This window comes from Microtus oregoni, unplaced genomic scaffold (genome assembly GCF_018167655.1).
Source record: "Microtus oregoni isolate MIOR12 unplaced genomic scaffold, Mior012 000011F_ref0000422, whole genome shotgun sequence".
Lineage (NCBI taxonomy): Eukaryota > Metazoa > Chordata > Mammalia > Rodentia > Cricetidae > Microtus > Microtus oregoni.
The window spans coordinates 2,252,359-2,396,537 of record NW_024543070.1 but is presented as its reverse complement, the minus strand read 5'-3'; the positions used below and the strand labels follow the sequence as shown (position 1 = coordinate 2,396,537).

The 144,179-nt window shown below is 43.9% G+C and overlaps 2 protein-coding genes across 2 annotated transcripts; both read left to right on the top strand.

The window, feature by feature from the left end:
• Positions 1 to 4,722: 4,722 nt before the first annotated feature.
• Positions 4,723 to 5,405, top strand: LOC121453488 (60S ribosomal protein L9-like). The gene has a single exon (XM_041660303.1). It carries the CDS (start codon positions 4,733 to 4,735, stop codon positions 5,309 to 5,311), a length of 579 nt encoding a protein of 192 aa, XP_041516237.1. The 5' UTR covers positions 4,723 to 4,732; the 3' UTR covers positions 5,312 to 5,405.
• A 28,482-nt stretch (positions 5,406 to 33,887) lies between these two features.
• LOC121453606 (putative histone-lysine N-methyltransferase PRDM6) lies at positions 33,888 to 136,616 on the top strand. Its single transcript, XM_041660487.1, has 8 exons — positions 33,888 to 34,023; positions 34,519 to 35,125; positions 43,243 to 43,550; positions 102,742 to 102,869; positions 106,365 to 106,489; positions 118,902 to 119,244; positions 128,792 to 128,968; positions 135,882 to 136,616. The coding sequence occupies exons 2-8, from the start codon at positions 34,537 to 34,539 to the stop codon at positions 135,994 to 135,996; spliced, it is 1,785 nt and encodes a 594-aa protein (XP_041516421.1). The 5' UTR covers positions 33,888 to 34,023; positions 34,519 to 34,536; the 3' UTR covers positions 135,997 to 136,616.
• The last annotated feature ends 7,563 nt before the right edge of the window (positions 136,617 to 144,179 follow it).

The following is a 144,179-nucleotide window of genomic DNA, read 5'->3' as shown; positions in this document are numbered from 1 at the left end:
AACAGTTATAGAGTCCATTAACATGAAGGACTGAAACACAAAAAGAAACCATGCAGATTTATAAGCGTGTGCAGTGCCCTCACCAGAGACACAGAAATAATAAATCCCGAGTCAAAGGAACATTCTCGAAGCTACAATTACAGATTTATCTACTTCAAAACCTGTTTTGTGGAATTGAATCATAGTATACATTACATTTAAAAGGTAAGATACAAATCGCCTCCTCTTGGTAATGTCTTCTCATGATAATAACAAAAGCCTCACTGTTGTTGAAGAGAGAAATTCTGCTTCAAATCATTTGTCGTTCACTTTCTTCACAGAAATTGCCTAAATAACATTTTTTATCTGAATTTGGAAAACTCAAATTATCAGTATTAAATAATAATAAAATGCTTCTAGCACTATACTTTCACAAAATTTATTATTATTATTATTATTATTATTATTATTATTATTATTATTATATAGTAGTAGTAAATACCCAATCCTAAGGTCCATTGCTGGTCAAGACAGCAGTCTAGAGGCCAGATTTCTCTTGGTTGCACCTTCAGATATAATTAGTATCGTCAGAAGCCTCTCCACCCCCACCCCCAAGAAAAAAGTTGGCCGACCAAAAGGGTGGCATCCGTCTCCTCGTTAAAACATCAGGCTGACAAAGTCCATGTGCCCTTGTGCTTCAGAAAGTCACAGCTCTTTTAAACACTGGCATTCTTATCATTTTGTGTGCTCTGTCCTGGCCACTGGCTGACAGGGGCTGCGGATTTCTCGTGGGGTATCTTTACCCCATCTGGCGATAAGTGAGTCTCTGTTAGGATTCTGGTGTAGGCTGCTGTTGGAGAAAGCAAGCTGATAGTGCATATTTGGAATTGTTGCAGAAACTCTGCCTTCTCCTCTTGATTTGTTGTTTTGCTGCTGTTCTTTTTGTTGTTTTGGGTTTTTAACTTTGCTTTTGACTTCGTATTTGAAGCTAAGTTAGGGGCTACTGATCTTCCAGGAAGAGATGATGGGGGCGTTCAAGTGTCAGTTTAATATACTTTCCTTGAAGAAAAAGGCGCTCATCGTAAATCCAGCTGCGACCACTATCATATGGATAATCCATGGCCATAAAATTGGAGTCAACTGTAAGAGGAGCTGCAGCTCACTGTTTTCACATCAACCTTTGCAAGCTTATAAATTATTTTAGGAGTGGAAACAAAAATCTTAATTGCTTTTTAAACATGCAGCTGTGGCTGAGGGGCTATTGTAGTAACTCTTGGGCAGATTTGCTTTTCCTGCATGTCTGTAATATTGTGTTTAATTCATGTTAGTTCTGGAAGGCAAACAGGAGAAACGTTTCTGTCTCCACCCCCACCCTACCCGTTACCCCCCCCCCCCCCCCGCCGCCACCGCCAAAATAGATACTGTTGATGTTTTGTTGTTTTTCTTTTCATTCTTTCTACTGTCCTAAGTCTCATCCAACTTTGTATTTAATGTTTTATTAAAATTAACTTAATATAATGCTTTGGGTTATCTATTATGGTGAAGTATAAACTCTGAACAACCATGGTTTTTTGAAGATGTTAAGTGAAAAAATTTAAAGATCATCTTTTCTGCAATGACAAAGTTGCTCAAAAGGAAAGTTTTTTTCCCAAAGTTTGCAAATAATGCATAGTGGTTTTAAGTATAGGAACTGTACTGAGCTTGAAAGGATAGTGGGGCTTTACTGGTGAAGAATGGAAAGACTCCCTCACTTCTCAGGTGGGCAACAATGTTGCCTACCAGCTCCTGGGGCACCTGGCTTGGTAGAAGCCTTACTGAACCGGTGCTGCATACACAGAGCACTGCCTGCAGCCCCCAGAACCAGCACTGAATGTCAAAGATCTGGCCTGCAGCATCCATCCTGCTTCTAGTCTCTATCCTTAACTATATCATTGCAGGACTAGCTCCAGCCTAGCTTTAGCTTGCCGTTTGGATAACAACAGATAAAGCCACAGAGAAGTGAAGTAATCCCTGCAGGACTGGCTCTGTTGCCAGGCAAGGGTCTGGAGAAAAATGCCCACTTTCCTTCCCAGGTGATTCTGGAGCCTCTCATTAACTTCTAGAACTGCTTAGCACTGGGAACCAAAGTTAGCCTGAGTTAAAGAATGCGAATGTGTGAATGTTCTTAACCAGAGATCAGCATCTCTACTGTCCTTTCCCCTTGGGACACACATACCCATTGGAATGACTCTGAAAAATCTCTTACGTTTCCATCCTTGAGAACAGGAAATGACAGAAAATGGGAACATGAAAACTCTCAATAACAGGACTCAAAAAAAAATTCTGCACTCATTTAGATCTGGGAATTTTAAACCCTTGGTGGCTAGAAGGCCTTTATAAAGATTTTCTTATATAATTATATAATTTCTTATATAATTTTTTAAATTATAGTTTTAAAAGGCACAACATTAAGTTATTAAGTCCATCACCAAGACTTGCAAACAATTCTTATTAAAATTCCCTGTCTTCCTGGGCCAGAAGGATGGGTCAGTGGCTAAAGGCACCTGCCACCAAGTTTGATGACCTGAGTCCAACCCTCAAAAATACAGCCCCCCAATATAGAAATGAATATATAAATAAATGTAAAAAGTAAATTCCTGCCTTTAACTTTATGACAGTTATTACATAATTCTTTTCATTATTTCACACCGAAGTTATAAAGCAACAAGAAAGGCTAAATCATGATGATACTTGTGTTGGCCTTATTGAGTAGATGGAAACGGACCATTGGATTACTGTGTTAGCTCTCTCTTACTCCATTCCTTCTATTGTATCAAAATACTTGAAACTGGGTAATGTATGCATGACAGGTATTTATTTCTCACAGTTCTTGAGGCTGGTCACTAGCAGGCTTCCTGTGTGGCCTTCTTGCTGTGTGGCTCAGAGGACAGAAAGCAGCAACTGTCTACACCCCTTGCATAAGGTCAGTGGGCCCATCCAACCAAAATGGTTCCATGTCTCCATATGCTAGTCAATGTGTGAATTTTGGGGGTACACCTTCAGATCACAGGAAGCACTGAATACTTATCTGTCCCTGTTCTAGATTTACCCATGTAGTACCAAAATAACCATCAACCCCTGATCTGGCCCCCACCCCATCCTGGTATCCATTTCTTTTTCTAAGGGACTACTTCATCCCAAGAGGCTACATAAAGATAGCACTGAGCCCTTCCAGAGAGCCAGGTTTGTTTCCGGCACCCACATGGCAGCTACTTACTGTTCGTAGCTCCAGCTCCAAAGGGCTCTGAAGTCCTCTTCTGGCCTCCATGGGCACTGCATGAGCGTGGTACACATACATACATGCAGATAAAATACTCATATACACAAAATAAAGATAAAAATCATAAAAAATAAAACAACAACAACAAAACCCTTTTGGAATTGGGAGAAGGGAGAGGGAGAGAGATAGAGAGATAAAGTTGGGTGGGTAGGGAGGTGGTAGACTCTGAAAGAAGTTGGAAGAGGGGTGAATATGATCAAAATACCTTGTATGAAATTCCCAAAGAATCAATAAAATCATTATAAAAATATAAACCATTTTTTCCTGAGATCCTTCCAACTTATGGGTTTTGGTTTAATATACAAATATGAACATATTTTTGTTAAGTAAGACAGAGAGAGCCACACATAGGGAGAGGGAGGGGGAGAGGTTGAAAGAAAAAGTATGTGAAGAACCTGTTCGTGTGATTATGGAGGCTAAGTCTTCCAATTTATGTTTTGTCGATTGGAACCCTAGGTTAGCTGGTAGTACATAATTCAGTCTGAATGCAAAAGCCTAAAACTGGGATTTGTTATAAATCCTAACTCCTAGTGCAAGAGCTTGAGACCCTGAGATGAGAGGTCCCAAGGTTAGCAGTTAGTCATAAAATCTCTCTCTCTCTCTCTCTCTCTCTCTCTCTCTCTCTCTCTCTCTCACACACACACACACACACATCAATTTACAATATTGTAACTAGAAATGTTTAAAATATGAGGCACTAGTGGAACAATCCATAACACACGTACTTACATGATAATTTTTAAACATTTTCTTGCTGTAAAGAGGTGACAGATGCAGCACTTCACGTTTTCAAGTTGATCTTTTCCTTGGCCATCAACAGACAAGATGATCTGCTCTGAGGCCAGGCGGTGACGGCACATGCTTTTTAGTCCCAGTCCTCGAGAGGCAGAGGCAGAGGCAGGGGAATCTCTGTGAGTTCAAGGCCAGCCTGGTCTACAAAGTGAGTACTAGGACAGCCAGGGCTCAGAGAAACCCTGTCTGAAAGAAAGAAAGAAAGAAAGAAAGAAAGAAAGAAAGAAAGAGGGAGGGAAGGAGAGAGAGAGAGAGAGAGAGAGAGAGAGAGAGAGAAAGAAGAAAAGAAAGACAACAACATTAAGTTATTAAGTCCATCACCAAGACTTGCAAACAATTCAAAGTGCCTGGGTCGAAGAGCCAATGGACAGGGCAGGTTAAGCCGGCAGAAACCAACAAGAAGGTCTGCATCTAAAGATCAGGCAAGCTGGTTGGAAAAGCGAAGCCAGTGAATCAAGTTTTGTGGACACCATTTGGTCAAGGTAGAAACGTTTCTGGAAGATGTTCGGACTCTCTGCTGATCTCAGCCTGGCATCAGCATATGCACATCTGGGCTGGGAGGAACTAAGGAAATGGCGTCTCCTATGCAGGCATCAGAAATCAAGATTTTTAAGGCAGCTCTTTGCCCCATCTACTGCGAGAATGAAGACCATTCTCAGCAATCAGACGGTCGACATTCCAGAAAATGTGGACATCACTCTGAAGGGGCGCACAGTCATTGTGAAGGGCCCCAGAGGAACCCTCCAGAGGGACTTCAATCACATCAACGTAGAGCTGAGCCTTCTTGGGAAGAAGAAGAAGAGGCTCCGGGTTGACAAATGGTGGGGCAACAGGAAGGAACTGGCCACCGTCAGAACCATCTGCAGCCACGTTCAAAACATGATCAAGGGTGTTACGCTGGGCTTCCGCTACAAGATGAGGTCCGTGTATGCTCACTTCCCCATCAACGTCGTTATTCAAGAGAATGGGTCTTTGGTTGAAATCCGAAATTTCTTGGGTGAAAAATACATCCGCAGGGTTCGGATGAGGACAGGCGTTGCTTGTTCTGTCTCTCAAGCCCAGAAGGATGAATTAGTCCTTGAAGGAAATGATATTGAACTTGTTTCAAACTCGGCGGCTCTGATACAGCAGGCCACAACAGTTAAGAACAAGGATATCAGGAAGTTTTTGGATGGTATCTATGTGTCTGAAAAGGGAACAGTGCAGCAGGCTGATGAGTAGACCTAAGTTACCAGTTCCAGAAACAAGAACCTGAATTTTAATATGATTTGGGGTATCTTTTGGGACAATAAAAGACTTGTATTGAAAAAAAAAAGATTTTTAAGGCAATAATTCTTTGGGGCTCTCCACCTGAGATTTTCTTTCCCTTTAACTCTTGGATTTTCATTTAATGGAGATTCAGCTTATATTTATACTCATATAAACAAATGTATTTATATTTATGTACATTATTTATATGTCATTTATGATTGTTATTGTATTTTTATGGGTAGCATTCTTATGTTAAAACACACACATACACACACACATAGAAAAAAACACACCAACATACCATTGCTTCCTTTCTTCGCACCTCTGGAGATCAAAACTAGGGACTCACACATACAAGGCAAGCATAGTCTATCATTCACCTACATTTCTAGTCCCTTAAATATCTTTAATAATTTATAATAATAATAATTTAATAATTAAATTATTGGATATCTTACATTTCTCTAAGTGACCAGCAACATGCCTAAGCTTCTGTGACTCTCAACAAAACAACAGAAATTCTTTAGCCAGGCGCACTGAAACCTCCAGGCCAGCAGAATCAGGAATTTCTTCTTTGAGATCTTCCACCCAACACTGCACTGCTTGCCCCTGAAGTCTAGGATAGCATTCACTGTACAACACAGCCGTCCATGTGTGTGTAAAATTCACAAAGACTTTAAGCAACTACCAAGGTGGTTTACTTCATGCACCGTCTTGATAACGTCCCATTCAAATGGACTCACATGTTGCCAGAAACTGTGTGACCTCTGGGTCCACGGGTCCCATTCTCCAGATCATGCTGTTCTTCACCTACTATAAACCTTAGTCCTATGGTTTAGAAAGATTAAGAAATATAAGTTCTGGAAACTGTTCACAAAGACTATTCTTTGAAGACAGAAAGCAAGCCTATAATGAGACTTTTACTTGTTACATTTGTTTCTAAGCTGTAAACATGCCTCCTTGACATTAAAAATAACATTTTATTTAAAAACATAAAGAAAGGGGGATAAAATACTTTCCACCCAGTTACATCCTACCATCCACGAGTTCCATGACTGAGCTCATCTTTCACCACAGAAGTCAGCAGAATATGGATTATTGTGTGAAAAGAGTTCCATTCAACCCTATTTCAGCTCAATATTGCTAATTCTCTGGCCAGAATGTTTACTTCAGCTTTATCTTTCTTTGTGACTTGAAGCTGTGTATGTCTAAAGGCTCCAAACTTTCCCCAGGTTATCAAGCTGCACTGATTAGAAAAGCAGTTATGATTCTTAGTGGCTGGGGAGATGACTCAGTGGGTCAAATGCTTCTAGGCAGATTCGCAGGTCTGAGTTTGGATTCCTAGCTCCCACGGAAAAGCCAGGTACAGCTTCGCCCATCTGTAACCCAAGTGCTGAGGGCAGGGAAGAGGGAGGTGGATCTCTGGAAATCGCTGCTCCGCTGTGATTCTGCAAGCTTCAGGTTCCGTGAAAGACCCTGTCTCAAAACATAAGGTGGAGAGCAATTGAGGAATATAGGAAGATAACAAACATCGACCTCTAGCTTACACACACACACACAGGGCTGCTTGCATATACGCATACTGTGTGCATACACATACTGCACACATATGTATACACGTAAGAAAGAAAAGTAATTCTCAATAAGGATGACGTTGGCTGTTGATCACAAAAGTGTGTACTGCTAGATTTTCCCTTATATTCAACAAGAAAACGTGGTCTTCTGAGTTGCTAGTCTAAGGTGGAAAGAAATATGGAGCATGTGTAACGAAAATAGCTCAAGTGTAGAATCACTTGGGGAATAATTTGGGCTTACATAGTTAAACGAAAAAAAAATCTCCAAAGTCATATCCACCAGAATTACATCCAAGAACAACGTTTTATTTAGCAACTAACTGAGATGAATAGCAGCTTCAGTGGCTCTAAGCAAAGGCTCTATTCATCAAATTTAAGGACACAGGCAAAGGAAATTGATTCATTTCTGGACCCGATTGAGTTTCCACGGTTAGATGCATTGGAGTGAGACACGACCTGAATGCCCCAATTCTGTGGTCCTCGCCTGTATGTCATCTGGTATGGAGCACCCCGCCCTGTGCCCTTGAGTTAACCAGGCTCCCTATATGGAAGGGTATCTTATCTCCATGTCCCTTTTAAGATAATAATGCAATCTCTGGATGCCCTGTGATCTTTTAACGGAAGGCAACCTTCTCTGAGGAGATGCTTTTATTTATGAAACAGAAGATAGGCCACGGCACATTGGAATGTCTTATGAAACAGAGCTTGTTGGCCTTTGAATGGAGCTGGTGTCCACCCTGTCAATGCCTGTGGAGGCCGTCAAAGACCTCTTGTTAAAATCATTCTGTTGGCTGTTGTTAAACGATGTCTTTTCACCTCTTCCCCATCATCTCGAGAGTCTCCTTGGAATCAGAAGGGCCTTCTGGGCTATGCTTTGACTCACTTGCACCGCACTTCAGAGCCACTGGATCACTGGCTGGATGACTTAGCCAGCCTCTAGACTGGAAGCTCCGTCAAGGCAGGAACGAAGCTCAGAGTGTGCGTGAAAAATCCTTGTGAGAAGGTTAGTCGCCATCCCCGACATCCAGGCTGGGACTGCTTTCGGTCCTCAATCCACAGGAGTCTGTTCTGCTGTCGGCATGCTAGGTTCTTCCTTAACTCATTAACTTGTATTCTCAAGCCTTGCTCTTGAAGGCCGAAGACCCTGTGCTTGATTAGCTGTTAGCTATGGGACCTTAGATAATTATACTCTCTCAGCCTCAGGGTTCTCACCTCTACAAAAGAGATGCTGTACTTATTCATGAGATTTGGGTGAGTATTAAATGAGGACTTACTTACATATATATATGCAACAAACTATGTTTATCCATAATACATCCATGCAGCAGAATCTAGCCTGTTGTGGATGTTCAATAGCAAATGTTTCTTTTAGTTTTACATGTCTGAATGTTTGCCTGCATACGTGTATATACTGCATGTAAATGAATTGCCTGTGGAGGCCAGAAGAGGACACTGGAGCCTCTGGAACTGAGTTACAGGCCGTTGTGAGCTGCCCGGGTGCTGGGAACTGAAATTGGGACCTCTGAAAGAGTAGCCAGTGCTCTTAACCTCTGCACCATGCCTCCAGGTTCAATAGATGTGCTTCTTTTCTGTATAAGACTCAAGTTACTGAGGTATAGAATCTCATAGATACAGTCAAGAGGGAGAGCTAGACTACTTTACTAGAGTCCGGAGAGTTGCAACAACCTAAGAGGCCAGCCTAAGCTACATAGTGATTTTATATACAAAAAATAAAATAAAATTTAGACACACGGGGGTGGGGGAAGGCTATTTATCAGCCTCACAAACATACTATAAATATCTTAATTAGGAGGTAGGGAGAAAGGGAGAGAGAGATGGATAGATAAATGATAGATAGATAGATAGATAGATAGATAGATAGATAGATAGATGATTGATGGGTGATAGATAATTGATATGTGATAGAATCTTTAGTGATATTTTCTAAACTTTTTAGCATATTGATGATTTTTCAGTTATTTTATATTTTAAAGCTAAATTATCTTGATGTGGGGAAGGGACATTTTTTCATTAATATGGTAATGCAACACTAAGCCATTGAGACAATGGAATAAATCCTAAATGTATTCTTTTTTTTTTGTTTGTTTTTGTTTTTGTTTTTGTTTTTCGAGACAGGGTTTCTCTGTGGTTTTGGAGCCTGTCCTGGAACTCACTCTGTAGACCAGGCTGGCCTCGAACTCACAGAGATCCGCCTGACTCTGCCTCCCGAGTGCTGGGATTATAGGCGTGCGCCACCACCGCCCGGCTCCTAAATGTATTCTTAAACTCAAAGTTTTCAGGTTCCTTTGCCCTATATTTTCCTCGTTACTCTGGGGAGGAAGACTGATGGATCATAAATATCCGGGTGTTACTTGTGCCTGTTGGATATATGGCGGACTCACCCTTCTGTCACCTGTCCATAAATGTGTGATGTGTATTTCATCTTCTTTCCCTAAGGCCACTTTTCTGATGAGAGTTGATATCATGAAGTATGTTTTTAAATGTTGCCTACTCACACAAATCAAAATGATCTACTATGTTCTCTTGCAATATACAAGCTCAAAGCAGAAAGGTACATTTATCATAACTTGGATCTTGAAAATGTGAAAAAAGAAGCTCTCGGTTTTCTTATTGAGCATATATTTTAGAGACCATTATTTCAACAGCTAGAATATGAAGCATTTTTGCTCTATTCATAATAGCCAGGAAACGGAAACAGCCTACCTATCTAACAATTGATGAATGGATAATGAAAATGTAGTCTATTTAGACTATGGAACATTGTTTAGATGCTAAGAAAATCAAATTATGAAATTCACAGGTAAATGAATGGATCTAGAAATGAATGATATTTCATTCAGAAAGACAAATGTTACATATTTTGTCTCATTTGTGGATGCTAGCTTTGAGTGTTCAGATATGTGTGCTCCATTTGAGGTACCCTCAGAGGTCAGGAATTTAGTAAGGGACTGTGGAATTGGGAGGATCCTTCAAGGGAAGGGAGATAGAACACCATAGTATGAAGGACTAAAGGGGACTAATATAACAAGGAAGATAGGAAAGTGGGGGTAACAGATGAGGGACTATGGAAGGGACGGTTAATACTAAAGGCCTTTCAAAAGAGCCCATGTGAAACCTACTACTGTAGGATCTTCCTAAAATATTTACATATGTAAAAAGAGGTTTAATGAAACTGTTCTACAATGGAGGAGGACAATACCCCAACTAAACACCTCACGCTAGCAAATAAAAAACCCGGTACCAGGAATGAGTTTCCTCTTTTTTGAGTTGATGGCTAATGTGGCCACATAGACCTCCAAGTATTATAGGCTATTGCCAATACTCTTGGCTACGCTCCAGCCCTTTTCCAAATGATAAGCTCCATTTATGAATGTATCGTAAGGTCTGTTGATGGGTATGCAGATTGCTTCCTCTTTGGCGTTCTTCTCAACATTGTAAACACATATGCCATTATATTAGAGAACCTATTTTCAGAGTTTCTGCCTGTTGACCTAGGGGTGGAGTTTCTAAGTCATATAGTAATTCAGTTTTTAACTTTTGAGGAGCTACTGAAATATGTTCTTCGGTGTCCAGCACATTTACATTTTACGTGTGTGTGAAGCTTCAGGTTTCCATGTCCTCAGCAATACCTATTACTGTATGTGTGGTATATGGTGGATAGTAACCATCATGGTAGCTATGAGGATGCACTTCCTTGAAGTTTGGATTTGTGCTTATCCAGTACCTAATGTTGAGCAACTTCCATGCACAGTTTGCCATATGCAAATGTCTACTGAAGGCCTCTAAGTTATTCCTTCCTTTCTTTTTCTTTCTTTCTTTCAGAGCTAAGGACTGAAATCTAGGACCTCACCCATGCAGAACAGTGACTCTCCCCCTAATCTATATTCCCAGCCTTATATCATGTCTAATCTTGGTTGTCAACATGACATACCTTGGAAGAGAGAATCTCAACTAAGGATTTGCTTCCATCAGATTGACCTGTGGGGCATCCATTACTTATTAATGCCTTAATTGCTAATTAAATGTAGAAGAACCCAGTCCACTGTGGGTGGCGCCATCTCTGAGCATCTGGGGCCTGGACTTCATAAGAGGGCTAGCTGAAAATAGATGATGGCCCAAGAGCAAACCAGGAAGCTGCGTTCCGCCATAGTTTCTGTTTCGAACTTTTCCCTTGAGTTTAGTTCCACCTCCTCTCAATTATGAATTATAACCTAGAAACTAAAATAAAGTCTTCCTTTCTCAAGTTGCCTTTGGTCATGGTATTTATCACAACAGCAGACAACAAACTAGAACAGTTTTCTTCATTAAAATTCCACATGTCTGATTGAAAAATGTATTTTTCTCCTCCCCAACTGTATAGTTAGCACATTCTTGAAATGCTTTTATATTGTTTTTCATATGGTGTGTGTGTGTGTGTGTGTGTGTGTGTGGTGAACATTTGCCTAAGGCTCAAAGACTGGGTGCTTCCATCTATCCTTAATGGGGTGATGCCTCAGGCTGGGGGAGTCAAGTGGAAGTAGATGGGCAGATTTGCCAATATGGTCTCTAATGGTGACCAGGAAGAAGAGGAGTTCCCTGGCTTTTTGCTGTGTCAAAGAATAATGGGTGCCTATCTGGAGAAATGGACAAAGATAAAAATGGCGGATGGGTTAAGAGTGAAGGGAGAAAGCCAGACATGTCTTCCCTAGCTGTAAAGTGGGTTGGTTTAGCTTCGTCTATCTCGGTGAGCACAGTTTCTGGTGAAAATGCCACTTGTCTTGGTCGTGTTAAAAGCAGTCTGTGGATGAAGGTTTCTCTGTAGATCTTAAGCACTGGTTTGAAAGAGTTGGGGTGACCCTGTGCAGAGCCAGGCAGCTGCAGGGAAAGGGAGCAGGGTGAGAAGACAGCAGAGGAAGGTGGAATTTGGGAGCCCTGCTTACGCTGCCAGATCCCATGCCCCGTTCCCTTTGCATGCCTTAGTTCTCAGCTTCAGAAGGTTCTGTATTTAAATTAGTACATAAGATACCAATTTATAGATTTTTTTTCCTTCTTCCCATACTTCAACCCTTTGCTTCCATCCCTTCTGTCAATGAGTTAGCCCTGGCCTATAATCTCAGGAAGAGGGAGTGGCCGAGCAAAAATCAGAAACAGACAATAAGTTGGTGTGTGTGTGTGTGTGTGTGTGTTTCAAAAGTTTAAATATTTGGGAACACTTAGCAGATTATGGGTTTAGGAGAAATGTTTAGGAGAGAGAGGAGTCATACCTTCCTCATCCAAACTTGAAATAAGGCTCCCCAGGACTGAGTGGGGGTGGGGTGAGCTAATGGGGGTGTGAAGATAGAAAAGCAGAGAGGTGTGCGCACCCCAGACTGGGGACTGAATGATGATGTTGAGAGAGCCTTGCAGGGGAAGTGAGGCCCTAGAGACCAACAGATGAATGAAAATAAATAAATAAAAAGGATAGGGAAGGACATGACTACCCTAGGTAGGGAGGAGGAGCAAGTTTATCGTAGATAGGTGGGAGAGCATAGTCAAAGGCAGAGGCATCTGGGAGAGTCTGGAGTGGACATGGCCAGACTGAGCTGGGCCATGTGGGAGACAGGGAGGGGAAGGGAAAGAGGGGAACCAAGTGCAGCAGCCAGGAGGTCAAAGGTACATAAAGGGGCAGGTAATGGAAGTAACTGGATGCTATAGGGAAGAAGCTCTGAGGGAAGGGCAGCCCAGCCCCTGGGCTGATAAGTTCTGGGTATGCCAGCCATACCTGGCAAAGGGTAAGGGCTGAGGGATGCTGGGAGAACCTGGAGGCCAGGTCTGCTTTGATATGTTAAGTAGGTGTGTCAGCCATTTGTCCTGGGTTTGAAACTTAACAGCAGCCATGTGGAATCTGCAAAGGTGCTGAAAGGTCCCACCAAATGCCACATCCCCGTCGTTGGGATCCGAGACTACATGGCTTTATGCAGTGAAAGAGACCGCAGGGGTGTTTAAGTCTTCAGGTGGAGCCAGTGTGGTCCAGGCTCTTTCTGGGTGGGAGGCTATAGAACATTATCAGGAAGGATGCAGGTGCTGCTTGGCTGTGGTCATTGAAGGTACAGGACGGGGTTCTGAGTCAGTAAGTGCAGGTGGCCTCCAAACGTGACAACAGCAAGCCCATGGATTCTTCCGCATGGCTTCCCAAAGGGAGACCTTGTTTGAGTCTGTGCCACTCATGTGGGACTTGTGGCCGCTGGACCTGTAAGGTAGTGTATCTGTGGCTCGGGAGCAGCTGGGGTTGTGGTCTTCTGTGACAACAGCACTGGAAAACTAACATGGCTTGTGGAGGCAAAGGTCACAGCTGGCTGTACCACAAGTTTGTGTTCCAGATAGAGTCAGCAGAGACCTGAAGGAACACACTCAGGGACCAGAAAGACCTTGGCAGTGACACAAATGCGCTTGTGACCCAAGACCCCGTGGGCTCCTATATCCAAGACCCGGAGTGCCAGGCAGACCCGGGAATCCTCGCTAACCAAGATTAAATTGCTTTCACCAAGGCTAAACGGCCCCTTGACATGGAAATAAGGTGATCTTCTTGGGCACTGAGCTTGGGGACCCACATTCCTACTTACCATATAATAACATTTTCATGTTCATTAGCGGGAGGGCATCCACTGTGCGCCACAGCCTGTTCCAGTTCATCTGCACAACCCAAGAAGGCCAGCACCTCTCATTCTCTATGCAACTTTTTCCTGAAAGTGCGCCAGAGAGTTGGTTGGAGGAGGGGATGAGGATGACTATATTCCATTATTTTAAATGTAAAACAAAATATAATGAATTCCAGGCATATCCAAACATTGCAATCAATTTGCTCAAATGCCACGGCACAGCTTGAACAGCTGTGGAATAATATGCCAAGGATTTCTGCATCATGTAAAGCATTAGGAAACCAATCATCTAATTATTAAGCAGAGCACTGGATAGTTTGTATTTGAAACCCAACTCTCTACAGCATTATATACCAACGACATTTTCCCTCTACCCTGAGATGAAATGTAATGAAAATAACATGTGTGTATGTTAGTGGTAGATACCCAGCGTGCCCTCCTCCAGGGAGAATGTTGACTTCTTACCTCTGTATTTTCTACAGTCACTAGCCCAGGCTCAGGTCTACACCTGAATGGTTTCCTCTGTTGTGTGCCCGGGAACGCCCTCATAGCTTGGGTGACCATGTTATGTATGGTCAAGTAGGGTGGGCCCTTTTTTGGTGGAAAGAATAGCTCTTTATTATCATCACAATGGAGCCAGGTGTTGTGGGACACACTTGTAATCCCAAGATTTGGGAGGTAGATGCAAGAGGATGCCAATTTCAAGCCTAGTCTAAGTTACAGAATGAACTCTCATCCCCCTTCCTCCAAGAAAAAGTAAAATCTAATGATATCTAAAATGAATTGTCTGGGGCAGAGTGAGACACATGGTTAATTCTGCAATTAAGAATACAAATTCAGCAAAAAAATTCTTTGCAAATTTTATAGCAAATATTCAGTTAGTGTGAACTCATTATTTTCTTGTTCCTAATTTCCAGAGAACCAGACCAAACAAACAAACAAACAAAAAAGCGAAAGACAGGAAGTAAATAATTGCAAGCTTGAGGTTGCACAGTAATTTCTACAATAGACTGAGAACCCAAACCCAGGTCTGTGTGCTGTGATTTTTTAGAGCTATTTCCAAGACTTCAACTTGACTTCTTTCTTGAGGCTCTAGAGAACTTGTTCTAGCCCCATCTGCTAGGCAGCAGATGGCCCAGGACACCTGTTCTTCCCAGGCCTAGAGTTCAGTGCCACCAAGACTAATTTTCATGGGCCAACTTGAACCATAATTCTTGCTGAGTGCCTGGGAAGATGGTGGCAGCCAGGAGATGACCAGTTCTGGGGTCTATCCTGAGGCAAACAGAAGAGAAGCTGCAAACACCAGACTTCCCTCAAACCTTCTAGTACTGAGGTAAATCACAGCTACCAGCCTGTGCAGGCCATTGTGTCTCCCTGTGAGAGACAGAACCAGACCCTGCCATGCATCAGTTCACTGATGAAAGCCGTTCTCCTTATTCAGCCGATGTTCATTGCTTTTAGTTTGTAACTGCAATCCTATTAATGTGCTTATTAGCTCCCTTTTGCTCCTTTAAAAAATAAGAAAAGTATCACAGACAAGGTGGCCTATAGCAACTGAATATTTTTTACTCTCCCAATTCATGGGCCCAGAAATCTGCCATCAAGTTACAGTCAGGGTGATATTCCTTTCAAAGCCTGCTGAGAAGAATCCTTCCTTTCTCTCCAACTTCCCATGGCTCTGGGGACTGTGGTAACATCACACTCCAAAGCTACCTCCACCTACTAGTCTTTCGTGTGTGTGTGTGTGTGTGTGTGTGTGTGTGTGTGTGTGTATGTGTGTCTTCCCATGGTCACCTTCTCCCATGTGTCTTCCCAAGGACACTAGGGCCTGTCCTAATCCAATATGTCCTTAACTTAAATAGTTGGTATCTATAAAGAATCCATTCTCCAATAAGACCCCATCCTAAGATTCTGGGCAGGAGGGAGTTCTGAGGACCATGGCTGAATCCCGCGTCATCCCCAGTTCTTCACGCCTCACAAAAACACCCCTTCTGAACTTCTGTAAAGCGCCATCCAGAATCAAGCGTCGTAGATAACCACCTGGGGAGAGATATGGTTGGTCCAGCCTGGCAGATCAAGGTGGGATGTGGCAGAGTTGGGCATGGGGCTTGCAGATGTTTGCCATGAAGTTAAGAGAAATCCGTTTCCTTGATGGTGAATATGGCTTAAGGCCAATCAGGCTCTGGTGAGAATTGGAGGGTTCTAAAACTCGAGCTGTTTCTTGCCGTCACCATTACCAGAAGTCTTTGAAGAGATAAAGTTTCCAAAGCCACCATTATATGTTTTAAAAGTAGTCTTTACACAAATAGTATATAAGTAAGTGGTTAAGACTGGATCAAGCTCATGCTCAAGCTAAGGCACGCCAGCGATCAGCCTTTATGCTTTTCTCTTACCTTGCTTTTTATCCGATCTTAAACTACGGAGTCTTGTCTTCCCCTTTAGTTTATACTTTGACATATATGGCATAGTCTTGTTCTTTCAAAAATTTACATTTTTATTCATATTATCCACACAACATCCATATGAGATTCTGGAAGTGTTCACTCGCTGAAGCTAATTGTTTCATAGTACACTCACAAAACAAACAATTTGTGCTGTACATCTTAAATATCCACAATTTTTCTCTGTTGTACCTCCAAAAAAACTGGTAGAAGGGGGTCCATCTTGCACAGGCCACAGACCTTCTATAATCATTTCATTTTCCTGAGGCATCTGCCAGACGCCTTTGTGCAACCTCCCTGTGATGGGCACTGGCCAGAGTGGGCCTGACGAGCAAGTATCACTCCTTGCCTGCTTCCTGCAGCTTGCAGAGTGTCAGGCACAGAGACTGTTCAATCCTGTGTTTGTTGAAGGAGGAAATGCTAAGTGAGAAAAAGACCAGCATCCCTTGCTCTGCTAACTGGATCCATGCATCACCTTTAGAATGCTCCACTGTTCTCTCTAAACGCCACGTGACATGACACCTTTGTTCCTGCTGTTGCCCGGGCTGCTTCTCCCGCTGCCTCTGCTGACGTGTTAGCATGTGGATCATTCCTCCGTCTAACTGCTGTTGCTGTTCTGAGATCCCCAAAGCAAAGAGAGTGTGAGCCTCAAGTTAAAGGTGATTTAAAGCTTCTCCATCCCGGGTCCACACTCGGTGGAAAAGCACCTCGTAAACATGGGAAGGAGATGGCTGACGCACGCCAGATGACATTACAGCTCGGATTCCAGGCAGGAGCTGCACATTGCCCTCCTGCCTTGTAAAACTGTGCTGCTTTTTATAGAAAGAAAATAGTCTAACGGATCTCAAGTTCCACAAACGTGCAAATTCAATTTCGCAAATGCAAAAACTCACAGAGAACTGTGAAAAGACATGGTGACCCATTCATGACCCAACTCTAGGACAAAATATGGATCATTTAAACCAGCATGCCAGGCCAGTGAGAAGGGCCGGTGGATGAAGATGCCTGCTGCCAAGCCTGACTGCTCAATTCTGCTCCTGGGACCCACACTTTAAAAGGAAAGAACCACCTAACTTCTGCATGTTGTCTTCTATCTTCCACACGCTTGCTGTGGCATGCACACATGCTTTATACATGCAATAGATTTTTAAAAATGTAACAAGACCAGCTTTCAAAACTCGCAACTTCGAAATGATAGATCCTGGTCTATTACAACTTTTGAGCAGAAACCTTTTCAACATGCCAAAATCTAGTTCCTTGGGGGAAAATGTGTATAGAACTCCCTCCTAACTTTATGTTTAGGCTAAAGAAAGACTGATTTTCCTTTTCAAATGTCTCTTATTTTGTCTATCATCAATTTAATTCTAATCGTAGCTGTATACTTGGAGCATTATCTAACATATTGGTTTTCATTTCTAGGAGGTGAAAATTAAGAATTTGATGGCAAATTTCAGCTTCTGTGTAATGACTAATCTTGATTGACAGCTTGACTTTATCTACAATCCACCACAACTCAAGCTGAGCGAGCCTGTGAGATATTTTCTTGATGGGATCTTTAGAGGTGAGAAGAGTGAACCGTAAATCTGGACCTTACATTCTGGTGCAGCTCATATAAAGGAAGACAGAAGGAAGCCTTTATTTTTGCCTGCTTGCCTCGCTCTTGCTGGTAAGGTCTCTATCCTGGTGATGAGACGTTCATTACTTAGCTGGCATAAGAACCTATTTCTTCAGGGTTCCAGTGTAGACTGAAGACCAGGTGGGACATCCATCCTCATGGATTGGACAGTTACCAGCTTCTTGGCTTTTTCCTTGAGAGACAGCTATTTTGGACTGGCTGGACCACAGCCTGTGAGCCACTCTAAGAGATCTCCCTTTACCATACATATGTATTCATTCCATCAGTCCTATTCCTTGAGGGAACTCTGAATCATGCTATGTTTTCATCGCTGGCTGAAATAAACACAAGAAAATGTCAGATGAACTATATCAGCCAAGCTCATGGGTCCTCAAATGATTCCTGTGACTCCCAATACCCCTGGTAAGGAACAATTATGTATCGCCATGTATTTATCTGTACTTAGGATAAATAAATAAATAAAACTGCTGTCTTACTTAGGATTCTTTGGCTACAAAGAAATTGTTTTAAGATTCTCTTAAGAATCTTCGAGAAACTTGGGCCTTTGAGATGACTCAGCCAATAAAGATACTTAATAAGCCTAACAATGCTCCAGCCTACATAGTGGAAGAGGAGAGTGGTTTCTGCAGGTTGTCAAGTCATCCTGTGACCTCCACACTCATGCTGCAGCAAGAGCGTGTGCGCACACACACACACACACACACACACACACACAATACGTGTAAACAAAGATTCTTGTAAACCTTGTAAGAAGCTATGTAAATATAGATTCTATTATTTCTCCAAAGTCTGAACTCTTAGAAAGCAGGGGAGTGGGAGTGGGCATGGTGTCACATGCCTTTAACTCCAGCAGACAAAGGATCTTCATGAATTGGATCCAGTTTGGTATACATAGTGAGTTCCAGGCCCTTGAGAACCTTGTCAGATCTTGTCTCAAACAATAAGAAAGAGAGGGGCATAGGGAGGAAAGGAAGGAGAGAAAAGGAGGAAGAAAGGAAGATAGGAAGAAAAGAAAAGATAATAAGATAAGGAAGATCGAGTGGAGAATGGCCGTCTGATTATCCCAACTGCTGTGTCTTCTGACTTCTTTTCTACGGAGCTGCTACGAAGTGACCTGGCTTGCTGTTGCTCCTTCCCTCACACCTGCTCATATAGACCCAAAGGCTCTCTCATAAAATTGCACTCCCCAGGAGAAAAGATATGACTGATCAGCTGGCCCCTCTCTTGTAGACAAAGATAACTGAACTAGGTTGCCTTTTCAGGTATAAGTGGCGGTGTTGAGTCAGGCTCCCATTCCTGATGAATTTGGCTGAGGGAAGCATACTGGGCTCACGTGATTTAGCCATGTGATACCAGTTGTGTCTACTCATAACTTACCCCTCATACAGGAGGCCACGAAAATAGCAAGCAAAGGAAGGTTCCTAACTCCTGCTATTGGGTTTCTTCTAAGGGATGAGGAGAATTTGCCTTTCTTTTTTGTCCTCTCTCCTTTCTCTCCTCATCAGCTCTCTGTCTTTCCTGACCTACCACATCCCCACTCCACCCAGCTCCACAGCATTCAACTGTGCAGCAGTTTCCTTCAGGTGTATGTATTTATTGACCTTTGACTCAGAGATCTAGAAAGTAAGAGAGTGACTCACCAAAGGTTGACCTGGTTTTTGCCTAGAGCTGATGCTACATGAGCCCTCAACTCCATATTCCATATAGAAGTCATGAATGCCCTTCAAATTTAGATCTAATTAAAAATGAACTGGATTGATTTAGAAGATTATTCGATCGTTTGCTGGGGCCACGTAAGTTGCTGGTTCTTGTCTCTATGTGGATTGGATCACATAATGTTTGAAACTTAGGTTTCCGATCCTCAAGATGGCACTCGATGGGGCTCAGCAGTTACTATGTGAGAGGTACTCTGCCAGCCCACAGGCAAGTGCTGGCATTTCCCATTAAGGAGAAAGTGGACCGAAGCTTCTGGCGTGCACTGGCAAAATCTGAAGGAGAACGATGAGACCATGAGGAACGCTTGGAAAGGCGATAGGAATGTAGGAACTTCATCAGCATGCTCCATTCGAGGGGATGGAGCTCTTAGTTTCCCTTCTTTCATTGGAAGAAGTGTTTTTGAAAGCATAGTTAAAGTCAGAAGGCTTGATGGGAGCTCGAGGGGGGGCACATGAGGAGAGCCTCGCTTCAGGAAAGGTTTAGGTTTATTTACGAATGCTTGATAATTGTGGGCATAATTCAGTTTCTAGCTTTTTGTGACTGGCATGAGAAAGAGCCTAAGCCCTGATTGTCAGAAGGGTACGCAAGAGTAATCTTCTGAAGTACTGGGGAGGTGAACCCCATCTTTCTAGGGTACCAGCGCTATCCTCTGGATGGGTCCAGTTTACATACCGGAGCCAAGATGGACCCACTTGGCTTAATTTAGGTTTATGTATTTGGCATTTAGCTATACTGCCTGTGTTGACCAAAAGCCTGCCTGAAGAATAGACACCACGATCTTAGCTACTGTTAACAAGAATAATTAAAGTGGGGAGCCATCAAGCATGCCAAGTAGTATGCCTAATTAATAAAAGCATTATGAGTGAGGGCAAGGATAGGGAGCGTGGGTGTTGGTTAAGGATTGGCTGGAGGGAAAAAGGGGTATTGCGTTGCTCACGAGGTTTTGGGACAGAAAGATCAGTCTAGAATTACAGCTAATTGGTTCTAGAAAGGGACCCAGAGTTCTGTATTGCTGTTCTCCCATCCTTAGCCTGTACCCTCATTTCTCAGTTTTTGAAGATGATGTGAACCTCCAATCAACACATTCGTGCCCTGGGAAGATGGGGATAAGGACAGGGAACAGGAACAAAGATTTAAGAGATTGCTTAAGCTGTCTCTGAGAAGCTCCACCAAGGAACCTCTCCTTACATGCCACTGATGACTTCCAAATCTATTCTAGAAAGTGAATAGGAAAAGGAGGTGTTCTCAGGTCAGTTTTGTACTGCAATGCCTCCCAGGATGATTGGCTGGAGAAGCCAAAATGACAGATCCAAGCTCTGCTTGTAAGAAACCCAGTGGCTTCAAAGGAAGACCAGAAACTACTATCCATTATCCCCAAAGTGAAGGGAGATGATGTATGACCAGCTGGTGCTTGTTGATGGCAATGTTCTTTATATTTAAAAAAAAAAAATCTCACCGTTAGCATACATTGCCTGCATAGAGAAGATATGTACCTTTTTAAAGGGATTGATTTTTATTCTTGTGTGTTTGTGCCTGTGTGAGTTATGTGTTCTCTGTGTGTGTGTGTGTGTGTGTGTGTGTGTGTGTGTGTGCGCAGGTCCATAGAGGCCAGAAGAGGGCATCAGATCCCCTGGAGGTGGAGTTACAGGTAGTTGTGAGCCACCCATTTGCATTCTGGGAAGTCAGACTGGATCCTGGATCCTCTGAAAGAGCAAGAAGTGCTCTTAACAGCTGAACCATCTCTCTACCCAATACTTGCTCTCTATGGTTCAATATCTACCCCATTCTTGTATATCTACACACACACACACACACACACACACACACACACACACACACACACGTATATCTTCTACATGCCGTGGCTTTTCTTTGAGACACTTTCTGTTCCGTCTAAGTCTGTGGTCTTAGTTGGGACTGAGGCCCTGGTTTGAATAGTCACCATACTCTATTTTCTTCATGATAATGGAAGGGTAGGTGTGTGATCCATATTACCCCAGCAACACCGGATTCTAGAACTTTTATGGGACCGATTAAGAAAGAACTCATGTGTCCCTGGATTGCAATCTAGAAGAAGAAAGGATGAAAGATTTTACCTGAGACTAAATCCAGAACAAAAGAGGCAGAACCAAGAGCTGAGGAGAAAGACTGAGGCGTGGTGGCATTGTTTAAACCCCCAAATCTATCTGTTCTCAAACTCAGAAGCTGTTTCTCACTTGTGAGCCATTAAGTCTCCTTTTAAACAAGCTGATACGAGATTAATTCAGCTTTTGTCACTTGTAGTTGAAAAGATGCCTCAGTAATACAGGGCAGTTAGACTAGCCTTTTTTAAAATTTTATTTATTTTGAGTGTATGGATGGATATGCATATGCTACTGTGGATGTGTGGTGGTCAGAGGACAATTTGTGGTCATCTGTTCTTGCTCTTCCACCATGAGAGTTCTGGGGATTGAACTCAGGTCGTTAGACTTGGTGGCAAGCATCTTTATCCACAATTCTTCTTTTAGGACAGTTTTTTTAAAACAAAAAAAGAATAGTTTTTATTCAATTTTTTTTCCTATAATATGTTTTGTTATCTATTTATTTTTTATTTTATATTCCAATCAAAGTTTCCCCTCCCTCCTCTCTTCTCAGTCCCCGCGATGTCCACCCCATCCACTCCTCCTCACTGTTTCTTTTCAGGTCCAGGTTGGGCCTCCCATGGATATCAGCCAGCCATGCTATATCAAACTGCAGTGAAACTAGGCACCTCCACTTCTATTAAGGCTGAATGAGGCAATCCAATAGGAGGAATGGGTTCCAAAGCAGGCAACACAGGGACAACCCCGGCTCTCACTCATATAATATGTTTTGATCATATTCCTCTCCCTCCTTCAACTTCATGTTTTTACTCTCTTAATAAAAAAACAAGAAATAACAAATAATAAAAACAAAAACAAACACCTGATGATGCATGCCTTTAATCCCAGCACTTGGAGGGCAGACGCAGGCCGAGCTCTGTGAGTTCAAGACCAACCTGGTCTACAAAGAGAGTTCCAGGACAGTCAGGGCTGTTACACAGAGAAACCCTGTCTCAAAAAAAAAAAAAAAAAAAAAAAAAACAACAACAACAAAAAAAAACAACCTGCAAATCAGAACTAATAATAATAATAAATCGGACAAAAATACCTAAACAAAATAAGAAAAAACAAAAAGTGAATAAAAATCATGGAATCCATTTTGTATTAGTCAATTACCCTTGGGCACGGAGCGTGGCTGATAAATCCAGTGACACACTGTTGGAGAAAATACCTCTCCCAACTGCAAATAGCTTCTTGGTTAAGAGTGGTGCTTTGTGTCTGCTCTCCTCCTCAGTGGTGGGATCTCGTCTGATTTGATCCTGTGCAGGTCGGGTTGCATGTCTGCTGCCACAGTCTCTGTGAGTCCACAAGTGTGTCAGTCCGGCTGGGTCTGGAAGGCACTGTCTCCTTGGAGTCAGCCATCACCTCTGGCTCTTCCCATCTTTCCGCCTCAGCTTCCATATAGATCCCTGAGTTGGGAGTTCCCAATCTTCTTAGCATCGTGTACCTGAAAACAAAACTAAATAAGTACTGCAAATATTCATATCCCAAAACATTGCAGATATAGAGATAAAATTTAATATAGTACGTATTTTCAGTTCTCTCCAGGAACACATTCATTGAAAAGTGCTTGCATTCATCTTGCAAAATCTGTTGTAGAGACCAGCCCTGTAAGCAACCCACAGAGATATGAAAGAGACTGGGACCAATATAAAATGGTGAGGGAAGTGACAGCCCTGTAGGAGAAGCTTGCTAGGATGCTGGGTCTCCCACACTGGCTCCAAGACAGACATTTGTTTTGAGGGAACAATTGGTAGAAACGCTTCTGTTTGAAAAATGTTTGCTTATGAAGCAAACATTTGATTTCTGAAATCTATACTTAAACGATTAGGCTGCTGCCAAGTAAAACACCCATCTAACACATGCTTCCATTGAAAACGCTTGCCAGTGAAGACAGATAAGAAGGAAAACCTCACAGTGCGGTCACTCTGGGCAGTATTTTCAAAGCCAAGTTGTTAAACACTGGATTGTCAAAATGTCAATTTCCCAATCAATGTTCCCCTGTCACATGTCCATCACTGTTAAAAGTGGATGCAGGATTTTGTTATTATGAACCACATTTTACTCTTAGTTTTCCTGAAGAGTCTGGCAATCCTGCCAGGCCTGGTGAGCTCAGCTGTCATCTCAGTGTTTGGGAAGCAGAGGCAGGGGAATCACAACGCTGAGGTCAGTCTGATCTACATAGCAAGTTAAAGGCCAGCTAGGAACACATGGAGACCTCGTCCCCAAAAGCCAAGGAAAAGAATCTAGCAATCTTGTCAAAGTAGAAATGATCCTATATTTCTATAGTATTTTCCCTTTCTAGGTCTTGCCTTTGCCTTGTTTATTTATTTATCTATTTGTTTTTCTATGGTTTCTGTGTAGCTTTGGAGCCTGTCCTGGAACTCTCTCTGCAGACCAGACTGGCCTTGAACTCACAGAGATCTATTTGCCTGCTTCTGCCTCCTGAGTGCTGGGATTAAAGGTCATGCACCATCACTGCCTGGCTCTAAATTTATTTTTTATTTCACAGTTTCATATATACATGTAATGTTCAGTGATAGTCCCTACTCCACATCCTCATTTATTCTTCTCCCACTTTCCAGATCCCTGGCAATTAGCCAGGAGAGAGGAAGCTTCTAGCTCAATGACAGCTCAATATATAAATAAATATGTATACACACATATATAACATGTATATAAACACATCACACACCAATTACTATCTATCTCTAGATATATAGATATATAGATATATTACAAGCAATGTATATGGTGTCTTCAGTAATAGTGTCTTATCATCTACTCCTGAGCAACCAAGAGAATGGGAAGAGTTGACATTGTTTGGGGGCTTTGAGAACTCATGAGTCACCCCATTCCTGGCACTAGGATTATCTTTAATATCCCATGGTTTTTAGGAGAAGTCCTGGAGAATATTTCCCCTTGAACTCTTTTTTAACTTATATTTTTAATTTGGCTTATATTTTTAATTTAACTTCTTTTAAATTTAATTATATTTTTAATTTTAAAAATGTATTTGCTGGTATATTGGCTTACAATACCCTGGGTTATTATATGGCCGTGTCGTGTGCCTTTCATTTTTATTAATTCTTCCCCCCAGCTCTCTCATCTCCCCTTCCCCACTCAAACCTCTCAACCTGTCATATTTCTCCTCTATTTTCACTGCACCTCTGCTCTCCTATCCCCGCTCCCTAAGACGTCCTCCCGCCCAATAACCCCTTTCTAGCTTCCTGGCATCTCAAATGCAATATCAAGAAATCAACTCAATCCAAAAATGGACTGTAGATCTGACAAGAGAATTTCCAAAAGAAGTGCAAATAGGGCCTGTGAGATGGCTTAGCAAGCAAAGGCACTTGGCGACAAGCCTGAAAATCTGGGCTCAATCCCTGGGACCCGCATGGTAACACGAGAGAACAGATCCCTGGAAGCCATCCTTTGGCTTCCATATGCACGCTGTGGTACACACGCCATAAATAAACATACAAATACATAACCAAGAAAGATGTAAAAGCATTTTTAAAGAAGTAAAAATGGCAAAGGACCATTTAAGAGACGTTTGACATCACTAGCCATCGGGGAAATGCAAATTAACATTGCTTTGAGATTTCCATCTCGCTCTACTTAGAGTGGTTATCAAGAAATAAAGACCAAAAACAGGCCAGCAAGGACGTGTGGAAGGAGGAACCCTCATTCAGTGTTGGTGACAGTACCAATCGGTGCAGTCAGTGTGGAGGATTCTCAAGCAGCAAGCAATAGAACTACCCTACGACCCATCTTGCTTCTCCTGGGCATACATCTAGCAGACTGGATTCTTGTGTAGAGGCCCTTGTACAGCCATGTTCATAGCTGCTATGCTCACAATGGCTATAAACCATTGAGAAGAAAGAAAGAGCCTAGATACTTCTCCACTGAAAAGCAGATAATGAAAATATGGCGGTACATTTACACAACAGAATTTTATTCAGCTGTAAAGGAGATTATGAAACTTACAGGAAAATGGATGGAACTTGAAAATATGATTCTGAGTGAGGTAACCCAGACCCATAAAGACAAACACCACATGTTCTTTTGTGTACATGAATCCTAGCTTCAGAATTTTAGATTTGTATATTTAACGTGGCATCTCAGGAATCTTAAGTAATTTTTTGAAATTTTTTCTTTATTTTTAATTTTTTTTATTTTTTTAATTTATTTATTTATTAAAGATTTCTGTCTCTTCCCCGCCACCACCTCCCATTCCCCCCCCTCCCCCAATTAAGTCCCCCCCCCCTCCTCAGCCCGAAAAGCAATCAAAGGAGAAGAAACATGACTAATTGGATCTCTGGGATACGTTTTTGCTGCTTCTAAAACATTTCCTTACATGGATTTTACTTCAGAAGGCTCCAGATAACCAGTCCTTTGAACATATCAGCTTGCCTGCTTATTTGTTTACTTAATTATTTATTTAAATAATAAATAATTGTTTATTTAATTATTTCATAAAGGGTAAGAGAATCATAGCTTACACCACTCAGAGCCAGGCAGGGGCATTGCCAGGCACACAGAAGCATACTGTAGTGCAGCCTCCACTGCACTGACATCTTATCCTTCACCTCTCAACTATTTTTTAACAGTCTTGGTGGTGCACTGATTCTCAGACTATATTTTAGATCAGAACACATGTATTTGGAAACATGTAAGTTTGGGAAGAACAGCATCTCTTCCCAAGCTTATGAAATGTAACTCCAGGGCCACCAAGAAGAAACAGTTCTGGCTCTTAGAGAAAGTAGTCAAGCAGCTAACTGTTCTCATGAATAAAGAAGGAGTATTTCGCCAAGCAGTGGTGGCTCATGCCTTTAATTCCATCACTTGGGGGCAGAGGCAGGCGGATCATTGTGAGTTCGAGGCCAGCCTGGGGTCTGCAGAGTGAGTTCCAGGACAGCCAGGACTATTTCACAGAGAAACCTGGTCAAAAAAATAATAATAATAAGTAAGTAAGAAAGAGGATTTCAGCATCTTGCAGCTTTCTTGTGTAGGGCCCTTGTTGGCTCCTTACTCAGGCAGCTACCTGCTCCTAGAATACCCTCTGACATTCCCACTCTACCCACCTACAGGAGGAAATCTGTGTGACCCATGTCATTTCTGAAGCTTTGTTGATCTTCCTAGACCAGATTGATGACTTTCTCTTCTGAACTCTTGTGCCATTTGCTGGCTCCAGGGCCCCGTTCTACAGCGAAAACTGAGCCTTGAACACTTCTGCATCACGGAATCTTGGGTAGCAGAGGCGCCAGTGTTCCAGTCTTGGCTTTTCCACAACCCGTCTTGCATTTTTATGTAGGCTTTGAAACAAGCTTTCCCTCTCTTCACAAGAAAGGAGAAGGTATTTCTTTCTTTGCTCTTCACTACAGGCTTGTTCTGATTTGCTTTCTGTTGCAAATGGTCTTGATAAACACCATGACCAAAAGCAACTTGGGGAGGAAAGGGTTTATTTTACCTTATGGTTTTCAAGGAAATGGTTAAAGGAAGTCAGGGCAGGAACCTTGATGCAGGAACTGAAGCAGACAGGTCAGAGGAGTGCTCTTACTGCCTTACTCCCCTTGACTTGTTCAACTTGCTTGCTTATACAACCCTGGATCACCTCCCCAGAAGTAGCCTTGCCCACAGCAAGCTAAGCCCTCCCACATTGATTGTTAATCAAGAAAATGCTCCACCAACATGACCACAGGCCAATCTGGTAGAAGCAACTCCTCACTTGGGTTTCCCTTATGCTAAATGTCTCTAGTTTGTGTCAAGTTGACAAAACTAACCCGCACTTGGCTTACACAAAGAGAATTATAGACTCGTTAGAAATGTTCTTATAGATATGCTTCGTATCACTCTAGCTCAGAGGTAAGTGAGCATCTGTGTTTACGGAGGAGCGTGGGGGGGGGGGGGGCAGATAGATTTCCCAGAGTACCTACAGGTAAATGTAAGCTCTACTAAGACAGTGGTTCTCAGCCTGAGGGTCATGACCCCTTTCCGGGGTCAAATGTCAGATGTCTTGAATATCCAATATTTATATTACAATCCATAACAGTAGTAACAAAATATTTTTCTGGTTGGGGGTCACCACAACACAAGGAATTGTATTAAAGGGTCACAGCATTAGGAAGGCTGGGCACTACTGCTCTAGGAGAACAAGATGTCTGGAGAGAAGCTCAGGATCTGCTCACTTATGGAACTAAGTGGAAGCCATCCTGACCCCTAAAGACTGTTGCCAGGCAGGCAGGGGAACCCATCATGCACCAGGAATTGGCACTGTCATCTACGTGGCCTCTGTTCCTAATTTCTGCCAGATGCACTGTTACATGCTTGCCTCATCCCGGTTAGAACTCACAGTATACCCTGTACATTTAAGTATGCAGTGGTCCTCCACCCTCTTAATGCTGTGACCCTTTAATGTAGTTCCTCATGTTGTGGTGACCCCAACCACAAAACTATTTTCGTCGCTACTTCATAACTGGAATTTTGCTACTGTTATAAACCATAATGTCAATATTTGATAATATGTGACCTGTGCAAATGGAGCGTTCAACTTCCCAAAGGGATCAAGACCCATTGGTTGAGAACCACTTGTATAAGATTTCACAGATTTAGACTACAACCTGGCTACCAATGAAAGACTCTCTGAAAACCAGGCAGCATTTGCTAGAAGAACATTACCCCAAAGGTGTCTATTAGTCATTTCTCCTACACCACAGGTGCTCATGAGATAGTATCTATTTCTGTTGTAGATACTTTAGTTGAGTTGTGTATTTCTATGGGCTCTTGGAAAAGCTGAAGACTTGATTCCTGAGGAAAGGATAGTGGGTTAAAGATAGTGCGATGAATCCCTGAATATCTGAAGGAGGAGTTTATTCTATTTACATTTTCCTTGTCATCTTAAGATTGAAAGAGAGAAAGGGGGAACGGGGAGGGGAAATCTGGTTTTTTAACCCAATGGTAGTTCAGTAAGTCTTTACAGTACTCAACTCCCATAGATAATTTTTTAATTCAGGAAAGTGTAGCAAATTATAATAGCTGATTTTCCTGTGAGTGGAAAGGATGTATTTAGAGACTTCCCTGGGAGAATGGACAGGCCCTGGGAATTGGTAACCTACCGTGGAGCCTTTCACTTCAAGGTCAGCAGGTCAAATCCAAATCAGGCCAGGGTGTCTAAGAAGCATTGTGTGACTGACAGCTGTTGGGTGACCAAGGTGAAAGGAGCTAGAGGTCCTGCTGCATTTCAAGTCAAGTGAACAGGTGCTGTCTGCCATGGTCCTGGCGGAGGATGAAGGACAATGCTTAGAAATTGGCTAATTTGACCTCCTGACTCCAGAGGCCGTCTTTGACCTGGTAAAGTCAGGAGCCTTCATAGTACAGAATGGGGTAGGAAAAAGCTGAGGGAACATCTAAGCTGTTTGTGTCTCTCAAGAGGATGGTGCATAAGTCTTCAGAATGCCGAAGCTCTCTTTAAAACCTATTTCCTTGCCCAGCCTTAATGCAAGGGGAGGAGTTTGGTCCTGCCTCAATTTGATATGCCGGGCTTTGTTGACTCCCATGGGAGGCCTTACCCCTTATGAATGGAGACAGAGGAGAAGTGGGAGTGGATGGGGGAGGGGATGAAAGGAAGTGGGGGAAACAGGAGGAGAGGAAGGAAGGGGGGGGGGGAGAATGCCCAGGCTCCCACAGCCTCACTGAGGAAAGAGCAGATTCTGCCTGAGGAGCTGAAAATGCCTTCCACCTCACCCACCCCACACCCCTTTGTTTTCCACAGCGGTTACCACTCTTCTGTCCCTGAATGAAAGAAGTGTCCATGCAAAGGAATCAGGGAGAAGACTGCTTTCTTGATCCCAGAGCATCTCACACTCCAGACAGCTGACCTCTAGGGAGCAGGGACAGAGTGCAGGGAGGTTTCAAGACAGTGTCTGCTTCAAATAAAGCTTAGCACAGAATATCACGGTAGTTCCATCCCTTCATTTCCTCTTTGAATAGACCCAGAGGATCAGAAGTAGTACATTGTATCCGTTTAAGCCACTAGGCACAGCGGCAACTCCTGATGGGTAATCTGGCAAGATATCCAGTAGCTCACATTACCCTTAGGGATGGCCGGGAGGACAGTAGCTGAAGAGGTAGAAGTGGTACCCCAAAAGCACGTCTACTGCTTTAGTGCCTGGGCCACGGCAGGGGGGTGGGGGGAGGGTGGGGAGTGCCTCATCCAGTTGACAAAACTGGTTTCCCCTTGCTTTTGTCATCCAAAAGACACCTTCTAGGAGCAGCCTAGCCCTGGTCACCAGGTGTCTCAATCTCTATTCAGGTTTGCTCCTTTCCCCCACCCACCCTCACTGCTTCCCACCACACGCCTCTCTAACTGACTTTACTCAGATCTCTTTCCTCCTAGCCTCTAGCTCCTTAGGCGTAACCTTGAGAACTGAGCTTTAGGCGTTGTTTTGTATCACCCCCAGGGTCCCATTTCTGAGCGACAAAGTATCTACCTGAAGTTGCCTGTGCTCTTAGGAAGGAAATTCCCAGATCCCAGGTCAGGGTAAATTTGAAAACTCCTCTGGGAAAGGTGAAGGGGGCTTTTGGGAGCCACTCGGCTCTAACTCCAGGGTCCTTTCTGAGACATCCTCACTCAGACCTTAAATTATGAGGGAAGGAGTTTCCCCAGACATATGTCGAGCTGGGAGAAAGCGCCACTAGAGGCCAGACTGCCTGTCCTAAGGATGACACATTTTCAAACAGTTTGGGGGGCAAGCTGAAGGAACCAACCCATCAGGATGGCTCATCAGCATGTCCAGAGCCCCATTCTTTTCTCCAGTCCCTTCTTTCACCAGAGCCCCCTCCCCCATCCACTTCTCCAGAAAATAAATCTCCAAGAGGAGGTAGGGAGGGCAGATCTCAGAAAAACCTTCTGAATAAATGTCTATATTAATGAATTATTAACTCAGCCACCCGTGACCTTAAACCTAGAAACAGGAGCACCCAGGGCAGAATGGAGAGCCAGTTGAATCTCTTATTGGAGTCCTGTCAAAGGTGACAGCCATTTGTTTCCCTCCCCCACCAAGAAAAAAAGTAATTAATACGGAAGGCAAACTTTTTAAATTGTATGTCAAATGAAGTCAGATGGGGAGTCTTCTGTATAGATAGACCACCTTCTTGTTTTCGTACCCCTCAACCACTGGCTTCCTGCTTTGCCGCTGGCTCCATTTTCCTCTGCTCAGCTAAGGGTACAATGGGCTTCCTAGGGGAAAATTTTCGGGGGAAAAATCCTGGAGAAATGATAAATTGGGGCAGTTAATTTATCGATCCCGACTCCTCTTCCTACTTGTTTTATTTTAGAGGTCATTAATCAATGAAGAAAAACACTACCGTGTCCCCCTTTTGCATCGAATACACTCTCACTTCTTATTCCTCTGGAACAAATTCCCAGCAAATATTCACCCATCGATTTGGGAGCAATGGATTTTTATGCAGGTTTGATCGCTTCCTAAGTGGTCAGAGTGATTTGTTTCCCCATTTTGTAAGTAGCAAGAGAAGGCAACGGAACTGAGGAGCACACACCCCTACGGTCAGTTGGCTTACTTTCTAAAAACCCCAAGATGTTCTAGGCTGACCAAGGCTATGAGGGTCAGGGGTCAGCCGGGGTAACAAAGCGACTTTGCCGGTGTTTTTACTGCACCCAACCTGCAAAGGACCTAGCTGACCTTGGCCACAGTCAGCGCCTTGGACCTGCCACAGAGTCACTGGGGATGCTCAGGCTGTAGACACTCCCCTGGAGACCTTCTCATTTGTTTCCAGCCCTCTGGGCAGTAACTGTGTCTTCCTCCTTCAAGGAAGTTTCCTATGTCCTCTGGTACCTAGGCCTGATCGAGTACCTCTGGAATGCCTGGCAGAGGCTACTGCGGGGCTGTCCTCAAACATGACCAGTCAGGTAGTCTACAGCAGGCATAATGGAAGAGAGGGCCTTTCCCCACCTCATCTGCCTATTTGCCTAATACCTGACCCTCCCTCGACTCCTCAGGCCTCTCCACTGATACCCCACCACCTCCAGTCCAGGCTCGGTGTAATGAGTAGAGACCGGACTAAAGTCGTGAGAAACACACTTGGCTGCCCACTGAGCAGGGTACAAATGGACCTCCATACTTCAATAGTGGCCCCACCTTTCAGAACCTTCTGATCACCGTTTGTATGCAATATGGGGGTTAATAATGCCTTGTAGGCATGGTTGCTAGATACACTAAGTGTTCCCATGTCCGCAGCTTATTTTTCTGGGATGAACGTGAGCGGGGGCGTCCTGCCCATGTCTCTAGCCACAGTGTGAGTGGAAGGAGGCCTCTTGATATTTTCTAGGGAAGAAAGAGGGTTGTGATTCTTTGGCACTTTCCTTTCTGGGGACCACACTCTAGGAGAGAGCCTGCTTTGGTCCGTGTCCAGACTTCCACCTCCCTGCTTCTCGCAGAGACAGGTCTCTCTGCAGTGAACTAGGGGGATGTGAGAAGGAGTTTGCTGTGTCTCCCGGGGTCCCATCAGCCACAGCAATTCTGGACACAGATTAATAGAAAGGGGCCTGGAACTTCATCCTCTTCTCCGGGGAGTTGTCTGAAGTCTTCGAAGACTGCCTGGTTAGCCTCGGGGTTTACAACTCAGTGCGTTTTCCCTCGTGGTGCTTGCCTCAGACTTGGGTGCTATCAATCTATCCAGGGATGACGGATGACCTTGTCATAACGACGCCAGTCAAAACATTTTCGGTCCAACTCGGCTCCAACGTGAGACCCGGACAAAGTCTAAACAGCGCGATTCCCAGGCTCGGACAAAATGAGTGGTGGGAAGAGAAAACGAAACGAGCAGAAATTAGGAAAGAATGGAGATTACTTGTTGGGAATAGTGACTGTTAAATAAATTGGGTTGTTTGCGGAAAGATAAATGCCATTCCCCTCCCCTCCTTTAAGGTGTGGACAGAACCCTGGCCAGGAGAAAGCCCCGGAGTTGGCCAGTTTCACACAGTTTGTCCCTGTCCTCTGCCACTGAGCGCAATGAATGCCAGAAAGCCAAGAGTTTGTGGCGAGTGCCTAATGGGTGGAGCCCAGGTCACGCATGGTGGAGCTGCTGAGGCTCAAAACTCGGGGAGATGGCACGGTAGGGTGGCTGCGCTTGCCTCCTGTACCACTAACGCTAGAATTCAATTAAGAAGCTCGTATTTGACTTCCCAGGCCCTGGCAGGTTTCAGGAGCAGCTAAGGCATAGGTGTAACTCCATAGACACTGGTAAGGCTCCAGGTGCCGTGATGCAAAAGCGGAGAATCCTGGAAGGCAAGCCTGGAATGAGGATGCTTGTGCTCTGGGTGCAGGCTCCTTTGCAGCTTCCTCTCTACCCTGGCCAGGAGGGAATCCTGGTTAGGACCGGCTTGTCCTTTGGAGACCCTGGCTCCCAAGCCCTCCTGCTCGGCTCGGGCTGCAGACTGAAGATTTTATGCCAGCCCACAGCGTGCCCCGCCTCGCCCCCCAACTTTTCTCTCCCGAGGATTTATGTTAGGGATTGCTTGGCGGGCGAGTCAACTCTGGCACCCAACAGCATTCCAGGAAAATCTGAACCCGGCTAAAAAGCAAACTCGCTCAGGGGACTAGGTCTACGCCCCCCTCCTCCACGGTGTGCTCTGCTTCCACAACAGACACCAGCTGACCCAGAGGTGCCTGCCTGGTTTGTGATTTTCCAGTGCTTTCGGCATTATGCATTGCGCCTGCTCTTAGAAAAGACACAGTGCGGACAGAAGAAAGACAACAAACAAGTCGGAGACAGCATGTCAAAAAATAAATTTAAAAAAATAGTGTGTGTGTATAACAACAAAGGTGTCTGTGCAGGAGAGGCGGAGACGCATAGGGTGTCTGCGGGTCCAGCCCAGTTTGAACTTCCTTCTTCCCGCTCCCCTCCCCTAAGCCCCTTTGGCCTGCTCTCTCTTTCTTCTCTTTCCTCTCTTCTCCTCTCTTCTTCTTTCCCCTCCCTTCCTTTTCCTTTCCTCCCCTCCTCTCTCCTCTTGTCCTCTGCTCAGCTCTCTTCTTTGCTTTCCTCTTCTCTTCTTCTCTTTCTCCTCTCTCCCTCCCGTCCTCCCTCCCTCCTTTTCCCCAACTCCCTTCTCTCCTAACCCTTCTCCCCATACACGCGCGCGCGCGCGCGCACACACACACACACACACACACACACACGCACACACTCACACGAACGCACACACATGTATTTGGTGCTGTCGTAAAACCCACGTGTCCAGCCGGGGGGCTGCCAGAGCAGAGCCGAAGCTTCGAAGCTGCCGAGCGCTGCTGCCAGAGGCGGCTCAGTCCGGCATCCTCCAGCGCTCCGGCGCTCAGCGGAGCTGCTCTTGCGCCCTCCGCGGGCCTCGGCGGGCTTTGACGGCTTTTGCTGGCATCCCGGGAGGGTTCCCGGCTTCGGGTCTCTAAGGCTCTCCACCTCCTCAGCCTTGGGGTCATGTAGCTCGCCCGGGGCTCCCACTCTCCGGCCTCCGGACCGCGGGGAAGCTAGTACCGGCCGCCGTTCTCCATTCCCAGGTACGGCGGGGCAGGACTAGGACACTGAGTCGTGGGCCCCTCGCACCGAGAGGTTGGAGGTCTGGGGCAGGGGGCGGGGGGCGAGACTGTCCCGCCTCCCGGCGCCTGGGGCCAGCACGGCTCCGGCGCTGCGCCACTTCTCCTGGGGTTGGCTCCAGGGCGCTGGCTGAGGGCGGGGGCGACGTCCTGCCTAGATTTGTGCCGGAAAGCGCCGGGTCTTGGGGTCCCAGTTTAGCAGGGTAGGAGCTGGGATCGCAGGCTGCGAGGCGGCGCGCGGTGCACACAGCCACCTCTGCGCCGCACCGCGGCTTCCGAGTAAACTTTGCGCCCGGGTGGAGTTGGGAAGCGGGGGCCGCGGCCGCGAGCGGTGCTGCCGGAGCTGAGTGGGGCTCTAGTGCTCCACCCAGGTCCCCGCGGTCCTCCCGCACGCCCCTCTAGTCCAGGCCAGGGTCTCGCTCACGCTGCGCTCCTCCCTGCTCTCCTCTGCTCCCCCAGCTCGAAGCTCAGTCGGACATGCTGAAGCCGGGGGACCCCGGTGGCTCGGCCTTCCTCAAAGTGGACCCAGCCTACCTGCAGCACTGGCAGCAACTCTTTCCACACGGAGGTGGCGGCGGCCCGCTCAAAGGCAGCGGAACTACGCTTCCCCTTGGCGCACCCCAACCCCTGCAGCCGCCAGCGCCTCCGCCGCCTCCGGAGCGCGCCGAGCCTCCTCCGGACGGCCTGCGGCCACGGCCCGCCTCGCTCTCGTCCACCCCGGCTCCCTCCTCCACCTCCGCCTCTTCTGCCTCCTCCTGCGCCGCCGCCGCCGCTGCCGCCGCCGCGCTGGCGGGTCTCTCCGCCCTGCCGGTGGCCCAGATGCCGGTGTTCGCGCCTCTAGCTGCTGCAGCGGTGGCCGCGGAGCCGCTGCCCCCAAAGGACCTGTGTCTGGGCGCCTCCACGGGCCCCGGGCCGGCTAAGTGCGGTGGCGGCGGCAGCAGCGCCGGGGATGGCCGTGGCGTCCCGCGTTTCCGCTGCAGCGCCGAGGAGCTGGACTATTACCTGTACGGCCAGCAGCGCATGGAAATCATCCCGCTCAACCAGCACACCAGCGACCCCAACAACCGTACGTAGCCGCAGCCCTAGCTCGCCCGCTCTGTCCCGGCGAGGGCGACAGCCGGCAATGGTGGAGGAGGCCGGTAGGGTCCCAGGAGAATGACACGGGTGAAGGGTGGGGGAATCTTGGTCCAGGGCGCTGACCCGCGCTACCCACATCACTGTGGCCTAACTTTTCTGGAGTCTGAGAAGAGACGGGTGCCCGGAGTCACCTTGGGCTTCTGCCCCTCCGCTCTCTTTGGACCCCCCCCCGCTTCAGAGTCACAAGGTTTTGCCACCCCAGTGGCCCTCTGCCCTCCAGAAGCCCAGTGTTCAGGGCCAGGCGGGTACAGGCAGCTGGCGGTCCAGATTGCAAAGGTAGACCCAGCCTATCCTGATCGGAGCGAGGGAGGGACTCTCGGTGTTTCCAAGGAAGCATGGACACTGAGGTTTGCTTCTCGGTCTTTATTCCACCTTTGGAGTTAACGGTGGCAGCTCATTTTCGGGCCCCGTGATTATCGAGGTCTTGTTTTTCTTTCTTTTTCTTTTTTGAAACAATAGGTCAGTTTCTTCCTACAGGTAGGTATTAAAAGTAGGGCTACCATTTATTTAGGCGCTAAAGAAAAAAGGGGGAGCCCACAAAATGAGAAGAAAATTTCCAGTGTCAGGACAGTGTCTTTCGTTGCGGATCCCGCATTTCCCAGCAATCCTTGATCCTGCGGATGTTTGCAACCAATGTTGCTTTATTCGTTTTTAACAAAAACAGTTTTTTTTTAAAAAAAGTTAACAGTGATGGCAATTTCATAAAGGAACATACCTCTTCCTTAAGTAAACGGTGAAATGATTAGCTACCTATCTGAACTTCCCCAAACTTTCTGTATTCATAATTCCAAACGCTTCCTAAGCACAGTTATAGTCTGATATTTTGAAACAAAATCCTCAGTGAAGGATCAAGAATGTGTTTTGATGCGCATCTCTACTCGGTATTTTCAAAAATTACGGTATGTTAACACCTAAGGTTTTTGACAAATGCGTTAATTAGACTTTCTAAAGACTTAACGCAACTGGGTGAGAGTTACATTGAGAGTAGCATTCGTGCATCGGTTTTCTTCAATCCATTCTTCATTTGGTTTCTGTATAAGAAAAGTAGATGCCAAATGTTTACTTCTATTTTAATAAATTGCTCCCTGCAGAATGCCTGTCACACCAAAAAGTTCTTGATTTCTCACCAAAACGAAACGATATAATTAGAATAGTAATTTAAAGTTTTCTAAGCTGTTGCTTTGATAAACAACAACAACAAAGAAAGAAAACTATGGGCATCGAGGCTTATCGCTCTTCTTGAAATACTTATTGTCATAGAGATAGCAATTGCTAACCAAAAAAAAGCAGTTGTGTTTACCATTTCCTTTCTGGTGTCTAAGGGTAAAATATTGCTTTAAGAGCTGAAATTCCAATTTTGGGGTGCATTTAACAAAAAGACTAGCATATTTTGGGATTTCAGACCATTTTATAAAATTGCATTGTCTTAATCGAGTTCAAAGATGTGTGTTTCCTCGTGAATTCCTTCCAGATGTTGTCTTACAACCCGTTCTTTTTAAAGTGTGAAATAGAAAACTTGGCAGTAGTTCTTACTGCTAAGCAAAATATAATCATTGCAGATTGGGAACACCTTATCAAACTTGCAGTTACTTCTCTGTAAGAAATCTGGGTTGGAAAGGATACTAACTCTGGCTTTGTGTTGTGTTGTGTGTGATTTTTACAGGGTAGTAGTGAGACTTAAGGTATTTTCACTAGAGAAAACATCCACCAATCAGAGAAAGAATTAGGACAGATTACTAATTGACATATGGGTATGAACCAGTTTGTGATCTAGATAGCTTCCCCCACCCCCTGTTAGAGAGAATGATCTGTGGTTTTATTTATTGCTATTTTGTTAATCGTCTGGTATACTCTTTTGAGTCAAATGGTTTGATTCAATGTTCAAAGTGCAGGAGAGAGGACAGAGGAAGTTAGATTGTTACACTTCACTGGCTTGCTAATTAAAGGTACAGTTGGGAGGAAAGTAGAAAGGGAAAGTAGCTGTGGGTAATGGGAAACGGCCTCTGGTCCTGGGCAAGTAAACTTGGGACTCTTAAAGTCATGCATTGTATGGTGTGTTTTAAAGACGAGCAGTGACTGGGTTTAATCTAAGGAGTCATTTCAAACAAACCCCAAATGCAAAGACTTAAAACTTTCCCAGGTGCTTGTGGAGTTGGTGTTTTTGGCCCCTTGAAAGACAGAAAACAAAAGCTTCCCCTCATTTCTGTTCTGCATGCGGAGGGGTGAGGAGAGGAGACGTGTGGGGGGGGGAGGGAGGAAGGGGACTGAAGGAAGTAATTTTAATTTCCTCACGAGTATTTCTCTCTATAATTTTTCATGAAGTGATCATTCAGCAAAGCATCATGTTGTGACTTTGCATTAAAAGCGTATCAAGTGAGTTCTCTTACTAGTTCTTACTAGGCAAAAAAGCTCCTCCTCATTTCTCCCCTTCTGCGGTGATTAGTAAGGCAGGCCACCATTGCTCAGCATGGATAGCAGAGGCCACAGCAAATATGCTTGTAGTTCTTTCCTAGCAGATTTTCAAACACGCTGAACGCAAATTAGCCCAAGTGAGGTCCTTCAGTAGGTTCCTATTATTGAACTGCCTGCGAGTGATTGAGGTCCCCGGTCCACCCAAGCTCTCTAGGCTCTGCTGCTGCTCTCTTAAAAGTCAAGTGCTGTGTCAGGCAACACACAGAGCCCTTCTTTGCTGCTAGGTTGCCCTATCCCTGGGGCTCTTTCCCAGTGGCCTCTTCTCAAGTTCTGGGTAGCTGATGCGTTTTTTTCCTGAGACCTAGTCAGTCCTCCTGGAGGATGGTGGGATGTAGTTACTGGGCTTGCCCCGAGGATGTGAAGTTAGCGTTTCTTAATCTTGTGAAGATAGCTGGCGTCATACCGAGATGGCGGCTGGAAATGAACCTGTTCTGCTGTCTAGGCATAGAGTTGGGTCAACCTACACCTTAGCTATATGGGGGTGCTCTCTGACCCTTCTGATTTAGAAAAGCCTTGCTAGGCAGGGAACCGTTTGGGGAATGGTGGGTGTGGAAGCAGGGTTGCAGACTTCCCTGCAGGGAGTGACACTCTCAAAGGTGTGAGGGAAGGGACTGGGAAAGGATCAGCTTCGGTGGGGTTGCAGGGAGTTAGTGCTGGAGGATGTGGGGAACTGGGGAGTGTCCTGGGTTCCGACTTTATCTGAATCTCCCCTCACTTCTTTGTTGGGGTGCTTCTTGAGAACCTGCTAGCAGGATTGTAGTGCCAAGGAGACACACCCTCTGCTCCACTCCCATCCAGAGAATCTGGCTGTTAATGACCAGCAAGCGATTTATTATAGATTTCAGACCTGGTCCCCTGGGGGAGGGACTTCAGCGTTGGTGTGAGGCCTTTTTATATTGTTCTATTTTTCTTTTTTCTCACGTGTCGTGTGCCTTCCCAGCCCCACCTCATAACACACATGATTTAGCTATTTTACATCATTCTTTATCCAGAGCCCTGAAACTGAACATAGAACCATATATTAGATAGAGGTTAGACGAGGTGGTGACTGTTTATTTAAGGTGATAAAATGGTCCATCAGCAGTAATCTCCATCGATATGTGCCACCAGGAGATGAAGGATGAGGGGACAAGCCACAATTAATTGCCCTATAGTTTTGTAGGAGAGAGTGGAGCCAGCCCAGACCTGCTTCGATCTCCTCTCTCTGCCCCTATTCATCATCTCTGCCTTGTATATGGCGGCCTCGCAGGGGCAGAGGGCAGCCAGGTTTATCTCTGTGCAATATTCTCTCGCCCTCACACCTTGGCGTTCTCATTTAATTTATTAATACAGTCACCAGGAGACAAATAAAAATCCACATATTCTCCCTCCCTCTCCCTCTTTTCCTCCCTCTTTGTCTCTTTCATTGGTCCCTGGGCCAAGTCAGCAGGCTAGGCTGAGAAAGCCCTGCATTTCCGCGTGTTGCTGGCGGCCAGAATCCCCAGCGCATCCCTGTGAGCTGGGCCACCACAAAAGGTCCTTTTTCCTGGCGGCTGCCAGGTTTCGGTTCGCCTAGACTTACTTTGGAGTTGGTGAGGATGGTTGAGGTGAGGCGATTCCCTATTCTGGGTAGACGGGCCTGGTGGGTGTCCATTGCGGCTGGGTCCTCAGAATACATAGGCAGTCCTTCGTGGCTAAAAGCTGAGGGAGATCTTTAAACCGAATCCTTCGCAGGCGAAGGCATCCAGTCTGCAGGGTATCATTCTTTGTCCACACAGGTCCTGCACAAGGAAAGGCAGGACGTGATGGAGCCCTGGAAAGTAACTCAAGAGTGAGCCTCCTGGCCTGCACGCCTGGGCTGCCCTAGGACCCTCAACCCACTTTGTCTTCCCCTGGGGGCTTTGAACTCCGGTTGCCAGAAGGTGGCACTCCCGGGACCGATCAATGCGTCCCGGCCCCTCAGGGCTTGGCCTACGGGACCGAGGTCTGCGACCCCGACTGCCGCTGCCCAGAAGGATTTACAGCCAAAGCGACACCGGCTCAGCGGGCTCCCAAGTTACTCTGCGGTTTCCTTAAGAGAAGGATGTGAGAGTAGGAGGGACTGTGCACAGCAAAAGAGGAGGTGATCCCAGGCAAAGTTTGGTAGACAGAGTCCTACCGACACCCACACTTGCTTTTCAGTTCTTCAGCAGACAGCAAAAACCCTGAAGGGCTTTATGTTTCACCTTTCCCAGAATGAAAAGAGAAACGTTAGGAAATTGTCGCGTGGCCTGTTTTGCTCCTTTGCTCTGAATATAGGGTTCATTTAAATAGGGTGAAAATAGTGCGTGCACTTGAAAGCATTCCCACAGTAGGAAGGAGGTGGAGTGGGAGTGAAGGATCTCTCTCCACCCAGAAGGCCTGCTTTGGCAAGCTGGTAGCCCACAGCCTTCCTCATGGACCCTGGGCAGATGTGCTCAAGAGAGACCTAGATCGCCATAATTCTGTACCCTAAAGTGACATTCACATCATCTTGTGAATAATAACTGTAATCTTGTGCTGAAACCCCTGGTTTTAAAGGCTGGAATGCGGTGTGGGGAGCAGTCTGAGGATCTAGCTGGCCTCTCCTTCAAACCTTTTTATATGGGTGTCTGTGGCTCACCGGCTAGAAAGCACTGTTTGCCAACTTGTGACTATTTGTCAATCCCGAGAAAAAAGTTTCTTGTTCAAAACTTCCCCAGGCTCCCCTGGGACTCTGAGACAGGTTAGAAAGAAATGTCTTCAGTCCGAGGGATTTTGTGCGGTAGAAATGTTGGAGGTTTTACATAACTTTATTTTGACGGCGATTGGTCAACTCTTCTGAAAGGAATATTTTTACATTTTTTTATTAAGGCTCATATTAAGTGAACTAATTAGCATGGGCTGGGCTTGGCTACTTTTCCGTGAATTTAGGATTTAGTCTTCTAGATTTGGGGGAGCCTCAGTTCTTCAGAACTTCACAAAGTGATACTTTGGAAGTATGCTGTGGAGAAAAACAAGACCCAACCATGGAAGCGGGAGTTAGACAAGCGTTAGCTGTCATTCACTCCAAATATTATTGACGTGCACTTCTTTTCTGCGGAGCAGTGGCTGCAGTTAATTGCTTCTAATCTGTTTTATCCACGTGGGCGATGTGACGCTGCACAGATAGAACTGGGAAGCTGATAGGATTTTTGGCACGGGCTCTTAGGTTGTGCGTAATACATGTTTTTTTTTCTTCTCACTCTTTACTTACTTGAATGAACCAGAAAGGAATAATCAGTTAAGCATTCCCTGAGGTGATTTATATTTATTTTCATGGGCACATTGCCTTTTTTATTGTCATTTTTTAAAAAAAACTATTTTTTTGTTCAGGTGGTGAAAGGTCATTTTAATGCGTCTGCAATGTCAGACACATTAAAAATTATGGATAGTGGCTATATATTTCCCTATTGTTATACTTAGCTTCCTCAAGTCCAAGAGAGAGCCTTCCCTATAACTCTATAACTCAGTCATGCTGGAGTTCTTCTCGAGGCCCCCAAATGGTTACATCAGTAAACTCTTTCAGTTCTATTGATTGAGTCATGAGATGGTGTATAAAATTCTCCTGGCTTTCATTAGTCTTCCTGAATCTCTGCTTTTGAAGCCTTCCGGGCTCAGGCAGACTGAGATGGGAATCTTTGCACTGTCTCTTTCCAGTTTCTTGGCTCTTGGTCCTGTTCCAATGCTCCCCGAAATGTCTTTTGCTTCCTCTGCAAAATGGGAATTGGGGTACATAGAGTAGCAGTTTGCTGCAAGGCACACAGAAGGTCTTCAGGGATAAGAGTTGCTGTCGTTTTGTTTCTACAATATCTTGATTTTGTTTGTTGTTGTCCACAAGTAACAGTATGAGAGGCTGAATGGAATATTTGTTCCTGAATTGTTGACGTATGAATGAGTGTCAATATCCTCTCATCTAGGCCTTAGGGTCAAAGTCTTGAAGAGTTCTCACATTAGCCTGTGTTGCTGGCAGAGGGTGGGTATCTTTGAGTTAAGGAAGGCATACCTGCAGAAACAGGATGTTGCTTCTCATAGAAAGCTCGGGGATAGCTGCTAAGAAGTCACAACCAGCAGATCTCCTCACTCCTACAGTGGCAGGACACAGTTGACTGGAACCTCCAGTGAGATATGGGATGTTCACGCAGTCAACCATTCTTATCAAGCAATCAGCGTGACAAGGGTTCTCGCTCCATTCTGGGTTGTGGAGGAAGGTTCTGTGTGGAAAATTCTTTACTGATTTGCGTTGTCATGAATATCTGGGATGGTTCTGTAGTTTCAGCGCAGACATGGCACATTTGGAGTATCTGGGAAGGCTAGCTGCCATGGAGGCAGGGGGCAGGTGCCAAGAAGCCCCAAGGGCAACTCAGGTACCCTGATACGGGTTCTTACCATCTCCACCAGTGCAGCAGCACCAGGTTCCAGGGGCAGTGCCACAGAGCTCAGCTGCGGGAGGACCCTGAGGGTCCCCAGGGAGGCTGAACTCAGGAGGCGGAGTTGCGCAGGCAGGAGTCCTCTGAGCAGGCTAGCTGCACCAGGGAGTAGACACAGCGGCTCCGCCAAGCCCATTAATAACCCTTAGGCTCTGCGATTCCGACAGCATGGTCGCTGAAAGCCTAGCTTCTCCTGTCCGCCTAGCCCTTTCTGCCCAGTTCGAACCAAACAACATTGGGTGTTCTGGAGAGGCATGCCTTGAGGGTAGGAATCCCCGCGAGTGTGAGCTGTCTTCTCTGGAGTAAGTTAGGAACAGCTTCCGCAACAGCGTCACTAAATGAGACAATCTTATTTAACCTGGGCTCAGCCTTCTAGGCTGCTCATCGAATCATTACCCCGATCATTAGAGACCTTGATCCTTAAATTTCTTATCTGGTTTGGCCTCTGGGAAGAACTTGCATGTACACTCACTACCGACACCCCCACTGTCTCCTAGTTCCCACTTATCCTAGCAGTCTGGAGTCCCTGGGGTGGGCGCTGGACCGAGAGTAGGGGCGCAGCTCCCAGAGGGCGGGGACTGGGGCTTGCGCTCTGGCGACAGAGTTGGAAGCTGTGGAGTCCAGCGTTTGTACCTGTCACTCCCGCTTTGATAGCCCAAGAGCAGAACCAAATACTCAGGCGACTATCTGAGATAACCGGTTGGACAAGAAGCAGACTTCTGGAGGATGCAAGGATAAGCAAACCCTGAGGTTTGCTGGGGGAGGGCGAAGGCATAGGAACCGGTGAGGGTTAGAGAAGAAAAGCTTAAATGCAGGCAACTTGAACCGGAAGCAAAAGGTGCAAGCGTTAGGAGCCTGGAAAGCACACCTGGCTATGCAAACTCAACAATGAAGCCCTGAGTTGATCCTAGCAGGCATGTTTGAGTTGCAGGTTCCCAGGGTGCGGTGCGAGTTCCTTTCCGACAACCTGTGGCCTCGGCGCCCTTCTCTGGTGTCTCCTCAACAGGTGGTTTGTCTGCTGCAGTTAGGGAGTTTACCCGAGGATCGTCTCCCACCCCCCTCACCCACCCGCGAAAAAAGAGACCGGGTTAACACGCTCCTTTCTCTCCTTCCCTGGTGTCTCCCACAGGTTGCGACATGTGTGCGGACAACCGCAACGGGGAGTGCCCCATGCATGGGCCATTGCACTCTTTGCGCCGGCTTGTGGGCACCAGCAGCGCTGCGGCCGCTGCACCCCCGCCGGAACTGCCTGAGTGGTTGCGGGACCTGCCCCGGGAGGTGTGCCTGTGCACCAGCACTGTGCCCGGCCTGGCGTATGGCATCTGTGCTGCGCAGAGGATCCAGCAGGGCACCTGGATTGGGCCCTTCCAGGGCGTGCTCCTGCCCCCGGAGAAAGTGCAGACCGGCGCCGTGAGGAACACGCAGCACCTCTGGGAGGTAAGCTGCCCTAGCTAGCTGAACACCTTGCCCTGAAGCCTGGGCCCTGGGCAGAAGCCCAAACCCCATCCTCTGCCCCTACTGACATTTAGGGGACTGAGTTCCCCTCTTCTGTGGAGGGCTGGCTTCTGAAGTTCCGGCAGTGAGGGGTCTGTGGGTTGCAGAAATCGGAGCCACCTTAACCTGCTTGTGTTCAAACTGGGAAGGATTAGCCCCTAGGCCTGTCAATCTTGAAGAAAAGAGAAAACAGCCTAGGAGGAGGTAGAGTTACTATTAGAGCTAGGTGACCTGAATGCCAGGTTCCCAGCTCTTTTCTGTGCCTGGAGCCACAAAAACAGAGAGGGGACAGTCGGGTAATTTCTCAGATGAAAACAAGCTTGCAGTGTTAAGGAAAAGTGCTTGCTTGCTTAATAAGAAGGAACACCTGGTCCTTGATGCTACTTAACTGGAAAGACAGTGAACACCTGTAACCCTAGCACGGGGAGGTGGGGGTAAGAAAGTCAGAAGTTCAAGGTCACCCTAACTTACATAGCAAATTTGGGGCCAATTCTAGGTCATCTAAAACATTTTTTTCTTTTTTTTGGGGGGGTGGGTGGGTAAATGCTGACTGTGAGAGACCAAAATAGAACTTTTGAAAGTCTAGAACTTTGAAAGTCTCCAAACCCCTTTATGAGTTATATTGTAAATCAAAACTTAAAAAATTGGTTTCCCTTCTGACAAAGTGAAACTATACAACTTTCAACGAGGTAGATAATCAAAGCATGAGAAAACAGCATTTTGTTATAAGGTAATCTGGACTATGATTTAAAAATATCGTATCTGAAAAATTCTGACCAGAGCTTCCTGCTTGATCACTGAGGTCCACTCCTGAAAGATAGAGGATTATAATCAGATAATCCTTTGGCTGATTTTAGCTACTCCACTCATGGAGAACTAGTTTTGAAAGACTAACTACTAGAGGCCATAATTGTAAAGAATCCTTTGGCTGATTTTAGCTACTCCACTCATGGAGAACTAGTTTTGAAAGACTAACTACTAGAGGCCATAATTGTAAAGAATCCTTTGGCTGATTTTAGCTACTCCACTCATGGAGAACTAGTTTTGAAAGACTAACTACTAGAGGCCATAATTGTAAAGATAGAGGATTATAATCATATAATCCTTTGGCTGATTTTAGCTACTCCACTCATGGAGAACTAGTTTTGAAAGACTAACTACTAGAGGCCATAATTGTAGATGCTGTAAATCTGCAGCCCGGTCAGAGTCATCAGAAAGAGTTAGCTGGGTGGTAGTGGAGGTGCACACGTTTAATCCCAGCACTCAGGAGGCAGAGGCAGGTGGATCTCTGTGAGTTCGAGACCAGCCTGGTGTACAACAGCAAGTTCTAGGACAGATGAGGTTGTTACACAGAGAAACCCTGTCTCAAAACAAGCAAACAAAAAAATAAGGAAGGAAGGGAAAAGTAAAGAAGTCAGAGTCTTATTGTTGGGGCCTTATTGTACAAGAGGACCCTAGGACTTCAGTATGGGGCTATTTCGGCAACAGTATGCTTTCTGGTTACACATGGCTCAGTGGCTTGCCAGTGTGATCATTTTTGTGGTGAACTGTCCCAACTCACTACATAAAACTTAATAATCCATTTACATGTCTACTGAGATCCCTTTGACCAGCTTTGTGTTAGGGACTGGAGAGAGTGTTGTAACAGTTACTGTCCAGAAGCCTCACGTGACTGCTGGGGTCAGGGGACTGAGGCCTGTGTTTGCAAAGTCTCCCTTGATGGAGGAGGAATGTCCCTCGGAGGTGAGGACAGGGTAACCCAAGGGCTGCCCACTCTGTACTTATCCACAGAGTCCTGGATCCGGGCTTCCAGTGTCCTGATCACTCCTAAACAGTTGTTGGAAAGCAGTTGAACATTTTTGTCTTTCTGGATGGAGTCCCTGAGCAAGGGGGTCAGGGGTGGACATATTTATGTCACCAAATGAGGCTTTTCTTAAAAAACCAAAACCAACAGGAAACATTCAGAAATTTAAGGTCCAGAACAGGCAGGAGGAAGTCAGTGGTCTGGGATGAAACTGCCTAGCAGAATGGACAAGTAGAACACAATGAGAACACCTGGCTTTGACGCCCTTCCTCGTTGCTTGCTTTCTTCTTTTTTTTTTTTTCCTCAATAATTCAGTTGTAACCTCCGGTGCTTCACGTTTAGAAAGTCTGTCCATGCACTCTTCATGCTCCAGTGGTGTTATTAAAGACTCTAATATCACATTGTTAAATGTCTGCCGATGCTTCCCAGGGAAACCCGCAAAGCGGTGGTTTGTGGTCCAATACAGATTTTTTTCTATCTGAAAATGTGAAACCGGACTGATCCCGCCCTCTGAGGCTTGTCTATTTTTAGACTTTGGAGAACAAAGCCATAAATGCGAAAAAAAATTCCCATAGTTCATTTTTTTTTTCCTAGAAGGCTTTGAGTGATTGGGCTGTTGGTCTGAAGCCACTACACAGACAGAGGTCAGCAATACATATTAACGAGGAAAGCCATGAAACTTCTTTGTTACACTTTTGATTAGTACATGGTGGGGGAAATAATTCTGTCATAATAATAAGACTGCTTTCTTTTCTTGATACTTCCATGGATTTAAAGGGAGTTTCACCTCTTGTTTAGGGTATGTGACTTGTGTGTATTAGGAAGATGTATAAAGTTAAGTTCTTGGTGTTAACTGACCTACTAGGTTTGTGCTTGAATGATCTATCTATAGGCTCCCACTCCTAGTTCAGAACATAATTAATCTATTTTATCATTCCTCTCTAATAATAATTAGAATGACTCTCATTTGCGGGGTGGGGCTGAAGGGATATTAAAATTTCAACCATGTAAAATATCTCCTGAGAGGTGGTAAAAATTTGTTCCTGACTGGGGTGCTTTAGTGGCAGTGACCATTTGTGGTGACAGGACCCTTTTTAAAATAGGGCCTAGACTTTCATTAGTATAATTACTTTTAAGATATGAAATATGAATGGCTGGGAATGTAGCTGAGTTGTTAGAGTGCTTGCCTCGCGTGTGTGATTTCCCGAGTTTGATCCTCGTTACTGTATAAAATTAGGCCATTTTGTGGGAGGTGGAGAGGGATCAGGCATTCAAAGTCAGCCTTAGCTACATAGGAAGGAAGTTTGAAGACAGAAGAGGCTGTTTGAGACCCTGTCTTACCAAAACAAAATATTAAAAAAATGAATAAATTATGATTTAAAAATTTAAGTATCATGATTTATGAGACATTTGAATCAAGTCATTTTTAATAATAGGCAAGTATAAATATTGAATTGCCTTTTAAAATTTAAGTTTGCCTTCTATCCTGAAAAAGTCGAATCATTGTTTATTTCCGGTAGTGTCCATGACTGGACTACCCCACAGATCTTCCCAGGAAAGGCTTCACAGCGGTTTTGATGACTCACAAAATATTCACATAAATATTATCTTAGACATTTTCTAAGATACAAATTCTACAGCAGAATTTCAAGAAAGTGAATCATGACTCTTCATTTTAAAAATCAACCGTAAACATTCTTCTTCCTAGTCTTTTTTTCTTAGTATATTTTGAAGAAATGTCTTCATACCTAGAGTTCAATTCTCCGTTCCGGATAGATCTCACCGGGGTAGCTTATCTTTATTTGGGTACAGTAAATGGATTGCTAATTTCCCCTACTCCTCTTTCTGAGTGGATGGTGGATCTTTGTTTCAGTTTACAGTTCACTGTGTGGCTGGCTCTGTCTCAGCAGTTGTGCACAGGAAGGGTTAGGAGAGAAGCAAACAGATTCACACCTAGGTAGTCTTTTAGATCACTCATTAAAAGCTTCATTTTATTCGTAGGAGAACTTTTAAATGTTTGCTGCACATTGCCATGGAGAATTCGTTTGTAAGCATGCCGTCATGTTCTAGGTTAGCGTTTTCACTGTGTATGATCCCAGCGATGCAGAATACAGCAGCTTAAAGGAGTTAGACACCATCTTATGCTACCGTTCTACGCGATTTGAATCTTCAGGCATTTATGAGGAGAGCTTGTCTTTTCTTCAATTCTCCCTGTATCCAGTGATCTAAGGTTATTAATTTTTTTCCAGTGGAAAGAGATTAGCAAGTTAAAGCCAAATTTAAAAGACAAAATCCAAATTACTTTTTTCTATTTGGCCAGTTACTTTTGGGATTCGAATTTTAATGTGTTTTAAAAAGTGACAAGTTTAGATACTTGAAACAAAACCATTACAGAAAACACTAAGTGGCCCTATAGCTATATGCATTTATTCTAACCCGATGTGGACACAGGCTTTAGTTCTATTTAGATGTACTGGGCAGAAATCATTCAGAGAGAGCACACTCTCCACAGTTATGTCTTATAGATGGGAGTGAGATAACTATCCTAATGTGTTCTCTGATGAGGAAGTGAAAAGGCACATTTGATTCCAACATTTATGAAAACATCATCTTGGTTATTAATGTGCTCTTTTTTCCCCTTGAGAGAAATTAGTCTAGCTGTATATGGTTTCCTCTTTCTGCTTAACATCAGAATTTAATATGACTAGACCCGAGGAATGCACGCAGTGTATACTTAATATTCTGCTGGAATAAAATACCAAAGTTTGAAATAAAGTCACAATCTAAGATAAGCTAGAATTACATCTTTCAACTCATGGTCTCACTTGACAAGAAATTTTAACAACAATGACAAAATAAAGTTGTACCCATTTTCACCGTCATTTTTTTCCCCTGCTAATTGAGATAACGTAGTGGCTTGTTAGGATTACAGTCAAGGTTCTGGAGTGGAATTTAATTTTATACAACCTGTCTTCCCTTTCGCTTGAATAAGCCTGAGTGTGTCATTGTCATTCACACTCTCTTTAAAGATGAGCTGTAAAAATCAAGGAGGATAGCATAATATGGGCTTTTTTGTGGTTTGACTCTGTGCCATGATATTTTAGACATAATAAGAGTTCTGCTTAAAGTAGATGGTCTAATTTTTAGCATTACCATTTAGCTTGCATCAAAAAATATTAGCGAAAACCAGTGTTGAATATATATTTCATGCTGCTAAATGTTTATATGTCAAAACCATCAAAGGCAATTGATACCAGAAGGAAATGGACTGATTTTATTTTTTTGACTGTGCTGTGTAATTTTTTATTAATAACTCTATTATATATATACATGCACACATAGATATATATTTGGGTGTGAAAAAATCATTTGAATCAATACTTTTATATTAAGTTAAAAATCACTTAAAATTGTTCAGGGATAATATTGTAACTGTAAATGCCATATTTTGTTTTATACACTCTGGCTCATATCGGCCTTTTCTCAAGACAGGGAAAGACAGGCTCTATAAATTTTGTGACTGTCACGTTACAGTGAAGTAAAAATGATATTTCAGCCACTTATCACTTAGTATACTACTCCAGATATCAATGTAGTTAAAAATAAGTCAATTTCACAAAACTCCAGTCATTTCTTCATTAAAAGTGAGCTACTGCTATGTCCTTGCTATGTTTTCAGGCAGGCACCCTAACAGCTGGCGGGCATCCCTGCCTTTGCCTCATTTGATTTGAAGATGTCGTTTATAGAGGGTGCCCGTTTGATAGAGTGAGAGAGGTTTGTAGTTTTACATAAACTGTAAAGCCATCTGCTGCTTTCTGGAATGGTTTCCAGCATTGTGTTAAAAATCAAAGATGTAAGGCTTCACGTTGGCTCTGACAGGGTCTCTTTTAAGTCCTTTTGGCTTAGGTCTCATAGTCTCCTTGGTTTTCCAAATCCCTAAAAGACTTAGCTTAAAAAACAAAACTTTAAAAACCTATTTGGAAATCCTTGCATGGGTGAGGTTTCATCTAAGCATAAACTTGACATGGCGTATGTGGCAGGAGTAAATGCCTTATGAAGTTGATGTATTCTGTGCACGCAGGACTAGGTGTCTCATTTTATTTATTATCTGGAAGCTGACTTTTTTGTTTTATTGAGAGCATTTTGTCCCTGGGAAGAAAATGATTCACAAGTATTTCTTGCTTCAAAATGGTATTGTCTTCTTCTGTCATTTGTTATTTTTCATTCCTCTGCCTTAATAGCAGAATGGAGGAAGCAAAGTGGGCATCTTAGAGGTTGTGCTGAAGACACAATCTCTTCCCCATCATATGTCAGGCCAGCAGGTGGTGTGATGGAAACGTGGTCCCCAGAGACTGACGGAGGGTGCCGGCTCATTCCCCTGTGCAAATTACAGCAATTTTTGGTGTTTGTGAGAAAGCTATGCTTCACCTTAGAGTCACAGAGAGCTGTAGTGTAGTTTTATGGGTTAAACACGTTCGATCGTGTGGGAAAACCTGCACCTTGTTCAGCTCCTGCAGTAGTAGGGAGGTTCTCTTTTCTCCAGGGATGGCTGTGAGACATTGGTGGTGTGCAGATGTTCTGAAGGCAGCTGTATATAAAATCGGAGCCCGCCTCTCTTTTGCTTTCTTTCTGTTTCAGAACCATATATGCTCCAAGATTTCATGAGTTCAGACATTCCTTGTGTATTTACACAAGAAACATAGACTCTGGTGTAAGTACTTAGCATAAAAGTCGGTGAAGCCAGGGACCGGCATCTTTTTTTCCCCCGGTGAGCATTTACCACCTCGCTCAGATAAGTTACAGAATTCCATTATCCAAATTGTTACACATGTGTGACAGAGGTTGACCTTTTGTCATGTCAGTCCTCTTTGTGTAGGCCCCAGGCTCCAGCCTAATGGCTCAAACCCTGATTTACTCACTGTAATAAGGGCAGGAGGTCGAGCTTGTCGGCTGGCTGTTCGTCCTCTTCCCGGAGCCTGGCTGAAGGCTGTTAACACAAAGCTTTTCAAAGTGAATTTACAAGCGGCAGCCCTGACAGAGGCCAATCAGTGCACCATAAATGTCAGGTTAGTGAGACTGAGCAGTAAGTAAGGCACTGACAGTACACTATTGGCCGGAATCAATTGGCCAAGGATTAACCAAGTAATCTATGCGCGGAGGGCTTAGGGGACCCAGTGTGCTGCCTGGGTTTCCAGGTGGGCTCGGGAGATCCACCTGTTAGTGGACAGTGAGGATCGGGACAGCGTATGTTTGCGTGATTCACAGTTTGGGAGATTAGCACGATGGTGGAGCCCGCAGACTCCGAGACTTGGTGGTTAAAAAAAAAAAAAAAAAAAAACTGGGCCAGCATTAGGAGAAAAGGAGAGATAAACTGTTATGATATGTGTTGTCAGGGCTGGGGGATGTTCCCACTGTGTTACAGTTCATACATTACAAGGTCAGTTGTTGTTTTTTTCCAGATTCCAAAACTGTAATGGTTTACATAAACGCACAGACATGAACACGCCTGTTCCTTTGCTCCTCACGAAGCTCCGGAGCATGGAACTTTGGTGGAAGTCACTAATGAGTGATCACGGATTGAGGGTCTGAATATCCATGAGATGCGGTTTCCCTACCAGACGGAATGTTTTTATCATTTTGTGTAATGACAGCCTAGACAACAATTCATTGAGCTCTGAAGGCATCGGCATTAAAATGGAGGAATCCATTAAAATGCCCCATGCAAGGATTTATAAATTAGGCAATTTCCTTGATTATTGCAATCATTTACAACATTGATTGTTCCAGTGTGGTATAGACAGATTTTAGCAATGATCATTGACAGCAAGCGCATTGTCTGATATCTATAGTTACTGATCACTAAAATAGGTCACTAAGCCCCCACCCCGCGGTTCCTGCTTCTCAAGGTCAGGCAGCCTTGCTAGGAAGCTTCAATTACCTCCAGAAGAGACTCACCTAGGCTCCGAGAAAGGAAGGGCAGGTTGTTGTCAATGTTACAGAGCTGTTTATTAGTTATTTTGAAAACACCAACACAGCATGTGGTTCAGCCTAGCTGGACACTCAGTCCTCCTACCTCAGTCTCCTGGCCTCATTGCGTTATTGTAAGGTTTTACTCTGGCTTTGGAGAGAGCGTTGACCGCACCCGTAGGAATCTGATCAGTACACCTTTGATAGGATCCCCATTTCAAAGGGAGTAAGTTTTGCAAATTGCAGCTGTGAAGTGTTTGTTTGACTCCAGATCTGGACATCAATAACAGGTTTTATTTGTTGGTCCTCAGACTTCTAATTATCCAACAGATATATCGTAGAGTCCCTGGGTTTTAGGTCAATTAGTTCTGGAAGGCATAATAAAGATGCTGCTACAAAGTGTGAACTGCTCAACAGGCAGCGGGTTCTTCTATAGGAGAGCGCACACGAGTTCACTGGTTCTTAATCACTAACCACAAACCACAAGTTGCTTTTATTCCTGAAGTATCAGTGATGGGCAAGCCAAATGTGTCTGCAGGGCTCCATCCAATGAAAGCGAGCTGTGTGGTTTCTGCTTAGTACGAAATAACTGACTTTAGGACATTTGCTTTTAATCATCATTTTTCTCGTTTGAAACATTAAAACAAACCGAGGCTTGTGAAATAATAACTTTTGAAAAAAAATGTCTGACACTGCTGGACATACCAGGGGGGGGGGGGCTTGATTTTTGTCCTGATTGGGAATGTGTAAGATTTTTATGTCAAAGTAGTTTTCTGTTTTAAAAGGAGGAATGTTGCATTTCAAGAAGTTGGGGAAATTGGTGGCACTTTCTGTTCATTTGGCTACTGTTGCCGGCGAAGTCAGAAGTTCATTTTCATTTCAATCAGCTGGAAAACTCTCTGCTTAGAACCAGGGAGAGGGCAGCATGTTCCCTGCTGGGCCTCGGCTTTATCTCCTTATTTTCATTTATATAAAATTTCCCCCAATAACATTTCTGGTTTCTGTCTAGTATTAAAAAAGCAATGTGACCTGCCCTGTCTCAAATGAACTGTGAATGAGGCGCTCAGTATTTTAAACGATTCTCCCAGGGCCCCTGTACTATTATTTAATAAACCATAATCTACAGTAGGCGGTTGTGAAATCACGTCATGGGATTTAAGCTCATTTTATTAAAATGAACAGTGTTCTTCACTCTGTGATAATTTTAAATTAAAGTGGCCTCCAATAATGAAGTCTCATCTTTAGAAAGACTCAGTGTAATCTAATGCAGTAGAAACGACTTAAGTGCTTCTTAATTGGAATCAAAGTAAATGCAATCAAGGCACATTTTCAGCATCTTGTAAAGCACCAAAAGCTTGTTAGCCTACTTTGGCACAGTAATATTTATTGCAAGGAACAGCGCTAAGTCCTCTATCTATTCAAAAAGACCACAGAAGAGTAGGCAGCCCCTACACCCTGTAGATTTTTAAGGGAGAATATAGTTCTTCTGGAACCTGTGATGTAAAAGATATACAAACAGAAAGCAACCTAACCACAACCACACTACTAAAGGAAGCATTGAATTTCAGCTCCTTGTGATATAATGCTTCACTCCAATGATTTACAGAATGGAAAGTCCATTGTTAAGTTTTAAGACAGTATCAATGGATTTTTGCATTAGAAGTAATTAATGCACACATAAGAATTCAAATGATATAAAGCTACAAACAGCACCGATGGCTTTCAGAATGGCCTGCGAGGGAGGGCTGACAATGAGAATAGACGTTTATTCTACGGAGCCACTGCTTTGGAAAAGGATGTTTGTACGATGTCCTTGATACCCCAAACAACATTTTTATAGCAACACACAGTGGGACTGTTTGCCCAGGCTCTACAGCAAATGCTTAAATTTGGTTCACAGTGAGCAGGTTTGAATTCTAAGTCTGGTCTCACGCACCCATCCCTGTACCTGGTGAGAAATTTTGTTGACAGTCAGCAGACCCTTTGGTATCACAGAAACACTTCTGATCTTTAAATATGCTCTATAGCATGCATGCTTCATAAAACAAGAGGCCTTTTCAGGACTGTTTCTTCAAGGAGGAGAGAAATCTATTTCTTGTACCTGGAAGAGTTAACAACAATCAAAAAAAAAAAAAAAGGTGCCAGCATGCTCTAAAATGCTTTTTTAAACTATGAAGAGCTGAAATTATATAGCTATGTGTTAGGCCTGAGAGAAACTACTTAATCTCTCCCTGTGTATTAATCAGAATAATAGCTTAGAGTGCTGTACAGATACGAGAAAATTTGGGCAGCAGTGCAGAATTCCTCCCACTTTCAGTTGTTTTTTAGTAGTAAATTTCACCTCTAGTACACTCTACATAGATAGAAAATAGTTTGGGCCTGGGCAAGAAAAAAGATCAAAGTATGGTACTTTTGAATAAAAATGTCTTTATGAAGCCATCACTATATATACAGTGACTATCCACCAATGAAATTTTCTAAAGAATTTGATTATTTACCTATGAAAACAGAAGATCATATACACGAGACCACAATATGCATCTTGGACTTAATTACTTACAACAAAATCAGGTTTAAATAATATTTTAATGCAATGTTCGAGCTTGCTCACAAATAAAGTATTAGGTACTAAAGAGATATACCACACAGTGTAGATATTTTTTAAATTACTAAATGGCCTTTTCTATTTGATTTCATATTTTTATTTTTAAATTTAATGCATATATTTTGGCATATCGTGGGATGTTTTGATGCGTGTATACATTTGTAATGTTCAAGTCAAGGCAGTGTATGTCCTCCAACATTTATCATGGACTTCCAGTGAAAATGCTGAGTATGTTTCCAGCTGTTTTGGAGTCTATCATCCAGTACTATCATCTAAGCTATTCAGCTGTGCAACAGAACACTAGAACCTATTTCCCACCTGTCTATATCGACCTCTTTATCTCTCCTGTAAAAAGGAAAATGAGCTCATGTTTAGAACTATGTTTCTAGTGGAGGGTAATCAGGATACAGATATTGGGAACACATAGAACTCTGGTTCTAGACATACATGGTTTCAGTAACTCAGTGTCCTCTCAGCAACAAGCCAGCTTGAAAATGAAATACAGTGGGAATGAATGGCTTAGTGACATCTGAACGAATCACAAGGAAACCCCAAGGTGCAAAGACTGCTTGACCATGGACCTCAGATCAGGGTCAATTTATTAGGGTGTCTTGACACTGGTATTGAATTCTGAACACATCTCAATACCCAGCACACTCTTACTTGTTAATAAATATTAAATAACACCAGATCATCAACAAATATGTGTGCCACTCTGTGTCAGTAAATACGGGCCCATCAGCACGTTGTACAGATCCCAACAGTGTTGACCATAGAAATCACAATAACTCCAAGTGACAATCTGCAGCTAGAAATTTTGAATAAAAATTACCAATGCCAAGGCACATCATAGAGAGCAAGACATTAAACTAAAATCAATATTTTTCTAATATATATGTATCTCATATCAACCAAAGCCCTCATAGTTCTTGGAGTCTTTACTCTGATAGCAAACTAAGCAGACTATCAAAACAGGTCTCAGATGGGCCAGCAAGAGGTAAAGCACTTGCTACCAAGCCTGACCAGGCCATCTGAGTTCTACCCTTGGGACATACCTGGTAGAAGGAGAGAACCCACTTCCGGAAGTTTGGCTCTGACCTCCATATGAGGACCATAGCACACATGTGCTCCCCCACCCCAGAGTGTAATTTAAAAATAGCTCTACTAGTCCAGCCTGACTCAGAGCACAGCTACTTGCAGCAGTATCTAAGTTCTGGGGCTTGGGAGTCTGCTCTGAATCTCAGATAACTGGTCAACCTTTGGAAAAACTATTAGCAAACCAATACCAAGAATAATAATCTAGCACACAGTTATCAGCCCAAGACTTGGGAGGCAGAGGCAGGAGAATTGTCACAAATTCAACTCCAGCCTGGTCTGGATAGTAAATCTTGGGCCAGTCAGATCTACACAGCAAGAGGCTATCTTACAAACACCAAAATAGGGGCTGGAGAGATAACTCAGTTCATAGATGCTTGCCACACAAGGTTGGGGACCTCAGTTAGAGTCTCCAGCACCCATGTAAAAAGCCGGATTTGGTGGTGCATACCTCCAATCCCAGTGCTGAGGAGGTGGACAGGAGGGTTTGGGGAGTGGGCAGGTTCTCACTGGCTGGCCAGACTAGCCTAATCAGAGATCCCCAGGTCTGTCTGAAAAAAACAAAAACAAAAAAAGACACCAAGCTTCTGAAGACTGACACCTGAGTTTGACCTCTGGCCTTCACATACCACACACACACACACACACACACACGCACACGCACACGCACACACACACATACGCACACACATACGCACACACACGCGCGCACACGCACACACAGGCACGCACGCACGCCTCAAAATAATAATAATAAAAAGGCATGGAGCCAAGTGTGGTGACACACACCTGTAATTATAGCACTTCCTGAAGCAGAAAGATGTTTGAATTCAAGACTAACCTGGGCTGGATAGAAAGGCCCCTGTCTTTAAAACACTAAAAGGAACAATGTATACTATGTATAGACTGCTGAATCGTACCTTTGGCAACTAGTTACAGTGGTAAGTTTTATATTATGTGCATTTAAAACCTTAAGCTTCCAGCGACTTCACAGTACCTCAGAAGTTTTCAGACTCCAGTCACTAGGGCAGTGGTTCTCAATCTTCCTAATGCTGGGACTCCTTAATACAGTTCCTACAGTTTCGGTGACCCCTGAACATAGAATTATCTTTGTCAATGCTTCATAACTGTAATTTTGTCACTGTTATGAATCATAATGTATGTGACTCCTATGAAAGGGTTACTTGACAGATTGAGAACCCCGGCCCTAGAGTCTAGTGGCTGTAAGAATCTCCAGGAGCGGGGAGGCAAGCACCATTCGGTCTGGGGAACCAAAAGCCTCTGGCTCAGTAGCTCTGGATTAGGGGCAGGAATTTGCTTTTCAAATGGGTGTTGTAGTACTATGATTAAAATCAAAATGCCAGGCTTGGCCTTCTTGTGGCCTGTGATTGTCACCTTCCTTTCTTGCTTTTTCCTTGTCTTTGGTACTCTCATTCTCTCTGGCCAGACTTTTTTCTTTTTCTTTTTCTTTTTTTTCTGCTTTAGTCCCAGTCCTATCCTGGATGCATTCTAGCCCCGCCCTTCTTTATCCTTTCTATACCCTGGCTATTCTGCTTTGGACAGTCTCATTCTCTCTCACCCCCCTCCCCCCATGTAGCAGGTAGGTGGAGAGACAGGGGGAAAATGATAGGGACAAAGATTACAGAACATCTACCCGAAGCCAAATTAACTCCCTTGACTCACATCTTTTCTGTATTTTGGCTCTCTGCGTGGCAGGGCGTAAGGAAGCAGCCAGAATGGTGGGTATGGTTACACTGTGTCAACCCAACCGCAGAGTGTAATTACCTCCGAAGTAACCAAGGCATGCTGCGGGAGGAGGTGCCCATGGGAAAGCTTTCGGTGTCTGCTGCCCTCTGGGCCTGATCTGTGTAGTGCGTGCAGGATGCCTGACACCCCTCAGCTCCCAGCCCATCCAGTTCCACCGTCTCTTCTACGTCTCCTGCCAGTTTCTCCTCTGTAGTCCTGTATCATATGGAGAGGCCATATGCTCCTTGCCATTTGTAGTCTGCAAATTTCCTATATGTCAAATTTGTCTACTATTTGACTGTTGTTTCCCTGTCTTCCTCCTTGGCTTCTGGTTGCTGCCCTGCCTTGCGGTGGTCTGAGTCCATGGCCTGTTCTGACAGCCGGAGAGCTCACTGGCCCTCATGATTTTGTTCATTATGAAGGCTGTCCGACTCTATCCCCATCCCTGCCTTTCTTATTTCTTTCTCCTCCCTTTCTTTGAGGCAGGGTCTCTCTATGTAGTCCTGGCTGACCTAGAACTCACTAGACAGACCAGGCTGGCCTTGCACTCAGAGATCACTCTGACTATACCTCACAGTGGTGGTCTTAAAGCCATGTTCCACCACACCTAGCCACTTATTCCACTTAAATCCTCTATCCTCAAAACCTTGTGAAATACTACCACTTGTCCTGACATTGTTTCAAATTGAGTTTAGAAACTGCCCCTGCCTTAGAGCTTCTCAAGTGGGCATCTTTTCATCTTTATTTTATAGTCCTTTCAGCCTATGAGTCCAAAATTTTGGAGTCAATGTAGTGACTTTAAAAAAAAAATAGAGGGCTGGAGAGATGGGTTGGTGGTTAAGAGCACTGCCTGTTCTTCCAAAGGTCCTGAGTTCAATTCCCAGCAACCACATGGTGGCTCACAACCATCTGTAATGAGGTCTGGTGCCCTCTTCTGGCCTGTAGGCATACAAGCAGACAGAATACTGTATAAATAATAAATTAAATATTTTTAAAAAATAGATATTTATAACAGCAATAGCTAAGAGCACCTAGCACACAGTCCACTTAGTAACTGCTTTTGATCTGAAAGCAGTACTGAGGGTTAACATACCTAATCTAAACCCCTGTGCCAGGGCTTCTGCTAGGAGCCTCGCAGGTGTGTTTGTCATGCTGGAGCTCAGACCGAAAATGTTGTGCATGTCTATCAAGTTGTATACTACCAAGCTACATCTCCATATCTATGAGGGTTGCCTCAATTTATCGTCAGAAGAAACCAACGAGTTAAGGACTACTGAGTCATTTTTCAGGTAATGAAATTTCCGGGCAAAGATTGAGAACTGAATTGCCTTGCTGAGGGTTAGATGGACCAAAGGGAGGAACTTTCCTTAGCCATAGTAGAGCCATGGATATTTTGCCTTTTGCTGCCTGCTCTGTATTCACTGTCTGGGTGGCAACTGCAGATTGAATCTTCCCTCCTCCCAGAATTCTCCTAGTCTGGTTGCCCCCATACTTCCTGCCTGGCTACTGGCCAATCAGCATTTTATTAAACCAAGATGAGTGACAAATCTTTCCAGGGTACAAGAACATTATCCCACAGCACTTGTCATTCCTTTGTTAAGAATGTGGTCCCTTAGGGGGCTGGAGAGATGGCTCAGAGGTTAAGAGCATTGCCTGCTCTTCCAAAGGTCCTGAGTTCAATTCCCAGCAACCACATGGTGGCTCACAACCATCTGTAATGAGGTCTGGTGCCCTCTTCTGGCCTGCAGGCACACACAGACAGGATATTGTATACATAATAAATAAATAAATAAATAAATAAAGAATGTAGTCCCTTCTCATTCTGGTCAGTTCAATTCATGTCTTTTACTTTGAAGAGTCTCACCTCTCAGGAACTTTAGGTCTCATTCACTCTGCATTCTTTTCTCTTTAGCTGTGACCTTAGCAGTTCTGCTTTATGGCCTGCTACTGCTTGCAGCCTCAGGTCCTTCAATAAGCTCATATTTGGCACATACTTTTTACTTTCTAAATTTGCCTATATTTAAAAGTAAGGTGGCATCCAAGGAGAGATTTGCTATAAGAAGAAATTAATCTTGTAACTATGCAAGGAAACCAGTGTGTTTCGAGTCAGGTGGGCTGGAGGAGCATGATGGGAAGTAAGGTGGAGGAAGATAGGCTCTGATACATTGGATGGCATAGACTTGGCATTTCATTTAGAGTGAAGTAGATTTGAGTTGGATGCTAATATGTGCTGACTACTTTTCAAAAGGTGATTCAGATGTGGGCAAAAGACCACTTGGGTGTGGGTTGGAGAATCTTTTGTGGGAGGGCCAGGGTAAGTGCTGGTGGGAGACGTCTTCTAACTGGAGAAATAAACTAGAAGGTGCAAGTGTGTGTGGCTGTTTAATCCATAGGATGGACCCCTTGCACTCTGCAGAGGAGGAAGTCGAGGTAAAGCTTCTATGAGGTGCAGAGATGGCTTTCATTCTGTAAACCTTTGCACGAGCCTATAGGTTGAATGTGTGCCAATGACTATGTAGGTAAGTGGATGCTTCCCCTGACAACCATGGGATAGCATTGCTTTCACCCCTAGCAGACCATGCACTGAGGCATGGTGACTTCTGAATGATCCTGCCACTCCTAAAAATGGTGGCACCGTGAACCATAAAGTCATTATATATTCTGGATGCGACTTATACCAAACCCTTTCCTGAAGGCTTAATCTTTAGTCTAAATGTTCTACCAAATATCCTCTTTATTTACTTGACCAGCTCCTAGTGAGCCAGGCTGGCCACACGTGTGTGTTCCAGTAGACATAGTCAGACACCTGTACATGCTGGTTGCAGTTCTCACGGTATCTCTTTGGTTATTTATTTTTAACATTTATGTTAATTTTTTCATTTTTGAAAGTAGAACATTTATTTTCTGACTGCTTGAAGTCCTCAAGATGAACTGGATGCTGCAACAGCTGCCTTCTTGGGTGTAGGCGTTGTCCGTTCATGGAATCCATGTCTCAATCTTAGATGGGCAACTTTTAGGTGTCTCATCTGCCCAATGCTGGTAGTGTTTGCTTCACCTCTTAGCCTTGGCACTCCAGTTATACTTTCTCTTGTGCTTGGTAGGAGGCTTCTGAAGGTGGTGGCCCTTACAGCCACAGCGGTGGCACACCCTGTGTGGGTCTTATTGCAATGCTTTCCAAAGGATGATGTGCCTTTCGTCATCTCGCTTCTGCCACCAAGGCCAAAGAGACCAGAAGAGCTGTTAATTATTTTTATGATAACAAAATTGAACCATTTATTAAAGGGAATTTGGAACATTCAGAATCACACTTTGAAATGAGAAATGAGCCACAATTAATCTGCTATAATTCTTTCTTATTGAAGTTAGTATTTCTTTATAGATATAGATGAAAACATAATGTCTTAAAATCATAAATATTTTCCTCATATTGAAAGTTTTTGTGAACATAATTTTATTCTGTATATGCTAAATGTGGCTTACTTAATATGATTTAATAAATACTTAACATTTACATGAGTCCCTCTCTGCCTCCCTCCTTGTTTCCTCCTTCTCTTATTTAAAAAAAAAATCACTAATCATTTGACACAGTGAGCATACTGAATCAGACTTGCCAAAATCTCTGCAGCAGAAAGCTCACAGAGAAACCCCCTTTAGACTAACAGTATTAGGAACAACAGTGAACGTTTACCCATCACCTTTCTGCTTACAAGAGATTTCATAACCAGCTCCTGGGGCTGGCTTTGTGGCCATGCCCTCTGGATCAGGCAGTGCTCTGTCCTGTTGGTGGGACTGAGATGGGGAAGCTGTGGTCCAGAGAGGCTGTGTGCTCAGTTCCTCCAGGCAGGGCAGCATAGAGCTGGGCCGACTCTTTTGACCTACATGCTCCAGGGGAGCGTTCCTTCTATCCAAATGTTAGCCTGGAACTAAACGCCTCCACACGGTGATGAAATCCCTAACAAATGTTGTGACAACGCTGAACATAAGGCCTTAATATTTCTCAAATTGCTTGCATTTACAGTTAATTCAATTTGAATTGTAAGTCACCTCCATGGCAATGACTCACGCTCTGCTTATTATGGGCCTTGTTTTCCAAAATGCACAAACTCTAAAGGCATCGGCGTGCAAAGTATGCACAACCAAGGTAACACTGTACTGGTTTCAAGGCAAGACATCTGCCCACATCTGGTGTTCTGGGTCTAGAGGTATCAAAGAAGGTGGAAATGTCTTTATAAAACACATTTGGATCACTGTTCACAGTGGTTATTGAAGGGGATACATATACAACTCAAATTCAATTATGTACCACAGTTAAAAATAAATTCTTATTTTCTCCTGCGACAGGACATTTGCTTTACACTAGCTGAAAATTCCTGCCCCCAAGTTCAGACCTTTTGGGACCGGCAAGGACAGATAGCCTAGGTTGTGCTGCTCATGATAGAACTGAGGAAATGGTTTCAACAGAAAATAATGTTCACACTGTAAGACAGACTGGAGAGGAACAGTCAGAAAATGTCCAGACAACAGCCATATCAACAGATAATTGTTGAAATATTTGGATAATTTTGAGAATAAATGCAGGGTAAATTTTTGGACAGTTAAATAAGTCTTCCATAATAACTCTGTCTCCTAGCCAGTAATTTCCCTGTTCTTCTTAATTTATTTCACTTCTTCGTGGCTGGCAGATTCCGGGGTTCCGTCCCTCCAATAAACCAGCTCTCCAGCTACCAGGCTCTGCTGCAAGCCTCTTGTCTTGCCTCCTGCCTCTCTGCACACAACTGGGGTTTGCCACCCTGCCAGGGAGCACTGGAGCCCAGCAGAGCTTGGGCTCTGATGTCTTTCCCCAGAAGGCCTCCAGGGCCTCCCAGCAACCTAACAGTTCATTTACATTTGGGTCTGAATCCAGAGTAACTCTAGAGTTATGCAATGGCAATTCTTAGAGCTCCCAGGAAGGGGCCTGGAGCTGGAAGAAGGCAAACACACCCTTACCCCAGTCTTCTCTTCGAGGGAACTAAGGGCTAATGTGGTCACAGCCAAGGCTGGCCTGCTCAAAAAAGGCAGTGGGTCATTTGAGGTACCTTTGGTAGTTGGCCCTTTCCCTCCCCTCCTCACTAAAGTGGAACAACAGTGGCTTCTGCATTTGAAAACTCTGTTTAGTGGCCTGGCCTGATGGAAAATTTCATGTTTTTTAAACTTAGGAGCATGGCAAGTAGGTGCCTGGCAAGTTTGAAATGGATGCTTTAGAAACAGTAGATAATCAGGAAGTAAAATGGACTTCTCTCCCATGTCCCTCATTCCTTTCCCGTTTGGTCAGAGTTACAGATGGCCTTTTCTGGCATTTGTAGCCCTCTCGTGATGAGGATTCGACTTAATCTTGCTGAGGCTGGCGGAGGAAGGGGTTTCACTAAAGACAACTGTGGAGTGCATCACACAGGGATACAGATGCCATCCCAGGCCGTGTTCCCTTTGCATGTGTGGTGACATCAGACAGAGAGCTAGGTCAGAAATTGTGAAGGCGTGTGACGCGTTCACACAGGCAGTTCCAGCTTTGGAGAGGCTCATGGCGTGGCTAGGCGGGCCACGAGTCTAGTGACCCAACCTCTATTTGGCACATTTCTCTATGCGCCAAGCGTATGTGGGATGAAGGGAGAGTACTCTATTAGAAAGATATACTTACGGTGGATGAGGAAATTGTCAAATACCCCAAAAAGAGATTTGTTATCTTAAATATGTTAAACCTATTCAATGAGTATAATAGACAACCTGAGCGTGGGTATGTAGAGGAGTAACTGAATCGGTGAATGAGGGGCCAGTTGGGGAGGAGAGTCATATCCAGCAACTGGAAGTTAGTTTGCAGTGTTCCAGGTTAGCGAACATGACCGAGAAACTAACAGGACAGATAGAATTCAAAGTAAGGTAAGCAGTGAGTTGCAAAAGCCAGAAGGAGGACTGGGTAAAATTGTCCTTAGAAGTTGACTTCTAGGCCAGGGTGGGGAGTGGGAGAAGAGAAGAAGGGCAGAGAGACAGCTCAGCAGGCAGAGGTACCTACCTTGCAAGTCTGGGGACTTGAGCTCAATCTCTGGAACCCATATAAAATTGAGAAGAGAGAGCTGACTCCTCAAATTTTGTCCTCTGGTCCCCACAGGTGTTAATCTTGTACAAACTGTTTGCCAGAGTGCATAGGACTTTTAGAGCATTCGAACATTGTGATGCCTTGTGTGTGGGATATAGCCATCTGCTTTGATAGTCCCAGAGTAGCCAGGCAGTAGGTCTGAGTAGAACAGAGAACAGCTCCAAAGTGAAGCAGGCATTTCTGGATGCAAGATAGCATTTGTATTCTAAGTTATTCTGTGGCTTTGGTTTTTCTCTTGCCCCTCTCCTTTTCCCTTCCCCTCCCCTTTCCCTTCCTTTCCTTCTTTTCCTCTACTTTTTTATTTCTTCCAGTGGAGACTACAGTGGTGCCATGTAGTTAGTTATAAACTAACTTTTGTGGGAACAGAGAGGAACAGCATAGGTTTTGTGGCAATGCTCACCTCTTGCTAGATTCAAGATCCAAGTTTCTTTCCCTTTATCTAGTCTAGCCCTTCTCAGTCTGTGGGTCACAACCCCCAAAGACCACCAGAAAACAGAGATATTTACCTTACGATTCATAACAGTAGCAAATTATTGTTATGAAGTAGCAACAAAAATAATCTTATGGCTAGGGAACACCACAGCATGAACAACTGTTTTAAAGGGTCACAGCATTAGGAAGGTTGAGAACCACTGATCTAGTCCTTCAGCAAATGTGCATAAAGACACAGGAAACACACACACAAAAACTTACACCAGGATTCAACCTGTATCGGAGCTCAGGGCTGGATGATGGATGTTCATACTCCGCTTCTAGAGAGACCCCGAGCTGAAGGCTGGCAGTCTTTAAAAGGATGAAGAAGGGACTCAAGGGAAAGGTGGAGGGATTGAGCAGTGACACTCAGGTGCCCGTCAAGGCAAGGTTTGGTCTTTCCTCCTGGAGACTGCCTTCTTCTTCAGCGACGTCTTAGTCTACTGTGGTGACCAGAAGCTTTGGCAGTGATGCCTGACCCTGCCCCCTCTTGGAATTAGTGGAATGTATCTGCCTGTGGGCTGGGGATCGTAGTCCAGGGCTGGACTCCGAGAAAAGCTGTCTTTTTGGGTGGCCTTGCAAGACGTGCTTCAGACTCCAAGCTGATCCGTCTAAACTTCCTCCTTTGATAACTATAATTTTCTGTTTTTAGAACTAGAATGTCGGCGGTGTCAGAGAGACCCATCTCAGAAGATTCACTCTTTAAAACTAGCAGCAATAGTTCTTGTCTAGAAATTAAGCAACAGAAAGGAATTTGAGCCGGCAAGCTAAGAGGAGACCTTGTAAATTCAAATACAACCATGGTTATGCTACCAAAACCAAGTCAGTTTTAAAGATGATTAAAAAATTACATTTTAACTTATATCTTGGCATATTTTCCACTTAAAAAATTTGAATTTTAAAACGTCTTAAAACGTGCCCTTCACTATGTCCGAATGCTCTGCTATCCAGTAGATATTTTGTGGAGTTATTGGTCCACTTTGAGTATTTTTCATTTTACAATGAGTGTTTATTTACCCTCGATTCACTTTGTTCCAAAAAGATCTTGAGTGTATCTTACGAAGTTGAGGTTTAAGGATGGGTCAATATTTTGAGACGATGAAAGTAGAAAACTTTAAAGAGAAACAAATGTGCATAATTGAAAAGCATTCACGATGCCGGAATGTGTCGCATTCAGACTGTGCTGTCTTAGTGCAGCTACCTACCGAGGTCCTCTCCCAGGGTCTGCTGTTGGTTCGCACAACGGGACTGAAGTGGCCATGATGGGACGCTTTGTCCAACCTGTGGACCTCAGTCTCTGCCCACGAGCCAGAGCTGATTAGTCAACAATGCCGGGTTTCTTTACTAAATTAAGGATTTATTTTTCCTCTGCAAGCAACTGATTAATGCTCATAATCCATAGTTCAAAAAATACATAAAAATTTAAATTCTCAGGGCTTCCCACCTGTAGAAAAACTCTTAAAGTCTGAATATTTTTTCTTCAAATTTTATGTATTTCTATTATGTTAATAAAATTATTATCTTTACTGGTCCTGCTGTGATTAACAATATTTTGCAATCAACATATTTACTGTATTGTCCACCGAATACATAAGTCAGAATTTGTTCACTATTTCCTTATTGCTAGACATTTAGCAATGAGTCTAGTAGTTACTATTTTTATAATTGGTGAGAATTTTTGTACATGTTTAGTTTTTTGGAACTGTGGCTCAGACTTCTTTCTATTATGGGTTATCTCTCTTACAAAGTGATTATTAGTATGTATAAATAGGTGTTTATTAAATACGGATCACATTTTTCTTATGAAAGTGTAACATTCTTTAAGTTTTGCAATAGTGGGTATTGAAAAGCTGTTTTAGGGCCCTCCCGTCTTGCAAGTTAAAAACTGAATGTGTTGGGCTTGGTGTTCTGAGAATCACTGCTGGGGTCTCACACAGGTGAAGTATTCTGCTGCTGAGCTACCTCCAGCTCTAAAAGCTGGGTTTCATGGATTCACTGGCCAGTGGTCTCAATTTACTGAGGACCTAACCCCTTTCTCGAAGCTTTTAAGATGTGTCAAACATACTCCAAAGGATATAATCATGGCCACAGTGTGTGGAGGGCAGAGGACAACTTTTGGGGGTTGGTTCTTTTGTCCCACCATGGGTTCCAGGGATTGAAATCAGGGCATCAGGTTTTCTGGGAAGCACCTTTGCCCTCCAACCCGCCTCACTGGTGTCCATGATTATTGTTTTTGGTGATAAGGTCTTGATGTGTAGCACAGCCGAAGGGTAGCTTGAAACTCACCGTTTAGGCCAGGCTGGCCTCTACTTGCAATCTGTCCACATGCTGTGATTGCCAATATATGCCACAATGCCAAACTGAATATTTTAATGTAAATCCCAGTCAACATAGTGATTCGCATACAGGTATTTCAGTATTTCTCTCTGAAAGATATGGATTCAAAATGCAAATAAATTTCCCCACATAATTACCTGAAAATATGAGCAGTCATTTATTCTATACCCAATATGTGCCCTCGCCTTTCCTCACATACTTTTTATTATTATTTTTTAAATATTTTACATCTCTTTTAACGTATGACAGTTCATTGGGAGAATTTTTATTTGTTTGTTTCTTCCCTTCTTTCTTTGTTCCTTTCTTTTTTAACAAGTACCCTTAATTCTCACCTGTAATCTACTGAACCTGGGTCACCATGGATGTGGTCGGATCTTCTACAGTTTAGGAGGCTCTACAGGGGATTCCAATGAATGAAAAAGCTTGGGAATTTCTACAGAGAGGAACAAGTTCTGTGGTGGCTCATGTGTCTGTAATTCTAGGCTTCAAGTGGCAGAAGCATGAGGACTTTGAGTTTCAAGCTAGCTTTGTGCTGTGGGATGAGACCCAGTCACAAACAAAAACAAATAGGCAAGTTTAAAACACCTTTGGAACGATTTTATTTTAGTTAATGGATAAACGTTTCTGAATATAATTATCTCTAGTTGGGTATTACTCAGTTTACAAGTGCGAAGCCTGTGTCTGCTGGGTTTCCGCAGCGTGGCTTTCCTCTTCTCTGGCTGATGGCTGTGATGAGCAGCTTCAGGCCTCTCTGTAGCTCAGTTCTGTCCGCATCTTTGCTGCAGGTGATCTCTCTGCCCTCTAACGTGCACCGTCTCTTCCAGTCTCTCAATCTGCTGTGTCAGGTCTGGGACTCTTTAACGTTTTTCCTGGTCACAGAAGGTAATCATTATGGAAAACTAGAAATACATGGAGAAGGGGAAAAACAAGAACCTATAACATCTATCTTCTCCATATTTCATTTCTCTCCTATGGCAATATACTTTCTTAAAAACCAATTTTAAAGTTGTATGGGCTTTGTGGCTTTTAAAAGACAGCGTGCTGTAATAAAAAAGTGAATGGGCACTTTAAGAACTACCTGGTGTCTGGATGTATATACAGTTTCATTTTGGGTATTTGACATACTTAATTTTTTTCTATGCTCTGAAAATCCTTGCAGATTTTTTACATATCCATAACTACTTTCTTGCTATAATTTTTTATGACCCTGAGTTAAAGTACTTTGTATTTTTAAAGCTTTTAGTTTAACCTCCTTACCTTCAGCACTATACCAGCCTCTTTCTTGGCTACATGAGGGACTATTTACTTCCCCAATCCCCTGTCTACACTGTGGTCTCTTTCTGAGGGAAACTACTGGCTTGCTCTTTCCTTTCTTGAATTAGCTGCTTGTAGTGGAGCTCCTTCTGTATGCTTTGGAGGGTTATCGTAACTGGTGATTTGTTTCTTCCTTTTGCTTCGTGTTAGGGAAATACCTTTGGAGGTCTACGAAGCTGCCTGTAGTCCGTTCAGAACCCCGAGTTTTCTGAGAGGGATTAAAATACTCAGAATCATGTGGCGACCTGTTGAGGCGCGCGCGCACACACACACAGACACATACAGACACACACGCACTTACTTTAGATCATGTATTGTGTAAGAGGTACTGAAATATCCCAATCCTAGAAATGGCTGCATTTCTCAAGAAGGCTTTATAAGTTTGTCAGTCATCTTCAGGATCTGGTGGGCCCGAGTTGGCACAGATGAAAGTTGTGGGTGGGCTACTTGCTCTCGTTTGCTTGTCATTTGCTTGTTCTCCGTCTCTCCCGGCCAAGCTCCGGTACCACCCCAGGAATGCTGGAAACAGGAGTGGCCCTTGATACAGCACCTTAGCTGTGCCTCCAGTGTCTTCTTTAGCTCCCCTGACTGCGCTGGTGCAGCCTCATCTACCAGACAGAGGTCGTAATGGCTCTATTGCAGGGAGACGAAGGAAAGAATAACAATGGAGGAACAAAAGGCAGAGCTGAGATCTGGGTGGGAAAAAGAAAGGCTGTAGTATTTGAACACTTGGAGAAATATGAGAAATGCACGGCTTGGAGTTAGTTCCTGATTGTCTTTAAATAGGAAGGTCAGCGAGGAGCAGATCCCTGTTTAATTTCCATCTGGTGCAGGGCCGGCGAGATCTCACAGCAGTGGTTTCTCAATCTGTGGGTTGCAGCCCCTTTGAGGCGAGTGACTCTTTCATAGAGGCCGCTCTAGACCATCCTGCATATCAGATATTTACATTACCATTCGTATCAGTAGCGATATCACAGTTATGAAGTAGCAATGAAAGGAATTTTATGGTTGGGGATCACCACCACATGAGGAACTGTATAAAGGGTCGCAGCCTTAGGAAGGGTGAGAACCACTGCCTTAGAAACTGCCTTGCTGGGCTGGCTGGCTGATCTTGGCTGGATGGCGAGCTGCACATGCGCAGTGTTTACTGTGCTTACCCTGCAATAGAACAGCCGCACCAGAAGTCACTGTTTATGTAGCCTGACAGGAAGAGCCAATCTGGTGATTTTCTAAATAATTATTCCAGTGTAGATGGCCAGCAGGATAACTCAGACTCCAACGAAAGTGATTTTTATCTTAAGTTGTTCACTGTAGCCGCTCACACTGGCGCAATGAACGTGGCCAAATTTAAGTTTACTCTTGTGCTGTTTAGACCATTTCCTATGGTGCGCCGTTTTAAAGGACCTCCAAGCATTTTTATGGAACAGACACAGGAAGTTTGGTTCTCAAGGCTACAGCAAAAATGTCATTGTTCGGTGGATAACTGTCCTGGTTCAAACGTGCTCAACATCAGTCCAGCTTGGAGCTGGCATTCGGTGGAGGGATCCTGGTCTTTCACCGCATCACACACTGCCCTCATTTTGGAGGGGCGGGGATTAGGGATTAACATGGTTCTTCCTGGGAGCGAAGTAGACAAGCTGGACAGCAGCGAAAACCAAACATTGCTACATCCAGAAATTTATGGTTAAGACCAGAAATATCTGGAAAGCGAGCTAATTCTGTCACTTGTTAATTATTTATTGGTCCGGGGAAAATGTTTTACTTTAGAAGACTCGGCCACAGTGAGTGAAAAGCGTTGGCCTTCAAACTGCATTTTCCCTCTATGTAAGATAAAGAGATACATTATAGAGTTTCTCAAAATAGAGAAAGTAGAATGGATAAAAAGAGGTTCATGATGGTTTTCCCAAACTAGGTTTGGGAAAATTTTATACTTATTCTCTACGTTTTGTATACCCTAAAGCTGTGATGCCAGACAGTCTACCTGCAGACTGGGTGTGGGTGATTTATAAAACTTAATACGGCATCTCGTTCAAAACCTCCCAGCAACCATCAGAAGCTATATTAACACACAGACACACAGACACACACACACACACATGCATGCATGTACGCATGCTCACGTGCACACACATGCACACGCATATGCGCATTCCACATAGGGTAGGGTTTAGAAACTCTTCAGCCATCGCTGCCTTTTCTGCCGCCAACCCAACTGGGCCCTCAGTACCTTGGTGACACACAGTCTGTTTGTTTTGTTGCCTCATTTAAATTGCGATGTCATAAATCACTTCATTTTTTAATCATTTGAGTAGCAAACACCCCAAAGCATTGAAGTTAAACAATGTTAATGGGGATTTACTTTGGGTGCCATTGTTTTAATGTGACAAATGGCCATGCATCAAGCTGCGCAGCTCAGTTTATTTATGCAGACGTAATTAAGCCTTTGAAATGAAATACAGAGTGAACCAGTTGCCAGAGATGCAAAGTTGGCTTGACGTGGTCCCTCCTCCCTCTTACTCCTGTGGGCTTGATCCGTTTAAGGCAGATTGCAAGCTAGGTGAATACTCTTGCTTTGGGAAAAAAAAAATGACCGAATACTTGGAATAGAATTTTTTTTTCTTCTTTTGTGATTTCTGTGGGATAGATATAAAAGGTAGGAAAAAAGAATCTCTGGTGTCAGACATGTGAAGAAGATACAGTTTCCCAAAGTGGCCTCACTGAAGAGAAAGACTTTCATACCCTCAAAGATGCTGAGTCCAGTGTGTGGGCTCTGGAGGGAAAAGACAGTGTCCTTCTCAAAGATCTTGGAGAGCAATTTCTAAATGAACTCTGTCTAGGCTGTCCTGGGTCTCTAGCTCTGTCTGTATGTGTTTACTCTGTTGGGCTCAGGTGTATGGCAGAAGAGTAGGAGATAATTCATGATCAGACAGATATTACTTTAGATTCATAATAACATCTTAATACAAAGGGCGTAGGGACTAAGTTGGGGCAGCGGACAATTCCCAGGCATGAGGAAGTACTCTGAGAGACATCCTTACAAATTTATTTTGGCTCTGAGTCATTCATGCCTAACTAGAGTTCCTCATTCATCTGAGAAGGGGTTGGGTAGCATCAGTGAAGATAGGACTGTCACCAGGACACCGGCATTACATCACACACGGGGTAATCACTACACTGTTCTTGGGACAGGAATGTCAAAGCGGGAGAGCAAATGCTTTAAGTCTGAATGTATGACCTTAAATTGGTCAAGTGTGTCGTTGTCCCATGTTGTGTCCCGCTCCCCCACCCCCAACGGCGAAATTAGTGTAGTAACTTCATAGCAGCAGAGGATCCAGGACCCCTGGCAATGGCCAGTACTCTTTGGGATGAACATCTCTCTGGATTCAGCTAGTGATAAAAAGGATCTCTGGCTAGCTCAGTGGTTCTCCTAATGCTTCGACCTCTTAATACAGTTCCTTGTGTTGTGGTGACTTCCCAACCACAAAGTTATTTTTGTGGCTACTTTGTAACAGTAATTTTGCTACTGTTACGAATTGTAATGTAAATATCTCATATGCAGATGGTTTTAGGTGACCCCTGTGAAAGGGTTATTTGGCTCCCAAAGGGGATGCAACCCACAATAACTATTGCTACCTTATACCTAAACCCAGATGTTGTTTAACTATTCTATGTGTGCACTTGTGTTTGTGTGCATGATGTGCATAGGCCAGAGTATGACCGCAGTGTCATTTCTCAACTGTTAGCCATCATTTTCCCCTTTTATTGAAAATAGATATTTTTCATCCATTGGATTCTGATTCCAATTTCCCTTCCCTTTACTCCTCTCAGCCCCTCCCCACCTCCCCTGATACTGGCCTCATCCCATTTTTGTCTCTCATTAGAAAACAAAATAGGCATCTAAAGGATAATAATAAAATAAAATATAATAAGATTAAACAAAACTAACAAGTCAGAATAGGACAAAACAAATGAATCAGAAGGATGAGCGCCCAAGGACAGGTGTAAGAAACAGGCACAAACAGACACAGAGATCACTTGTTCACTCGGATTCCATTAAAACACAAAACTGGAAGCCATATTATACATGCAAAACCTATAGGGTGAAATAAATAAATAAACCAAAGGTTTAAAAAACCTCCTGATACATTATAAGATAAGGAACCTCCCAAGATGCCACTGAGTTCATTTTCTGTTGACATCTGGACTGGTGGCCTATCCTTAAGAAGAATTCATTTCTCCAGTGAGACTCTCCTGGGGAAAACTCATTTTTCATTTGCAAATGGTTATTAATTGAAGCTATCCACCATTTTTTTTTGAGACAGGGTTTCTCACTGTCCTAAAGCTTGCCAAGAAGGCTAGTCTAGATGACCAATAACCCCCAAAGATCTTCCATCTCTTCTCCAGGGCTGAGATTCAGATGTGTGCCGCTATGACCTGTTTTAAAAAGCATGTTCTAGGGTTTGAACTTGGGTCCTCATGTTTGCAAGGCAAGCACTTGACCAACTCAGCCTTCCTAGCTCTCTTTAAGAGGCCCCCATCTTGTTGGATTCTACCTTGATGAATTCTTTTATTTCTCTCTTTAAGCAAGATATAGCTTCTTGGCAGCCAGTGACATGACTTCCTAAAATGTACAAAATGAGAATAATCTCCAGGAGAAGGTTCTTACCCAACAGTAAAACACCCAAACATTTTATAACTGTTCTTATTATCTTTGTTTCCAAGGAGGAAAGGTAGCCATTCTCCTGATGCTACTTCCTGGAATTGTTAGCATAAATAGAATGTGTTTTACATTGTGCTATGAACTCCTTAATAATGTGGGGGTTAGAAATAAGTTGTTACTTGCTTACTTAGATAGCTACTTAGAGACAGGGTCTAATTATGTAGTCAGACTGGCCTGGAACTCATTATATAGCTCACGGTCATTTGAAGCTCACGACAACCTTCCTGCCTCAGCTTCACAGGGGTTGGGATTACATGGTGATGCTGGCATGACTCGCCATGGTTCTGTATGGTAAAGGTTTGTTGTCACCATTGCTGTGGGGCAAATGAATTAGCAGCAAATCCAATGGGAAACCCTGGCTTCAAAGTTTAGACAGAGATACCCCACCTTGCTCCCAACACTTTCCTTCTCACTGGCAGGGAAACAATAGGCCAAGAATAGTTCTTGTTTCTCATTGGAACAGTTCTTTGGAAGGTACAGGACCAGTTCTCCAAACACTGGAATGGTATAGACAAAGGAAGGAAATGTCAGTGTGTCCTGTTGAGCCAGGCATGAGTGCAGAACTTGCTACATAGACAGTCATTAGCAAATACATACCTGAATTCCAGATTCAGTAATAATGTCCTGGAGGGTCCATGAAGCCTGTGAGCCCATCCTTAAGCCAATGAATTTAAGGGTATGTGTGACACCTTGCATTACAAACAAGCAGTTTAGGGGCGTCCAATAAAGGTTAGTATATCATTTTTCCAAGTATCCAGCTACCTGTCGGTCCTATGCACAAAGAGACACTCATGAGGAAAGAGCTCTGTGGGGTGATGTAATGAGCATGTGACCATGTAGGCTGGGTTACAGCGGCACTTTGAATGCCTCCAAATGCAACATTTTTTTCTGCTCAGTGTCATTTTGCTAAGCAAGGGGAAAGTAGTAGGGTTATCCTATAGATCTTTCTCCTTTCCTTCTTCCCTCCATCCCTCCCACCCTTTCTCCCTTCCTTCCTTTCTTTTTATTTTTTGAGACAGGGTTTCTCTGTATAGCCCTGGCTGTCTTGGAACTCTCTCTGTAAATCAGGCTGGCCTCAACTCAAAGAGATATCTTCCTGCCCCTGCCTCCGGAGTGCTGGAGTTAAAAGTATGCACCACTATTGCCCAGCCTATACATTTTTCTTTAGGGGCTGGTGGTGAAACTTAGCAGGGTGGCAAATTTCCTATCATGTGTGAAACCCCAAGGATGATCCCAGAATGTCAGAAAAAGAAAGGAAAGATGGACAGGAGGGAGGGAGAGAGAAAAAAGAAAATAAAGTCTTGTGTGCTCATCTTCTGCACTGTTGTGATGATTCTAGGATGCTTACATTTGAAACAGAACCACAGTCAAGGCTTCTATCATATAGAAAAACATAGATTTGGTGGCTTCCTATGCTTTCCTGGAAAAAAAAAAAACAGAGACAGAAGCACATATCACAACTCAAATATCCTTTTCAAATTAAAAGTCAGAATTAGCATTGCAAATACGAGAGAAATTCAGAGCTGTCACTCAGGGTGAACCTTTTGATGAATTGGATTTTGATATTTACACAATCTATTAAAATACAACCAATAGTGTGTTTGTTTATATGTTGACAAGATGATATACACCCTGAAGGTCAAGGGTGTTGTGAATTGTTATGGTGTTCTTGTCAAAGAGGCTTAAAAAAAAAAACGGCGGCTAGTTACAGAGCGTTGATGGAATAATGGCTTAGCCACATTGTCGTGACAGATGCAGGGATCACCTGGAGAAAGTTCAATTGATTTGAAACAAAAATCCGTGATATTTGTCAATCAGAGGGGAAGGAGAGAGAGAAAAAGAGAGAGGATGAGAGAGAAAGAGAGAGAGAACCCTTCCTTCTGCAACTTGTTAGAAAATTGGCAGCTCGAATGGGAAAACAAATAGTGAAATTAAACAGAAACGCATTGATTTAGCTTCTTGGGTGGTTTATCAAATGGCACCAAGAACTTTTCATTCTGTTTTGTCATTTATTAATTACCTTCTTTTTAATCAAACCAGTAAAGAGTCAGTTTACAGACCTTCGGGTTACCTCTGTGTAAATAGTTCCAACCAACTCCACAATCACTTTGCCCCTTTCCCAAATCTCTCTCTCTAAGCTGTACTTCTTTCCCCTTGTAAAATCTCAGAATGTATCTGAAACGACTGTGGAATCTAACATAACATTCTTGCTGGCGTGGTTTTGCCGTTCCACTGGGTTCTCGTCTCTTTTAAAAGCTGATATCTTCTAAATATGCTGTTCTTTACAGATTGTGTTTCATTCTGTTTGCGGTGCCAGGGATTGAACTCAGAGCCTTGTCCTTGCCAGGCCTGAGCTCCAACATTGAGCGCCCTCGCTAACTGTTTGTTGTTCTCTGTTCCTTAACTGAGGTATTCTAATGACTGAAGGCTTTAAACCAGAGACTCTCAATCTCTGGGTCACAACCCCCTGGGTGAATGATTTTTTCCCAGGGGTCACCTAAGACCATCAGAAAACACAGATTTTTTTTGCATTACTATTCATAACAGTAGAAAAATTATGGCTATGAAGTAGCAATGAAAATAATTTTATGATTGGGGGTCGCCACAACATGAGGACTTGTCTTAAAGAGCTGCAGCGTTAGGAAGGTTGAGAGCCACTGCTTTGCATGGTAACTGTTACACCAAAGAGAAGGTAGGTACTGTCCCAGCCAAGGCTTCAGTAGAGAGCTTTCTGTTAGTGCTTAGAAGTGTGTAGAACCGTAGTGACCCTTAATACAGTTCCTCATGGTGTGCTGACCCCAACCTTGCTGCTGCTTCATAACTGCAATTCCGCTACAGTTATGAATCGTAATGCAAATATCCGAGTTTTCCAGTGTCTTAAATGACCCCATGAAAGGGTCGTTCGACACTAAAGAGGTTACGGCCCACAGGTTGAGGACCACTGGCGTAGAAGAAATTAAACTAGTCAGGCACGTACAATGTCAAGATAAAAGTGAAACGAAAAGAAGAGAGATGATATGAGAATTATGAGTTGATACGAGCGCATGGGTTTGGATGTCAAAATTCCCACCATCTATTCAGAAGCGTTCAGACTTTTATACATGTTAAATTACAGTGGTGCATACAGCTTATGAGCATATGAGTGTCCTTTTTCATATGTCTGTCATTAGTGGCTTAATTGAACCGAATTAGGCAAAAATAACTATAAACAGAGAAAGTACTTAACTTCACATAGCCACCCATGATTTTCGGGTAGGATTCCTGCTGCGTTATTTGTGGTTCAGTTCCTAGGAATTAACACTCATTTCAATCAATGGGTCATCTCAAGTTACAGTTCCGCAGGCAGAGGTGTGCGCCGGATGTCATGTAAGACTTTGGGCTTTAGGCAACCAGTCACGTCACAGGGTAAAGACCTTACCTTGCAAGAATGGCTACAGTCAGCTTCCGTAGGCTTTAGGAACACTTAGATCTTATCAAAATAATGCATGAAGGAAAGAAGAGAATTCTTTAAAGGAAATTTACTGATTCCTGTGCTCCTTAGCTAGTTAAGATCTTCGGCTGAAGCCAAATTGTCTCTTTGTATTCCTTTATTTTGAATGCCACGGCTGTCTCCAGAGTAGCGATTCTTAGATGGTCGGCATGTACTAGAGAGCACAGTATTTTGAAAAGCAGCAATGTCTTACAAAATGTTATCTTCTGAACACGAACAAAGCTGCTTTTGGCTATGTGCTTTGAAAACATCTTAGTGTCCTCTCGGTGGAAGGCGAAGAGATGAGCAATTCAGACAAGAGGTAGTGGAAAATCTTGACAGCATCATGCAGCTCACGAAATGTACCCTGGTGCTAAGGCTGTCCACACACACACACATACACACACACACACACACACACACACACACACACACACACGACAGGCTGCAGGAGTGAACTGAGGAGTTCTCTCCAGGGTGACTCCACTCTGTGAAGGATTGCAGCTCAGCTAAAGACCCATGAAATGGGTTAAATGAAACATTAGGGCATGCCCCTAAAATCTCTAGCAATGGGATGCTGTTAATGAAACACATTCTCCCCCTCCCCATCCGCCAACTCCCTGGCCCAGAGCTTCAGGGACTGTATCCAAACCCCTCCACTATTACTAAAGCTGATTAATCAACCCTGACTGCTTAGAAATAAAACAAATGATTTAAGAATTAAAGTTTCTGTGTCCCATTATCAAACTCATTAAGTCATCTAAAACTGCTGAATTTTGGATGAATTTCTAAATTCCTAAGAATCTATTCATAGACACCCCTCACACACATATTTATCCACGATACACAAATATTAAAATAACCAGACCAAGCCGCTTGGACAGCAAAGATCAACATAATTGTTCTAATGTTTCATGAGTTTGTTTGGTTAACTGTCACATCGCCTTAGGCTATTTTAAAAAATTATTCGTTTTTTCACTCTTACTAAAGTAAAGGAAATTAAAGTATTAAACTTATGCTTGCAGATGGTCTCAGACTCTAAGATCTCACCATAAAAAATGAAGCTTTCTTGTTGGGCCAATTCTCACTGCTGTGTTGGGCATGCACAGCTTCCCATAGGCCTCTGGGAAGGGAGAGCGAGAGGGTGCCTTTCGCTCACGCAAGGGTTTGGAAGGAAGATTTCAATTACAAGATTATAGCTCGCCCCTATCTCGCTCTGGAGTCGGCCTTTTTATCTTCATTTGGAAATCATTTTATTTGTGTGTTTTAAGACAATGATTGTAAGGCCACCGCGTGGGTTGTGTTCTTTGGCGTGTTCCATGATGACCCATACCACTGCTATTTTATTTCTGCCCTGGCCATTTAATGTGTTTATCGAGTTCCTATTGACTTAGACCCCTAGGGAGATATACAGTATTGTTCACCCAGTAGACCCTTTCACAAACTAGGGACCTGAGAGGCCGGAAAAAGCGGTCCTCGCTGTTATTATTTTCTTTTCCTTTGTAGAAAGAATGAAAACAGCCAGTCAGTCTAAGAGATCACACATATTATTTTAGCATGTTTGACTTCATTTTGAAGCCCTTTGGCCACAGTTTCTCTTGTTAATGTTGCCCTCTCCTCCTTTGAGGCCAGAATCTGCAAATATTATTTGGACTGTGTGTTTTTCTTATCTGACCTTAGTGTTAAGAAGATTTAATGCTGATTTCATTCGTGCCGAATACCTTGAAATACCTTTGCTTCAGTTTCCTTAATGTTTGCCAACTGGCATTTTTCCCCATCACTCTTTTCTGTGTTTTGTTTTGTTTTTGTCTTGCGTTTGTTTTCTTTCCTCCCTTCCTCTCATGGCCCCTTCTCCCTCCTGGCAGTTTCAGGTGTGTCCATAGCAACTTCAGGAACTGAGAAGCCTCTCAAATTTGCCGTGTGTTTTGATGGCAGAAGCTCACCCTGGGCTACCAAGCCCCCTGGGAGATTTAATTTCCAGACGCATCAATTCCCATCCTAAAAACGTGTACCAGGTCCTTCTCCTCGTGCCTCGGTTTCCTGCTGGTGAAAGTCAGCGGATGGTGTAAGGAAGTGAGATGACGGTAGATCCTCCTGGCAAGAGGGTCCTTTGCCCATTGCCAAGCCTGGGAGAACAGTAGACCTGTGGAGCACTAAACTGGAGCACCAAATTGGGAGTTGCGAATTCCAGGCTCTGGGTCTGATTAGTCTTTGATTTACTGGATGGGGGTGCAGTTCTTGGACCCCCTAGAATCATTGATTCATTGATTTTTTTTTAATTTAGAGACTTCCAAGGTTACCCAAAATTTTTGTTTAGGAACCAGCAAGCCACTAAGATGTAGAATGACTATTCTGGGGCACAGCAGGGCAGGGTCGGCCCAGGAACGAGCATAGTCCCCTAGGCCAGCAATCCCCAGTGTGGCATCTTGTCATATTCCAGTCGCTTTTCAGTGGGATGAAGAAGAATGTTTTCTAAGTGTAGTCGGCATTACAGACTGATAATTTTACGAGAGCTGTTGACTTTGTTGGGTCTCGGTAGCATGAACAGATCAATTTAAAGTCATGAAAAGAACAATATTAAGCCCACAGTGGTCTGGGTATCGTAAAAAAGCAAAACTCATGACTACTCATGCTGAGATGTGGGAAATCTTGCTTGCTGTGACGTCACCCACTTCCTTTCAGATACTGACAGAGGCCAAGGTAGCAGTCTTCTTGATTTCTAGGATGTAAGATATTTTTCATTCATGTCTTTGTGATTTAAAATTTAAAAAGGACTTAGGCCTAAGAGTTTTTTCTATTCCCTTACTTTTTTCTGTGATGAAGCGCTGGAGTGAGTATCTGCTGACCTGTGACACACGGTGCTAGAATCTTAAGTGCAAAGGGAGGCAGTAGTTGCTGGCGATTGTGCTGAGGGAAGTGTGAGAGGTACTCTGGAAGAAAAAGGAGATATGAAAACCAAACCGTCAGGAGTGGTTCTGATAGGGGGCTATCTTATCACACGCATGTGAGCAGCCAGCCATTTGCTTTCAGCCGAGATTAAGTTGCCTATCACTTCTCCTCCTTATCTGGGTTAGCACAGGTAAACCCTCTTTCACACAGTAGCAGTATTTTAAAAGTGTAATTTGAATTTCTTTTTTCTGAATTTTACATTAGGGATGTGTGTGTGTGTGTGTGTGTGTGTGTGTGTGTGTGTGTGCACGTGAGTGCATATTTTCCTTAAGGAAAAAATAGTGAAACCTGTTTTCAAGCAAAAGCACTCTTCTTTGATAAATTTGGATTTTCACGTATCATGTTCTTAGTACATCATGTCATCAGAGAATGTTCATTGTTTATGCAAAGTAGATAACAACTTTGGTGTGTTTGCTGTAGTTGTTTTTTCTGCTTCCAAAGGCATGGGAAAAAGCCATGCAACTATCAGCTGGTCTAGAGGAAAAGAGTAACATAAGGCATCTTCCAGCACTTTCTAATTACCCTGTTCCCCCATGTTCCCTTTTAAATACATTGTCATTATTTTAAACACATGAAAAGTGCAATGTTAAATTCTCAGTTTTTTTAATAAAGGAAGTAAGAGTAAAAGTATATCAGACTTAAAAACAGATCTAAGTTGATTGAAGTAAACTTTAAATAAAATTATTTTACATATATTACGGAATTGCTTGGCAGGTTCTGTATGAGGAATATGATCCATTCCCTCCAGCTTCTCACTGTGTATCCCTGGACATCCTTGAACTCACTGTGTAGACCAGGCTAACCTCAAACTCACACAGAGAGATCCATCTGCCTCTGCCTCCCAAGTGCTAGTATTAAAGGTGTGCACCACCATGCCTGGCTCTTTTATTTTGGTTTACTTTATTTTGTTTTAGATAGTCTATTCATAATTTATATGTGGTTTTGCATCCAGTTTTCATAGTCTGTGCATATGTATTTGCTTGCAGTTTGGAATGATCTGTTGTAGAAAGGAAGCTGTGTGTAGTGTGGTTCACAGTTGCCAGTCATTCCTAAAAGTAACTTGGGAGCAACAGTTCTTGGGGATGCAGGCTTCTCTCACTGTGTGCCGGCTCCTCTACTTGGTGACTGTTCCTGTAGGGTCACTGTGCCTGATGTTTTGATATCATTGATTGCTCTAATCATTGCCTGAAATGAAAGGTTTGAGAGTTTTGAGTTGATTACAGATCAGAACTGAAAGAAATCAGTGGTCCTGGAACCAGAACAAAGTAGCATGGACTAAGAAAGAGGAAGAGGATGGACTGAGGTGTTTGCAGATCAATGGCGAAAAGGAGGCTGCTTGAGTAACTTCCATTTGTTGTGTATTAGACTACTTGGCCTACAATTTCAGTTACCTGTAGGCAAGTGCAGATGATACTGAGTCCAGAGAGAGAGAGAGACACAGAGAGATTGAGAGAGAAAGAGATATCGAGGCAGAGAGAAGGAGAAACACAGAGAAAGGAACACAGAGAGAGACAGAGACAGAAAGAGAAGACTATGGTCATATAACTTTGTATTATTATACTATTCCAATTGTTCTATTTTATTATTTATCTTTTTCTTGTTTATCCTTTCTTATGACTAGTTTGTAGACTTTATTATAGGTGTGTATGTATAGAAAAATATGGTATATGAGGGTTTAGAACCATGTGTGGCTTGAGATGTCCACTCTTGGAAAATGGGCTAAGGGTAGATTCCGGTAAACATTCTTTTTACAATTTGTTTGTAAAATGATGCTAATATAATTGTATCCCTTATTTCAATCTTTGAATTTGATTTTTTTTTAAAAAAAGAAACTGTAGCTGGTAGCCGTAGTTTATACTAAACTATTAGGAAACATTATAAGCACTTTTGCATCGTAACACTTCCTAAGTGACATCTAGTTACTGTGGCTTATGAAAATAAATGGACTAAGATTTAAGTTATAATAACACCTTCAATCAGAAAGTGTCTGTACTTGGGGCCAAATCAGCTTGCCTATATTTTCTGTCATAAAACATTTGGTCTCAATTGTAGTTTTCTTTCTTCAAAAAAAAAGAAGGTCAGAAAAAGTTCGAAATGACATGATGGAATATATATTTGTTTGGGAAAATGGTCTGGTTATTGCCATAACAGTATATTAAATTTTTAGAGTTATGTGATATACTTTTTATATTAATACCATCTTTGAAATATATTTACATGATGTAACTCCAGCTAGCCAAGCTTCATGCAGTGTCTCAGCAGGAGGAAATTATTCCATTTTAAAGGGGAAAATGTTGTTTGTTGAGTTTTAATCAGGTCATCTATATTTTGATGTGTATTTAATTTATTACAAAAGAAATTAAGAGATCAATTGTAGAAAAAAAATCTTACATCTTTTAAGCTAAGGGAACTTATCTTAGTGGGGCTCTGTATCTTTGCTTTCTGAAACAAATTTTACAAATGTCTGATCTGTGGTTAGGAGTGAGAATAAAGTCTTTGTATTCAGTGACTTGGCTCTTCAAGCTCAAGAGTAGGTAAGCTGCTAATTCTTGAATAGATTCTAATCATAGACACCACCTTTTCTAACTTTGCGCCTGGGTCTGTTTTCCCTCAGACATTCCACATTTAAGCTGAAACTCATACTTTAAGTCAGAAGTTTTAAATGAAGCCAGTTATTATTCAACAGTCAAGTCTGGTAATTGCTGCAATGCTGATTATAAAAATAAATTGAGAAATATAAATTAAGTGAAGTTTATTTATTAGACAAATAAACTTTGAGTCTTTATATCCCAGTGTTAAGAGTTTTTCACTAAGATGGCTATGTCAAATTCTGGTTGTTATGACAGTGTAGCAGTGATATGATTTCTCTTTTAAAACATTGCTTTACCTTAAAAGGAAGTCAATGAGATACATGTTTTTAAGTGTGAATGTGTTTTAGTTAATTTGCAAAATATTTAATATTTAATGATTTAATATTTATATGTCTATGTGGGTCATTCACACGTGTATAGAGCACATTTTTAACATATTCACCCCATTGTCTTCACTTGTCTCCCTCTCCCTCCCAATGAACTCTTTCTTCCCCCCATCAAGTCTCTCCCGCTTTCACGTCTTCTTTTAGTGTGAGATTCACCGAGCTGAGAGCTGTCTGCATAAGCGCAGGTCAGAGGTTATTTACTGGCACTGAAGAAGAAGTCTCCCAGGCATTTATATCCTAATTCATTATGTAGTGAATAATTATATAGAGGTTCCAGAATGTGTTGTGATTTGTAAAAGGTACTTTTAGTATTTATAGTAGCAGGGTCACTGAGCTACAGAAAAGGTAGTTTTTGGGAATTCCCTTCTGTTCTTGTATGCCAGACACTGCTGTTAGTCTTTGTACGCCTTTGTACGTCCCATGGCTTTTCATCTGGTACACCCTGGGACTGCTGCTCTTCTCCTTTTGGAGAAATTACATCACTTGTCTGACATCACGCAGCTGAGATTTGATTCCCATTCTATTCAATTCTGCTTCACACAAGAGACCTGAGAGTCTGAACTTCTGTGCCATTTTCTTCGGTACATAGCTTTATCTTGTTTTTCAGGAATATCGAAGTAGAAGGAAAATTAGGAAAGGAAAATCAGAATTCCCAGATCATAAACCATGGTAGCTTTTGTTAACGGAGCACTGATTCTGTGTTAGGCATGTCCATGAATGAGCTCATATCATCCCCATAGAAACCCGTCTTACAAATATGTTGAGTGTTCGATACTGCTTATAACCGCTTAGACACAGGCTATCTGGACCACTCTATTGTCCTCTTAATTTAAATGACAGTGAAGAGATCACAGGTCTTTATAATTGAATTTACTTTCAATGGCATGGAATTAAAAAAATACAAGTTTTTGAAGAGTTTTTTTTTTAGCTACTCGATCTGTACAGATTGGAAGGCCTAACTTTTAATTACATTTGCATATATCTAATCAACGATTGCACTGCTTTGCTTATGTCGTGTTACCTCTCCCTTAGTGAGCATTGACACCTTTTTATGTATTTGAAATGGTTGCCTTATGGTCTTAATCTTTCAGGGTTCAGCAGTTAAGTACCCACTTGCGCAGGTGGCCAGCCAGCCTATGGTCATGGAATCTAGGCTGGAGGATGAAAATCCCTCAGGACATAGAGACTCAGGTGAAGCAACTTAGTGCACCCCCAAGTCGTGATGCCAGAGGCAGATCAGTACTCAGAATTGCTTGTATGGAGGTGAGGTGGTGTTGGGGGTGAGGGGCAGGACTCATTTTTAGTTCAGCCTTCTAAATGCAAGTATTACAGGTATGGCCCGTCATGCCCGACTTCAAGATCCTTCCTTTGTCCTTTAGGCTCGGGTTTTTAATGCTTTTATTTTTCTTATTTTTATTGTTTTTTTGAGAATTTTACATAATGTATCTTTATCATATTCATCCCTACTCCACTCTTCCTAGATTCACCCACCTTGCCCACCCAACTTTGTGTCCTTCCTTCCTTCCTTCCTTCCTTTCTTCCTTCCTTTCTTTTTCTTTTCCCTTTTAATGTCATTATAGTTTGTACAGCCCGCAGACTGCTGAATGTATGGTCTTCACTGGAGGATAGTCAGCTCATTAGGGCTGCATCTTCAAAACCCTGACACTCCCTCTCCCAGCAGCTGTCTCTTCCCAATGGCTCCTTAACCACTGAGGAGCCATCTCTTCTCTTTACATTGGAATTTAGTCTGTCCTGAGCCTGTGCAACCTTCTGAAATGGTGTTTCAGCTTCAGGGAACTCATATATGCCCAGAAAACACACTTTCCTTAAAGTCACCCACTTCTTGTGGGTCTTACTTCTCCTACTCCCTCCTCTGCAGTGATTTCTGAGCCCTGGAAGGAAGGAGGAGGATACAAGTGTCCTGTTCAGGGGTGGACATTCTGCAGTCTCTTATTGTCTGGACCTTAATGAGTTGCATGTCTGTTTGTTGCCAAAAGAAACTTCTTCAATGGCGGGTGAGAGATGTACTAAACTCTGGATGAAACGATAGGCATTGGAAGTCAGTTTAATACTATATTCATTTCTAGCAGAGTAGTAGTAATAGTAATAATAAATAATATTAATATTACAAATATAAGTAATAGTGAATAAAATGTTTTCCTTTAGAGCCTATGACCTGCATAACACAAGTACTGGGCCCTGGGAATGCTGCCAGGTATGAAGTGGGCCTTAAGTCCTAGAACAAAATGGTTGGTTGCTCTTATGATGCTCTTGCTACTCTTGTACCAGTGAGCATGTCTTGATAGGCCAGTCACTGTAGATGCCAGGACTCAGAGCTGGGTGAGATTGGTGATTCTTTTTCTCCTCCTATAGTGTGATGAGCCCCTTCCAGCACTATCAAAGCTAGCCAATAGGGATGAAGCTTCTCTCCTCCAACAGTGTGATGAGCACCTTCCAGCACTATCAGAACTAGCCAATCAGGATGAAGCTTTTACCTGAGGACCTGCTAGATTTCTCCTTGTTCTGTAACTCCAACATAGGTTGACTTTAGCAGTTGATTCTTACCGTGAAGTTCTGGAAGGTGACTAAGAGCATTGGTTACAGCCTGTAATGTTTGGGGAGTGGTCAATGGGACACTTGCCAACAACTCCATAACAGATGATCCATTCCTGATACTGGGCTTTTTGTAGGGTCATTATCGCCCCATTATAGATTAACTACATTTAAACTCTTTATTGATGTGTATGTATTATATAATTATTACTCTGTAGTTATTCTAACTAATTTATTATGAAATAGAAGGGCATAAGCTAGAAATGATAAAGACTTAATTTATAAATCATAAATTATTTAAAAATATTTATTTATGTGTATGTATTGTGTGTGTGTGCCTGAGTATGTATATAGTATGTACCATGTGCATGAAGGATCCTAAGAAGGTCAGAAGAGGGCACCAGATCCCCAGGAACTGCAGTTACAGGCAGTTATGAGCTGCCATGTGGGTGCTGGGCACTCAACCCGGCTCTGCAAGAACAGTAAGTGCTCTCAACGGCTGAGTCATCTCTTCAGTCCCCAATAACAAATTAGTTTAAAGATTACTAAAAGCAATTCTATTGCTTTGACTAATTGTTTAAATTATATGTTTTCGTTTTAGTTGGAAAAACTAAATGAAACTAAATTTAGTTGGCACGGGGGACTTTCTCAGAACTGAAAGGGACTGCAGGAGCATATTAATAACCGCTGACTCACTGAATCCAGCAATAGTTGCTGCTAAATGTTCATAAAGCTCAAACCCGAGCCACCCAGTGTAATCCGGGCTCACATGACCTCCAACCTAAAAATATCGGCCTTATAAAATAACCGTCCAGAAGATTCGATTCCAGTTTGCATCTCCAATGGTCCTGAAAATCTAATCAGAGATCTAGGCAAGAACAACACATCAAAACACAGTTGCAATCAAGTATGACATTGAAGTACAGGGGGGAAAACCTACAGGAATCCCAGGATCTCTAACTCCATGTGGTGGGGTGGAGGAAGGTAGAGAGGATAGAAAGAGAGAGGGAGATTTCAGAGATCAAAGACCTTTGAAGAGAATGTACTCAAAAATCCTCTGAGAATCCCAGCTCGTGGGTAGACAGTCTCTTTTCTATGTCTCCATTCACTACCCTCATTCTGCTTGGAAGTGTGGGGTTTGGCCGTCCTTCTAAACTGTGTGTTTGTGTGTGCGTGACACCCCTTTGCAAATCTAATAAAAACTTCTTCCCAGAAGATGACTCACGGATATTCATCATTTTCTCAGGGTTTCAAGGTGTTTGCAGCCTTGCCCAGAGCCTCTCCACAGACCCAGTGTAAGAGATTCCACTCCATTCTTTCCTTTCAACCCACAGGTGTTTCCTGTGGAAAGAGAAAGGCCTAAGACAGGCCTACAGTTTAGGAAACTGATTTTACAGACACATGCTAATTAGGTGGTCGCTTTTCTTTGGGGTTGACATTAGTCATAACCTCTGCTAACCAGACTCCTGGCAACACTTGAGCCTTAGCTATTGAGGTTTACAGGATCTCCTGGTTCAGTTCCCAGGGAATCACACCTTGTGGACCCGAATGCCTGTCCAGAAACACAGGGCAGACTCTCTGTAGAAAGCACAGTGCCCCAGGGCTGGCAAGACACTTGCCAGCCCTCGGGCCCTACTCTGTGAAAGGAGCTTTTTTAGCAAGCCCAAACCAGGGCTGTTTAGAGACCTGGGCCACTTCCATTTTTCAAGGCTCTTGATATATTGAGAGATGAAAAGATGCCAAAACAGGGTTACAAAAACAGCGGTATACTTTAAATGTTTACCTTTAACAACTTAATGCCGTTAATACTAGAAACATATAATTGTGCCATTCATAAGTTAATTACAGGATTTATAAAAATTTTAATTTATGGTTCGCTACAGGCAGTGTGGTCCAGTCATAGAACCCGAGTTCAGAGCTGTGCAGAGTGAGCCTCTGTCTTTGAATCCTGTCTTCTATGATTGTAGGTGTAACCTCATTTGGAAATAGCTTCAAAGTTCTCAATTTAAGGGTCCTTATGAAAGCGGTGCTGAAAAGGCCCCTGCCTCCCACTAGAATTGCTGTAGAAAGCTTGGAGAAGGAGCTGGGGTTGTCCCTTTTCCAGAAGCCGCTGCCTGCTCCCTTTGCTCCTTTCTTCTCCGGGAACCCATGCTCTTCTTCTGCAGATTCAGCAGCACAGCTCGTGGCTGTCCCCTGCACTTCCACAAAGATCTAGCCAACATTGCCCAATGGGAAGGCTTCCAACAATGGTCACTATCCCCTCTTGGTGATGGGTGTTGTCAACACTTTGAATCTTTTAAAAATACATTGTTCCTTCTTAAGTTTCACTTAAAATTCTGAATGAGGACTTCTGTTCCAGGAGTAGTTCTTTGATCTACACTCACTGTTGGAGTAAATCAGACCTACCAGTGTCCTAATGAGTGGAAGCAAGGGGTGCGAAAGAGAGAGAAAAGACTGGAAGGCCATCGAAAGGGAAGACGAGGGCTTGGAACAGCAGTCCTTAGGAAGGACCGGTTTGGGGCCTGCAGGGGAAGGAAGAACACTTTACTCTGAGCAGTCTTTGGACTCTGTGAATTAAAATCAACATCTAGAAGCTTCACTCAGTTCAACTTTGCAGAAACTCCTGGAGGCTTTTAAAGGACACGTTAAGTTTAGCCAGTGAGACAAGGCACATTTTAAAGGAGCAAATATTGTTTCCTTTGACATTTTTCTGATTGGATATTCATCTTAAACATACTGGCCAACATAAAGATCAGAAACAACTGGTTTAGTGTTTAGCACTTAAATTATTACAGGGCATTCTATTCTTTCATTTGCACTCACCTGGCTGTCTACCATTGACCCAGCTACCCACCAAAACATCCATCCATCTGTATACTGAATCAAACAATCGACTGACCAACCGACTGACAGACCGATTGACGGATTGACCGTTCAGTCAACCAACCAACCAACTAACCAACCAGTATTTTCTGAACATCAGGCATCCCATTGTTCTGAACACTATAAATCACAAGGAGATTTTATATTTTTCTTATTGATGTGATATTCTGGTGGATTTTGGTGAATGTTTGTTTAGATGGGTTTAAATAATTAGCATTCTCTCTCCCTCCCTCCCTCCCCCCTCTCTTTTTCTGTACTGACGTCCTTTTCACAAAATTACCTATGAACCCATTCTGAATACGATGCAAAGAAAAATTAGATGGGACATCTATGGATTTGGGTACCAGAAGAAATGTCTTGATTTGTATTGTGCACATCTCTTTCCTATTATACTGTAAGTTACTTGAGGTTAGAATCTGAACCTATGTTTTTAATGTTACCTCAAACACAGCAGCTGGCACACGGTGGCTACTAACCAAATGTTTGTTCAAAGAATTCTAACTGGGAGGTGAAAAGTAAAGATCTGAGACCCACCATTAGTGCCATCTGCTTCTGTCCTGGTACTTGGTCTTTTGGATCTTGATGGGACAAGACGAGAGGCCTCAGCCCTTACTGTGACCCTGACCTCCTAAGTCAGAGACTGGTGGCCTATGACGTATTTGTTCTGATCCTCTGGGCAGTTACACACCTTCTTCAAGGACAAGGGCTCAGACACACTGAAGCCACCCCATGTTAGTCACAAGTCTCCTCCTGTCCTCCTCTGGGGCTAACTTGGAATCCTGGTGAGTTTTACCTCAAAGCAGTTATCTCAGCGTGAGAGCAACCTCAAGGGACACTCCTTGGGGACCGAGGCTGTTCTAGAGCTTCCAAGCTCTCAGCTTTCTTGAGTGCACTGACTCCAGGAGCCAGCTTAAAGTCTGTCCTTATCCTGTGATCCAGAGCAGGGATAGGGCATGCTGGGCCCTGGCTCGGCTCCATGGGACTGATTTCTCTTCCATTACTTAAGGTCTGGAAAGATGGCTTTTGTCCCCTGCAAACACTCACCTTCCCCTAATAAAGTGAGTCTGACAATTACACTTCACTGGTGTGGTTATGAGGGGAATGACATAGACTTAGAAAAATATAATAATTTAAAGGAATGACACATTCCAACGAAGAAATAAAATAGTGGGCTGCTTTGGAAGAAGTGAGGCCATAGGAAACCGTTATTTCCCTGAGATAAATTCTCTGAGTTGTCACAGAATTCTTACCAAAAAGGAGAATTGAGCTCTAGGGCATGTGGGCTGTGTGTGTGTGTGTGTGTGTGTGTGTGTGTGTGTGTCTACAGATAGAAAGGTGGTCCACCTGTCTTATTTATTTATTTATTTATTTATTTATTTATTTATTCTTATTTTTGAGACAGGGTCTCTATACAGTCCTGGCTATCCTGGAACTTGCTTTGTAGACCAGACTGGCCTTGAACTCACATGGATCAGCCTGCCTTTGCCTCCTGGGTGCTGGGATTAAAGATATGCACTACCATGCTCAGCCTTCTTCTGACTTTTGATACACAGTCCCTTTACTAACCTGCCTACTCAGGGCTTTGTATGCATACATGTGTGATGGCTCCCATCGAATGCAGCGATTTGAAAAGCACTTTGACCCAAGGTACTTACTTCTTGGAACCCTTATTCCTTAGTACTTAGAATAAGATATTTATTCCTTAGGAGCCATTGTGCTAAGGTTGTAAAATCAGTAACAGTTTCAACAAGCTCTATATGGTGTGTCCCTACTAGAACACTGGAGTCCAATGTTTTTGCTACAGTGAAGGGTTCAGCAGTACTGCATAAGACACACTGTAGGATTCACATAGGGATTTCAGCAGGACTTTGCAATCACGTCATTAAGTTCAGTGTGTTAGCCTTATGACAGTGGTCCTCCGTTTATTTCCTCACTGTTGCGTTGACCCCAGCCATAGAATTATTTTCTTTGCCACTTCATAACTGTAATTTTGCTACTGTTGTGAATCATAATGTAAAGACACATCTGTGTTTCTTGATGGTCTTAGGTGACCCCTGTGAAACTGACACTCCACTCCCAAAGGGGTCTAGACCCACAGGTTGAAAACCACTGCCTTATAGTCTTCCGGGTGGAACTGTTTGCTGCATTGTTAGGTGTAATATGAAAATCTCATCAGTTCACACTGGTATCAGCTGCGGGATGGCTTTAACAAGATAAAAATCCCCTTTCTTGTTTGGTGAGGACCTGGCCATTGTTCTTTTGCCAAGTGTGGGAGAATGGAGAATCAAATTTCCTCCATGGTTGAGTTTCCAAAATTCATACTTTCTTACACATAGCACATTTTTGATATTTATTTATTTATTGTTTATTATTTATTTGTTCCAGCCACAAGCTGGACTTCCCCTGGTACCGAGTTCTGTAATATTGTTTACCGGACCCTTTCCACTTCAGCCAGAGAGCAAAGGAGACAGCCAGAGTAGAATGGGTGAGTGGGTGGGGACTGGGGTGTGTGACTCCGTGCTCTGTACAGATGAGAATTGCCTTTCACTTGGTAAACGCTACCGTTCGTGACAGTGGTGGATGGCAAGCTCCTGGATGCTACTCCTTGGTGGCTTACAGCTAAATGTTCACTCCAGCTTCTGTGAGACTTTACATCCACACTGAATGGATGTCACTTAGCCACTTAAAACCATGAACTCAAAAATCTATGGATCCGGTTCTGATGGGATCCAAGTTAATTTCATTTGTAAATATTGTTAGTGGAGAGCAAGACGGATTGGCTGTTTGGATTAAAACTCGGCTTAAACCAAATACTGGATTTAATCAAGTTTTAGATGGGTATATCATCGCAAAGAATTTTACATTTGTGATCTTATCTTTAACACTGATACTATGAGAGAGGAGAGGGAAAGAGGAGAAGAGAGAAGAGGAGAGGAGAGGAGAGGAGAGGAGAGGAGAGGAGAGGAGGGAGAGGAGAGGAGGGAGAGGAGAGGAGAGGAGGGAGAGGAGAGGAGAGGAGAGGAGAGGAGAGGAGAGGAGAGGAGAGGAGAGGAGAGGAGGGAGAGGAAAGGAGGGAGAGGAGAGGAGAGGAGGGAGAGGAGAGGAGAGGAGAGGAGAGGAGAGGAGAGGAGAGGAGGGAGAGGAGAGGAGAGGAGGGAGAGGAGAGGAGAGGAGAGGAGAGGAGAGGAGAGGAGAGGAGAGGAGAGGAGAGGAAGAGGGAAGGAAAGGGAAGTTGCTGCATGCAAATACTTCCAAGGAGGCTCTCAGCAGTGTGAGATTACCAGGATTCTACCTTCCAGCGCTGGCGCTGTGGACCCTGGAGACGGCTGTGCACTGCGGTTGTTATTGTTGTAGTGAGGAGCAGGAAAAGATAGGTTTGCAGTAGAGCTTGAGGATGGCACCAAGCCAGTGCCCTGAAAAATGGCAAACACGTCACAGCTAACAGCTGGATGCAGAAATATTTCTCTTTAATTTGGAGGGATAAAATTTTTTTCACAGCGGGGCACTCTCACAAGAGTACAACATCAAAGAGGGAGGGTCTCCCCAGTCAGACATCAGCTGGCTCCAGGATGGAACAAAACGAATGAACTGTCAGGACTTTTCCAGTGCGTGTGCTTCTGCCAAGCGAGCAGTTAAAGGTTCAGTGGCTTCTTCGCATCACAGACAAAGTCCTGATAAGCGCAGCCTGGGTCCCCCAGGTCCTGCTCTGATCAGCAGACAGGGGATGTCTGAGGAAGACTGCAGACTGATGGGTGGCAGGCTACCACTGTCCCCAGAGATAAGTGGGAGTCACTGAATGCTGGAGGCTCTCAGGCGATCCCTGGTGCCCGGTCCTAATCCGCAGAATCACCGGCTCCTCTGCTAAGTGACACTTAACAGCAACTGACCCAAACTGTGACCAAAATACCCACTTCCATCTCCTCTCCCAGCCACACCTCTGATGAAGCCTTTGCGGTACCACTAGCGGTGTTTTACAGTTCATCGACACTTTTCAACTGTTTTTCTGATTACCATATTTCAGTCTTGACTTATATGTTAGTATTATCTGCAAACTCAACATAAACCTGTAATGATTTTCTAATATTTCTGGGACGTGATGAATGTGGATTGACAGAGTACAGTATACAGCTTTCTCGCTGCATTACTGAAAATACAGCCACTGTGTGTATAATCATTACTCATTTACTTTATGGGGGCATTTATTACTTGACCTCTGAGGTCTTGTCTCAAAATCTTGGCATTCCAGACATGCCAGGATATTCCGAAACAAAGCGGGGAGTGTGCTACCCATTAGAAACAACAACAATAAAAGTTAATTGTAGTGGAAGAAATAGGGAGAAACGAACACACGAAAAACACTCACAGATTTACAAATCTGAGCAAAAAATAAAACTGAGCACAAATAATCTGAGCACAGTAGCGAGTATTTAATGTAGAAGCTTGTATTGTGGACTAGGCATCCCCATCCTTCTGCCGTGTTCTTCTTGTATTGTGGACTAGGCATCCCCATCCTTCTGCCGTGTTCTTCTTTTCTTTTTTCTAATGCCACTGGCCATGCTGGCGCACTGCCAATAGAAAGAGAGTGTTTTTACCCAGGCCTGGGGATTTATGTCTTCATCTATTGCATGGTTTCTGGTTGTGTAAATTTTACTAACAGATTAAGTAATTTTCACTAAATTGACATTTGCTCTGAAAATAGGGATTTGTTTGATGAATGGCATTATTAATCATTGTGAACATAGTTATGGCCCTCATTTAGAAAACTTTAGATGCTTTTAAAGAAAAAGCCCCACTATTTTCCCCTGATAGGACAAGTAGGACATGATTTAAACAAAAACAAAAAACAATAACACAGTGGCCTTCTATCAACCATAGGCTGTTATGAGTCATGCACCTTAGCACAAGATTGTATCTTAGCGTTTTTGTTTTCTTTTGTTTTCATTGTTGTTTTCGAGACAGGGTTTCTGCGTCTCTCTGGCTATCCTGGAACTCCTTCCATAGATCAGGCTGGCCTTGAACTCGCTTGCGTCTGCCTCCCTGAGTGCCAGGATTAAAGGCATGCACTACCGCCTCCTGGCTATTTTATAATTTTAAAACAATGTTATGTGTGTGTATATGTGTACGCTTGCATGTGTGTGCACATTCACAGTTGTGTGCATGCAGGTGTGGGCATGCCACAGAGCATGTGAGGGCCAGAGGACAACTTCCAAGATTTGCTATCTGTAAGACTGAAGACTATCCCTGTCCCCTCATAGGTGAGATGTGAGCGTCAAATTAGGACGGTAGAATGTGTGGAGACTAAAATGCCTTAAGATTTTTGACTTGGTGACTGGCTGTATTCCTTGTCCTCCGTGTGGGGGTGAAGGTACCTTCCATCATTTGGGAGGAGTGGGCCAACTTTCCTTATCTGGAATGTGTGGTGCCAGACATTGTTGAGATCTCAGACTCTTTTGGATTTGGGCATCTTTACATAGGTTTCTTTGCAGAGCATTGCTAATCCAACATCCCCAATTTAAAGTGCTCTGAAATCAGGAACATTTTGAAGCGTTAACACAATATTAAAAAGTTTCAAACTTTGGAACTGTTTTGGGTTTTCAGTTTTCAGGTTATGGGTGTTCAATTTGGGTGGCTTTGTAACCAACCTCTCTCTTCTTATGCTTTGATCCAGCTTGATTGGAGGGGGGGCTCAGTAGTGAAGACTGCTTGATACACAAATATGAGGGCCACAATTTGAACTCCAGTACCCGTGATACAAGCTGAGACTGGACTGGACTCAGCGGTTCTGTGGTTACGGGGAACCCCAGAATTGATGGGTAGAGACCAGACTCACTTGGGCTTTCTGACTTCCTGTCTAGTCCAAACAGTATAAGCTGCAGATTCAGGGAGAGAGACCTTTCTCAAAGAATAAGGCTGAGAGTGGCGGAGGAGGATGGCCAGTAACTTCCTTTGGCCCGGTCTACACACTCCCCCACACTTGTGTGCATACACCTCCCCCCCTAACGTAAATGAGAGGGGCTGGGAAGGGAAAGAGCATGGACAAACACACAGGAGATTAGGAGGCACACTTGGGGAGTTCTTGGTGTCTCCCTTGGAGTGGAGAACTGTGCCAAAGCCTTGTGCCTTTGAGGCTCCGAGAAGGAGTTTGCACATGTCCCTGCTCACAGGTAGATTTGATCCTACAGACTGCTGCTCAAATAGGGTGAGTTCATGGAGATCTAAAACACGGCTCTGGGCTTTGGGATCAATATGTCAGTGATCAGTTATCCTGCCTTGTAGCTGATGTACAGAAGGGAGATATTGGACTCCCAAAGCCACCACTAATTAAACCACTTGCGATCAATACCTCTTAGTTTCTAGTATGTCCCAGGAATGTTCTTAAAGATGTGGTGTCTGTGAATGGCAAGGGATCCTGTCAAGCTTAAGATAATTAAATTTAGGAATACAAACTACAGGCCTGAAGATAAAATTGTATACTGTTTGCTAGCCAGTAGTTACACTGGTGCAACATTTTTCCTTTGTCATATGCACTTTTATTTTTTATGTTAAAAAATTATATGTATGGCTGTTGTGTCTACGAGTGTATCTGTGCACCATGTGCATGCAGTGCCCTCAGAGACCAGAAGAGGGCATCAGAGTCTCTGGGCCTAGAGTCTAAGGCAGTGCGGCTACCCCGAGGGTACTGGGAATGGAACCTGTGTCCTGCAAAATCAGCCAGTACTCTTAACTGCTGAGCTAACTCTCCAGTCTCCTATACTTTTACTTTTAAATAGTTTCACCTGAAAGATATAATATAAACAACTGTCTGACTTGTATATCCCCATTTGATATCCTAAGTCATTTCCTCATTCTTTGTAGTGTGTGAAAATATGTATAGTTAAGTTCTTAAAACCGTGAAATACATTTCTGCCTTCAGTGAGTGTATGTATGGTCTGGTCATCTTGGGAGTAATGCATTGTAAGATACTGTCTTAATTTTGTTTTAACCCATGTCCACACACGTGCTAGATGAGCATTCTACTATTGAGCTAGACATAAGCCTGCTACCCATATATTATGACTGCCATTCACTAGCAGGTCACTAAATTATCACTAGGTAGACATTCCCCATCAATTATAATGTTGACCTAAGGATATCTAATGTCCCCAGAGCAGTCTCTGGGTGTGAGCCTTTACATGTACTTGCTCATTTGATTTTCATCTCAGTCCTTAGCGTAGGGACCTTATCAGCACCCTTCCTCCATCCCCGTGTGAGTTACAGTCATGGCTCCATCACAAGTGGCAATGTGGACAATGTCACATCGTCACTCATGACAGAGTCAAGACTGTTACTCACGCTTATTATGACAAACACCCCTAGGCATAGCACCATAGTCACCCCTAACTAGACAGGCTCATAAAATGTATTTTTTCACTTCTAATACATAAGACCTCCTCTGCCAATTACATATTGAAAGTAAAATCTACTTTTCAGTAAAGGCATTCTGATGACCACCTTCACAGTCAAAATAATCAAGTCTGTTGTTCCCTTGACACATGGTTGAATCTCAGAACACACATTTTTATCTGTCTTGGCAGATAAAACGTTAACTTTTTAACTTAAAACCATAATTTTTGAACTTTTCAAAAAAGATGGAGAGGTGTAAAAATATGGTATGAGAACGGACAGAGAAAATCTTTGGGACACCCCCTCGCTCCTTCCACACACACACACAAGCATTTTGTTCTCTGAATTCTCCATCAGCTGTGTAGAGATTGAAAACCAAAGCAGCATGAGCTCACAGGTGTCTCTGGCACCCCCTGACTTCTGTCTTCAGTTTCCTCATCACAGGAAAGTCACCTGCAGTTCAGAGAATCGGAGGAGGTCTTCTTCAAGGAGATGACCATTGGCTTCTAAGCTGGGGTTGATTGTGCTTTTTTGGTTCGGTTTCTTTGCATTAAGGAATAATTTCTTCTGAGCCCTTGAATAAGATCCAAGAGCTTCCCGAAGCTGTACATCTGGTAGACGTCCTTCTGTGTATGGGCCGGTGTTGGATGCTTGAATATAAAATATGTTCCCTCGCCTCAGCTGCTTGGGGAAAGCTGAAAGAGACCCTAGCTCAATACAATAACCAAATGCCAGTGTCCAGGGCCTCGGAGATACAAAACGAGAATTTCTCTCCACTCTGTGAAAGTCATGGTTAATCCTGCTGGCCAACCCCAGGGACTACCTAACACAGGTATTGAGGGGAATGAATTCACACCTAGGCTTCTCTAATTCAAAGATACTGGGACTCTTCAGGATACTCACAGAACTATAAGGAAGGGGTGGGGAGGTGGAGAACTGTCAGGTGGCCAGCCACTGCCCAGTCCTCTCACCGTAGGGGCTTAAGTCTAGCTTTGGGAGATCTTTTCTTTTGTCTAAGCTGACAGATTGGGACACATGGGTGCCGAGTTTCCTGTGCTCTAGATAGAGTATTCGAAGTGTCCTTTTGAAAGTTCTAGCAGAACTGCTTCATCTTCCTGGAGGCCTTATCTGCCACAGGAAATAGTCTCCCTGTAGGTTTTTCACATAGTGCTCACCCCACCCCCAGTCAATACAGGAGTCCTGCAGAAGCTCCAGGAATGGTGTTGCTTTTGCTAAGCAGCCCTTCCTCAGCCAGGGCAATGCTCCTGGTTTTAACACTTCTCTAAACTAGCTCCCTCTCTCTCTCCCTTCCTCTCTCTCTCCCTCCTTCCTTTCTTAAAGGCAGGGTCTCACTGTGTAGCTCAGACTGACCTTGTCAAGCACCTCTCAAGTGCTCTGAGGGCAGGCTTGCACGCTCAGTTGTGCTCTCTGCTTGGGACTTCATTGATTCTTCACTTAAAAAGATACTTAAAACCTGTGCTGATCAAGCTGGTGTGTGTGTGTGCGCATGTGTGTCTGTATGTGGGTCTATGTATGTGTTTGTGTATATGTGTGTGTGCTTGTGTGTCTGTGTGTATGTGTGTGTCTGTGTGTGTATGTGTGTGCATGTGTGTCTGTGTGCATATGTGTCTGTGTGTGTGTGCAGATGTGTGTCGCTGTGTATGTGTGTGTCTCTGTGTATGTCTCCTCTGTGTGTCTGTGTGTGTATCTGTCTGTGTGTGTATATCTGTGTATGTGTGCATATATGTGTGCATGTGTGTCTGTATGTGTATATATGTGTGTGTGTATGTGTGTGTATGTGTGTGCATGTGTGTCTGTGTGCATATGTGTCTGTGTGTGTGTGCAGGTGTGTGTGTGTGCAGATGTGTGTCGCTGTGTGTGTGTGTCTCTGTGTATGTCTCTGTGTGTCTGTGTGTGTATCTGTCTGTGTGTGTATATCTGTGTAATGTATGCATATATGTGTGCATGTGTGTCTGTATGTGTGCATATGTGTGTGTGTCTGTGTGTGTGCATGTGTGTGTATGTGTCTGTGTAGGCATGTTTTCCCTCTGGAAAGGTGAAGGCTTTTGAGCAGTACTGGAGTGATGTATGTTTACAGTGCGCTTAGACTCTTACTTCACGTTTCTGTCAGAGTGATAGCTCTGGTTTCCCTGTAGCTGCGGTTGCCAGTAAGCACTAACGGAGGCTAAGTAGGTAGGAAAATTACTGGGAGCATTTTGTGAAGTAAGTGTGCCACGAGCCAGTAAGAGGGGCTGGGAATTAGAAAAATTGGAGGGGGACACTTTTCCTCAGGAAGATAGGTGGCCTGCTTTGCAATTTCACAAGAGAATTTGAAAATCAACTTAGGCCACATTTAAAAAAATATTAAACACAACTGGGTGGTGGTGGCACCCACCTTTAATTCCAGGACTCAGAAGGCAGAGGGAGATGGATCTCTGTGAGTTCGAGGCCAGCTTAATTTACAAGAGCTAGTTCCAGGACAGGCTCCAAAGCTACAGAGAAACCCTGTCCCCCCAAAAAAGACCCAAACAAACAAAAACAAAACAACAACAAGAAAATTTAAACACTTGGCAAGCAAAACAAAGCTGTGAATGGCTCATTTGCACATCTTGCTTTACCTGTGTCCATTTAGATTCTATCATTCCGAAGGTGGTGCCTTCCCTTTAACGATAAAATGGAGCAGTTGCTGCCTCGCCTGCCCCTGTGCTCATCATCGTAGTTAATATAAGCTGGCAGCGTTCGCAAGTGGCTAAGCTGTACTGAAGCCGCTTTTACCAGCAATCGTTAGAGTCCAACACTGGCGTACATCTTACTCCCCTTTTCATCTGGAGTTTTGTTCTAGGTAAACATAAGCATGGAAGAGAATGTCACTTCAGATGCCAGCAAGGTGGCTCAATGCCTTTCTTGTGGGGGTTTTCAGTCAATGCCCCAACATGGTTTGAAGTGAGAGAATCGAGGTGGTCTTTATTTTAGCCCCACGAATGGTATTACAGCTGATATCATGGAATCAAAAACTTAAAATCCCCTTGAAAAGTAAGAATTAGCTCTCCCATTACTTATCTTGCTACTTCTATTGATACAAGATAGAAGAGATGCACAGGCCAGAAGCAATAGTTTTAAAATAGCGGCAGCAATCACAAAGGAAATCAGAGACGATAATTTAGAGATACATATCACAAGCATCTTCCAGACGGGTGCAATAGTATAGATACATATTACAAGTAACTTCCAGGCGGGTGCAATAGTATAGATACATATTACAAGTAACTTCCAGGTGGGTGCAATAGTATAGATACATATCACAAGCATCTTCCAGGCGGGTGCACTGATGAACTCCTAACCTCCAGCAACAGGCAGCCTCTTTGTCTTAACATTGCACACACACAAATTGAAAACACAAAGAGATAAAGGCACCGGTTTCTATGTTCTATTTATATTGTTCTTTCTTTGATCAGAAAGCAAAATACAATCTAGGGTTCGGGCCGAGTAGGAGAATCATTTTGTTTAGCTAAGGGGAGTCCTTGGGTTTAATCTCTAGTGTAAAAACAGAAAAGAAAAAAGGGGAAGAAAGAAGAGTCACTGCACAGATATCTACTTATACCAAAACATTGACCAGCATCAACACTTTACCAAATTTGTATCAGAAATGAAGCCTTTAAAATGTAATGCCATTGTTTCCTCCCATTATCTTTGCTTCTGAAGGCCCCTCTCTAAGGTTGCCAGGGATCCTTCTCATGCAGGGCTTCAGAGTTTGGCTGGTATATTTACATATGATTCCTATACAACATGTACTGCCATAACATACGCTAGGTGTTATTTTGTGTATTTACATATGCTTTCTATACATTGCTTCTTCATTTTTCCCCCTGGTTTTTCAAGACAGGGTTTCTCTGTAGCTTTAGAGCCTATCCTGGAACTAACTCTTGTAGACCAGGCTGACCTCGAACTCACAGAGATCCACCTGCCTCTGCCTCCTGAGGGCTGGGATTAAAGACATGGGCCGCCACCCGTCTGCTTTCTATACATTGCAATGGATACTGCCATACATACACTAGAGTATTATTTTATATATCTACATTTGCTTTCCATATATTGCAATGGGCACTGCCATACATACACTGCTTAGAGTGTTATTTTGTATATCTTAAAAATTGGTAGCATAATAGTTTGCAGTTTCTCACTCAACATTGTGTTTTTAATATTTGTCTCCTAATACAGAGATAAGTTATTAATTTTAAATGCATTAAACAAATGGTTTTTGGATGGATCTTCCAATGACAACAGCTTCCATTATTTTTAATTCTTTTTTTAAATTTATTTATCTTTATTTTATGTGCATTGGTGTTTTGCAGTGGGTGTCGGGTCTCCTGAAATTGTAATTACAGACAGTTGTGTTGGGTCTCCTGGAACTGGAATTACAGACAGTTGTGAGCTGCCATGTGAGTGTTGGGAATTGAACCCGGGTCCTCTGGAAGAGTAGTCGGTGCTCTTAACTGCTGTGCCATCTCTCTAGCCCCCTCTAAGTCTTTGTTATTCCAAATGGTTCATCAGTGAATACCTTTGAAACCCTCTCCCCGATTCAGCAGAATTGCACTGGAGTAATTTCCTGGATGTAAAATTGCTAAGCCATAGGAAATAAACATTCTCAAACTTATCGAGGTTTTATCAAAGTGTCCTCCAATGTGACTGTTCCATAGTACATGTCCCTCTGGCAACAGGGGAACTGGCTTTTGCCTAAGAAATACTAAATGATCCATTCTACAGTTCAGAGTCTCCATTACAGAATTTACCCCTCCCACTCCGCACTCCCTGACCAGGTGTCCTATCTGTTTCTTCTCATGCAGTTTTCCTATCTTGAGAAGTTTTTTTTTCCTTGCTTCACATTAAAAAAGAATAGAGAAAATATTAAAACATTCATTTTCATTCAGAATAAACGGCACCCTTTCTGGCAAAATTGCTGTGTTAGGTGTTTTTACAGAATGAATCTTTCTCTTAATCTAAAGTTAATGCCCATGCCTTTATGCTCACCATTTGAATGAATAAACAACTTGACCTTTCCAACATTTCCGCAGGTCCTAGGGGAGTTGTCTAAACACTTGGAGCATTTTAAAAAAAAATTCTGCTTATTTAAAAATCTTTCGGAAGATAGATAATAAGAACCAGTAATTTTAGGTCTTGGCATAGTTCATCTTCCAAATTCCTTGGGTTTGGGGCAGGGGAGGCTATCAGGTATCCGTCTTAAAATATCATGTTAATATCCCACAAACATGGGTGTCAGTTCAACCTCAGAGAACAACTTCCTGTACTTGGAGCTGGAGCTGCTCCTCTGGGCTCCTGCAGTTGCTAAGTCTCACTTGGAGTTCCTTTTAACTTCTTTCTGCCTAGAAGAGAACAGCTTCTGTCTGGGAGATAAGCTACGTACAGATTTTGTCTCTTAACCAAGCTCTTCAATGTTACCAAAGCTACCTGACCATAGCGAGCAACCTAGTGCCCACTTGTACCTGCATCTCTTAGGGATGTCCTTAGTTTCTGTTTAGCTCCCAAGTTATGTATGCCCTTTGTACTAAAGAAAGAACATAGGCATCAAAATTTTCTGGCTCATTTTGGCTCTTGCAAGAAAGGTTGCCTTTAAATGTTGACTCTTAACAGCACAGACCACAAAGAGCTCAGAGCTGTCTTGAGGCAAGTGTGAAAGCCCTGAGTTCTGGGCTCCCAGGAACCCCCAGGAGACACTGCTGCTCCTATCAGTGTGTGTGGCAAGGCCCCCTTGAAGAACTCCACATGTATTTGATGACCTGAAATGCATAACATTTGTGAAGTTTTGTTTTGTTTTGTTTTTTTTCTCCCAGAGGTGTTGTGCCCACAGGCCTAGTTAGATCAATTTTTAAGCATCACAATGGCTACAGTATAGATAATACCTTAGAGCTCCTGTAAGGAAGAAGGCTCAAGGGGCTCTTGCCGCATTTCCTGTGTGAAAGGGTTATCATTTGAGGTAGGGTGCTAACAGTGGAGAGGGAGGCCATTAGGAAGGAGATTTGCGTGGGTCTGGTGGTAGCTGTGCTTGGAAGCCTGAGAACAGAGTCAAGGACAGATGAGTTGTGTTCACCCCTAGGGCGCAGTCAGGAGACTGAAGGTGTCCGGCATCATCTCAGCTTTGTGTGAAATACTGTAATCAGTATTGGCCAAAGCCGGGAAAGTCGACTTCCTCCCGCATACTGCTTTAGAATACTTCCTGATACATGGTGATCTACATTTTTCTTCCAGTCAAGTAGGAGGCAAAACTGTGGTTTCTTTGTGGACATATCTATTTACAGAGATTGATGCTGACACACATTTGTAGCAGGAAACCCGTTTCCACTCATTTCAGGTTAGACTTGGGAGCACGTAGTGTTCAGCTGAGCTCACACACAGGCTGGGCTGGGCTCTTTTACCTATGGGGTTAGGTCGCTTGGTGCTGAGGATCCAGGCTGGGAGCAGTAAAGAGGACCGTTGTGCACACTTTTTAGGATGTTCTGTAGTATTTATCACCAGCAGCTAGCTATGCAAGATATCTTTGTAAGGAAAGGGAAATAGGATTTCATCAAGAAATTTTACTCCACTAATCATCAATAGTGGTGAGGATAGTTTTGTTCAATCTCTCTGGCTGTTGACAGCAGGCTCAAGGGTGAGATTTTTTTGAATGTTGCTTGACTGACTGTCTTAACAACAATGACAAAAAAAAAAAACGACACAACAACAAATCAATTAAGTGTAATGTAATCTAAACAATTAGTGGAACATCATCTAAAGGCAACCTCAACATATCTGCCTTTAGCTTGCTGCTCAGCAGACGGATCGACCACGTAATGTATTTCCGTTTTCTGCTCTTATTCCGAAGCAAGGAATGGGAAGGAGTATTTCGCCCCAGCTGTAACACAGTCCAGGACCTTCTCCTTCCTTTCGGGCTGAGTTGATTATCAGTTGTGACGGTCCTGGTATGGCTATCCAGTCCGAAATCCACAGATGTTTGTCTTTATTGGATTAATGTTTTCCTTTTATTGGCGGGGGCAGTGGAGAGGTTGGGGGAGGAGACTGAATATCAGAAAAACCAGCGGGAGTATTCAGTTGCGTGGACAGAAAAGAAAACTCGCCCCCCACACAGCCCAGGGCCCTCCAGACTAGAAACACTGATCTGACTTAGCAGGAATGGCCACACAATGTGGTTTCCTCTGGAAGATTTATTCTGTATGTTTACTTGGAGAAGAAAAGCAGGGGGGCTCAGAAAAAGAGGTGTGGTTTCTCGGGATGCTCTGGGGGAACCCCTCAGCAGCTCCCAGGAGGCTGTACTGACTATTCAAAATATACTTGGTTCTCCCAATGTCGTTCTAAGGTCTGTACTCCTAAGAAACTATTTGTGTGTATGTGCCTGTGTGTGTGTGTGTGTGTGTGTGTTTGTGTGTGTGCTCACCTGTCTGTGAGGACAGGGACAGGTGGGAGTCAGGGGTTAACCTCCGATGTTGGTCCTCAGGAGCCATCTTCCCTGTTTGGTGGCACAGGGTCTCTTACTGGAATCTGGAACTCATCATTGTGGCAGGCTGATAGTTCACCAAGCTCCAGAGATCTGCCTGTCTCTGCCTCCCCCGCAGGAGAATTGCAAGCTTGTGCTACCATGGCCAGTTTTTCATGTGGGTGCTGGAGATTAAACCCAGGACCTCCCATTTCTGCAGGAAGCACATTGCCAGCTCAACTATCTCCCCAGACCTCCCAAGGAACTCCTGAACTGCCTTGTGCTTCCTGGCTGCCTCCACGTCTGGGGAGAGCTTAGAGAATGGCTGTTTATTGGCTATGTAACTGCCTCATCCCCGCCTCCTGCACATCACATCATGCAAAGTTCCTGGAACCACAGTGGATTCTGGAGGGGCACAAATGACTTTGCTTTCAACAATCACTGGGTGCCTAGCCAAGCTGCTTGAATCAGGATTTAGGGAGAGGGTATCCTGAGCTTATCGACTAGTTTGAAGTGGGTTTTCTTTTCTTTTTCCTATCTTGAGGAATCTGATAGGGTTGAACCTAAGACAACGATGGTGAAAGTGACTTTGGTTGAGAAATGTAAACTCCCTAGGAGACCGCTGTTTTCTCTTCCCCTTTCTGGGGATGTTTTCAGATGACTCCTCCCTTAAGGGCTTCAGAGACCTCTATCTCCTATGAAAGGACAGTCCCCCCCTCTTTCTTTTTTTTTCCTTCCCAGAGTCTGTTTCCACCAGTCCTCTACAGTTCTACAGTTTCCCAGCTGCCTTTTGCTGGGGGTCACCCAGCTCGGCGGATGGACAGTGACTGCCTTCCTCGGATGCTTTGGGATAGATGCATGCCGGAGGGCCTTTTAAGTGCCTGCTCTAATCATGTCAGTGTGGCCTCTCCTTTCAGCTTGCTCTGTTTATCCAGCAGTTCATTATTTAAGACTAGCCTGTCAAAATAGGTTAAATATTCTTTGGGAAATATGGTCACATCCTTGAGATACCACAACTATGTTTAATACAGGGAAGATTGGCTTGATAAGAGAAACGTGATCGACTTGCCTCACCAGAAAACATTTTCCTGTTACCCTCGCCGAGTTTCCACAGCCATCAATAGGCACCAGCAAACCCGAGGACCATAAATCTCCGCGGCTGACACGGAGAGACATCAAGGGAAACAGGGAAAATGATTGCTGATGATTCGTTCTAACTACTTGACCTTCTGACCTCTTCTCCAGATATATGATCAAGATGGGACACTACAGCACTTTATTGATGGTGGGGAGCCTAGTAAGTCGAGCTGGATGAGGTATATCCGATGTGCAAGGCACTGTGGAGAGCAGAATCTAACAGTAGTTCAGTACAGGTAAAGTATGTCTTGATTTACCGCTGGAGCCCGTGGGCTTGCACGTGCGAACTTAGGCTTGCTGCGAAGTGGTTGCAAACATCCCGCAGAACCCCGTAGAGATCTAGTTTTCCATGCCGAGTTGCTGAAGTGCCTTAGTTCCAGGGGCAATAACAAGGGTGCTAGCGGATGCCCTCTCTGACTATGTACATGAGCTGAAGTTACTCTACGCCTTGGCTTGAATGTCCGTAGGGACCCGAATGAGTTTGGCAGCCCCACCAGCTTGGGGTTAATCCCCCAGCAGATGTGAACACATACACACACACACACACACACACACACACACAAATGGAACTTGGAAACTCAGTTCCAGCTCTGTTCCTTTCAGTCTCCATCAGTCTGTCTCTCAGAGAGAGAGAGTTAGGTTCATTTGGACCAAGGTCTGGAGAATCAGGAACTTAATCTTCCAAAGCCGGCCATGCTCAGACCCAGGACTGAGACGCCGCAACCTCTCCTGCTCTCTCAAAAGTTTCCAGTGCATCTGGGCCTGGCCCCTTAGATGATTTCAGCTGTGTTCCAGGTGATGTGGTGGCTTCAAATTAAAGAAAAGAAGCCCCACCCCCACCACTGTTCCCTAAGAGGAATGGGCAGCGCCCCAAGAGTGACAGATCCAGGGAGAGGTAACTGTACTTTTCAGAGTCCCACAGGGATAGAGCAGGAAGCCCCCCCCCCTTCTCCATGCACCTGCTGGCCCCACCCCCTGTTCCTAAGGAAGGCTGGAACCAAGATGAGAAGGCAGAAACAGACCGAACAGAAAAACAGCCCCACCACTAAGCCTTCTCCTCTCAGAATCCCTCGAAAACATGTGCGGTATAAATATATGAGCTCAGTTATAAACAGCCGTGTTCCCTTCAGAGTCAGAAGCAACTGTTTAGCTTTATTGGGCACCACAGACACATCAAAGCCGAGAGCCTTGTGTCGGCAACTTGGAGTTCTGCCTGGGGCTATTTATTTTCCTTTTTTTTAAAGTGAAGTTTTTTCTTCTTCTCTCTCTCTCTCTTTAAATTTTTCTTTATAGCTTAGAGGTGCACCAATTTGGCTTGCTTGCTCCCTGAAGGTCTCCACTTCTAAAAAGAACCTACTTGGGCAGTGTCTGACTCATTGCCTGGGTTCCCCATGCAGTTTTATTAAGTAACGGTTTACGTGAAAGAGTACAGGAGGCTGTTTGGTTAACACCGGTGCACACCCAGCAGCGCTCTGTGTTTGCTATCGGGAATTTTCTAGACAACCCTGAGCTCCACAATTAGCAAAGGTTGTGCTTGTCCAGTCAGCAAGAGATAGTTTGGCCACTTCTCTAAAACAGAAATACCAAGGGAACTATTGAGGCAAACTCTAAATTTGGGACAAGAACCCCTCAGGGGAGAGGAGCATGAGTAAGCCATTACCTATCTGTCGATATTAAGTGAATTTTACAACTCTCCTTTCATGAGGGCGCTGAAGCTACAAGCTCACTCTCAGCCGATCTGTTTTGGATTACCGCAGATCTTTATACAATGAGCTACAAAAACACAATTTAAAAAAAAAAAAAAAAAAACTGGCATCCATCACTAGTGACCACGTCCAAAAGTAAGAAAATAGAAAAGTTGGGCCCCAAAGAGCCAGCCTAATTTTTATTGTACATGAATGTCCTCTTCACAAAAAGTCAGCTGGTTTAAATTCATTCTGTTATGATTTGTAATATCTAAATGGAATTTTCTTCAAAGCGCCCTTGATTGATTGACCCTTAGCTGAACGTTTTGTTTTTATTTTGAGGCTGACAATAATGTTTGTTGGCATGTGTTCTGCTTCAACTGTGTTGGGACGCCATGAAGCTATCTTTATGAGTCATCCAACCACAATACTAAATACATGTCAGCAAAGGAAATATTATCTGAAAAGGGAAAAATCCCTTTGATGTGCTTCAGCATGCAGGGATTTCTGCAAGCTTTGGAAGCTCAGGGTGCTTGTCAGGGATGGTGTACGCTTACACATTTCCCCCCCTCTTTCGGCCTACTCTGTGCCCCAGAAGACCACCCATCGCTCGAAAACAGTTCTGCTCTTTCAGCGGCAAAGTGTGTCATTTGGTTTTAGCACATTCATTTGCCGGGCGCTGTGTTTACACGAAGGGAAGGCAAACCCAGAGATGAAATGTTACAAGGGTGAAGTACAAAGTAGACTCAATTTTTCTCAAGTTAGGAGATGTCAGCGATTTATAACACAGTTCCAATTTTGATTTTTTTTATGCGGCGGTGGAAAAAATTAATAAAATGCGCAGCTCCTAGAGGTGCCAAGGCAGGAAGGGCAGTGAGGACTGGACGAGCAGCTGGAGTTTTTGTCAGATATTCATAGAATGTTTGGGAAAAACGTTCTGCTTAGCTAGCAGTGCCCTCGTGAGACAGAATGGCAGTAAGTAAGGAAAATAACAAGATAAATGAAATTTTTGCAGCCGTAAGTAAAATATTGAGAATCTGCACTTTTTTTATTGATCTTTATGATCCTATTGCCAAGAGCCACTTTGTGGTGACAAAGTGTGTTGGCAAGTGCATATCTCACTGCCATGAAAAATGTGGAGACAGATTCCCCTTATGTCTGCAGTGTTCTACAAGGGACAAATTACGCTGTTGCAGCCAATTCCTTACAGAAAGGCGGAATTTAAGGCCCACCAACCCTAAAACACTTTTATCTGGAACTTGAGGCTAATATTTGTAACAATCCTTCATTGAGAAAACCAGTCTGGACACCCTCATTCTTTTCAAAAATCTGTAGATTTTTCTTAACGGCACCAAAGCTGCTGCTATAAAAGATGCTTATTTCTTAGAACCCTCACTCCATCACCCTGGGTGTAATCTTTCAGCCCAAGGAAAGTGCTCCTCTTGTATTTATTGAATTTCCATCCGTCTCACACAAGAGGGCTTTTCTCTTCTCCTACATCAAACTTAAGGGGGTGGGAGGGGGGAGCAGGTGGGAGGGTTTTATTTTTCTTCTCTTAGTCCTTATATTATTAAAAGTTGCTTTATTTTATTATGAATTTTTGGGGACTCCCAACATCACAGTGACAGACGGACTACCTGTAGTGCTTTCTCTTCAAATAAGAAATAAATAAAACGTAAATTGATTTTCTAATGTGGTTGGGCAGCTCTCACTGCCTATGTAGTAGCCACTGGGAAGAATTTTCTAGTTATCGTGAGAGAGAATTTTTATTTTTTTTTAAATGAACTTTTCCTTCCCTGCTGTCTCCTGGGCCATATATCTGTCTCCCCAAGACCCTCTGTGAAGGGGCCCTGTGGAAATAAATACATTGTTTATCACACTGAGTTACAGGCTCTCCTCGACGGCTTGGGATCAGAAGGTGGGTGTAGATTTATTATAAACTGTTTAGGTGGAGCTGGGCAGAATGTTTGGGGGACAATAAAAATGCGGTGGGGACCTATGAGCATTACGTCTGACTAAGATGGGTTTTCTTTTGTTTTTAAATAGGTCGAATATATTCTACCGAGCCTGTATAGATATTCCCAGGGGCACCGAGCTTCTGGTGTGGTACAATGACAGCTATACGTCTTTCTTTGGGATCCCCTTACAATGCATTGCCCAGGATGAAAACTGTAAGAACCTACTTTAGTTCTGAATTCACACTAAAAACGTACCTGTTTCGGAGGGAACTTTTAAAGAATGCTTTTGAAACTTCTTTTTGAATGTGGTTCACTGTGATACGTAAAGCAAACATGCACGGGTCATTCCACCGCTGCTTCCTTTCCTGGCCAGCTCTTTGCCTGTTTACAGTTTCAAAGCCTTTGCCAGACTTTTAAAGAATTGCTGACAAAAAAAAAAAAAAAAAAAAAAAAAAAAAAAGGAAGTCAGCTGGTCTCTAGTGCGTACCCACTCTGTGTCTGCTTTAAGAGGGGAAGCGCCAGGGTCGCTGCTCTGAAGGGAGGTAATCTTGTTGGAACCACAGGCAAAACAAAACTAACAAAGCAACATCCCTCAGTGGAGACTATCTCCTCGGCAGCTGTTTGGGTGTGAATGAGGAGAGTCAGTCGTTAGAGGAAAAGGCTGTGGAATTGGTGTCTTTCTAAGTTTTCTCATTGAAAATATTTCTCCTATCATTGTTATCTTGCTAACTATGACCTTTAAAACAACAATAGGATATTTAGACTGGTGGGAACTTGAAGCAACTTCTACTTGATCTTCTTCCAAACTCAAGTATCGATGCTTGGGCAACCGTTCAGGTGATGTCCATATTTGGAACAGATTTAGGCAGTCCCAGGGTGCACGGGGGAGAACACTTGTTTCAGGGGCGCTGTCTTTTCCTGTCGCTAAGCTGACTCATCTGTGAAATGATAATTGGATATGCTGCAAGAGAGAAACAGAGACAACAGATGGATTTGTTGATGGGTGGAGAGCTTCGTCTTGGAAGGAGCGGTCTTTTCCTACTTCTGTCTCAATTCTCTCTCACGCACTCATCCTCCCAATGCCCTCGCTGCTGCTCAGCACAGTGCCGACCTTGTTTTTCTTGTCTTTGATCCCATTGAAAAATAGAAAATCCTTACAGAGCACACTAATACCAACTTCTCTGTTTTTTGCCCTAATTCAAACCAACCTCAAATGAAGACGTGTATCTTGGCATCCTCCTGACTTGTGGAGTTTCCCCAGAAGTTGTTCTTTCTGCTGTGATATACCCTGCTGTGTTAGAGCGAGTGTCTGTTTCCAGGGGAGCAATCCCCATGTGGGACATGGCTGGGTTGCTGGCTTTAGAGCAGACACATGCATGGAGACCACCAGATTCTCCCTTCTCCAGGATAACACCATCACTACCTCCCTCACCACAAGAACTAGAACATCTGGGGTAGAGCCATGGGTGTTCTCTGTGCCGGAACCAGACACAAACTCAGCTCCTATTCTGGGAATCCTGCATTGTTTTTTTCTTTCCTCCTTGACTATAACCTGCTATAGACCGTGAAGATACTGTGTTGTATTGAGGACTGTGTAGTGTAAGCCCATGATGGTCAACAGCACTGATTTACAGCTTATAGTTCAGTCATTGATTCCTGTATTTATTGATCACCTGCTAGGGGCCAATCTTTACTTCATTTAGGTGCCATCAATGCAGAAGAAAGAAAATAGTCAAGAAGTCCTACCCTCATGGAGCTTCTCTCTAGGGACAGGGTGTCATAAATATGTAATTAAATATTTACATATTTACACAGGTGGTGGTGTATTGTGGAGGTACTGAAGCAGGAAGGGACAGTGTGCTAGGTGTTTGGGACTGCAGATGTGGGGAACGACTTGAAGGAGTCCCCACTGGCAAGCTAGGCTTTGATCAAAGACTCAAGGAGGTGAGGGAACGAGTCAGACGCTGCTCTAGAGAAGAGCATGGCGGGCCATTCAACTAAACCCCTAAGAGTTCGTTGATGGAAATGTCCCTTAGATGTGGCAGAGCAATCGCAGAAGTTGGCCCAGGTACGGTGAAGTGAGTGACAGGCAGAAGATAAGTCATGTTCAGGTGAGTGTGTGCGGGGAGCACATATCTGGTCCCCTGTGAGGAACCTGCCTTTTGCTCTGGGAGCCTGGTGCTGAGGCTGGGATGGAGTTTTGAGCAGTAATGCGATGGTCTGACCGAGGTTGTAAGGGGATCCCTCTGTCTTTTGAGTGCAGATTACAACAAGCACAGAGAGGTAGCACTCAGGAGCTCTTGTAGAAACCAGGGGAGAAATGACAGTGGTGTGGACCAACATGGAAGTGATGGAGGAGGCGAGACGTAAGTGGACACGAGGGCTATCTTAAAAGCAAGGCCAACAGCATTTCCTGACATTTTAGGTACCCAGAAAAAGGTGTCTAGGATGGCTGGATCTTCCAGTCTAAGGAGTGACAATTTTCTGAGTTTAGAAGTATGAATGGGAAGTGTGGATGACCACACAGGAATTGGCATGCTTACTTGTAGGAGTCATATGTTTGTAGGGATAAGTCCCGTCCCTTAGGGGGCGTGTTCGCCTCGGGCTAATGTTGGCCTATAAATTTGGCGAGTGTGCTCCCAGCCGTCCCTTTCTGCTTTCCTGGTCTCCGTGGGAACGGTGGTTCTGTAAGTCTATTTTGCCATTAAAGTTATATATATTTTTACAATCTGTCTGCATTCGTTTACGCCGTTACATTTTGGCGTCCAACGTGGGCTATTTTGCCCCCGACTCAAGCGGGTAGCCCGCTAGCTAACACATCACCCTCCTGGGTGCTGTTTTTTAGTTCGTGACTCCGGCCCCAGTGCCAAGTCTGAGACATACTGGGCCACACAGGCCCATTCTGCCTGCCTTGGCTAAGTTTGCAGTGGAACCCCACTGCCTGAATTAGCAGAAGCTCAAGTACCTGCGGTTTTGCAACAAAAGCTGCCACAGCGGCAGATTTGGTCTGATACAAAGTGACTTAGCCGGGCGGTGGTGGTGCACGCCTTTAATCCCAGCACTTGGGAGGCAGAGGCAGGCGAATCTCTGAGGCGTCTGCTCCCGAGAGGAGAGCTGTGGAGTCTGAGCTCACTTCCTCTTCCTCCCAGCGTTCTGTTCTGTTTACTCCTCCCACCTATCTAACCAATGAGAGCCAAGCAATTTCTTTTTATTTAACCAATGACCTTCCTCCATCATATGTTTGTACATTGGTTTCGCCTCACAAGGCCATTGCATGCATGGGGGTGCCTGGGGCTGGAGGGAGGGCATTTGACTGCCCATTTGCCATTCCTAGCAGGCGGGCAGGTGGTCTGAGCATACCAAGTAGTGTCCAGATTCAGGGCCACAGTGCCATTAAAAATTCGCTTTCTGGAACAGCACACTGTTTGCGTTAAGCCGTTTCTCCTGCAATTGCACCTGTATGAAGCCTTCTTGAGGATTCTGGCTAGAGTATTAAGTGAACTCTGCCAGGGCACATTATGCCATTTCTCTCTCGAAATTGGAGTGCTGTGCAGTCTGTGGCTTCGGTAGGAAAGCTAAGTTGCCCCTTTCAGGGTTCAGTTCTGAGTTCTCAGTGAGGATTGAGGGATGTTTAAAGGGAATTAAGTCATCCTTTTGAAAGGCTTAATGGTGACAATGCCTCTTTCTCCAGAGGGTGTTAGGAGAATTTTATTTCACTTCCTGTCTCAAAGCCATCTATCTGCCATGTGACTGGCCACCCAAGAAACACAGCAGAAGGCTTCATCAGATAGTGAGAGGAGAAATATGACTTCAATTGTGATTCTGAGATAGCGCCTCCTTCCATTTGATCACAGAGTGGCCGGGGAGTGCTCTGTGATGGCAATTCTTTATGCTGTGCTAAGAAAATCCTCTCGCGACTTAGACATGCAGATGTGTGAAGGGGCATGGCAGGGAACTTAGCAGACAGCCTTCCTCACCCTGAATAATTTAGATCATCTCAATGGAGCAGCAATTGTAATCAAGAGGAGCTCCTTGAAATCAAAGCCTCGCCAATCAAATGTGCTTCCTTATAGTGCTGCAGGCAAAGCCTGTGTTGCGTGTGTGGGGCTGGGGAGCTGCCTCCGCAGGTAAAGGCACCACCACGCCTGATGGCTCTGCATTCCATCCCCCAAATCTACATGGTGCAAGGGGAGAAGCTGATGCCTGGACGTTGTCCTCGACACTTGTGCATGCATGTACACACACACACACACATATGCACACACACATGCATGCACACACACACACATCCACACACATATTCACACACACATGCTCATGCACACATACACACATGCGCGCGCACATACACCACAAGTGAGTACTCACTTGCGTGGACTCACACACATACACACCACACACAGTTAAAGTAAAGGTAGACTGGATAAAGATGAGGCCTTCTATCACAATTAGGAGATTAAAAGTTATCTCAGACAGATTTCCCTTTGTTAATGAAATTGGTCCTGGATTAAGAAACCCAAGGAAAATGTGACTTCGGTTAGTGAATCGTTCTTATTAAGCACTTTCGGTTATGAAAGCATCATGTTCTCCCCATGTTTCTTTCAACATGCAGCATACACACTTCCCGTTGGTCATGCACAGTGGGACCTGGGGCATCGTAAGTGCCCCCCTCTGTCAGCAGCACGTAGCAGTGGGGCCACTGGGTACATGAACTGCCCGGACGTGCCAGCCAAAGCCGCCTGGGCTGGAAGAGGAGACAGTGCTCCACACAAGCCTCTGGGCTCTGGAAGCAATTCCTACGTTGTTTTCTTTTTTGAAAAAAAAAAAAAACTATAGTTAAAAATGTAAGAGAGCTCCAAAAGGGAGAGCCCCTCCGTCCACTGTGGGTCTTTCAGAGCCAGGAGGAATGCTCCTGTCGACAGATCACATCCGCAAGAAGGGGTGAGGTTGCCCTGAGCTTCCAGTGGGGGATTAGCTCCTGCAGAGTGCAAAGACCGAGTGGTTCATATTCTTTTCAGAGGAAATTAAAAGAAAAAAAAAAAGAAAGGAAAAAAACCTGAGAATAAATGTTAAACAAGTCTTCCTACTGCTTTTTCTGTATTCGTGTATGAAGCTGAGGTGGCAGAATGTGAGACTTGATGGCCATGCGGGAGCTGCGCTCAATTAGACCCTGCCTCCAATAGGCCTGCTCCTTCTGGTTCTCAAAGAACAGCAAATAAAAAGAACCACCTCTGCACACGGCCTCTCATCCCCTCCCTCTACTAACAGAAGGAATCCAGCCTAAGGAGACGCTGCTCAATCCTTTATCTGTGATCTGTGTAACCATTAGGATACCACGGTATCATTCAACCCAACAGCAGTATCTGTGCACACAAGGGCTGAAAGGAAGCGTTGTGGTGGAGTGCAGAAATGCAAGTCCCATCCCCAGCTTTGGAGGACAGAGAAGGTTCATTAGTATACAACTTAAGCATTGAAGTCGCTCATTGAAGGTACCTCTTCGGGTAGCTACAGCAGAGCGGAGGGTGTTAGGTTGAATATGGTCAGAAGCCAGAGCACCTACTCCTACACACAGAGAGACGCTGGGATTGGACTCCTTACACACGTTTGAGTATGGCCAGGTACTATCGTTTCTCTGAATGGAGACGAGCAGAATCTTGACTCCACCTCCCAAAGGCCCAGCAATTGTCCATTTTGAGATGTCGTGAAAGCAGTAAATGCCTTGCTATAGCTATAGAATGGTCTAGGTCTTGATTTTTATCCTATCTGCCAGAAATAAAAGTTCCAGGTCAAGAACCTAACACAAAAATTGGCCAAGGCTGGGGAGATGGATCAGAGCCTTGCGAGCTTGAGGACCTGAGCTAGGTCCCTCAGCCCCACTGGAGCTGGGCAAGGCGGCACACACTTGTCACCTCAGAGCTGAAGAGGCAGAGGCAAGTGGGCGCATGGGACCTGCTGCCTAGTCAATCTAGCTGAATAGGCAAGTTCCATGGCAATGACCCTGTCGGGGCGGGGGGGGGGGGATAGCCAAGTTTGTCCTGTAGTTTCCATGTGCATATGCACACACACACACACACACACACACACACACACACACTTATCCTAGAAGTCAAGAAACCTGTAGAATTCTAGAAAACACAAAGAAGAAATGGGACACTTGTTCATCTTTATCAGAGGTAGTTAGCTACCCATTGGAAGGGTGACAGCAAAACCTCAGGGAAGAATGGCAAAGGAGGAAGGAAATACTGGAGAGATGCCATTGTATTGTCACCCAGGGATGTTGTGTGCCACTCGAGGTCTTGCTAGATGACCTTATCAAGCACTCTTCTAGCGCTTGGACGCGTGGGAGGGGCCATCTCTCAGATGGGTTTGGCCTTCAGCACCTCCATCAGCATAGCAGAGTCACTGCACCCTTGACCACAGAGCACTCTGAACTGGACAGCGGTCCCCAGGCAGTGAGTGGTCGGTGTGGAGGCATAAAGCCTGGCTGTCCTCCCTGAGAGGACTACTCTAAAAACTTGCCAGCCCCCAGCTCATCTGTCTTTAACTGTCCCTGTCCTGCTTTGGTCACTCTCTAACGCATGGTGACCCTCCAAAGACTCCCCAGACTCCCCAGACTCGCGCACAGAACTCCACACTGGATCTTGGTCAATAGGCAAAGAGGTCTCTACACAGATCTCCAAAATCTCCCTCTCAGAGTCCATTTCTGTAGATATAAGTCCCGCCCCTTAGGGGGCGTGTTCGCCTCGGGCTAATGTTTACCTATAAATCTGGTGAGTGTGCTCTCAGCACTAGCTTCTGCTTTCCTGGTCTCCTCGGGAACGGTGGTTCTGTAAGTCTATTTCTCCATTAAAGCTGTATATATTTTTACAATCTGTCTGCATTCGTTTACGCTGTTACACATTTCCCAGGTACCCTAGGGTCTGTATTTTCTTTTGTGGAGGTCTGTAAGACTTCTGTGACTCCCAGCCTCAACCATGAAATTGTCTTCCCAACATCCTTCACTTCCATCCCGCACAGAAACCTCGCCCTCAGGGTGTTGGGACTGGAGTCGTCATGTCCATTCCCACAATCTGTCTCTCTCCGTGTAGCTCACAGGGCTCACTTCCAGTCATCCAACTGTGACCTAGACACGGCACTCTCTCTCACCAGGCCCTGTTGTGTGTGTGTTCCTCGTGTGTCTCATCTCTGTTGCCACCCTCCCGATCAGGGTCACACGGTCCACTCAGGGATGCACCACGAAGCGACCTCTTTAGGGTCATCGCAGCCAGAGTGAAATCCCATTTATTTGCTTATCTTATTCTAGTTTATCCACTTGTTTTATCAACAGATAGTTTGGGCTCATAGATCAAAGTCCACAGAGTATTACAGACATACAAATCACCAGCTAAGAGATAATGAGGGATGTTGACAAATTCTTAGCTCTTCTTCCAGAAATACATTTTTGCCTCTTCAAGCATCTAAGTACATTCTCCCTTTCTGTTTTTTTTTTTTATTCCTATCTTCCATTCAACCGTCTCCCCTCTGTCTCCACTTTTTCAAGAAAGCCTTTGTTGACCTTTAGTTTCTGATCTTCTTGCCTTAGCTTCCCAAGTGACTGGCATCTTAAGTGTTCACAACCGTGTTGGGCTCCTCATCTACTTTTTTTGCAAATGTGCTGGTAGCATATGGTCCATACTGGTCACCGTGGATTGATGCTACCCTGAAAGCAGGCATCTGGTCCCCTCGAGCTCTGGTTCAAAACTCTTTTAGACTTGCAAGGACTCTTCCCTTGAATAAGTAGCTCTTTCATATGGGATGCTATGAGCCCCACGTAGTCTCCAGCTCACATACTAACTTATCTTCAGATAGGATCTCATGTAGCCCCAGCTGTCCAAAACTCGCTGTGTAACTGCGGATGACCCTCAAGCTTCTGACCCTCCTGCATTCACCTCCCAGCGCTGGCTTTAAAGACATGTGCCACCATATGTAGTTTTATGGGGCTGTTGGGGATGGGACCTAGGGATTCGCTTCTTCTAGGCAAGCCCTCTACTAACTGAGCTACATCTCCACACCTGGGGTTTTAATTAAAACACAGCAGGATGTGGTGGTCCATGTCTGTAATCCTAGCACTCAGGAGGCAGAGGCAAGATGGTCACAAGTTCCAGGCCAGCCAGGACTATCTAATGAGGCCTGGCCTCAAACCCCAAATCAAACTAGACTAAGATATTAGTCACCTCAAGACCCCAAGAGTTTAGCTACAGCTAACTTGTACCTAGTGGGCTATAGACTTCATGCCCCTAGGCCCCCAGCACTTTTCCAGTCCGGCGCAGCTCCCACAGGTGCTGGCAATAACTACCTTTCCCTCCATCCTCAGGTGTGGCCTGCCATCTGTCCCCTCCTTTGCCATGTGGACACATTTTCACATCCTTTAGTGCTCAGGTCCTTCCCGTCATAAGCAGGGACCGGAGGTGCTGCCGTACCAGCTCCCTCGGCTGACTCTCTCTTCCGCCTGTCCCCACTCTCTCACGTGTCCCTTCAGGGCTCAGATACCCAACTTCCTAGCATCTTTCTTCCTTGCAGTCCTGGACTACGTCACTTCTAACGTGCAGATGTTTTCATATTCTAACGCTGCATGTCAATGCCTACAGTTATAATGATTCAATTAATAGAGCTAAAGAATTGAAGCTGAGTGAGTGACTAGAAACACCGGCTTCCTGTCTGTCAGTCTGTCACAGCGCGAGGGACCGTGTGCTCTCCTGTCCTGCTACGTGCCCACCAGTCAGTACGGAGTAGACACTCAGGAGATATTTCGCAGGTGGGGTGAAGTAAGATTTGATTGCATGGATGCTGAATTTTCCTCCCCACCGTGCTTTAGCTATCCAGATGTGACCAGCGTCTTAACTATCCAGAAAAGTGATGTTAATGTCTTTGCTTGGCTCCATCCTTCCGGGCTCTAGACTGCACTCCCTTCTGCTTAATCTTTGTCTTCATAGTCTAAGGAGACTCTGTTGCTCAGCGTCCCCAAATGCAGAAGCCACTTGTGTTTCTGGTTACGTTAGTGAGCTGTCTTCAGGCCTCGTCTAAACCACTTCTCCTGGGTTTCCATGAGGCAGCGTTTCCAAGATTTGCCCCCTGTCCCTGGCTGATACGTTCTCTTGTTTAGTTGGTGTTTTTTGATGTGGCCAGGGAGGCTGACATTCGGGAGGATGTTCTGTTTTCAAAACAAACATCTATACATGGAGGGAGGTGTGGACGTGGTAGGGTTCCACAGAGCAGCTGGACTTCAAATATGATCGCTTTGGTGAAAAATCTTCATTCCGTCTCCTCTCTCTTGTAAATCATGTGCTCAGTTTCATTTAGTAAGACTGAACTACTTTATAATCACGATGGAGGTGCACGCTTAGGGCGGCATAGGGAGTGTGCTGCTACCTACAGCGGGGACGTGTTTCATATTTGTGTTATGACGTACCAAAAAATAAAATAATAAATGGAGAATAATCTTATTCCAGTCATCTTTATTTTTACTACCCAAATGCTGTTTATTATACTACAGTCACCCAGACACATATATCTCTGATTATTTTGGAAATTTTTAGATATATAAATTTGATTTTTCTTGATATTGATCATTAAACTTATAAAAATCCATGGGCCCATGAATCTGTTTTTTTTTTTTTCTATCTAAAGATTGTGTGGCCTTAAGGATTTAAAATTAAAAAGCTTGGGCCAGGATTACTGCTCTCCCGCATGTTTATAGTCTCTGTGTTCTACCATCTTTCCTCTTGGCGCTCCTTCGGAGTGGCCCGGCTGGCAAGGGCTCACTGTTGCCTGGAGACCAGCAGTTTCTCTGGGCTTTGCTTTTCCTGGATCAGTGAGGGAAATGCCAAACAAATGGGCTCCAACCTGACCTCTAACGGCGCTCCTGTTTTTATTTTTTATTAAAATTGGCAAAGCATCTCCCCTTATCTTTTAGAGCCTGCTTAAGATGTAACACAAAGAAAGATTTTTTTTTTTAAGTCTAAAAAGCGCCTACAAACTCCTCCATATTGCTTTTTGCCTCAGGAGGTCAAATGATACATATATTATATATATGAAATATAGACTCTACATAATTTGAATACAGGTATACCCGTATATGTAACATGTATAGTTTGGTATATATGGCTCAGACGCAAAGCACTGTACAACCCATAAAGTGGCCTTCCACTATTTGAAATACAGAGCAGAGAAGTTAGAGATAGGAATCAAAAATGAAATTTGCCGGAACTTAGAAAGCTACAGACTATAGCTAGGGCTATCCTTCACTGACATGTCATGCCAAGCAAACCTCTGGGTGCTGTTGGGCTACTGCTTTGCCACCTGTAGTGAGGGAGGGTCAACTTAGTCAGTGATTCTGCCCCGACTTCACCTCAAGCCCTTCTGGGAGACTCATTTAATTTCTAAAAACGCTCTGTAAAACTAGTGCTGAGTAGCCACTGAGCAGTGCTCCAGGGCCGTCCTGGACATGGAGCGTCTTGTCTGGGCTGAGACGAGCTCTGCTTCACTTACCGTAAGGAGGACTGCTCCCTGTGTTAGATTTGTTGATCCTCTGATTCTGTAGAACCTCAGGTGACACCGCCTTTTGCATGTGTGAGCCACCTGTCTCCTTCCAGAGCTTCCTGGTTCCCATGCCTCTGTGGCTGTCTTCTAGAGCTGAGTGTGCTCTTCCTGTCAAGGAAGTTTAGCCACGGCCGTGGTGAGGAGGACACAAGGGCTTCCAGTTTGTTTCCCGCCATGGTTCTGAGCCAGTGGCCGTATTGGCATCGGAAGCAGGCATGGCTTTGTTTCTTCCCATCACCAATCTTTGCCAATCATCTTCAAAATTTTGCGTATATTTGGACAAGCTCTTTCACTGTTTCCCTGGCTGGTCTAGAACTTGTCATGGAGATCCACCTCCCCCACTCCCCGAGTGCTGGGATCAAAGGCGTGTGCCACCATTCACCTTAACCTCCTGACTACTGTATGGTCTCTTTGACTACTGTATGGTCTCTTTGACTCCTGAAATGACCAATAATTTTTACATATATATATATATATATATCAGAGTAGTTACTTTTTAAAAAGGTTAAGCCTTTTGCATAGATTTGAATCACCTTTAGACCCATGGAAAGACCAGTTAATACTTGATAAATGTTGCTAACACAGTAAGATATTGAAAAAAGAAGCCAGGAGTAGCGGCTTCCACCTGACTGAAATCCTAGTACTGGGGAGGCCAAGGCAGGCAGAGCACTTTGAGTTTAAGGCTACTGAATGGTACCCTGTCAGAAGTAAAATGGAGTGAAAATTTAAAGGCACAATAAACTTGAAGGATTTAGATTTCTCGCATAAAGAAACCTTTTATTTTACAGGTCCTCCTTCTGTTCCACGTCCCTCCATCTCCCTCCTTCTAATCTCGCCTTTTCCTGCCCCGAAAGAATGGTGACTGTGGTTGACATCAGGCCCTGTGATGAACTCTTTGATATCACACCTTAACTTCCTTCAAGGCCACGGAAGGATGAGGACACCACGCCCCAGGGCTCTGTTGCTAGGGGGTGTTGGCCTCTTCCCCAAAAGCCACTGATGCATTAGCTCACTCAGTCCTCAGAGTGACCACTTCATGCTTTCCCAGGGACAACGTCATGGGGTTGGGTGATGCTCCCTTCCCCACAGTCACCATGCCAGGAAATAGAGTTAGAGTCTAGGCTGTTTCAATCACTAAGCCGTGTGCCTATTATTTATAGAACTAGCGCTACCACTGTCCTTACTTTACCTATGGGGAAAGAGGCTCCAAAGGGTTTAATGAGTTGCCTAAGATCACCATCATTAATGAAAGCTAGAGCCAAGACAGGAGCCTGGACCGTCTTGATGTCAGAACTTCAGCTTCAAGCATCACAGCTGTTTCCAGCCCCTTGCTCTCTCCATCCGTCAGTCATGCCTCTCTCCAGCCCTCCCTGAAAATCTCTGAAAATCTTCTCAGTGGACTTACCCCTGCTCTGTTCGAAACCAGCCTGCGTGTATCACCTGGGTCTTAAATAGTGTTCAAAGTCAATTTAGGGCACTTGGATGTCTGTCATTTCCCTTCCTCCCCAACACTATTCCCACGGTAGCCAGAATCCCACACCTGTGGTGGCAGCCCATTTCCCTTGCTCAGCTTCTCCTGTCTCCTGGTAGCTCTTCTTCTCTTAGCTCTTCAGTCAGCTCCATGGCTAATACCTGATTTGTTTTGGAAAGGCCTGGTAGGAGGCCTTGGCATTCTCTTCCTAATGCAGTGAGACCCACCATTTCTGGGCACCACCGGCTCACCCTCTGTCTCTTATATCTGAAAGTCTCTAAGCAGGATGCAGTGTGGAGTCCCATATATCTCGAGTCAGAATTGTGTGAACGTTGAAGGCAAAGGGCCTACCAGAACAGCACTGAGCATATACTAGTTGCTTAATAAACTGGCATTGGATGAGTTCTTAATTTGTGATAAGCCTGGTTTTCCCTTCAAATGGCCTTATTATACTAATTTGGGGGCCAGAAAAACACAATTTTGCATGCTTGTTTAATAGGGTTGTTTTGAAGTATGTGCTATTGTGTTTATTTAAGGGCTGGTGAAACTGACTTTCTCCTACTCTCGCTGTTCCAGTGAACGTCCCTTCCACGGTAATGGAAGCCATGTGCCGACAAGAAGCCCTGCAGCCCTTCAACAAGAGCAGTAAGCTTTCTTCCGCCGGCCAGCAGCGTTCAGTGGTTTTCCCACAGACTCCCTGCAGCAGGAATTTCACCCTCTTGGATAAATCTGGGCCCATCGAGGCGGGGTTTAACCAAATCAACGTGAAGAATCAGCGGGTCCTGGCGAGCCCGACCTCCACCAGCCAGCTGCACTCGGAGTTCAGCGACTGGCACCTCTGGAAGTGCGGCCAGTGCTTTAAGACTTTTACACAGCGCATCCTGCTGCAGATGCACGTGTGCACACAGAACCCCGACAGGTGAGGCCCAGGGCATCCCGCAGCACCTTGGGGGAAAGCCGCTGCTTAGAGCTGCCTGCCCGCAGGCTGGAAGGTCGCACCCCGAGTTCTGTTAGGCCTCAGAGGGTGCTGCCATCGTTTGTGAAGACTGCACAGACAGGTTTGTGGCTGCTGAGAGGCTTCTGCGCTCACTACCCAAACAGTAACGTCCAGGTTGAAAAGGGAGCAAGAGAGAAGGAACGTTTATGAATATCAGGGGTGGAAAATGAGGTCAGGATAATCAGAATCCCCTCTGTCTTCCAAAGATAATATAGCTGGCTGCCGGCCGGCTGTCGCAGGCATTTCAGAGTTCACCTCCAGTGTGCCGTGAGTATGAACTTAATTAAGTACTAAGAGGTAATGAATTGGAATTTTTTGCTTAGTACTATTTTTCTTCGGAGCATGCAAACCCATAAATCCTGCAAACCTGTCAAAAGGAAATACCCACTCGGCTAGTGATGTGGAGGAAAACAGATGCCACTTATTCAATAAACTAATATCCACACAGAAGAAAAATGTTGACTAGATACGTCAGAGTCAAAGTTGGTTTGAGAGTTTGTCAATACGGAATTTTATGGCCATGAACTGAGGATGAAATTTAGCTGAACAAGTGAATTAAAATTTCAGGTACTCTGACGAGTGGCCCAGTAGATATAATGGAACTATTATTTATGAATCAAAACTGGTTTATTTGACAGTCTTGATCGCTGGGAGTGCAAAAGACAAAGATCAAATTAATTCAATAGGAAGGCTGTCTCTGTTTTATCTCTCCTTCACGTCCTGCGAGAACTTGATTAAAACCAAACTATCCAAGAACAGCCTAGAAAAAAATTCACCTGGAATATAAAAGTGAGAAATAACTCTGAGTGCTAGGATTGGGCATCTGGAAGCAGGGTGTCTGAATTGTTTACTTAATTTTGTCACTCATTAACCCTAACAAAGCAGGTCACGTGACTCGCTGCCTTCTAATGCACACACTCAGCTCCTCCCTCTCAGCTCTGCAGCATACAGCAGTGTGCCTGGGAGATCCGAGATCAGAGTAAAGGGCAAGGGGGTGGGAGGGTGGCAGAAGGGGTGGGTATATTCTAATCTTAGATTCAGGGCATTTGGACACCTTTACATCCGTGCACATTTCTATTTGTGTCATTCTAGAATCCGGTTGCTTAGCCTCAAGCGTTACTGTAGCTAATCAAGATGGAAACATTTACTTTAGTGTAAAGGCATCTGAGTCTAGCTGCTCCCTGCGCCCTTGCGCTGTGGAGGTAAAACATAAAAGTTGGAGTGTGGTTTTTTTCCCCTCTCCCATGCAGAAAGGCTTTTCTCAAAAGTCAGCAGGCATACATATAGCCCCAATATGTGTCCTTCTTAGCTTACACATCATTTTAAGACCAAAGATGCATTTAAAATCTCCTCATAAAAAGTGAGTTCAGGTGTAAGGGTGTGTTATTTGCAAAGGACTGTTGTGATACTGTAGTAAAGTGATCATACACAGTAAGTTTGAAAATAGGGGGCCTGAAGAGATGGCTCAGTGGTTAAGAGCACTGGCTGGTCTTCCAGAGGACCTGGGTTCAATTCTTAGCACCCCATGGCAGCTCACAACTGTCTGTAACTCCAGTGCCAGGGGATCTGACAGCATCACACCAATGTACATAAAATAAATTTAAATAAGCTTTTAAAAAAGAATCCTGTCCTTAACTTGCTTGCTTACGAGGATGCTAACGGTATAGGGGTGACACTCATTGGGCATTCCTTTAAAAAAGGAAAAAAAAAAAAACCAGTACAAAGTTTCTGTCTTTTCGGGTGTGATAGGATTTCACATGCGATCTCCCAGAGGCCATGTAAATGTTCTGCAGTAAATAGATACTTTATAACAACAGTCTGTTTTGTGTGACCTGAGTTCTACCCAGAAAATCATGTGCATAGTTTAAGTCTCTCTAAAGTTTGTCCTGTAAAATACTAGCACTGTAATTTAATACATCTATAAAAACTATCTAAACAATTAGCTTAGGTGAACAAAATACCTCCAGGGGAGATTGTTAAGGTCAGCGATGATTGTAAGCAAATTTAGTGTGGCTGGTAAATCCCCAGGTGGAATGAAAGAAACCCTGTGGGTTCTTGATTCTTCCCTGCACTCTGTTTGTGAACACGTGAGGGGTAGTTGCCATCATTTAACTTATTAATATAAGTTAAAGTTACGAATATCATGACTTGAGAAAAACCAGACTCTTTGAAGGCAGCGAGCGTAATACAGTACAATGTTTCTTAGTAACAATGCGGGGGGGGGGGGGGTTGAATTATTTCATCAATCTGAGACCATTTTTGAAGATGAAAAAAGAGGGAGATGCCTAGTCTTTTTATCTATTAATTTTATTCTAGATGAATAATTTATTTTTATCCTATAGGACTTTGGAGACAGGGAGATACCTTCCAACATTCCTAACCACACAAGGAAAAAGCTAAATCAGAGCAATGTGCAGAGCTCCATAAATGTGATATGGACATCACGTTTGTTCAGGATGATTGCCAAATTTGGAAACTTACCTGCTCTGTGTGTGGAGACACACCACTGCATACATTCTTTGGTGACTAGCTTCACAGCTGAGCATTTGTCTTTGGTGGTTTGTGCTCACTCATCCATAGCCAGATGTCCCTCACACCTGTGTAGAACCCCTCCCAGTATAAAAATCTGTGCTCAAGGATGTGGGATTTGCAGATGACCTATGCAGATGCTCCTGTATACTTTAAATTATCTTTAAATCACTCGTAGTAATATCCCACACTGTTGTAAAGACCACATAAATAATTTTTATTCTATATTGCTGAGGACTGCTGCCAAGAAAAGTCTACACGTATTCCGTGCAGGCATGTTACTTTTTTTTTTTTTTGGTTCTTTTCGAGACAGGGTTTCTCTGTGGTTTTTGGAGCCTGTCCTGGAACTAGCTCTTGTAGACCAGGCTGGTCTCAAACTCACAGAGATCCGCCTGCCTCTGCCTCCCGAGTGCTGGGATTAAAGGCGTGCGCCACCACCGCCCGGCCAGGCATGTTACTTTTTTGGAGCAGTTTTTTTTTTCTCTCTAATTGTTTGAATCTGTTGATTAGAGACCCACATGTAGAGGAAGCCAACTGAACAGTAAAACAGTTTAACAGAAACCCCTGTCCTTCTCCTTGAAAACGATCAGGAAAATCTCACTAGAAAGAGAGGTCAGAAGACAGAAGGTGAACAGGTACAAATCTGGGACAGGCCCCTGCCACTATGGTCCAAATGCGTTTTCAGTCTACAGACGCTTTGGCAATGGAAGGTCAGACATTTGGATCTTCACCAAGAGAAGCTGTGCTCTGTATCTGTGATCCTTTTCCTGTGGGTGCCATCTAAACGTATAAAGGCGAGGTCTGCGGCTACCCAGTGGTGCTGCTGTTGTTTTTCATCTCTACTTACACATAATGAACGGAGGAGAAAAGTCAGCTGGATCTGGCAAAAATAGGAGTCAGAACAAAAGATAAAAAAGATCTATAAAGGTCTAAGAGCCATGGATGGCTCATTCTCTCAGTTTCATTCTGTGGATATTAAGCCAACAGATCCCCCATCTTCTTCCTTTTCTCAGGCTACCAACTCCTGCTCGCACTCCTGGGTGAGCCATAGGTAAGCAGCTGTTGGAAGGTTGACCAACCAAGACTCTATGTACACAGTGTGTAAGCATTCGAGTTTCTATGTAAGCTAATTGCCTGAGCCAGGGCAACTTGGCTTACTGTTGCTGGGACCAGGAGGTCCACATTCCCTTTCTTTCCTCTTTTTCTGCTGCAGAAACTCTCAATAAGGTTGGGAGGGAGAGGACTCTAGGAATGAATGAGCAAAGCCTTTGATCACAGTTGATTATTTTCTGAATGTTCTTGTCTTCACAGAAAATGTATTCATAATATGCACTTTTATTTTATATCGCTTTTTCTTTTTTTCTGGCTCTCTTTTCTCCCCCCCCCCCCTTCTCTCTCATTTGTGCCACATGGGAGGAAGTCTGCCTTTAGCCGCCGCGCGGGCATGCCATCAGCTATTCACAATTGTGTTTAAGTACCATTGATTATCATCGAAAAGGATGGTGTTAGGCAGGTAAAGGAGTTTCAAAGGCTCTGTTTTGTGGGAAAAGCTTGGAGAGGGACACTGTCTGCCCCTTGCTATATAAGTGCAAAGGTCACCTTTCTTCTTTCCAGTGTTCTATGGCCTCACAGCTTCCCTGACTCTCCTTACACAGAGGCAGCCTCCGCCTCCACATGGCTGGCCATGACTTAAGCAGGGCCCCTCTGAAGCCTTGTGAGATCTGAGCTTAGGCTGCCTCTCATGGAGCAAGGAGAGGAGTATGTAGCCCCAAGTGAACAACTTTTATGCTAGAGGATTTTCATGCTGTAAAAGAGAAATCAAAGGAGGATTAATAACTTTTAAACCAAACCACCCTTAATTTTGTTAAATGTTTCATTCTTTTCCTATGTACACCAAACCAATTACAGACTCAAAGCAAATGAATTGCACATTTTATTGGTGTAATCTTTGGCAGAGGAGCTACCAGTGACGGAGACTGTCAGGAGATGAACCGAATGGTCTCACTGCTTTCTTTCTGCGTAAAAGTCTACTAGTGTTGATTTATGCTAAGCAAATCCACCCGCACGTTGTCCTTCTCAATTATTTTGTAAATGTGTGTGTAGTGCTTTCTAGTTTTTCACAGAGCTCGAGTTTTCCTGTGTGGGAACTGGCCGTACAAAGCCATTGCAATCTCTCTTAGTGGAAATTAAGCAACACTTGAGTCCTTGTAGCTGCAGGACTTGATTGAGGGCAATGTCCACTCTTGATCTCCCTCCTTTAGGTCCCACCCCACCACCCAGCCACACAGAGCTGTGCACTGTGAGATGTCCTTCCTCTGAGTTTGCTTTGAAAATGGTGGGATGCTATATATGCATGATGTGTTGGGAGAACCAAGAGCTTTTGAAATATGCTTCCCAAATGCAATGATGTAAGATCCTGGACCCAGTGGAGATCAACACCCACGGATGTCTGTCCATATGTGCTTTTCTGCTACAATACATCAAAAGGATCTGAGATTTTCGAGTTAAGATAGATTCTATCCAAGAGTCTGATCACTTTAACTTTGCCAGACTTTGGAAAACGAATGGAGATGCTGGAATTTGGGTAGGGAAGGGTTTGCCATGTCAGCATAAAGCCCCGAGTTCTCTCATCAGCACCCACAAAAAAACTGGGCAGGGTGGCACACACTTCTGTCTCAGTGCTTAGTGAGTCTGGGTACCAGTGGCAGGCTGCCTCAAAGACAAGAAGAGAAGACCACCCGTGGCAGACCTTAGGCTACCATGTGCACAGCCACATACACAACCTCCTTCCAAAAACTTAAGGAAAATGTTGATAATGGCAGCTCACTCTGTGTTCTGAAGTTCCTCTGGTGTAACTTGAAATATGGCTTTAGAAATATACACCCATATTCTGAACTCCTGTGGCCAGTTCCAAAAGGAATTGTAATTTTCTGAGGTACTTTCCCTAGAAAGTATCTGTTTCTGTTTTTAATGTATTCCTATATATCTGTATTTAAAGCTTAGCTCCAATCAATTTTAAAATTACTTTTTAATCATTTTTCTCTTGCTCCACGAGTATTGGGGATTGAATGAGGCCTCTCCCACTCACTGATATTCTCAGCCATTTTATTAGGTTTTTTTTTAGATTTATTTATTTATTACATATACAGTGTTGTTCTGCTTGCATGTATACTTTCAGGCCAGAAGAGGGCACCAGATCTCATTACAGATGGTTTTGAGCCACCATGTGGTTGCTGGGAATTGAACTCAGGATCTCTGGAAGAGCAGTCAGTGCTCTTAACCTCTGAGCCATCTCTCCAGTCCCCTTTATTGTATTTTTTTAAGACAGTTAGTGGACCAGGCTGGTCTTGAACTTGCTCTGTAGCACAGGCAGATCTTGAACTTCCACTCCTCCTGTCTGACAAGTGGCAGTATTTACAGGCCTGGAATGCCCGGTCTGGCCTCTTTTACTCATTTTTTTTTTAAAAAAGAAAACTCTGAAAATAGAAGAACATAAAGTTGAAAAGAGCATCATCTACTAACTACAGACCTGTGGGCTTCGCTTCTTTGGCTATCTTGGAGCTCACCATGTAGAACAGATTGCCCTGGACCTCACAGAGATCTATCTGCTTCTGTCTCTCAAGTGAAGGTGTGTGCCACCACTCCCAGCTCTTTTGGGATTGATTATTGGTTTTTATTTGAGACAAGGTCTTGCTGTAGCCCAGGCATAACTTTTATATTTATGACTCTTACATTTTCTGTACATTTCTAGGCTGATAGAAACTGTTACAATCACAAGAACTCACTTAAGATCCAAATCCTCATATTAATAGAAATAGAGTCTGCCAAGATGAATGTCAGTAAATGCTCTGATATCACGGCACGGTACCTAAAAATAAAAGGGTATTATTTTGCTTCGTGAAATTTATTAAAGAAAGGTTTGTACCTACATTTTAATATGAGATTTTTCTTGTTTTTCAAAATTTTCAAGTTTTTACCAAAGCATTAAGATTGTCCAGGGAGAGGCACAGGGAGGAAGAGCAGGACTCTACCAAGTGCAGGGAGCTAGCTGCAACCCTCATGCAAGCTTGCCATTGGTGATACTATGATTCACAAGCATCTTTGGGGGACATTGGTTATTTTCCCTAAAGTAGGAGGGAAAATGGTGTATGAAAGAGCATCCAGGTGAATTTATCCCCTTCCCCTGAGAAGGTGAAGAAAGAGGTCAGTGCAGCTGAGTGTCTTGTTAACATCCCATAGCTGACTAGAACCGGAGACTGAAATCGAACTCACCTTTCCTATTATTCCAGGTGCTTCTGTTTGGCCAAGATGTGTTCCATGTAGTTTTTAAAACCGAGTCCTAGTGGCTGGGGGAATTGGCTCAGTGGGTGAGAGTGCTTTCTCTTCCAGAGGACCCCAAGTTTGGTTCCCAGCACCCATATTGGATAGCTCACAGCTGAGTGTAACTCCAACTCCAGGGGATTTGATGGCAACTACAGGTACATAACAATGGTTCATACTCATTTACATATACACGCACACACACGCACGTGTACACACATGCACATTCACACATGCACACATGCACACATACACACACACACACACACACACACACACGTCTTAAATGATAACTTTTAAAGACAGTTCACACAGGCCACTGGATCCCTAGCAAGTACTCTCTGGCTGGTCCTGGGCAGAAAGGATGCTCTAAAGTTTAACCCTCTTCCCTTCACGACCGAATTCGACATCAGCCTTTCACATCCGTTCTGTGAATCTTTGCCACAGTGACTATCAGCATAAAAAGGATGTGTTGACTTCTGACTGCAGGAAATAAATCACCCCAACTTTTGACAGAAGGGTTAGAAAAAAAAAGAAAAAGATTAATTGGCTTATTGTTTATAGTGATAGCTATTAAAAATAGATAACCAGAGGCTAATAAATGTTAATGGTCCCTTCACTATTAGAAAAATCAATTGTCAGTGAATATAGCACATATTAATATATTATTTTGTTTATGATCCTCAATAGCATATAAAAAATTTCATCCCCAGAGAACTATTTTTTGAGAACTCTTTTTAAGGTCAACATTTACTGCCAAGAATAGATTTGCTAGGAGGATATTTTCCTCTGTAGGCAATTTTAATGGCCTTCAAAGCATTATTTTATAATTATAATAAAATGCATGTGTAATTTGTCAGACTTGATAAACTTCTTTCCAAGGGCTCTTATGTATTTCTTTGAAACCTGTTTGAGAGCAGTTAGATAGATTTCTAAATGTAAGTAATTAAAATTGTATAGTATTGAGTTATTGACCAATGCTGGACTATTAATCAAGCTAAAAAATTCTACAATCAGTGCTCAGTGTGCTGAAGCCTGGTAAAATAATAGTATTTGTGTTCAGCGAGGCAAGTAGCTGCAATTAAGCACTTCGGTTGACAAATGAGAAGGTACACTTTATTTTGTACTTAATTGAGTTGTTGTACATGCTCGGTCACCATTGTCTCCCAGCCCTTCAGTTTGGTGTTTGGTCATTGGAGCTCCTGTATTTGTTAATGGCGGAGCAATTAAGTCTGCCTTTGCCATTGGCTTCCTAAATGCAGCCAGAAATGTCTGTCCTCCAAACCAGGGCTTACTTAGTGAGTGCAGGGAGGATTCTTCAAGGCAGATGGTTAATTTCCTGAAAAAAAGGATTGTGATAAACAAATTAGAGCCCTGTCAAGAGATGATTTTGAAGTGAGTTTGAATAGGGACAGCGCCTCGGCTTTCCTATCACTCACTGGATTCTGCTTAAGTTCACAGAAGAACTTCTGACGAATTTTAATCTATTTTATGAAAACCCCAAATTGATTTACTTCTCATGAGCTGTGTGTGCTCTGGTAATCTTGCTAGTTATCAGGTGTTTCTCTCAGCTTCCTGCTGCTGGCCCTGCACCACTGTCCCCTCCCTGCAGGCACAGTGGCATCTGTCATTTCTTGCTGCCATAAGTCAGTCATTCCTTGCAACTAGATTCAGCAGAGGAGGTAAGATTCAAGAACAAGACTCCTGGAATGGGAGAGACGGCTCAGTGGTTAGGAACACTTGCTGTTCTTGCAGAGGACCTGGGTTTGGGTCTCAGAACCCACATGGCAGCTCACAACCATCTGTAATTCCAGTTCTAGGAGATCCACCCTCTTCTGGACTCCATGAATACCAGATGTCCATGTGGTTACATACATCAGACCCTCAACATACACATTAAAAAAACAAAAGAACAGGACTCTATAAATGGGATAGGTGAGAAACCAGGATTTCTTTTTCAAAGAGATGCATCTGGCAGGTCTGGCTTCATCTTGGGTAGACCCCAAGCCAGTTTAGTATTTATGAAAGTGTGCATGCAACTTGGCCACTTGCCCGTATTTCCCTGACACTTGGAATAAGGTTCAAACACCCTGTCATGACCTTGGCCTCAATGTCTTATATCCTGGAAGGACAATTTGTCCTCAGCTGTCTGTGCCAAGTCCGTGGTAATAGCAACTGCTTTCCCTGTCCCACTCGGAGGATTACTGTAAAGATTAAACCAGATAATTGACTTTAAAGCACTTTTAAAAAGTAAAGGATACTATGGAACCCTAAAAGACAATTATGTATTTTCTTTTGTACTGTTTGGCTTAATTAATCCCATGCTCATGTCTGTGAAGCTCACAGAAATATGCTGGTATTTGCTGGTAGGGACATTGAGATAAGCAAATAGCTGTTTTTGAAACAGTATGATTCATACAGGAAGGGAATGCTCATTTGTGAGGTTGATCTGTCTCATCAGCTCCGTGAACCTTCTTCCTAGGGCAGCAAGTAGTAGAACTCAGAGGCCAGCACTGTACACTCCGTCTTTGAAAAGTGTCGAGTCTAAAGTGACAGCCCCTTTCCTCACCCTGGGGATTGACACAGGACACCATGGCCAGTCATTCTCTATTTGTTTCAGACCCTACCAGTGTGGCCACTGCTCCCAGTCCTTTTCCCAGCCATCAGAACTGAGGAACCACGTGGTCACTCACTCCAGTGACCGGCCTTTCAAGTGTGGCTACTGTGGTCGTGCGTTTGCCGGGGCCACGACGCTCAACAACCACATCCGGACGCACACTGGAGAAAAGCCCTTCAAGTAAGTAGTGGTCAGCTGTCCATCCTCTTCTTCTTATCTTTCTTGGGAGCTGCCAGATCCATGGGCACCCCTTGCCCAGCTCAGTCTAACTGGTGGAGAAGGCTACTTTTAAGGTCAGTGTCTGTGCTGTAAGAGGCTCTCTTGGGTTGCATGGCTGATGTTTGGGAAAATGGAAGTCAGGAAAGCTACACACTGATCGTGGCTCGAGGTTTGCAATCTCAGACGTAAGGTGATCTTCTAGGGCCTATTTTTTCATCAGTAAAGTAAGATATGAGTAGCTACCCTGAGTAATCTTTCCAAATCCTGTGTCAATCCCGAATTCTATTAGCATCCATGCCAAGATCTTGCTATCAGCAAGTTCCCATAACCAGGAGAAAGGTGGCCATAGTATAGGATACTTGAATAATCCTCTTGGATAATATGAACTCTTCAGAATTCTAATGACACTTTCTTCTCATGTTATCAAGTTGATAAAAATTAAAACAAAGGGTGTATTTTATATTTCAGTATACAGAGACTGTGAGTAAGGGCATTTTATCAAGATTGTGTTTCAACATATAGTCCATCCAACAAAGCAGCAGATATTTGAACTATGCAAAATGGCCCATCCATTCATCCATCCATTAATCCACCCATCCATCCAAACATCCATCCACCCATCCATCCATCCATCCATCCATTAATCCACCCATCCATCCATCCATCCACCCATCCATCCATCCATCCATCCATCCATTAATCCACCCATCCATTAGTCCATCGATCCATATGTGTTCATTCAATAATGATAAAAGCCTACGTATACATTGGTCATCCTGCTAGGCACAAGAGATACAAAGGTGAATGAGACTCCGTCTTGACTTTGAAAACCTCACACTCTAAGGGGAAGTCCAATCAATCAATCAATCAATAATCAATAAAGGATGAAAAGGATGAAATATTATAACAAGACATGTTTGTACAATGTTGAGGTATATCAGAGAAATGGAATCATCAGACATGTGTAGGATGCAATGTTGAACAAGTCTACGAAGAATAAGCAGGAGTTTGCTGGCTATACAAGGGAGAAGAGGCTGCTTCTAGTAGTTCAGACGGCAGCAAGGGTCTTGGAAGCTGCACACATCAGATTGGTGGGTTCAGAGCAGTTGACCTCATAAACTCTTTACGCATTTCTACCCATTTTCTGTGCTTGCTTTCCCTACTTGGGAAAGAAAATTTGAAAAACACAGACATCCAACCTTATTCACCTTTTATAGGACAAACTCAAGCAGGATTAGGAAGTGATTCTGTCAGTAGGAGACTAAACCTCTTGCTTAGGCTCAGTCAAGTAGGTTCCCATTCCGTGCTTATTCTAAGGCCAAGTACAGTTCATGGTAACAGTGTCCTGTTGGTCTGGGTCCTGCCCGCCTCGCTGGTCTGTCAACCTATGGAGGGGCTCATAAAAGGCTGTTGTCTTTTACCTCTACCTACCATCATTTAAAAATTATCAATTAGTTGATTAATTATTAGTCTGTTTGTGTGTGTGTGTATGCATATATGTGGGCATATACGTGTCATGGCATATGTGTAGAGATCAGAAGACAACTTAAAAGAATTGGTTTCCTTCTTCCATCATGTGGGTCCTGAGGTTCAAACTCAAGTTGTCAGGCTTGGTAGCAAGAGTACCTTTACCTGCTGAGCAATCTTTCCAGCCACTCCATCATTGCTAACTATGTTCCTTAATGGTTTAATTGGTTGTCTTAATAGTAAAAACAGCAATGATTTTTGTCTGTATACTCGTTTACCACAGAAAGTCTTTGGGCTAAGTGGGACAAGATGGTACCTAAAATCAGGCTTATGATATACTAACCAGCTGGGCGGTGGTGGTACATACCTTTAATCCCAGGAGGCAAATACAGGCGGATCTTTGTGGGTTCAAGGCCAGCCTGGTCTATAAGAGCTAGTTCCAGGACAAGCTCCAAAGCTGCAGAGAAGCCTGTCTTGAAACAAAACAAAACAAACAAACAAGCAAAAATGATATACTAACCAAACTCTATCCCCAGAGACTGTAATAGTCGGAAGAGGGCATTTTTCTGAGGGGCCAGTTGGCTTGTCCCTATCTTAAAAATTCCCTGTCTCTTGGGTGTTTGTGCCCTGCCTGATGGATGCTGTCGTCACCCTCAGGCCTGATTCCCAGGGGCTCACAGATTCTGTCTTTGCCATTGTTTTGGAGGTAGAAGGTAACGATGCCTCTTTGAGAATTTGGGAGGACTGAGGATTCCGTTGGTCCCTTATAGTAGAGAGGGCAGCCAAATGAATTCAGTGCCAGTGATCAGATTGATTTTTCTCTTGTTGCAGTGTAAATAGATTTCAGTAATTAATTGAAGTGGTTTCGGGGTCAGGATGGGAAATAGATTTCTATTAATGTTAAGGTGTTACTTATGTGTAACCTCGTTGATTCCACTCAAGTTTTTTCTTTAACATCTGGTTTTTGTCATGTTTCCAATAGAGTTGCCATCTTAACTTAATTTTAATTCATCGGATTAATATTTGAAGGGCTTAAGTGTTTGTATTTCCCCTCCTTTCCAACACAGTGTTGTTCTTTTGTTCATGCCTGCTTTCATCTGGAAAAATCAACTGAACAAAAGATTGTAAAGCGGTGGGGTTGTTGGATAACATTCTCCCTGCCTGTTTTAGTCTGTTTGCTTCTTGATTTTAGCAAAGTAGCCTTACGTTATCGTATTTGAGGCATTTAAGATGATCAAATATATATGCCCAGAGGAGAGCTGATATATGCTTATTTTGAAGCTGCAAGGTTTAAACATCTTCTAAGAATGGAAAGCTAAGTCCTTTAGTGTATACAGGGTCTTTCAAGATTGTCCTATTGCAAGGGAGTTTGAGAATCTTCTAACCCAGCCCATGGATATCCAACCCGGGGACATTTGTAAATATTATGAAGATATCCTTTTACAAGCTTATAAAACAAACATTAAAAAAACTTTTTGTTGCAGATTAGTCAATAAAAATGGTTTCACCACCACAGTTAATTTTACTACTTCAGCTAATGGGCATCGGCTTAAACAACATTGCAGAGGCTGGAAAGAATCTTGTAAAGATGCACAAACCTAAACTGTACGCCCAATGCAGCTTCCAAGTAGATGGCCTGAGTGGTTTCATCTCCTAACTGTCCCCTCGACCCAGGCGGTCTTCTCAAAGTCTCCAGCGTGAGCGGAGACTGAGCCTGTCGCGTCAGGAAAAGCCCTTCCCTCATCCTTACCTCTGCTGCTCAGCACTTGGCTGAAGGATGTGGAGACTCCTGGCCTCCCAAAGCGGCCAGTGAGCAGTGGTACTGAGGGGCTAGAACTCCTGAAGACTTCGCCTCACATCTGATCAGCTGAATGCTCCCTGGAAGAACCTCTGTCCTAAGTTCTAGGGAGACCCTAAACCTGTCAGCAGCTAATGGAGGCTGAAGACGTGAGATTTCTAAGGTAAAGCAACCCACAAGAAAACAACCAAAAAGATGGACTGCACCAAAGGCTTTGGATTTTAGTTTGTTATGCGAGACTGAAGTCATGGGGAACAAGGAACAGACACAAGAGATAATGTCACTTAATCGCAATGGCTAGGCACTGTATTGCAGGAAGGGCAGCTGGTAGAAATGGTCAGAGGGCTAGCAGTGAGGACTCGTTTCTCCTGGTCTTGTACTAAATGAGATCTCAGCAAGTTTGGGGTAGGGGATCTATTTGACCTGGGAAGCTGCACGGACAGGCCAGGACTTGCCCTAAGAGATCACCTCTACCGTGTTTTAGAAGCCAGAGGAAAAACTTTCACCAGGATGTTTTTTGCCTTGAGTAAAGAGAGTTTGGCTCAGAATAAAGAAGCAGAACATTCCAATGTCCGATATTTAAGCAAGACATAGACAAAACTCTAAGCAGATCTGAAGAGACACGGCAAGCATTTACCATGTATGAAGCCCTAGGCAGTTTGGTCCAGTTCAAGTATTTCACAGCCCCATGGCAGATGCACAGAAAGATTCTTGCAGGTTTTCTGTGTAGTAGAACTTTCTGTCGTTTTCGGTTCATATCGTTCAGTCAGCCACTACAGTTTCCAAAGAAGTATGTCAAACTGGAAAGGGAACTCCAGGCTGACTTGGACTCCCACACCTGTAGGAAGTTGGGGGGCTCTCTGTTTGCTGAAACATTTGGAAGACTTTCCACATGCATGTGTCCGGGATGTTCACAAGGCTGTGACATCAGTACCCACGCCAAGGGAAGGCACAGGATTGCAATTCAGGGTTAAATGCCAGCTCAGCTGAAGCCCGGCTCTGACCTCCCAGAACCAAGGTACATGATAGAGTAGGTCTTTTGATGAGTCCCATAAAGTTGTGCAGATGCTTTGCCGAGCTTTCTCATCTAGAGTCTAACGTGATAGACATGAAACTGAAACCCTAGTCTTGTTTATTTTTAAAAAATTCTTTTATCTATCTGTCTTTACTTCCTCAGATACAAAATTCTTATCATTCCCAAACAAAATAGCTTGTGTGTCTGATAACCTATGTTTCCCCAAAAGAGAAAATTCCTGGCAATAGCATCTAAAATCAAGTAATTTCTCCACATTGGCATATCATTTTCTTCCATTTGGTGAGAGGATGGGACTAGCCATGGTCTTTGCAGCGGTGGCCTTCTTATGCATCATAGATGGGGAGAAATTCCTACTTATTATAACACATTGCTCAATGTACACAAATCTCACTGAGACATTCAAGCCAACACCTGAGAAAAATGTGACTCCTGCTGTGGCCATCCAGCATGGACCTTCAAGGATCAAAGAGATACAGATCTCAGTCTTACATAACGCACCAGGCTTTCTGCGTGTGAATTCTTCACGTTTTAATAAAGAGGACGAGAAAAGCAGAGACACAGCCAGGTAAACTGTCAACTCCTCACAGTGGTTCAGCCCTTTTCTCTCTCTCTCTTTGAAATTGATCCTACAGCTTCAAAATTAAAAAAAGAAATATAATAATTTGAAAGTTTGTCAGGTAGTGAAAGGTAGTATATTTTAACACACTAATCCAGTAACTAATCAGTTTTCTAATAAACAATCAGCAGTTTGCTACGTGTCCTCGGCACTCCGGTAGCTCTGGAGACGGGATGAGCTGCTCGTGGGCGTTAATGAATACACCAAAAATCGTTAGGTGATCAATACTTCTGAGTTATTTTCATTGAGCTGATAGGTCTGATACATTAAAGCTGACATTATACATTTGTCAAGATCACCGTGCAGTTTTTAACAGTGGAGCAGGCTGCTAAACATATTCCCTGAAAGACAATCAGAGAAACACAACTTCTTCATCCTGACACACTCAGTTGACTGCCAGAGTCTAGAAACTTCAAAGCAGTGGTTCTCAACCTATTGGCCACGACCCTTTGGGCAAACCTCTATCTCCAAAAATATTTGTGTTATGATTCATAGCAGTAGCAAAGTTCTGGTTATGGAGTAGCAATGAAAATAATTTTATGGCTGGGGGTCACCACAGCCTGAGGAACTGCATTAAAGAGTTGCAGTATTGGGAAGATTGAGAACCACTGCTTTAGAGCATGGAGCCAGACTCCAGCTTCCCAGCATTCCCAGGCATTTGAGAATCTCCAGACTGGGTAGATGTGCTCTATTTTTCTAGCTAATTCTGCACACAGTTTACTGAGGAGGGGGGAAAGAACAATAGTGCTCACCAGGTAATGAGATGCGTGGTGTCCTCGTCTGTGGCAGGACCCCAGGCTCCCTCCAGGTTGCTTGCACCATTGCTCCTATAGCGTAGGGTTCGGAGAGCTGGCAGTTTCAGAAGGCCATTGTCGCTCCTCTTGAATGCTTTTTCCTTCAAAGGTTTGAGGAAGTGCTAGTAAAAGGACGGCCAGTCTGAGCATGCTTGAGGTAGCTCAGGTTGCTACCACGGTGTGTGTGTGTGTGTGTGTGTGTGTGTGTGTGTGTGTCTTCCATTTTTAGCAGACTTAAGTAACCATCAAGCTGAAGTTCAGGCTCTGTGGGAGATAGGGGCTGGCCTAGGTTCTCTGGGTTACAGTTTTTCTTTGAAGTAAAGGGGAGACACTTGAAGTGTAGTGCTTGCTTTGTTTTCTCCTCTCAGACACCCCGGATCATATGTACACTGTATACTGTACTCTCTCTATAGCTGAGCCTCCTAACCCACCCCAGCACCCCAGTTCCCAGTTTTTCTGAGTCATCCCATTTCTACCATGGCAAACACTAATTTTAGAAATATTTTAACCCTAAATTTGCTTTGACTGTGACATTGTCATTAGCGTTTGGAAGAAAGAAACAACAAAAACAAACAGCTACCCTATACCTGGTCCTCCCACCCCACCGTGTCTCCCCACTCCCACCCCCATCTTTACCCACTACTCCCCATTTCCTACCCCTATCCCTGTAGTCCCCAGAACACAAGGCCTTGCTTCCATGTGTTTCCAAACTCTGAGACAAGCTTGCTCGCCGTGGCTGCTGAGAGAAGGAGAATTCTGGGTTTGAAATTAGCAGCAGGTGAAATTCTATTTGTCACCCATTTCTCTTTGGGGTTACAGAGCAGAAAACTGCAGCCGAGCCGCTGCTCTGATGGCTCACTCCTAAAAATCTCTTTTTGTTCTTTATCTATTCGAACTGACAGCCATCAGAAGTGCAGCAGGACAGGGCTCTCTGGAGAAATCACCTCCCCCCAGCCTATTGACAGGTCCCTCTGTTCTGCCTCAGACCAGCTTTGTCCCATCCCAGGCCCAGGCTTTGGAAGAAGCCACCAATTAAACCTCTTGAGCCAGTAAAATCTGATGCCACTTTGGAGTGTCTGTTCCGATCAGTCAGGATGAGAGGAAGCCCATCACCCGGAAGGCCCCCGCTCCCTGGTCTCAATTTTCTCTCTTGCCTCCACCAGGTGCGAGAGGTGCGAGAGGAGCTTCACGCAGGCCACGCAGCTGAGTCGACACCAGCGGATGCCCAATGAGTGCAAGCCAATAACCGAGAGCCCAGAATCAATCGAAGTGGATTAACTGATTGACTGGCTGGAATTAAAGTGCAAGGAAAGTCATGATTAAATGTCACGGACACTTAAGCAAAACCAAAGATTTCCTCTGAGCAACTTTCAATCAGTCCCAGAAAACCAAAAGCAGTAATAAAATAAGTAAGATGTTAAGAGATATTGATCCTGGCATGGAAGTCAGACCAGGAAAGAGATTATTTATTTATGACTTAGGGATGAGACGGATTTCCGTGGACAGCTCACCTGGGATGGCTAGCATTTCCAGTCCCACCATGTGTTTGCTTTATTTCTAAAAAGCTTTTTAAAACTGTTATTTAATACCAAAGGGAGGATTCCTCTGCCCACAGTTGTGAGTAAGAACGCACAGGGACTTGGTTCTCGTCGCACCTTTTTGTTTTTGTTTTGTTTTGTAGTAGCATGTTCAAGGGGACCCGTGGTACGGCCTTCCTCCTTCTGTCTAGGCCTGGTCCACCCCGATGTTGGTTGCCACAGCAAGGATGGTTGAGGCAGAAGCAAGAACCTGGCTGGATTGGCGCCCCCTGCAGCCTCAGAGGTGGCCCATTGCCACAGTTCCGTCTCCGTGCACTTTCGCGTGGCTCCTCCCACCCGACAGCCGGGAACTGACGCTGGAAAAAGGAAGAGAGAATGGTTTCCCTGCAAATTCAAAGGACAGAAATGGAGGACTTGCTTCGTCCTGTCCAGATTTCAAAAACATTTAAAGTGTATGGAGCTTCATAATACAATATATTGTTCCGAAGCAGCCGGTGGATAAAAGGTTCTTTTCAATAACATTTTAGCTTAAGAAAATGAAAACAGAAATAAAGTTCTTTGGTCTGAGGCTGACTCTGAGGTGTTAGTCTTCAAGTGATTTTGTTGTCGTTGTTTCTGGGCGAGAGCTGGGTGTGTGAACAGTCATGCCCGCTGGCAGATTCGGCTCAGGCAATGGCATCGTCTGCACACAGGGAAGCCCTTGGAGGCTCCTTCACTCCCTGCTGAGTGTGGCAAAATCATTGTCACTGAAGTAGGGAGAAAAATGAGTCAGATGCGAAAATATCGTGAGAAAGTAGCTTAGCAACGGGTGGGCTAGCTCCGACCGCCAGGACTAACTGCTGCTATCAATAGAGATTGCCTTTTCCTCTCTCGAGATTGATTAATCAAAAGAAAAAGAACCATGTACACGCTTGGGCTGTTCTCTGAATGCTTGGAAAAGTGTGGCTTCCAGTGGGCTTGCAGTCGTTCAGTGATGTGCTCAACATAACTGGATCAAGGTCTATGTATCGAGCTGGCATTGGGAAGATAAGATGTGGGGGGCGGGCTTCCGGTCCATTAGATCTCAATGGAAACTCAGCGCCTGAGTCTACTCCACAGCCATAAACAGCCTGAGCGAGTTCCTAGCAGTAATTCTGTGGCAGGCTTCTGGTGGCTAAGCACAGCCTTTGAAGGAGTGCTTTGTTTTTGAGCTTACTCATTGTCTTCTGGAAAGCACACACACACACACACACACACACACACACACATTTCAGAAAGGAATAGTGCGGCTCAGTTTAATATATCATGGTATATTCCGTCCTTTAAAAAGCTCTCTTTTCTCTCTTTTAAAAACATTTATCTTATTTTTTATATTTTTTACCTATAAGTATATCTGTGTGCTATGTGCATGCAGTGCCTGAGGAATCCAGAAGGGGGCGTCTGGATCCCAGGAACTGGAGTTGGGAGCCATCACATGCGTTCTGGGAATTGAACTCAGATTCTCTGCGAGAGAAAATTACAGCTCTGCCCCACAAAGGAGCAAATGTTCATGCATCCAGGCTGGATTTTCTGAATACAATGAGGACTCATCTCACTTTTTTTTTTTTTTTTTGTTCAGCGAGAAAAATCAGCTCATCCATTTGCCTCCCTTCCTAGCTGAATACCAGGCGATGTAGCAGCTTTCGATGAGAACTCTTCATGTCCAGCATGGGAGATCTTTCAGAACAACGTTCTCTGCTGCCCTGGCGGCTTTGCCAGATGCTGCCCAGCTCCCATTGCGTGTGGCAGTGAGCGGTGCCAAAAGCTGCTCTCTAGGACTCTCCAGAGAATCCGTTATCACTTTCGTTATTCTGGATTTTTTTTCATGTATCTGCAGCTGAATTTGGTCAGAAAATATGTTCTGCATGAAAAATAGAAAATTGGTACTCTAAATGTCCAGGCATTTTGATCCTCACAATTTTCAGACTTCCAGCTTCCTATGGGGCAGCCTGGGCCACTGGTCTATGGACAGGCCTGCTCCTACAGGCTGACTTCCCACCCAAAGCAGTACAGCAGTCATGAGGGTCTCAAAAGCACCTATTCAATGTGTGTGAAGGGAAAGGGGTTTCTTGAAACCTCTCAACAGAAAGGCTTCGGAAATATTAACATTTTAAAATGTGCAAACAGTCCTTTGGGACACGGTGGGTGGTTGGTGGAAACTATAATCCTAACTAGTAATAAAATGAAGAAAGATGCTATCTAAGATGAAAAAGTGGATGGTCAGAATTGAACCAGGATTTCCATACTCCCTGTTGAGGGAGACAGATCAAATTCCTCTCAACCATAAGGCTTCTCAGGCACTTCCTGGGACCAAGATGGTAAGAACTGACTCCAAGTTGTCCTCTGACCCCCGCACATATGCCATGGTGTGCGTGCATCTGCACTCACAACAATAATAAATGCACACACTTACAAAAAGACTTACTGTCCTACCGTATGCTCATCCATGTAGCTAAGTGTCTGAGTCAAAGGGGGAAGCCTACAGAGGTCATAGAGCAGAAAGGAAAGAGTTGGGAATACAGACCATCACATTTCTGTAAGAGAATCTCAGTAACCCAAAGGAAAGCTAAGCATTTTCCTCAGGAAATATGTATTAACTCTTTTTTTCAGTCTTTGTTTTGTTTTGTCCTTGCTTTAAAAATATTAACTTTCTCTTTTGTTTTATAATATTATTGTATAATTAAACTTATAAAGCTTAACCTTGCATACTTTATATAACTTAGTTCATTAGGAACTTTTTATTAAATTCCATTAGGTATATTTTTATTGGAAAACTGCCCCTAGCAGAAAAAAGATTATGGTTTCTCTTCTGTCTTCACGGGGTCACAGTGTGTCAGTCTGGACCTCAGACAATGTCACTCACTTAAATTCATTAGTTTCCTCACGGGTTGATAGGTTCAGTGTTTCCTTCACTCATTCAACAAATACTGAACTCCTGTGGCGAGACCTCATTGTAGGTGTTCACTATAAGCAAACCTATTTAATTGCTGATGAGAAAATATTATTTTCCCCTTCAGTGGCTGGCTAGAGTAGATATTCACCCATGGGTTAAAATGACAACGGTTTCAGCATTTTAATCTTGATGTCAAACTTCTTCTGCATTAAAGTTGGAAGATGGTCAGTGACCCAACTAATACTTGGACTCCCAACTCTATGCCACAGTGAAACTATTCCTAATGGCTGGTTAATATGGCTCACGCAAGAAGCTAATATTCAATTGCTTTTCATAACGGAGCATCGTTGCTTTAAATTATTGTGCAAATTAAAGTTCCTCAAGCATAAGTAGTATTGATTACATACTGGGAACATGGCGCATCTCACAGTGCAGCGCAGTTCCAACGTCGTGTGGGCCCAGGGATCACTGTGCCCATCCAGCAGTCTTGTGTTTGGTAACGGATTCTTTGTTCTCCCATTAGGGTTACACAGGCCTACAGAAACCAGGCCAGGAATAACAAATAAACTCTTTGATGTGAATTTCATTTGATTTTCCACAATCATCTCTAATCCCGGACATCAAATTTTGGAAGATTCTAAGAGAGCTGCATCTTGAATTGATAGCAGTAGGCTCTAGCAATCCTGTGTGCCGGGATCTTCACATTTGTCTGTATGGGTGGTGGAGGAGTTTGAACTCAGGGCCCTCCCTGCACAGGCAAGACAAGTGCTCTGCCACTGAGCCATAGCCATGGCCCATAAAGGGCTCTCTTCTTTAAAATAACAAGACAGTCGGTTCCACAGATTAATTTACAAAATGCTAAAACATCAAAATTGGTTAGAAAACTAGAGCAAAGATGTGAAACTATTGCACCACCTTCCCCAAGCACTGAAGCTGCTACTGCTGTCCTTGGGAAAGGTTCTCTTGAGTGTAGGTTAGCGGAAAAATAAAGCAGCTCTGGGCTGCTTCCCTCGGATGTCGAGGAAGATGATAAAGATGATCACAGCTCCAGTCCACATTATAACCACTGCCAGGCACCGTTCTGAGGGCTTACACAAGGCTCTCCTCACTTTCTGACAAAAATGTTCATTATCCTTCACTCGTACATACCTAACGATATTCTCTCAGCAGCTTTGTCAGCCTCCGCTCTGAGGCTTGAGCACTATTGTCAAGGGGAAAACATCCCGAGCGAAGTTCAACAGGAAGCAGGGCTTTCTCTGTTCTGTCAGGATGCTAACAAAATTACTTTGGGGGCATCAGTGGAGCCATTATGCAGTTGTGTCCATGAAGAATATAGACTTACGGCATATGTGGCTAACATGGTGGCGTGAAGCAACAAGTCATTACAGGCTAGGTTTGTCAAAGGTACAAATACTGGAGTGATGGAGGAGGGTCATCTTCCTATCTGTTGTTTCATTGGTTAAATAATAAAGAAAACTGCTTGGCCTTTGATAGGACAGAAAATTAGGTAGGCGGAGAAAACAGAACAGAATGCTGGGAGAAAGAAAGCCGAGTCAGGCAGACACCATGCCTCTTTTCTCTGAAGCAGGTTAAGCATCTCCCTGGTAAGCCACCAGCTCGTGGTACTACACAGATTATTAGAAATGGGCTAATCAAGATGTGAGAATTAGCCAATAAGAGGCTAGAACTAATGGGCCAAGCAGTGTTTAATTATTTTGGGTGTAAAGCTAGCCGGGTGGCAGGAAGCGGCCCCCTGTTCCTACTACACTGGAGTTATTTGCAGGAGGTACTACAGGGCCGGGTTCAGATTCTTGGTATAATCTAGATGATGCTGTTTGTGAAGTTTGTTCCAAAAGCAAGCTTACAAGATTCTTCATGTGCTGGCTTTGTCACCAGGCAATTCTTCACTGACAGCAGTTACGCCACGTTATCCTATATTATGATTTTAACAGGGACATTTGTTCAAAGCAACGAACATGTCTCCAAGCCAGTTGAACATGGCAGACTCCTAGTTGGTATTTCCTGTTTCCTGCCTTGCAAAATATCTCTGTTATTGCCTTTCTTCCCCCAAAGCTTGGCACGTAACTCCCAACAAAAAAACAATCTTGAAATAAACTTAACAAGCTGGGGATACATTTCCACAACAGAACTCTTTGCTTTCAAGAAAAAAAGGGAAAGAAATCCCACCACAGCAGGTGATTGCCACATGTTGGCAAGGGCAGCCAACCCAGACCAAACATCCAAACTGAAGCCCTGGCTGGTCCCCACATGAGCACAGTCAGATGCCAACGGAATCAGCACCTGTGGTCTTACTTTCCCTAGACAATCTGGTGTACGCTCTCTGCTTTGTCCCAACCTCGAGAGAATGAAATAGAAAAACCTGAGGCAAACTCTTCTTGGAAGTCTCGGTTCAGATGTGAGGGTTTGAGGAAAACTGACACAGATCACCCAAAAAGTCCTGTGGGCCTAAGGTCCCCAAGTTAATTGAGCGTGTCATATCAAGGGAAGACATTCAGTTTTGCAGTGTGCTGGTACCAGGCGGGTGTTTAGATCCTGCCAGAACACTGCAGCTATTTTACACTTCCCGCTAATGTTTAAAATGGAATAGAAATAGGATCTTCTTCAACTTCCCATTGAAAGCAATGGATTGGGCAAGGACTCAGTTTGTGTTCTACAGTCTAAAGTTTGGAACATTATACAAGTCCGTGAGGGAATGAGATTGGCAATACAGATCGTGTGGGCAATCACAGAAGCAGCCCATGGTAAGAGGAAGGCCTGAACTGCAGTTAGGGTGGTAAGCAAATTACTTACCTTCAAAACCCACAGAACTTTTTAAAGCTTGAATATTAAAGTCAAACAAGCAGCAAACTTCAAAAGACTAATGAGTTCATGCTTGTTGCTCTATTCCTGTGGTAGGATCTGCCCAGATTGTGTTGTACTTAAATGAAAAACAGACACAAGTTAGGGATTGCCAACGAAAAGGTGTAAATACATTTGGTTAATAAAACATTTCTATGATAGATTGTTGCCCTTTTACTCTGTCCCATAGCAATTCTGCCCCCCCCCCCATGGTAGGGAATGAACCCAGGGCTCTGTATAAACTGGGTAAGGTCTTTACCACCAAACTAGCTCTATACCCTCTCCCAGGTTAGTCATTCTCCAGAGGAAACTGATTTTACTGTGAGTGGTAAGCTGTCAACAGATACTGAAGGTGCTTTGGCAGAAAACAGTAGCCTGCAGGAATGGGAAAATCTAGCCCCATGGTTTCTTAAGATATAATCAAGACAGTTTTGGCTTAATTCTCAGGTGCTGCCATCTAGTTTGCTTGAACAAGGCAAGTTCCAGTAAATTCAAGTACAGAGAGCCATCCATTAGTTCTGGCCCTGACAACCCTTGGGGTAAAATAGAATCCTTTGCTCTAGGAGTGGGACTGGGCCTATGACTCTTCTTGACCTTATAGGCTAAGGGCTACCAGTCCGAAGGGTTGAGTCAGCAATGTGATTCATTTCTTATTGCTTTGGAGAGTAAAGTTCTCCTTGACTGAGAAGTGTGTGAGCTTCCAAGAAGAGCAAGCAGGACACTGAGGGTGGAGAAGATGGGAGGAGGTAAAGCAGGGTGGTCATGTGGAGCCTTTGGAAGGCGTTGTGAGAACACAGTGTTTCCTCTGGGGAAGGCGGGGAAAGCTGGTTTTGAGCAGAAGCAGGGCATGTTCTGGTTGGAAGCCGTCATCTGGCAGCCTTTCTGAAAACATACAGAAAGCAACATTATATGGATTCAGCGGTTATTCTTAGGAGTATAGATGTATATACAAACACACATGTGCATGCCATCACAATGAGTGGGAAAAGAGGTCATGAATTTGAAGGAGAGTGGGAAGGGGCATGTGGGAACTGGCAGGGAGGAATGGGAAGGGAGAAATGTAGCAATTAAATACAGTCTCAGAAATAAACAGTAACAAAGAAAAGGAGAGAGGATGTGTGCTGGCGACAGGTAACCAGGGGAGATCTCCATGCAGGCAAGAGATGATGGTACCGATGGTACCGTCTCTAGGGTGATACTGGCAAAGGTAGCAGAAGTGGTTAGATTGTGTCTGGATTTTGATAGACAGTAGTGAATTTGCTGATGGACTATATGTTGGATGTTAGATTGAAAGACGAACAGATAATGATCCTCGGGTTTTTTTTTTTGTCTAATCAATGAGAAGAAATATTGTCCCTGGTTTTTCATGCTTGCATTTAATTTTGAGATTGTTTATCCATAATAACAGGGCAATCTCAATGCAATGAACACGTGACTGATCATCCACAGCTGGCAACTAGCTGCCAAGTCTGCTGTTGCTCCCAGAGCGGTGATGCTCAGTTACCAGACCATCTTCACCCAGCTCGACTCTCAGCCTGCTTCTTCCGGTGTAGTGCATAGATAGCCCATGGCCCGGGAACAATGTGCAAATCTTCTTTGAGAAAAAAATTATATCAGAAATGAACGTGTATACAGGCATTCTCAGAAGCAGTTGGGTACCTGAGTCTTGTTCTGGATATCCCTTAGGGTAAAGGGTCTCTGGGGCTAGACATGATCTCTTCTTATGTGACTCGGTTCTTGAGTAGGTTATAAATTGAGTCAGTGCCTCCTGAGATGGGCAATTCAGGCAAAAGATGGGATGGTGGGTAGTTTTCAGCCTCTGGTATGGATAATTTTGTAGGCTTTCAATAAGGCTTGAGGTCTGCAGACCAGCAGCGTTTGTCCTTCTGCTTAGTCACACATGCTTCTATAAAAATGAATGGGACATGGTAGGAATAAGAAATGGAAAGGAAAAATGACTTGTAGTCAATGGAAATCTAGAGGCTATTCAAGCCCACATTGGACTCAGCGGGGACAGACTTGGGGGGCACTCAGTCCTTACCTGAGAAGCCCTAGTAGGTCAGGAGCTGCTTTCTGGGGTGTAAGGAAAACAAGCAGACACACATTTGGGTGCCACACTAACCCTCTGCCACCAGAAGCCACACACTGCGTCT

Excerpts from the sequence above, each read along its gene's own strand:
- LOC121453606 (XM_041660487.1), top strand. The coding sequence starts at position 34,537 with ATGCTGAAGCCGGGGGACCCCGGTGGCTCGGCCTTCCTCAAAGTGGAC. Across the intron at positions 102,870-106,364 it reads CTAACAGTAGTTCAGTACAG|GTCGAATATATTCTACCGAG; the intron begins GTAAAGTATGTC and ends GTTTTTAAATAG. Across the intron at positions 119,245-128,791 it reads TGCACACAGAACCCCGACAG|ACCCTACCAGTGTGGCCACT; the intron begins GTGAGGCCCAGG and ends TATTTGTTTCAG.
- LOC121453488 (XM_041660303.1), top strand. The coding sequence starts at position 4,733 with ATGAAGACCATTCTCAGCAATCAGACGGTCGACATTCCAGAAAATGTG.